Raw genomic sequence first — 121,896 nt, forward strand, 5'->3', positions numbered from 1 at the left:
TCACTTGGCATATTTCTAACTAATAAAATAACACTGAGTTTGGTTTTAATGAAATTACAAATGAAGATATTATATCCTTTTATTAATCATGTTTTTTTTTCATTGTGATCATTTGCTTACCCAAAACTCTGCTTTATTCAAAACTAAGTTTTTATATTTAAAAGAGTCAAGTGTTTTCACTGTCTTGTTTAAAGGATATTTTTCACTTATTCAGTATAATTTGGAAGCTTTTAAAATCTAGTTTTAAAATTGAACTGTAGCTTCATTTATCCAAGCTAGAAATACCCAACAATTTTAGCTTAATTCTTCTTATCCAAATTGTATAAAAGACAATCTCTAATAACAATAACATTCTTGATATTTTGTACCTTAAGTTTCGATGTTTCTTCATCAAATTAATATTTAAGGTGTCCTACACTACAATCAGCTGAGGGTTTTTTCTTTAGAAGTTAATTAAACAATGTATTTTGCTAATAAAGAAAGAAAAGGACAACACTACAGTGACTCCTTCTAGAGTTCCATTTCCATTTCTAACCATTAAAATAAAAAGTAAGATTTATTTATACCTGCAAGGACCATAACAGTCTGATTTCTTTTCTTTTCTTTTTTTTGGTTTTTTGAGACAGAGTTTCTCTGTGTAGCCCTGGCTGTCCTGGATCTCACTCTGTAGACCAGGCTGGCCTCAACCTCACAGAGATCCACCTGCCTCTGCCTCCGAGTGCTGGGACTAAAGGTGTGTGCCACCATTGTCCCACTAACATTCTGATTTCTAACAGGTCTAAGCTCTTGTTCCTATCACTGTTATTAATATTTGATACATAATAAAGATAATCTTATTAAAAAGGGTTTTAAAATATCGTATTATCTAATTTCTTCTATAATTAGGTTACCCCAAATTCTATTTGCCTTTTCAAACTAGATTCAGTATAATACCCATGTAATAAAACAGATCAAGGGCTGGGTGGTGGTGGCACACGCCTTTAATCCCAGACTCGGGAGCCAGAGGCAGGCAGATCTCTGTAAGTTTGAGGCCAGCCTGGTCTACAGAGTGAGTTCCAGGACAGGCTCCAAAAGCTACATAGAGAAACTTGGTCTCAAAAACAACAACCACAACAACAAAAACAAAAAACCCAAAACAGATCAAGACAGCGTACATGGATAAGAAGTGTGATAATTTGAATATTAAAGACCAGTGATGGCTATGGAATCAAACTGGTCAGAAGAAAGACTAGAATTAAAGGAAAATAAGCTATTTCGAGTGTTCCAGACATCAAATAAAACATACCATAAAGTACATATGCCTGTAGAGACAGGGAAAACATGTCACCAGTCTGGTTAAAGAGTCTGGTGATACACATGGAGGATATTTTTGCTTGGGTAGGATGCCTGATTCTGTCATCAGCTACTTCCACTTCATTAATCTAAATGGTGTCCTTGATTACTAAGTATAATACTCTCATCATGTGTCACATGTAAATGCTACATCTGATATAGAGGGCAAGTTATTTTTTAACTCAGATCTAGATCATGATGGTTAATAGTTTTGATATGATCAGGAGTTTCTTTCTTCATGGCTTTAACAGCTTTTCGTCTCTCCTGAAGACTGCACTCTAGTCCACTTCTCAGCCTCATCTACATCAGGTTCTAGGGATGACTCTTCTTAGCTATGTGGGATATTAGATTATAATATTTAATACATGATGTGTGCCCACCTGTCTTCTGTCCACGTGCACAAATGTGTTTCCAACAGAGGAAACTGAATGAAAGGTCCTGGAAAGAGGCTGTATGCGGATGCTGATTGGCTGATCAGAACTTCAGTGACTGTGGGGAGTTTAGAAGATTGCAGTTCCACAGCCTAATTACAATAACTATTTATTGCCCACCTATGTGTCAAACCTAATATTCTAATAAACAGTAGGAACCTTTCAAATGCATTATCTTTGTTTGTTTTTTGAGACATGGTCTTACTATACATCCTTGGCTGGCCTGGAATTTACTACATAGACTAGGTTGGCCTTGAACTTGCAGAAATCCACCTGCCTCTGCCTCTGAAGTGCTGGCATTAAAGGCATGTGCCATCAGGTCCAGACCCAGAATGTTTTACTTTAACAAAACATTATTTTCTACCAACCAAAGGGATACTGATGCTATCAGATAGGAATTGAGGCCTTATAGCAGAGATTTCTCTAGTGTAAATAAAATGCCTTATATACATATACGAAATAGTCAAGAAATGCAATCTGCTGAAAGTGCCATCTTAGGAAGGAGGGGAAAAAAAGATCTATCACCAGTAGAATTCCAATATGGCTTTCCCTAATCCATCTGTAATATGGGTTTCTTAGTAAAAACACAGCAAAGCTGTGGAGAGTGGGAAGATAGATTCAAAGTCCTAAGTGACGTAATGACAATGACAATGTTGTAATCCTGCCATCAGATATGAGTGAGAGATAAAGACTTAATTGAACTGGAGTTGAGGTTTTCCGCCACCAGACCTTGCTTAAAAGAGAAGCGAAAGGGGATTCTGCAACACGAAAGGAAGTAACACTCCTGGGATGCATCTGCCTGGGGTCACACATCCCCCTGGCAAACCATGCAGAGGGTGAATCCGTGTGCTTTCACCACTGTGACAAACAGCATAACCCAAAGCAACGTGATGAGGAAAGGGTTTATTGGATTCCATGTCCCCGTCCCAGTCCACCACTGAGGGAAGCCAGGGCAGGAACTCAGTCAGGGCAAGAGCCTGGAGTCAGGGGCTGATGCAGAAGATGGAGGAGCACAGCTTGCTGGCCTGCTCTCCACGGCATACAGCTTGGTGTTTTATACAACTCAGGACCACCTGCCCCAGGGTGGCACCATCCACAACGGGCTGGGCCCCTACACCAATCATTAATAAAGAAAATGCCTCGCAGGCTTGCCTATGGACCAATCTTAGGGAAGCATTTTCGCAGCTGAAGTTCTGTTTTTTTTTTCCAATGACTTGATCTTGTGTCAAGTTGACAAAAACTATCCAACACAGAGGGTGAAATGCAGAAACCCTAAAACTTAAGGACATCATGGAAATAAATGATAAATTATTGGTACAACAGTAACTAGACTAATTTGTTAAGGGAAGCAAAATAAAAAAAGTTATAAACTATGGCATCAAATGTTAAAAATGTATGAAGTAATAGAGATTTTCTTGGTAATAAAATTTGCCACCCTAAAACAGTATGTTTTAACCATAAGATGTTTTCTGCAAGCCTGATTGTAACCAAAAGTCAAAGCTATAACAGATTCACTAAAAAAGAAAATAAGGAAACAGCAAGGTACCAAACACTGTATTAGAGCATTAGTATGACCGCAAAGGAAATCCAAGAGAGACAAAGGATTCTAATAAGAGGCCATGACAGAGCATAGGTACCACCCCCTGTAAATAATCATCCTTGAGAGTAAAAATAATTTAAAACTTAAAAACCTAACATGGTGCAGCTCATAAAACATTTTACATGTAAGGTTTCCACAGGCTGAAACTGAAGGGTTAGACAAGGATTCTATACAACTGGGTGTGCAGAAACACATCCTATAATCCTAGCACTTGAGTGGGAGAGGCAGGAAAATCATTGATAGCCTGAACTACATAGTGAGTCCCTGTCTCAAAAACAAACAAACAATAAACAAAAAACATTCATAGAAAGGAAATAGAAAAGACATCATACATAACTATATGTCTTAGTTACTTTTCTATTGTTGTGGCAAAACACCATGACCAAAGCAACTCATAAAAGAAAACATTTATTTGGGTTTATGGTTAGAGTGGATGGTAACAGAGGGAAGGTGTGGCGGCAGGAATAGCTGAGAGTTCACATCTTGATCTGCAAGTAGGAGGTGAGAGCAGGCACAATAGAGATGGCACAAGTCTTTTGAAACCTCAAAGCCCACCCCCACTGACACACCTCCTTCAACAAGGCCACACCCCCAAATCCTTCCTCATCAGTTCCACCAACTGGAGACCAAGTATTCAAATACATGAGCCTATGGGAGCCATTCTCATTCAAACCACCACACTAGACTAACTAAAATCTTCTTTAATGCAGAAAAGGCAAAGAAGCTCTTTATACAATGACAGAGAGATCCGTCAAACAAAGTTGTGTCAACTATAAATACATATGGACTCAACAACGGAGCACCTAAGTTAAAAGGGTGAGTACCAACGAATCTAAAGGGAGATGTAGACTACAGCTTTGTAGAGGGCTTCAGTTACCCTAAGTAGGGCAAAAGATTTATTTCACCTGAGAGATAAATCAGAGAGCAAAACTCAACAAGGAACAGCAGACTCCGTGATTTTCAGTTGAATTCCTGTTTTGTTTTCCCTAAGGAATAAAAACCACGCTGTGTTCCACCCCAGCCTGGTGATTCAGCCTGACCCTAGCCCACATGCAACATACTCTACACTCAGGTCCAGCCCGGCTCCCACATTGGTGCACTGGCACAGCCTGGTGAGTCACTGGACCCTCAACTGCCCTCACCACCCCCAACCCTCAGGCATAGCCTCAGTCACACAGCCTGCATGTTGGCCTAGCCTTCTGAGTGCCCAAGACCCTGGCCCACTCACACCACCCCTGCACTCTCAGGCATCACCCAGGTAGTGCAGCTTGTACCAGCCCAAGCAGATGGGGGCATTCGTCCCACTCTCAAACTTTCTGGGTTACCACTGAATTGGAATCACCCTATTCCTCTAATCCAAAATCAAAATGGAGTATATCAACGATTGACCTACCAACTCCTTATAACTGATCTGAAATTGACCAAACTTGGTCAATAACAAAAAACAAAGCCAAACTTGCACTCAAGAGACACAAAGCTAATGAAAGAAATCCACGTGCCCAGGTCTTATCGCAAAAACAATATGAAAGGCCAAGGTAGTCTAGCCCTTCCATCCTGAATCCATCAGTCCTACAGAAAGGGTCTCCAATGAGAATTAACTAGATGAACTCCAGGATACAGAATCTTCAAAGAACAATAATAAAATTCATCAAAGAATTCAAACAGGTTAAAGGAGACACAAACAGCTCAGTGAACTTAAAGAAATAGATGTTGAAAACACAAACATGTCTGAATGAAACAAGGAGAACAGTTTGGAATCTGAGATTTGAATTCAGTAAAGATATAAAAATTATTAAAGAGAATTCAGCCTGAAATTAAGATGGAACTGAAAAACTCAAAAGCTCAATGTTCTGGTTAGTTTTGCCAACTTGGGAAGAGGGAACCTCAATTGAGGAAAAACGCCTCCATCACATTGGCCTGCAGGCAAGCCTGTGGAGGATTTCCTTGATTAATGATTGATGTGGGAGGCCCCAGCCCACCGTGGGTGGTGTCACCCCTATGGAGGTGATCCTGGGTTGTATAAAAAAGCAAACTAAGCAAGCCAGTAAGCAGCATTCTTCTATGGTTTTTGCTTCAGTGCCTGACTCCAGGTTCCGGCTTGACTGTCCTCAGTGATGAATTATGATACAGAAGTGTAAGCCAAGTAAATGCTTCCCTTGCCCAAATTGGTTTGGTCTGTGTTTCTCACAGCAGAGGAGAAAACTAGGACAGCCAGTTAGAGAACTCAGGAAAAAACTTTACAAGCGGAATGAATGAAGCAGAAGTAGAAGACAGACAGACTGCCAGAGCTAAAAGATGGAGGACCACACACGCACAGAATATGAAGAAGCTAAAACATACAAAAGGAACATCCAGGAACTGCGGAAAATACCATGTCTTTGATTTATAGACATAGACGAAGGAAAAAAATCCCAAGCCAATGGCATTGACCAGCTCTTCAAATGGATTATAGAAAATATCCCCAAAGTAAGCTAAGACATACCCATCGAGATACAAAAAGCACATAGAACACCAAATAGATAGGACCAGAAAAAAAGGGACTTCCCATGCATATTATTATTAAAACACTAAATATCCACAAGAGAAGGTTCTGAAAGTTGAAGAGAAAAACCACAAGACATATGTGGTAGTTTGAATGTAATTGGGCCTCATAATCTCATGTAAGTAAAGTATAGAAAGTGACTTGGTTAATTTTTGGTTGGCATTCATCTTTATGCCAGTCCGGCGCTCATGAGCCACTTGGTAACAGATTTTATTTTGTACTTAATGTCCTGGTCTTTTGTGTACAGAGCTATGCATAGGGCAAGTAAAGACCTCCAGAGAGTCTCCTGGCCCTTACCTCCTGACTGGGCACAGAACAGACAGGTTCACAGCTTCTGCCAAGCAAGGACAATCTAGTCATTGCCCTTTCCCAAGGGCACATGGTCCAAGCTAGAGGAAACTGTAACTACAAGAATATTATTCCTTGTGGGCCAGGAAACAAATAGTAAGGGGCTATCTTTGTAGAGATACCCCTGAGTATAGCCTGGCACTGCCTGCCCACAGCTGGGACAGCCAGTATCCAATTAACAAGTCACTCTTCATACATAGATCCAGTGGCTAAGAGTAAAGCTAGAAATATCAGTTTGGGAGTCAGTAATAGCTGAGGGATCCTACACACTTTTCTGAACTCCTCTGGTACCAGACATACATATGGTACACATACATACATGCAGACAAACAGTTATATGCATAAAATAAATAAATTTAGTCAAGACGTAATAAACTGGGTTTGGTGGTACAACTATAATCCTAACACCCAGGAGGAGAGGCAGGAGGCTCAGGAATTTGGGGCTAGCCTTGACAACATAGAAAGCTCAAGGCTAACCTGTTTAGCTATAAGACATCCTGTCTAAAACAACAAACAAACAAATAAATAAATAGCTTGTTCCAATAGAATATTGTTTTAGAATGTCTCTCTTTTCAATCACAGTGAAATGTTTATGAAACATACCACAGACACCTGCCTTTAAAGCAGTTATCAATTATAATAAAAAATTAACTTCCTGTAGATTTATGTCACTTAACTATAGCCCAAGTAAGTTAGGTTGTGCTTCTCCTATGGTCCCAGGCAGAGTATCTTCCAGTACCATGAACACTACTCAGTAAGGGTGAAGCCCCTACTTAGGTAGCAGCTGGACTTATTCATGTTTAATGAGATATGTAAGTGTTGTCTTCAGCAATAATATCTTACCATCAAATTGTGGAGAGCAGCCAGCAGCCTTGGCAATAGCCCGGGTTGTTTGGGGATTTCCATGGTACCCCTTTGGCCAACACCCAGCTAGGTGAAATCTGTTGTTTGAATCTTAGATGGCCTTTTAATAAAAACCCAGATCCAGGTATTGGGGTGAAGGCCGAAAGATCTGAGAAGCAGAGCAAGCCACAGGCAACCTCACCTTGCCAACTCCTCAGCTGATCCTGTTTCCATGAATCCTCAGACTGAAAGCCTCTGAGTCCTCACCTGAAAGGGTCTCAGCTAAACTACCTTAGTTCCTGTTTCCTCACATCTTATATACCTTTCTCTGCCCTGCCATCACTTCCTGGGATTAAAGGCATGTGTGCTTCCCAGTACTGGGATTAAGGGTGTGTGTCACCACTGCCTGGTCTCTGTCTAATCTAGTGGCTGACTCTGTCCCCTGATCCTCAGGCAAACTTTATTGGGGTACACAATATATCACCACAGGAACCGATTCCTGGCACTGGAGCTTTTATATGATGGCATAAGATATTTAGTTGGGGCTTTGTCTCCCTGTTATTTGGTGACTCCATTTAGATTTCTTTCGTACACATATATATTTTAGAAAGCTTCTACAGTAGTAGGCTTCCATATGACCCACCAAATGGCTCTTAGTGTTAGCTGTCCCTCCCCATAACCCCTCCCTCATTCCTCCTGTCCCCCTCCACATTTAATTTTCCCACTTATCTCTGCCCTGTATCTCCATAATTATATATCCTATATACCCTTCTTTGGGAGATCCCCCTTCCCTGTAGTCAATATCTAACCTCTGTGGCTATACGGATTGTAGCACACCTTTTGAAGGGCTAAAGGGAACCCTCCATATCTAAGAGAAAACATACAGTATTAGTCTTATTGAATCTGAGTTACCTCACTCAGAATGATTTTTTTAGCTCCATATATTTACCTGCAAATGTCATAATTTTCTCTATTTTTTTTAACAGCTGAATAGTATTCCATTGTGTAAAGGTACATCTTTATTATCCATCCATGAGTTGATGGAGATCTAGCCTGTTTCCAATTTCTTGTGGTTATAAATAGAACCACAGTGCACATGATTGTAGTAGGATGAAGTGTCCTTTGGGTATATGCCCAAGAGCGGTATAGCTGGATCTTGGGGTAGACTGATTCTCATCTTCCCAAGGAACCTCCACATTGATTTCCAGGGCAGCTGTACAATGTGCACTCCTACCAGCAGTAAGTGTTTCCCTTTCCCTGCATCCTTGCCAGAAAGAACTGTTACTTGTCTATTGATCTTGGCCATTCTGACTGAAGTAAGATGAAATCTCCAAGTAGTTTTGATTTGCATTTCCCTAATGACTAAGGATGCTGAACATTTCTTTAAGTATTTCTCAGCCATTTATGTTTCATCTTTTGAGAACTCTGTTTAGTTCTGTACTCACATCTTTTAATAGGTTATTTATTTTCTTGATGTCCATTTTTTCCACTTCTTTGTATATTCTAATACTAACCCTCTATTGGATGTGTAATTGGTAAAGATCCTTTACAAAACTATGTAAGCTGCCACTTTGCCCGAATGATGGTATCCTTTACAATACAGAATCTTTTTGATTTCATGAGATCCTATCTTTTAATTGTTGGTCTTGGTGCCTGTGATACAGGTGTGTAGCTAGAGTTTTCCTGCCTGGCCCACAGTCAGGACAAATCTCTATCACCTGCCAGTTCCACAGCCGTCAGACCCTACCAAGTAAACACAGAGACTTATATTGCTTACAAACTGTATGGCCGTGGCAGACTTCTTGCTAACTGTTCTTACAGCTTAAATTAATCAATTTCTATAAATCTATACCTTGCCACATGGCTCGTGGCTTACCGGCATCTTCACATGCTGTTTCTCATCGTGGCGGCTGGCAGTGTCTCTCTGACTCAGCCTTCCACTTCCCAGCTTTATTCTCCTCCTTGTCCTGCCTACACTTCCTGCCTAGCCAATGGCCAATCAGTGTTTTATTTATTGACTAATCAGCAACACATTTGCCATACAGAACATCCCACAGCACAGGTGTCCTGTTCAGAAAGCCTTTTCCTGTGCCAGTTAATTCAAGATGATTCCCCACTTTCTCTTCTATCAGATTCGGGGTATCTGGTCTTATGTTGAAGTCCTTGATCAGTTCGGAGTCGAGTTTTGTGCAGGGTAATAAATACAGATCTATTTTCATTCTTCTACATGCATCCATACAGTTTGACAAGCACTATTTATTGAAGATGCTGGCTTCAAAGATCAGGTATCCATAGCTGTGTGGACTTATGTCTGTGTTTTCAATTTCAGTTCATTGATCAACAGGTCTCTTTTTATGCCAATATCATGCTGTTTTTGTTATTATATCTCTATAGTACAACTGGAACTCTGGACTGATGATAACTCCTGCAGTTCTTTTGTTAGTTAGGATTGTTATCCCTAACCTAAATTTTTTGTGTTTTCATATGAAGCTGAAATTTGTTTACTTTCTGTGAAGAATTGTGTTGGAATACTGATGGGGATTTCATTGAATCCATAGATTGCTTTTGGCAGTATAGCCATTTTCACAATTAATCCTACCTATCCATGAACATGGAAGATCTTTCCATCTTCTGTTATCTTCCTCAATTTCTTCCTTCAGTGTCTTAAAGTTTTTATTATACAAGTCTTTTACTTGCTTGGCTAGAGTTATCCTAAGATATATTTTTCTAGGCTATTATGAAAGATATTGTTTCCCTGGTTTCTTTCGTAGTTTTTCATTTGTTTCTAGGAAGCCTACTGGGTTTTGTGTGTTATTTTTGTATCCTGCTACTTTACTGAAAGTGTTTATCAGCTGTAGAAGTTTTCTGGTGGAATTTTTTTTTTTTTTTTTTTTTTTTTTTTTTTTTTTTTTTTTTTTTTTGCTTTTCGAGACAGGGTTTCTCTGTGTAGCTTTGCGCCTTTCCTGGATCTCGCGCTGTAGACCAGGCTGGCCTCGAACTTACAGAGATCCGCCTGCCTCTGCCTCCCGAGTGCTGGGATTAAAGGCGTGCGCCACCACCGCCCGGTTCTGGTGGAATTTTTAAAGGTCTTTTATTGTGGGTGTCTTTCTGTACATTCTGAATATGTGTTACTCTCATTGGTTGTCAAATAAAGCTGTTTGGCCAATGTTGAGGCAGAATAAGGTTAGGCAGTACATTCAAACTGAAGAGGGAGACGAAGAAGGGGCGAGTCAGAGAGACATGAACCCACTACCCAAGGAGCAATAAGATTCCTGCAGACTGGTAACGCTAGGGCCATGTGGCAACAACATATAGATTAATAGAAATGGGTTGAGTTAAGTCATAAGAGCTAGCTAGCAAGAAGCCTGACCCACAGGCCATACAGTTTGCAAGTAATATAAACCTCTGTGTGTTTACTTGGGACCAAGTCGTTGCTGGACGTGGGTGGGAGAGATTCGTCCTGACCACAGGGCTGAGCAGGACTGGAGAAAATTCCCGCTACAGTCTTTTATGTGTCATATCATCAGCAAATTAAGATAGTTTGATTTCATCCTTTTCTATTGATATCCTTCAGTTGTCTTATTGCTCTAAGATTTCAAGTACTATATTGAATAAGTATGGAGAGAGTTGACATCCTTGTCTTGCTCCTGATTTTAGTAGAAATGCTTTGAGTTTCCTCTCCATTTAGGTTGATGTTGGTTGTGGACTTGTTGTATATCGCCTTTATTATGTATCCCTAGTCTCTCCAGGACTTTTTATGATGAAGGGATGTTGGATTTTGTCAAATGCCTTTTCTGAATCTAATAAGATGGCTATGTGGTTTTTATGTTTCTATCTGTTTATGTGTTGGATTACATTTATTTATTATTTATGTTGAATCATCCTTACATCTCTGGGATGAAGTCTATTTGATTATGGTGGATGATCTTTTTGATGTATTCTTGGATATGTTTTGCAGGTATTTTATTGAGAATCTTTGAATCTATGTTCTAAGATATTGGTTTATAATTTTCTTTAATTGTTGGGTCTTTGTATGGTTTAAATGTCAGGGAAATTGTGGTCTCATAAAAAGAATTAATAAATGTTCCAGTTTGAGCAGTATTGGTGGAATTTTTAGCTCTAGTAGCTTCTTTTATGAACTTGGGTGCTTTTGTATTTAGTGCATAAATGTTTAGAATTGCAATATCCTCTTGGTGGATTTTTCCTTTGATGAGTGTGTAGTGTCCTTCCTTATCTCTTCTGATTAATTTTGGGTTTGTCAAATATTAAAATGGCTATGCCTTCTTTCTTCTTGGGTCTCTTTGCTTGGATTACCTTTTTCTACATTTTTATGCTGAGGTGATGTCTATCCTTGATAGTAAGGTGTGTTTCTTAGGTACAGCAGAGGGATGTGCCCTGTTGTCTACTCTAATGTGCTATTCTGTGTCTTTTTATTTGGGAATTGAGACCACTAATATTGAAAGTACCAATGAGCAGTGCTCATTGATTCCTGTTATTTTGTTATTATGGTGTGGCTCCCCCTTCGATGTATGATTCTCGGGTTATTTTTCCTTGTGTATTTCTTGGGTGTAGTTAACCTCTTCGGACTAAAGTTTTCTTTTTAGTACTTTCTGTAGAGCTGGACTGGTATATAGATACTACTAAAATTTGGTTTTTATTGAGGGATGTTATTCTTTCTCCATCCATTGTGATTGATAGTTTTGCTGGTTATAGTAGTCTGGGCTGGTACATTCGATCACTCCAAGTTTGTACATCTATCCAAGCCCTCCCTCTTAGCTGAGAAGTCAGGTGTTATTCTAACATGCCTGCTTTTATATGTTACTTGGTCTTTTCCCCTTGCAGCTTTTAGTATCCTTTGTTTGTTCTGTATGCTTAGAGTTTTGATTATTATGTGTTATGGGGAATTTCTTTTCTGGTCCTGACTATTTGGAGTTCTGTTGGTCTTGAAGGCATGAAGAATGCAAGGTTGAGGGGCTCATGGAAATCATCTGATATGTTCGCTAGGTTTATGTCAATTTGACATAAACTAAAGTCATCTGAGAGGAAGGAACCTCAATGAAGAAAATGCCTTCATAAGACCAGGCTGTAGGCAAACTTGTAGGACGTTTTCCTGTGACTGATGGGGGAGGGCCCAGTCCATTGTGGGTGGTGCCATCCCTAGGCTGGTGGCCCTGGATTCTCTAAGAAAGAATCCAGGCTGAGCAAGGCATGAGGAGCAAGCCAGTATGCAACACCCCTCCATGGCCTCTGCATCGGTTCCTACCTCCAGGTTGCTAGCCACCATGCGGGTGCTGGGAGCCAAACTCAGGTCCTCTGCAAAAATCACAAGGGCTCTGAACTCTTAAGCCCTGTGTAACTTGATTTTTATTTTTATAGGGGCTCACAGTTGAGAAATTTCGGATTGTTGATGATTGCGGGACCCTTTGAAGCTGAACTGTATTTCATGTCTGAGACACACATTAGTCTTTGGGGACAAAAAATAGAAGGTTATGGCTTAAAAGTGGTGTGTTCCGATGTTAAGTTGACAAGGTGTACATTTGTAAGGGTGTTAACTGTCTACCTGACAAACCAGAGTTACCAAGGTCCTAGGATATGGGCCTCTGAGCATGTCTGAGAGATGCTTCTTCATTATCTTAATCGCAGTGGGAAGACCTGCTCACTGTGAGTTGTACCATCCCTATTGGGATTCTAGACTATATTATACAAAACGGAGAAAAACAGATCTTGAGCAGGGCATGGTGGTACATGTCTTGGATCCCAGCACTCAGGAGGCAGAGGCAGGTGGAATTCTGTGAATGCCAAGGCAGCCTGGTCTACATAGTAAGTTCCAAGACAGCTGGGCCTATGTAGAGGGACTCTGTACATAAATAGATAGATAGGCAATAAATAAAATAAACAAATCTAAACATATGCATTCATTGCTCTCCTTTACTGATTATGGACACAGTGTGGCCAGCTCTTTCAGGCTCCTGTCACTGAGATTTCTCTGTTGTTGATGAACTGTAGCCTAGAATTGGGAGTCAAAACAAGCCCTCCCTTCACTAAGTGTTTTTTGTCAGGGTATTTTCTCAGCAACAGAAATGATACTAATAGCATGAGGCAACCTGTTAATAATCAGGTTTGGGGAAGAGCAAAGTAAAATGATAGACACATCTAAAAATGGTTTGATCAAGTTCATCGCTTTGTTATGCTAAGAAAATTAACTTTAAAATGTAAAAGACATTTGGGTACTATAAACCCTTCCATTCCGGTCTTTTTCTACGTTATATGACAATTCCAAGTCGTTTGTCATAGTAGCTTTTTTGTTTGTTTGTTTAGTTTTTCCAGACAGGGTTTCTCTGTGTTGTTTTGTGCCTGTCCTGGAACTCACTCTGTAGCCCAGGCTGGCCTCGAACTCACAGAGATCCGGTTGGCTCTGCCTCCCAAGTGCTGGGATTAAAGGCATGTGCCACCACCTCCTGGCCATAGTATTTTTTAAATGAGCTTGTTCTCTACAAGTGAAGCCTACTGGTTTATGAGTGTGGTTGCATGAAAACTACTAATCAATGGGGATAAAAGCTTATCAACATTGTATTTTGTATTCCCACAGAAGGTAAATAGTTCCATTTTCTTTAATTTTTCATTAATTTCTCTTTGTTTCATTTTCATGGTTTGTAGTGTTCAATGAACTGATCATGTGAATCTTTTGTCAAAATTTTCCTAACTATTGATAAAATTGTAAATATTAGTGTCTTATACATTTTGTATCTCCAGATGTTTGTTCTTAGTATATAGAAATATCTCTCATTAAAAAAAAACTTATGGTGAGCAAACATTAAAAACATAAAATTTATCGTTTTAATCGTTTGTTACCAGTTCAGGGTCCGAACCAGGGGTTTCTAGGTTTTTGGCCTTTTATGCAAAGGACTGAAATAAGGACTCACACTGATTTGCAAAAATTGCTTTGATTTAAAGCAAACATTTCTTTTTTTTTTTTTTTTTTTTTTTTTTTTTTTTTTTTTTTTTTTTTTTTTTTTTGGTTTTTCGAGACAGGGTTTCTCTGTGTAGCTTTGCGCCTTTCCTGGAACTCACTTGGTAGCCCAGGCTGGCCTCGAACTCACAGAGATCCGCCTGGCTCTGCCTCCCGAGTGCTGGGATTAAAGGCGTGCGCCACCACCGCCCGGCTAAAGCAAACATTTCTATTAAGTTAATACAGATCAGAAATGTACTGTCAAGCTTGTCAGTGGGCCACTGAGTGAAGAACTCAAGAACTTCAATTATTATTTAGGGGCTTTCTTTTATAGAGTTTAAGAGAATAAGGAGTTTGGTTCCTAGGGGCAGAGTTTGGGTGGTTCTCCATTTGATTGACAGCCTTTGCTCACTACAAATGTCTCTTCCCATAAAGCCACTGATTTTAACCATGTGAATAACCAATGTGAATTACACATAGGCATGAGGTGGTCAATGGGGATTGTTCCTGTAAGTTCAGTTGGGAATACAGTTTTGTCTTATTGTGCAGGAGCCTAAAACCAGTCCAGGCTGGATTGCCCCATTGTCAGTAGTCTCCAAATGGACTGCGGATGTGTTTGGATAGACTCTAAGTTCGATGGTTGTTAAAGGGAGGATGAGGTGTGCATGCAGCTCAATGCAGGTGGGGTTTGTTTGGGGAAGTGTGTGTGTGTGTGTGTGTGTGTGTGTGTGTGTGTGTGTGTGTGTGTGTTCATGTTCCAAGCCCATTTGAGGCCCAGGTTGCTAAACTGTTTGCTGTACTTGCCTGCTTCGGCTTTAGGTATAAGTCCAGTGCGTTGAAATCTACTAATACTGCTGCATAGCCAACGCTATCATCTTGCAAAGCCAAATTTCTGTTAACTATCAAACAACTTCTCATTTTTTCCTCCTTCTCTTCCCCTGCAACTGGTGACCACTGTTCTACCTTGTTTCTGAGCTAGATTGCACTATTTTGTTTCTGAGCTAGACTGCACTACGTATCTCACATAACTGAAATCAGACAGTGTCTGTATTTTTTTTTTTTTTTTGGTTTTTCGAGACAGGGTTTCTCTGTGTAGCTTTGCGCCTTTCCTGGAACTCACTTGGTAGCCCAGGCTGGCCTCGAACTCACAGAGATCCGCCTGCCTCTGCCTCCCGAGTGCTGGGATTAAAGGCGTGCGCCACCACCCGGCGTGTCTGTATGTTTTTATCGTCTTCTTTCACTTAACACAATGTCTTCCTGGCCCATCATGCTGTAACATATGTCAGTTTGTCAAACTCGTGTGCTTACCTCCTTTGGCAACATAGTCTCACTATGTAGCCCAAGATGGCTTCAAACTCAAGATCCTCTTGCCTTAAGATCCCAAACATTGAGATTATTTATGGTTGCATCCCACCACACCTGGCAAGTGGAAGTTTTTAACTATAAATTTTTATTACTTTGATAGCATAAGATTCTGGGCACGGTGGTAGGGAGGATCACAGAATTCATGGCCTGTCTGGATGACAGAGCAAGTTCAAGGCCAGCCTGGGTAACTTAGCAAGACTCTGTGTCAAAATAAAAAGTTAAAGTGGGGCTGAGGATATGATTAGTGGTCGAGCACTTGCCTAGTCTGCATCATTACTGCAAAAAATCAACAACAACAACCTGTTCCTTATTGAGGCTATTAGTATGTCTTTCAAGAAAGTTTTTCTAGATAAGTTTTACTTTTGTTGTTGTTGTTGTTTTTTATTTTTCAAGTCAGGGTTTCTCTGTGAAGCAGTCCTGGCTGTCCTGGAACTCACTCTGTAGACGAGGCTGGCCTCAAATTCACAGTGATCTGCCTTGCCTCTGCCTCTCAAGTGCTGGAATGAAAGGCGTGCGCCACCACAGCCCGGCTTAGATAAGTTTTAAAGTTACATATTGGCATGAAGTTATTCATTACATTCCTTATCCTCATTCTCTCTCTTCCCTGTCTCCCCCTCCCATTTCTTCCCATAGTCGTGTGTAGCCCAAGCTGGTCTGGGATTTACTATGTAGTCGAAGACGATCTTGAACTTCAGATTCTCCTGCGTCCCCCACAGTGCTGGGGTTCCAGGTGTGCGTTGTGAATGCTGGGCGAGCGCTCTGTCAGCTGAACTACATCCCTGGCCCTTTTCCTTGTCTTGCTTTCCTTACTGACTGGTGACCCACGCCCATGTTGTCAGGGCTGCCCTGGACCTTGTGGGTTCAGGTGGTCTTCCTGCCCCAGCCTCCAGAGTGCCTGGGAACATATGAGCATGCCTACTGTGTTCAGCTTTACGGTTAATTAATATTCGTGGGGTTTACAGCTCCCTTTCATTCTTTGTATTCATAATTATTTCTTTTATGTTTGTGTTCCTGGTCAATCTTCTTGGAACTTTATCAATTTTATTAATAATTTCAAAATCCTTGGTTTCATTGAATTTTCCCTGTTTTTCTGCTTTCTATCTAATTGATTGCTGTTATCTATAATTTCCTCTCTTCTGCTTACCTTAGGAATTATATTTCTTTTTAAAATATTTAAAAGTGAATTCTTAATTTATTTGAGACATTTAGTTTTCTTCTCTGGGAGAAATGGGGATACTGGATTTCTACCACAAAGCTACACCCTCAGTCACCACTCTGTTTTAATACAACTCTTTAATGCTCTAAATTGATTTTATGCACAGATTTAGCTATCTTCTACAAACCTGTCTGTTCCTTTTCATTTTCATTCAATACATTATTTCTCTTGGGGCTGGAGAGATGGCTCAATGGTTAAGAGCACTGGTTGCTCCTCCAGAGGTCCTGAGTTCGATTCCCAGCACCCACCTGGTGACTAAAAAAAAAAAAAAAAAAAAAAAAAAAGCCAGGCGGTGGTGGCGCACGCCTTTAATCCCAGCACTCGGGAGGCAGAGACAGGCGGATCTCTGTGAGTTCGAGGCCAGCCTGGGCTACCAAGTGAGTTCCAGGAAAGGCGCAAAGCTACTCAGAGAAACCCTGTCTCGAAAAACCAAAAAAAAAAAAAAAAAAAAACATTATTTCTCTTGTAACTTTTTTGACTTTGTATACTGTTTGATTTGTAAATATTTGATGATTATTCCAGATATTTCTAGAAATTATCTTGTCAATTAATATCTAATTTCATTTTGAACAGACAATATTTCATATAATCTCAACCTCTTAAATTTATTGAAATATCTTTTGAGGCATAATATAATCCATCTTGTCAATTTTTTTGTGCATTGGCAGGTAACATGGCATTTTCTTTGGTTAGGTATAATGTGCTATAATAATTATATCAGATTTTAGACAATGCTACTCAAATATTCTGTATCATTACTTGTGCTAGCTAGGTTTTTTTTTTTGTCAACTTGACATGAGACAAAATTATCTGGAAGAGGAAACTCAACTGAGAGACTGCCATCAGATTACCTGTAGGCATTTTCTTGATTAATGATGGATGTGGGCGTGGGGTTAGCCCACCGTGTGTAGTGCAACCCTCTGGCAGGTGGTCCTGGGAAGTATAATAAAGAAGACAGAGCAAACCATAGGGAACAACCCAGTGAGCAGCATTTGTCCATGGTCTCTTCCTCAGTTCCTGCCCTGATTTCCCTCAGTTATGGACCGTGATGTGCAAGTGTATAAACCAAAAAAAAAAACAAAACAAAAAACCCTTTCCTCCCCAGGTTGGTTTTTGTGTTTTATTTATTTTAATTATAGCAATAGAAAGCAAACTGAGATATTACTCATTTCATTTCTGTTTTTAAATCATCAGTTATTTTCATAAACATATAGGATTATTTGGTCCACTTGGTGAGTAGACTCATTATTATGAAATATCCTTTTTTTTTTAAATTCCTGGTACTATCTGGAATTCTTTAATATTTTTTATTTGATAGCAATAGATCCAGTCCATCATTCTTGTAGCTGGTGTTTACCTGGCATATCTTTTCTCATTCATATACTCAATCTTTTTATCTAGAATCTATTCCTTGTAGATAATAAATACTTGGTTCATGCTCTTATAGCCACTCCAACAACTTCTTCCTTTTAATTGTATATTTTATCATTTATATTTAATATTATTATCAATTTGAGGTTAAATATTTATCCTGTTATAGTTTTCTATTTTTCTCATGTATCATTGTCTTTATTTCTTCATTTGCTGTTTTGGGGATTCCATTTTATTTTCTATTGGCCTATTTTACTTTATCTCTATTTTATTATTATTATTATTATTATTATTATTATTATTATTATTTATTTATTTTTGGTTTTTCGAGACAGGGTTTCTCTGTGTAGCTTTGTGCCTTTCCTGGAACTCACTTGGTAGCCCAGGCTGGCCTCGAACTCACAGAGATCCGCCTGTCTCTGCCTCCCGAGTGCTGGGATTAAAGGCGTGCGCCACCACCGCCCGGCTCTATTTTATTATTTTTAATTGTTGTTCTAGAGTTTCAAATATGCACTTTTATCTCACTATAGTTTCCCTTTAAATAATATTACCCATTAAATATATGGTATACAAAAACCACAACAGCTATTCCCATCCCTAGAAGAAATTCACCCATTTTACCTCTAGGTAAGTTTGTTTGTTTATTTGTGTATATGCTTAGAAAATGTGTTTTCACTGGTTGGGATTAGTTTGTCAGTCCAATGGTAATACCCACCTTGTGCCCCAGCTAAGGCAGACACATCACTGGCAAGAAAGGCTTACATTTTCATCTGTTAAACCCCAAGAAACAAGAACACTGTGAACACTTTTCATGTCTACATGTTTTTTATTTTTAGACCTACCTATCCCAAGCGGTAAGTGTTCTCTTCTTTTCAAAGGTGGGGAAACTGAGTGTCCTGTGGTTATGTAAGATGAGTAAACCACACAGTATGGTAAGGTCAGCATTAGAATCCAGATATTTATTTATTTTGGTGAGTGTTCTTTTTCATATACATGTTTAAAAGGATGAGCATATGACATTTCAAAATGGATGTTAACAATGTTTTAAAAATTAACCCATCTGGTTTTAAAAATGGAAGCATGTGGGATATTCCTGTACATTGTGCAAATATACGTCACTATGATTGGTTTAATAAAGAAGTTGACTGGCCAATAGCCGGGCAGGATAAGGTTGAGAGGGAGCCAAACAGAATGCTGGGTAGAAGGGCAGAGTCAGAGGAGTAGCAAGCAGATGCAGAGAGAAGCAAGATGGGCATGCCTGCTAAGAAAAGGTACCGAGCCATGTGGCAAAGCATAGATAAGAAATATGGGTTAATTTAAATGTAAGACCTAGATAGTAACAAGCCTGAGCTATTGGCCAAGCATTTATAATTAATATTCAGCCTTGTGGTTACTTGGGAGTGGATTTCAGGGCAGAAACTTCTGTCAACAGAAGCATTCACAGTATAAAGGAACTAAAGTTATGTAAATCACATCAGTCAAAAATAACTAGTTAACATTTTCATGTATTCCTTTATTTTTTAAGTACATTGTCTCTTTTTAAAGATCTATTTTTATTTTATGCATATGAGTGTCTTGCTGACATGCTGTCTGGTGCCATGTGGTGCCTGGTGCTCATGGAGGCCAGAAGAAGACATCAGATCCCCTGGAACTGGAGTTACAGACAACTGTGAGCTGCCATGTGAGTCCTGGGAACTGAACCTGTGTCCTCTGCAAGAGAAGTCAGTGCTTTTAACCACTGAGCCATGTCTCTGGCCCCTAGATTCTCATTTTTACAGTTTCAGCTTATAACACACAAGATTTTCAAGTATAGTTGACAAAGTTTGAATGGAAAGAAGTGACAAATGTTTGCTATTCAAATCATCTGCAAGTTTTAGAGAGGCATGAGACACACAGGAATCCACATCAGAGGAAAGGGCAATGTAGGTTAAAATGTTGGTTATGTGTAGTTGAGTATAAACTGTACAGAATAATATAGTAACTGTAAAGTCTCATAGAACTTAAAATACACTCACAATTAATATTCATGACAATAATAAACACAAATTGTGATTGGTAAGTGGAGGCTGTTGACAGAAAAAGTCTCTGTTTTAAAAGATGTAGAAAATTGTTTATTGTTAGCTAAATATGAGCAACCATGGGGCCTGAAAATGGATTCAAGACACCCTCAATGACCTGTTTTACTATGGAAGAGGTTACAGGCATTTTTATAGTCAGAGAACATTATAAAATCCTAAATTATATATATATATATATATATATATATATATATATATATATATATATATATATATATATATAATGTCCAATTCATTGATGTGGTGGGAATACTGGCTAGCCTAAACAATTTGGGGAAATCTCTTTTATGGGTTTTGGATGTCCTAGCATTTAGCTTTGGAGGTGGCGGGGAGTAGAGGCTTGTTAAGCTTATCAATGCAAACTGAAACATTTATTTGATAGGATTAGACCAGATACAAAATTTACGGTAATTGGCCATTAAAGGGCTTAAGATAGTCAAAGATGCAGGTTGGGGATTTAGCTCAGTGGTAGAGCGCTTGCCTAGCAAGCGTAAGGCCCTGGGTTCGGTCCTCAGCTCCGGAAAAAAAGAAAAAAAAAAGATAGCCAAAGATAATTTTGCCCATTGACATTCCATCTCTCCAGGATCACCAGAGACTAGGCAGCCAAGGTCTAGTACTCTGCAAGATCTTTGAGAAAGATAAAGTAGAAACCAGAGAAGTAAAAAAAAAGAGGGACCATCTGTGAGTGGGGAGGGGAGGAGTAATGAGAAAGGATAGCAGGGTACAATGGTGGGAACTTGGCAAGGGAGGGCTGTAGTTAGGAAGATTAATATAGAAGAGTGCTATGTCCAGCACGGCTCTGGGGACAGACATGACTGGAGTGGTGAGGGAATGAAAGAAAGGTAAGTGACACGTAGAAAAGCCAGGACTGGGGCTGGAGAGATGGCTGAGGAGTTAAGAGCATTGGCTGCTCTTCCGGAGAACCTGGATTCAATTCCCAACACCCACACGGCAGTTCATAATTGCCTGTAACTCCAGGGGACTGACACTCATGGCAAAATACCAATGTACATAAAATAAATATAAATTAATTAAAAAAAATGCTGGGGTCAAGTGGTCTGGGCTGGGGAAACCTTAGTACCTGGAAGGTCAGTGTGTTTATATATAGAGTTTCATAGAAAGTTGGAGTTATTACATACAGATAAACAAGGGGGCAGGGTTTATGGTGTAGATCTGGATCAAGGCCAGGGTTAGCTAATTTGGGTAGGAGCAGTTTCTGTAGAGGAGCAGTCTTCAGGCTATAACATCCAATGGGGAGAAAGCTATGGTGGACATTTTTCTACACACACTGTCAGCATCCATACCAGAGGAAGGCTTTGCCATTCCTCTGTCGGTGTGAGGCTGTGCGGTCCTTGACATGGCCATGTCATTGTCAACAATACACCCAGGTCTTTACTCACTTAGGGTTTCCTGCTCCCTACAGAAGACAGAGGGAGGAGGGCAAAATAACAGTAAGGATGTCTGAAAAAGTCACAAGGAATCACGTTATTTTCTGCTTACAATTACATATAATACCTATGTGTGTATATATATAGTGATATGTGTGTGTGTGTGTGTGTGTGTGTGTGTGTGTGTTACACACAAATGTAGTTTAAGTAAAAATTTCCAATCTGGGCTGACAATGCTTCCCCCAAGAACCATAAACTATCTAATACCAGGCATGGGAAACCCCTTTTGGAGTTGTTGGTCAGGGGGCTGGCCAAGCGGTCCCTAAAACATACAGCTGATTGTTGTTGCCCTTGGATGCATCCTAGAGGTTGAAGATAAATCTCAATTGCTATAGACACCATGTACATTGGATGCAGGACCCACAGGATCAGAGCGGGATCTGACCCAAAAGCCCTCTCCCCAAGGACTAGCTTTCATGGTACCAGAAGGTACCGTGTGAGCTTCCAAGGGCAGACACAACCCATAGTCCTCCTGAGCTATTATGCGTATGAACTACAAAAATGACTGGCATGGCACTGTACACATAAGGGAGCAATAAGTGGCTTTCATACCTTTGTATTATCCAACAGCTTTTTAAGACCTGCTCAACGGGAGGGAAACTATGCCTGGTACTGGAAACTTAGTCAACAGTCAAGGGCTAATGAAGTCATGGATTGTAGAGGAGACCCGAGAGGAAGGGCTCATATATTTGAATACTTGGTCCCCAGTTGCTGGAACCGTGTGGGGTCCACGGCTGGGAGCTGAACTGAGGTCCTTTGAAAGAGCAACAAGCGCTCATAACTGCTGAACCATCCTTCTGGCTCCCGTAATTGAGATATTTTAGTTAACTCAAAAGAAGGCAAGATGGAACAAAAGATACAAAATGGGTTAACCAGAATAGAACAAAACGTAAATATAGTAATCATAAGCCTACATTTTACCAGTTACTATATTACATGTGAATGTACCGAAAATACTTCCAGTGAAAACAGGATAAAGTTAGTCTCTTTGACTTTTGAACCGACGTGGAATGCATAAAACATGGTTACCAAGAATAGCTGAAAGCAGGGGTTTCTAGAGCAAATGAATTAAGGTGTGACTAAGAACTCCTGGAGAGAAGCTGTGTCTACAGAGAGGGCCTGACTCATTAGAACCAGAGTGCTATGGAGAGAATGGAATGTGGCTGGTCCAAAGGCTAATTACCTTATCTTGAGCTAGCTTTAGGCAGGAACGGCCATTCCTTGCCTACTAGCATCCTGTGACCAACAGATAAAAATCTTCTGAAATCTTAATTGAGCAGACTACTACCAACTCAAAAGCTAAGAATGTCACAGATAGCATCCCAGGCCTATCAAAAAGCGTCTCCCAGCTTGCTGTAACCGCTTCGCTAAAGCACCCACCAATGTATTTTAAACTTGCTTGATTTATGACTTTCTTTGTACTGTAAAACTCTAAAGCTTCGTGAAACTGCTTCCATGTTAGAACACGGAATTTGGGGCACCCTAAATCTGTGTCCCAAGCTGTGGTCATTTGAACGGCTCCAAAATAAACCAGCTCTCATTCCCTTTCAGATGAGAGATGTGGCCTTTTTTTTTTTTTTTTTTTTTTGGTTTTTCGAGACAGGGTTTCTCTGTGTAGCTTTGCGCCTTTCCTGGGACTCACTTGGTAGCCCAGGCTGGCCTCGAACTCACAGAGATCCGCCTGGCTCTGCCTCCCGAGTGCTGGGATTAAAGGCGTGCGCCACCACCGCCCGGCGCGAGATGTGGCCTTTTTAATTGACAATTACGGAGCCATAACATGGGGCTCAGAGAACGATCCGGTCTTCACTGGATGAGCTGGGTACCCGCGTGGACCCACCGAGTCCAGGCCATCGCTTATTTTCTCAGGTGGATTGTTGGCGAGTTCTTGGTTTCTGAGATGGCTGACGAAGGATCTAATTTGATAGCTACCGATCTGGTCTGCTTTCACATATTTAAGGTCTCTAGCTCGTTTGCTTTGAAAGCATTTTAAGACATTTAGTTCAGTTTTGTTTGTTTGCTTTCTGGTCTCTAAAGGCAATTTGGTTTTTGAAACTTTGAAGGTATTTTGGTTTCTGTTTTATTTTCATTTGGCCTGTGTTTCCTGATGCTCTTCTAATGTCTAATTCTGCTTTCTCCATGATGTTCCCTCCTGTGACATGGCCAAGCCTGTCACAAGAACTGTATAAGTGCCTGATCATAAAGACCCCAATGAGGCACTTGTTCCCTCCCATCCATGTCAGGGGGAACACCCCACAACATGCAACGGCCTCAGGCCTAATCGAAAACTGAACAGACAAACCCCGGAAGGTCAGAAGGATTTTATTAGCATTACTAGGGAAGACACATATAAGGGACTGATTGGTCGCCAGTGTCTGGAACACACTCAACGTTTGTGTAAAGAGGCAAGATAACGCTGAGGTCCAGTGGGAGAAGATGGGGACCTTACAGTTGAGGCTGAGAAAGCCAGCCCCAAGAGTAGCACAGAAATCAACCTAAACACATATTCCCCAGCTAGCACAGACAAGCACATTTCCTTTCGACTTAAAAGGAATAAGAGACAGTTTATTCTACAGCAATTCTGAGTGACTGTGGCCCAGGAACACAGATTTAGGTTACCCCGAATTCTATGTTCCAAGTGGGAGGAGTTTCGTGAAGTTTATTATTATAGTTTTACAGAACAAAGAAAGCTATAAATCAAGGCAAGGTTAAAAGACATTGGTGGGTACATCACCGAGGCAGGCACAGCAAGATGAGGAAAGGTGTTCTAAAGGCCTAAGATGCTACCTGGTGACATCCTGAGCTTTTCAGTTAATAAATTACCAAAGGTCTTATCTATTATTCACCTTTGACATAGAGGTAGGCAAGGAATGGCTGTTCCAGGGCTAAAGCTAGGCCCAGGTTAGGTAATTAGTCTCCAGACCTGTCACATTCCATTGTACTATAGTTCCCATCAGTCTATCAGTCCCTGCAGACACATCTTCTTTCCAGGGCTTCTCATTCATAATTCCCCCTGTTGACCAAGGATCCCATTTTATGCACGTGGGGACATGTTATTTATGAAATATTATAAAGTCCCTCATAGCTAGGAAGGCTCATTCCTAGGATCTGAGGTAGATGAGCCGAGTAGTGGGGCAGGGCAGCTGTTTTTGGGAGAGATGAACAGCTGGTAAAGCCATTAAGAAAGAAACTCCCGATCATGTCAAAACTATTAGCCATCATGACCCAGATATGAATTATTTTTCCTGCACTCTCTTTATCTGACATAACGTTTACATGTGACACAGAACCGTGTTACTAGGTCTAAACTTAAGTAATCAAGAACACAGTGTGGCCTAATGATACGAAGGTAACAGATGAAAGACATGTCTAAAATAACAAAAATTTGCCTAATTTAAAAACTAGATTGACTATATGTTTCCCCTGTATTTATAGTTATTTCAACTCTAGGAGCTATCTCACTTGTATTTAAATGCTTAGAAACAGAACTTTGAACTTTGAATGAAGCCACTGTAGTACCACCCCTCCCACTTTTAACTAATAAAATAAATGCTGTTTAATTCATTTTTAAATGCCAGCTAATCATTCTTGTATCTAAAATGTTTTAGATTTTAGATACAAGAAACATCAGTATTTAAGGTATAAAACATCAAGAATGTTGTTATTAGAGATTGATGTCTTTTGTATAACTTGGATCAAAAAGGTTAACACAAATCTTCGGGTTTCTCTAGCTAGAGTAAGTGGAGTTCAAATTTAATTGAAAAACTATTTTTTTTGTTTTATCCAAGTATAGGTAACATATGTGTACACACACACACAGTGAAAACTCTTGAATCTTTTAAACAGTAGTTTTGAATAAGGTAGGGTTTAGAGTAAGCAAACAGTCATAACAAAAAGGCATGATCAAATGAAAAGATGTAATATCTTCATTTGTACCTTCATAAAACCCGAAGTCAATATTATTTTATCACTTAGAAATATACCAGGTGGAAATAGTAAATATCATAGTCAATTTTTTTTGTCTAGTTACAAAAGCCTTTTCTTTTTAGTCAGTTATTGCTTTAACCGTAAAAAACAATTCTGTTTGGAGAGTTGTTTCTATTTTGAATATTCCTAACAAATTGAATAGTGATTGTGAAACTTGCTTTAATGGACAAATATTTAAATCTGTTCATACAATTTGGTCTATTAGACAAACAAATAACACAAACACTGTAAAGGACTTTTATCTATGGACTAAAATTAAAATCACAGTCCTCATCTAAGGCTAAAGAAAACCCGATGACTTCATCAACTAAAAGGAAAAAAGTCATCACATCAAAGACTCCCTTCTGATGAAAAGATGAGAACTGTATCCAGGTACTTCTAATTCAACCCTAGAAGAGAAAACTCAAGGGGGTGAACTTTCTCACGTCATCGGAGAGCACATTCATGGTGAACTTTGAAAATGCCGGATGATACTCATCTGCAGCACCACTGACAACTGAGTACAGAGTAACTGAGCATCTCTCTTACTTTTTGTTTCTTAAATACTTCAGTAATTGGATTTTTACAATTGTCTATGATATTAAATTCCCCCGTGGTAAATTTCTAAGTGTTAAATAATACTAATCTTGGCTTTAATGAAGTTACAAATGAAGAAATTATGTCCCGGGCCATAGTCACACAGAATGGATGGAGAATAAGCTCTCTTATACCCTTGAAGATGAGAGCTGTGGTTTTTTGGTTGACAGAGGAAATAACCTTCAACTGTCTGAACTGTCACAAAAATCAACAAACAAAACAAAAATCCCCAACAAAACCAAAGAGTTAAGCTAAAATAAATCCTGTCCTTTTGAACGGCAGGTGTCTTTTTCACTTGCAAAAATTAATTTGTCTTTGCTGAAAAACTTACAAAGATCTCTGAGTATGCCATTTAGTAACACATATCTAAGAAAACCACATATGTGTGTCCATTCTTGGAGGCTGGACGGTGATACTACGTGCCTTGCTCATCCCCCTCCACCTTAGTCCCTTGACACAGATTACTCACTGCCTCTTGAGCTGAGTGGTGAGCCTCCCATCTCCCAATTTCTCTTCTAATAGTAATGTAATGTAATCCGGGGCTTGGAAATAAGCGATTAAGGGTGATTCAATAAATCTACAACTGCTTGTTATCAACGTCAATGTCAGTATAGGGCACTGCAGGCCCTTCATGGGAGTTTTCCAGGCTATTGCTACTATGGGATGGCTTTAACAGCCTACAGTGCTCAATAGTCTGGCCAAGAATCGGGGTGGAGAAGGGCTACACAGATCTGAAAGCAGAGAATGAGGTTTTGAGACAAGACACGAGGTGTAAACTTATCTCTCAGCAGCTTACAATTGCTTATTCACTAAAAGTGAGCCCTAACCTTTGTACATCATGTTGGTTAGACTCTGTTGATGCCAAACGGCACCGCGGAAGAACATTTGACTGGGAATGTATTAAAATGATTATGACTATACCTTAAGTGTAAAATGAATAAAGCAAATGCCACATTAGTTCAGAAAAGAAGTAAACACCAAAGGTATAGCAGCAACTAGGTGTTTTTTCCTTTTTTTTTTTTTTTTTAAAGGTAAAGCTGTGATAAAATGACGTCTTGGGGCGCAAAGCAGATGAAAGTCGGGTAGCAGCAATACACTTTTCAAACTGTTGAGCATTTAAAACGTGTCTTTCCAATGAAGGAGTATGAGTGTGTGACACAATCTCCTAAGAGTTTTTACTGGACCAAAGACAAGACAAAGAAACAGGTAGCCAGGACAGGACAGACCTGCCCTGGCTGAGTGTCACTCTGAGGTTCAGCCATCAATGTGGACAAGCAGAATCTGCACAGGGCCCGAAAGGATAAGACCCAGGTCCCACATGCCAGTGTGTGTGTCATAATAGCTATGTGACCTTGTCCAAGTCCTAGAAACCGAGCTCGGTGGGTGATGTTCCTTATAGAGATGTTTCCATGGAGGTCTAGCAACTTCTGGGCAGGGGGACAAGGAGTGTGCCGGGGTGGGCATCTTGCTAGCTGGCAGGGTACCCAAGTTCATGCCCTCTCCCCTTGCTGGCCAGACTCGATTCTTGGAGCCACAGGGATGAGCAGTTTGAGTGCCGAGGGCAGAAAGGCGAGGGTGAAAGCAACTTGTGCACGCGTGCGACCCGCGTCTCCCCGCGCCCAGCACTGGGGCTCCGCGCCGCGCCGCGCCAGGGAAGCGGCACCACGGGGGACAGGCACGGCGCGAGCCCGGGCGACAGCAAAGTGCCTGGGAATGGCAACAGACGCGGCGCGCGGGCGCGCCGGGCGCTCCGAGCCGACTTAGCTACCGGTTTCGGCGTCGTCGCGCCGGAGCCGCCCCACCCAAGCGCCCGGCCCCAAGTTTCCCGGGCTATGTAATCCGGGTGCACCTTCCGCTTCGGGGCCTCGCCATCCGCCAGACCTCAGCGGCCGGCGAGAGGAGGAGGAGGAGGAGGGAGGAGGGACGCCCCCAGCTGTTGGCCTCCAGCCCGGCCAACTCCCGCTCCCAGCCTGGCTGCGGCCTTTTGTACCCGCCCCACGTGACCCGCCCAGCGGGCTCTTCCCTTCCCCGGCCGCCCCGCCCTCCGGCCCTTCCCGGCGACCAGCCGGCTCTTCCAGCTACCCGGCTGCCCTCCCCCCGCGCCCCTCCGCGCCCCTCCCCTCCCTCCCGCGCAGGCTGTTCCAGCTCCCTCCCCAGGCAGCCGTTCCCTCGCGACGCTCCCCTCCCCCCGCGGCTGTTCCGCCGCCTGGCCTCCCCTCCCCCCAGTCGGAGCTCACTGTCTCCAAGATGGCGGCCGTGTCAGTTTGGGGCATCTCCGCGGTCCGGCCCGGGCCCCCGGGATCCCGGCTGTCTTCCCCCCAGGTAAGTAGCCGAGGGGCCGCCCCCGGTCGCTTCCAGCCGCCGAGCCCGAGGCTCCGCCGCCCCGGAGTCTCCTTGGGCGCCTCGCGGGGTCGGCGGGCGGCTGCAGGCCCCGCCGCGGCCTGCGCCGCCTCCCGCTGCTCTGCGCCAGGCCTCGGGCTGGGCGCCGCGGCCGCCCCCTCGCGTCCGACTCCGCGGCCCAGCCCGCGCCGCCCGCCCGCCCGCCCGCCTGCCTGCCCGGTCCGCGCCTACGGCTCGGCGCCCTCGCTCCGCCGGCGGCCCGCTCCCGGGAGCCGGCGCTTCCCGGGCGGCGAGCGTCCAGGCCGCGGAGCCTGGGGCTGCTGTGCGGGCTCGCCCGCTTTCCCTCGGGGGCGCGCCCGCCGTCCGCCCGCCCGCCCGCCCGCCCGCCGCTCCCGGCGCCGGGCGCGCACTCCGGGCTGTTGCCGAGTGCGCGGAGACCCGAGCGGGGTTGAGCCGAGCCGGGGGTGACAAGCCTGGTGGGTGCTGTGGTGTGGAGCAGGCGGCACGTGTGGTGGTGTGTCTGTCGGACTGTCAGCCCCGGGCCGGGCCGGGTGGCGGCGGCGGGTTTGCCTGTCAAGAGCTCTGCGACTTTGGGCCGGACCTGCCCGACCTGTCAGGCTCCGTCACAGCCGGTGTCCCCCTTCGCTGCTCTTCTGAGCCGGCCCCCTCGGAGCCGGGAGAGCTTGGGGCTGGGGACAGAGCTGACGGTGCTCCTAACTCCACGTGATTTCATTGTTAACTTACTCTTCGGGCTGTGTTTCCATAGAATGGGAACGGCGAAGCCGTCCGCGGGGCAAACTCGTAGGCGCTGCCGCTTCAAGTTTTTAAAGTTCCTTGCGTTTTAAAGCGAGGGCGCGAAGATGTGTCTTGGGTTGGGAGGCAGAGCGGGAAGGGCTTTTGGAGCCGGCTGGTCTGTCTTTCTGGCAGCTAGTGTACTTTTCTGAGAGTTAGGGTTCAGATCCTCAGCGCCTTGGTTTCTGCAGACCTGGAGATTGGGGAAACTTCCGGCCGGAAAGACAATGAGTGACTGTCATTCATTCTTTCACCTGAAATCTTAACCACATCGGACGCTCCCAGCTTCTTAGATCCCAATTCTCGCTATTTTAAAGTTAACGTCTCTCTCTAAACTTTACTGGAGTAATAATCCTGTTATTTGTTCTCTTAAGACTTTCACGAAGATGAGGCTGCCTCCCTCTCCCCCGAGCCTCCTTTGAGTTAGCTTATTTTGAAGTACATCTTGCCCCAGGTGCTAATGTTTTGTTGCACCCTTTCTTTCCTATCGGAGTTATAGTACTGTTGCTTCCCCAGCATGTATCAGTTTTCCTTTTGCTTTTAACGACACTATTAAGACTACTTGCTGGAGGACATGACTTCCCCCTCCCCTTTTCTAGCTGTACTTATGTTGTACACGCTCTCCAGAACAGGAGAAGTTCAAAGTTAAACTTAGTTTTGGAGGGAAAAATTTGGAATTCATTATTTTAGGGATTAAAAAAATGCGTATCTGCCGGATTCTTGACCCCAAAGAGTAGTATGTTTGTTATTGTTTTGCTGACTAATGTTCACTCTGAGATAGTAATTTCAAATTCACATCTTTATCAGACATATTCTCTGTAAACACACAGACAGACAATACTTATTTTCTATACTATACATTTCATGTGTAGCATGTGCATTTGATCCCAGTGATTCTAGGCCTTATTTCTGGTTTATCTGTGCATGGTTTATAAGCACTTTGACAGTTGTTATTCTCTTCAGTATATGAGTGTTAGTGAAAGTTTGAATGAAATTGGGTTATTTTAAAATTCTTTAAGCGCTTTCACACCAAGCTATTTTCATTGTTTATGTTTGCATTATTATCCTTATTGTAATACATGAAGCATGCTTATTTCCTGCAGTAGATGAACTAGTCCAATTGTCCTCAGTGGTTTTCTGCGTATCTTATTGGCTGTTTTCTCTTCGCTGGAACTTTGGAAGCTGATTCACTCTTGCTTTCATTGCAGGGTTCTTTCTACTAAACCAGACACTTGTTGAAGTACTGAATAGTTTCTTGGGGAAAAATGTGGAGGAAGAGTTGAACCCGTAGACTGGTGAGCACAGATTGCGGAGGACAAACTAGCACTCCTCTGGTTACTTATAACTTAAGGTCATTCCTGGAACACCTCTTTTAATTTCCTCATTTTACCTTAAATACTCATATCTTCTTTTCCTTCTGTTTTCATTCCAGTGCTTTCCAGTGATTGTTTTGGAATATTGATTGATAGTACCATTTAAACTCTAAAGAGTGCTTGATAAACACATTGTTTTAAGAAAAGACTAGGATGTTTCAGTTGATAACTTTTTTATAGAGTGGGCCTTGATAGAAAACTGACATTATTTTAATTGCTTTTCAGGCGTAAGATGCTCATTTTCTGCTCGAAGCTGTGAATGAGATGTTTGGAGTACAAGAGTCTATGTGGAGTAGAGACCAATGTGTGGTGCTATTGAGGAGTTCGAAGACACTTCAAAAAAAACAGTTGTTTTGATTTCTAAGGTAAAAGTAGGTTGCAGTTCTGTTTTGTGAAGGAGGGAAGACTCAGGCCAGAAATCTTGTATGCTATGGTTAACTGGTTCCCACCCTCCGAGAATCTTGTTTTCCATGGTGTAAGACTTACTCAGCATCAGGATAAGGGGTAGCGACTCTATGGATATACGGAATCCCTCACCATGGTAAAACTCGCTAACCCGTTGTACACGGAGTGGATTTTGGAGGCCATCAAAAAAGTCAAGAAACAGAAACAGCGACCTTCAGAAGAAAGGATTTGCAATGCAGTGTCTTCATCCCATGGCTTGGATCGCAAAACTGTTCTAGAGCAGTTGGAGTTGAGTGTTAAAGATGGGACAATTTTAAAAGTCTCAAACAAAGGTCTCAATTCCTATAAAGATCCTGATAATCCTGGGCGAATAGCTCTTCCTAAACCCCGAAACCATGGAAAATTGGATAATAAGCAAAGTGTGGATTGGAATAAATTACTCAAACGGGCATTTGAGGGCTTGTCAGAGTCTGGTGGCTCAACTTTGAAAAGTATTGAACGCTTTTTGAAAAGCCAGAAGGATGTGTCTGCTGCCTATGGAGGCATTGCTGCCTCTGGCTTTCACCAGCAGTTGAGATTGGCCGTCAAGCGTGCTGTTGGCCATGGCAGACTCCTTAAAGATGGACCTCTCTACCGGCTCAACACTAAGGCAGCCAGTGCTGATGGGAAGGAGGGCTGTGAGTCGCTCTCTTGTTTACCTCCAGTGTCACTGCTTCCACACGAGAAAGATAAGGTAAGAAGCATTCGCATCAGTGTTGACTGCAGTTAAGACTAGGATTCATGTTCACATTTCTAGGAAGATACATAGATGGTCAGGACTCAGGAAACTTTGGTGAGTTCTAGCTGTGAAAACTTAATAGATGCTAATGTTCTAGTACTTTAAAATCTTTGAAGTCTAAGATTCACAATATAGAATGTTGACTTAACTACAAGACCATACTTAGCTTAGCATGAAAACTTTTGATTAAAGGTTCTTACAGTACCTTACTATTGCAACTTGATGAACTTAGAAATGCTAGAGATTTGACTTTGAAAGGAGTGGCTCACTCCAAGGAATCTTTCCTTTCTTTTTCCATTTTGTTTCAGGCTGTCATTAGACAGGAATGAGACAGATTCTTATGATCCATAGTAGGGACTAGCACATCAGTTATTCTTATTTCTGTGTTTTGTATAGCTTCCTATCATGTGTTACATTTTGTTTTGTTTTTTTCTGAGAAAGGAGGTCTTGCTATAAAGCCCAAGCTGGCCTCATACCTTATCATCTTCTTGACTCTGCCTTCCAAGAAGGGCTGGAATTACAGGTGTGTGCCACCACACCCAGGGTGGCTTTGTATATGATGAAATACTAAATGTTCTTATTTGTGACAGCTATAGTTATGTGGGACAGGAATACAGTATTCTGTATTATGAAAAGTTCTGGGGCGTTTTGTCCAGACACATGTACCTTACTCTGTTGTGTGCTATTGCTGTCCTTGTGGGTGTAGCTTAACAGTACATTTTGGCCCTTAGGTAGAATATTTGGGGCCAGGAAGACTTGTGTGTGACTGTTCTTTTACATTGCTAGAGTGTCTTGTCAGTAGAAGGTACTCTGAATTGTTACTTGTAGAGTGAACTGTTAATGTGTTGTACATCTTATTGTATATAGCACGGAAGCTACTTCTGGGAGAAGGTTTTTGTTGTATAATTTTTGAAATGGTAATATAATTGCAGTGTTTCTCCATTCCTTTTCCTCCCTCCAAACCCTCCCATACACACCTCCCCACTCTCCTTCAAATTCATGGCCTCTTTTGTCACTAATTGTCATTGCATACATATACATACATACACACATGTATTTACATATATACATTGCATACGTACATACATATATATATTCCCGAATATAGCCTGTTCAGTCCGCAAGTGTTACTTGTATGTATGTTTTCGTGGCTGTTTGGCACTGGACAACCAATTGTGCTTTTCCCCTGGGAAAAGCCACCTCTCTGATTCTTAGCTTTCCCCAATTGCCTGTAGTTCCTTGTGTAGGGGTGAGGCCTTGTAGACTTCTCTGTCTAGTTCGGCATGCTCATAGGTATCGTCCTTGTTTAGTTTTGTAGATGTGTCCATTGGGACTGGAGTCCACAACTGCATATTGATTGGTTGTGGTTTTCTGTAGTAGTCTCCGGTTGTTGCAAAGAGAAGTTTCCTTGATGAGGGCTGAAGACTGCACTTCTCTGTGGTAGAAGGACAGATGTTCATAGGTTGTTGGTAGGGAGGTAGTAAATTAGTGGTTGTAGTCTCTTCTCCAGTAACCATGACTTCGCTAGCACTGAGGGGTCAGCTAGGTTTCCAGTATCAGGCGTTGTCTCACCTTCTTGCCGAGCAGGTCTGAAGTTCAATTAGAGAGCTGTTGGCTGCTGCCAAGGTCTGTGTGCCACTGTTGCCCCCTGAAGGTTATCATGCCCTCTTGGTCCTTGATGTGGTTCATAGGCATCGTAGCTGGGTAAGACTATGGTGGCCTCCCTCCTTTGGAACCTTACCATGGTGCCTCCTGGTACTGTGAAAGCTACTCCTCAGGTAGCAGACATTCAGGTCAGTTCCAGCTCAGGAGCCCCTGGGCTTTGTGTCTGAAGAGCATGGTGTCTTCAGTGATCGGGACTTACCTTCCACCTCTGGAGGGCAACCAAGGGCAACAGCAATGGGTGCAGAGTCTCTTGGACAACCCTGACCAACCACTCAAAAGAGGTTTCTCATGTCTGGTCTTGGGTTTATATTCGGTGGTCTTTGGTTATTAGAGGAGGCACTGTCAGTCCAGATGAGAGAAGTTCATGAAAACTGTATGTTTATGCACATTTATACACAGAATTCCATGTATTATAGTTGTGTGTGTGTAAGTGGTTAATGGTATGCTTCCTTGTGGCTTTTACAGACGTCCTTACTGTTGTTTTGCTCACCTCTCTCTCCTCCTGCATTCACCTTCCTCCCCTGTCCCTAAAGAGTACCTCCTTTCCCATCTTCCCTGTCGATCACTTGTGTCCTGCTGTTTCTCTTTAGCTCCTTCCATTTCTGCATTTACCTCCCTTCCCTCTGGAAGGAGCCCCCTGTGTATATTATATTTTACTGTCATTGTATGTGTGCTCACAGAGGCCAGAGGAAGGTGTCTGATCCTTTAGAGCTAGAGGAATAGATGGTTGTGGGTTGCATGAAGTGGGTGCTGCCAACTGAACTTGGGTCCCGTGGAAGAGCAGCAAGAGCTCTTAATCGCTGAGCCGTCTCTGTCCTTCATTGTAGTTCTTAGCATCCCATTCAATATAACAATTAGAGTATTTTTCTTTTGTTTTCTTGTGTGTGGGGGTGTTGAGACAGTGCCTTTCTAGGTAGCCCAAATTGGGCTCAGCCTTGTAGAAATCCTCCTGCCTCATCTCCTAGTACTGGGATTGAGGCGTGTACCATCATGTCTGGCAGTGGTATATTTTATTGGTGAATTATTTTATTTTTTAATAATAGTTTTTATTTTATAAAATTATAATTGTACCAATTGCCCCTTCCCTTTCCTCCTTCAAACCTCTCCCATGCGCCTCCTTAGTCTCTCAGATTTATTGCCTTTTTCTTTAGTTGTTACATATAGTTGCATATATACATATAAATGTATCTGCTTTTCTAAATACATAAATCCAACCTGCTCAGTCTGTGTACTATTACTGTATGTCTATGATCTCAGGCTTGGGACTGGAGACCCAGTTAGGGGGACTTTTCCGTGTAGAAGCCCATTTCTCCCTCTCTAGCATTCTTCAGTTGCCTGCAGCTCTTTGTTTAGGCTTGCGTTCCCTCACGCCTCCCTCTTCTATGGTAGCATGTCCATTGATTGGGGTCTTCATAGTTCAGGGCTTGTTTAGGCAGCCATGTTAATGAGACTTCATGGGTGTAGCTTCTCTGACATTTCTGGGAGACACAGTCGTACAGCAAACTTCTGTTCCCTTGACTCTTAAAAATCTCTCCTCCTGCTCTTGTGAAATGAGCCCTGGGCCTAGGTGCAGGGTTTGTGTTGTGCCTTTACAGCTCTTGTTTTGATCATCTGTGGTTTTCTGTAATGGTCTCTGTTGCAAAGGGCAGGCAGTATCTTCGATGAGGAGTGAGAGCTGCACTTACCTGTGGGTATGAGGATGCGCATTGAGATTGGAGTTGGGGATGATGCTGGGTTAGTAAAGACCAGGACTTCACTAGCCCTGGGAAGCTGGCTAGGTTTCCAGTACCAGGCATGATTTGCCTCTTGCTGAGCAGGTCTTAAGTCCAACTAGAGAGCTGTTGGTTACTCACAAGGTGTGCATGCGACTACTGCATCCTTAGGGGTTGTGCCTTGCTGGACATTGTTGGGGGTCACAGGTGTCACAGCTGAGCGGGACTGTTGGTTGTCACCCTTCCTTAGATGTTTGCACGGTGCCTTCTGGTAAGATGAGGGCTAGTCCTCAGGGAGGAGCTATAGGTCAGATTCAGCTCAGGTCCTCTGGGTCCAGTGTCTGAAGTACATGGTTTCTTCAGCCGTGGAACTTGTCTTCCTCCTCTGGAGGGCAACCAAGGACCACAGCAGTGGTCTCTATGTTTTGGGAGTCTCAGTCTCTTGGACAGCCCTGACTACCAACTCAAAGCAGGGCTTCTCATGCCTGATGTTAGAGTTTTTATTTATAGCTTATGGGAGTATTGTCAGCCCAGATGGGAGGATTTCATTTAAACTATATATGTGTATGTGTACACATACTTAGATATTATTATATGTAATTTTAGCTAGATAGATAATAATATGCTTATAACTCTTTTAGACAGTCCTTACTATTATTTTACTCCCTCCCTCTTTCCTCTGTGTTTATCTCCCTCTCCCCTGAGTGCCCCCCCCATTTTTCCTTATCAGATGACTCAAACCCTGCTATTCCTCTCTATTGCTCTTCCCTGCCCCATGGTCCCTTTATACTTTCCTGGTTTCTGCATTTACTCCAGGTTATATACTCACATCTGAAGACTTGGAACTAGGAATCACAAATAGAATATGTGATGTTTGTCTTTCTAGGTCTCGATTACCTCCCTCAATAGGATCTGTTCTAGTTTTATCCATTTACCAAGGGTCCAATATAGTGCATTTTAATTTTAAAAGATTTATTTTATTATTTATTTATGTGCTTGTGTGTGTGTGCATGTACTCTAGAAGGCCAGAAGAAGGCATTGGATTCTCTGGAGCTGGATTTATAGGCACTTGTGAGCAGCTTGATGTGGGTATGGGAACCACTAAGCCATCTCCATTCTCTTAAATTTTTTGAAAATTATTAATTACTTAGTATTTGAGAGAAGATCTCATATATCCTAGACTGACTTTGAATTTCTAGTGTAGCTGAACATGACCTTGAACTTCTTACCTTCCTGTCTCTGCCTTCCATACGCTGGGATTACAGGCATGTGCCATCACTGGCAGTTGATGTGTAGATTGATTCCAGAGTCTCATATGTTAGCCAAGTACTCTACAAATTGAGCTATATTCCTAACCCTCATTGGTGAGATTTTTAGAGATCTATTTCAGGGTTCAGTTTGCCCTTTGAACTTCGCGAGCTGGAAGCATACTTTTACAGATTAATGATCTGTAATCTTAACAATCTCAAATACTTCCAATTCTGAAACTTTTGACCAACAAAGTGATTGCTCTTACTAAGCGTAAAGATCCAAAATGCTCCTGGGTTTTAGATTTGGGGTTTTTAGATGAGGGATATTCAGCTGCTGGTGTCTATGCAAATATTAAAAAAAATTGAGGAACTCTGGGATCTGAAATATTTCAGATTCTAAGCATTGTGTAAAAGGTGGTAAAGGGATTTCTTGCCTTTATGTTGATGTCTTGTCATCAGGAATTGATGCAGAATTAACAAGCAGTTCTCTGTCATTGGGCATTTGAGTATATGTTAAAATGTTCAAGTGGACAAGTAAATAAAGCCCTGTTTTGTGGTTTGGTGGTACAAGAACACCTATCTGTAGGAACTGTTTCTTGATCCCATGAAGCTAAGTAAAATATAATTGGACTTATTATCATTACTATTAAATGATCTAATGGGATGAGTTAGTGGCATTGCTGTGCATCAGTTATTGTATGTTTTTATTAGAATGCCTCAGTACTTGCATTTATAGTAATTCCCTTTGCTTGAACTCTCTCTTTCTCTGTGTGTGTGTTTGTCAGTCACTCTGTATGCATGCAGGAGTCTCAGACAGGAACTCTTAAGAATGAGCTGTCACTGAGCTACATGTAACATTTTAATTTTAAAAATGTCGGCCTTACACCAAGTGTCACTTGTGTATATTCTTTAAAAAGCAGCCAGTTGATAATCCAGTGCAGGACGAATACAAATTCTAGGATTCTGGGACTTGACTTTTGGAAAGACCCCTGAGAGCCATTGTGCAGTAGTTTGCAGCTGACCTGAAGACCTTTCCTGAGGCATTGTGTTGAGGACATTTCATTCAGTAGAAAGCTACTGGTTTGCTTTGATTAGAAAGACCTGTTCATTGCTATATAGCTGTAGTGCATAGTGTTCCTAGCTGAAATGACTATATTTGGGAGTATATGTTTAGGAAGATTGTGTTTCTTTTGAGTAGAATTCCATGTGCACTGATCAGTAGAGTGTACTTTGAATTTTGAGCTGTTCTCAGTTGTTTTTATATTACTGAAATTACAATTGATGGGATTTGTTCTATATTTTAAAATGATTTTCATTTCATATGCTATTTTCAATAGTGTATTTACTGAATGACTTTCCCCAAAGGTGTGTAGAGCTCGCTTTCAGAGTTATAATACAGTGAACTCAAAGGTGAGAAATGATTTCTCCTCTGGATGGATTATATATTTCCTCCTTTGATTATATTTTAACTGTTTTCCTTCCTCTCTTTGAAACTACCTAGTCAGTTTGTATAGAAAATGGGTTGACTTGCTGTTATGAACATCTGTATTCTAAACACAGACATATATACATCTCCAGAGTATATTTGACAGTGATGGAGAAAGGAAGGTATAGGCTAGAAGTAATTCCACTTTTAGTTGCCAATTAATTCAAATAAGTGTTGAGCACCTGTGTAGGCTACACACAATACTTGGAAGCGAAAGGATCATCTCTTCTGGAATGCTGATGTATCTGTTGACTTGGTTAGCTGTGGGGTACTATAGTATATAGTTTATGTTCCATGTTACTAGTCTTTTTTAAAAAGATGTATTTATTTTTCTTTTATGTTGTATGAGTGTTTTGCCTGCATGTGTGTGTGCTATGTGAATGCAGTTCCCACAGAGGCCAGAAGAGGGTGTCAGATCTCCTGGAACTGGAGTTACAGATGGTTGTGAGCTGTAGTGTGAATTGTGGGAGTCTTGTGGAAGAGCAGTCAGTGCTCTTGACCACCGAGTCATCTTTCCAGCCTTGGTGTAACTAGTTTTTTGTGATGATTATCCAAATCATTAAAATGTTTTTCTGTAGAATATTTTTGAGCAGAATTATAATTTACTGAAACATTTTGTTGGAAAAGAGAGAGTTTTAATTAATCTTGGGTGCATTACTCAGCTAGGTAAGTAACCTGGATTAGAAAGATTAAGTGGTAAATCTCCTGCTTCCTATAATTACTTGTTTCTCAATACAATGATTAATTAGGATAGCTCAGATTATCTAATTTAATTGGAACTTGTATTCTAAATTTGTAGAATGTGTGTGCAGATACTCACAGAGGCTAGAGTTATTGGACTTCACTGTGAGCAGCCCTGTGTGGTTGCCAGGAACTGAACACAGACCTTCTAGAAGAGCAGTAAGTGCTCTAAGCTGCTGAGCCTTCTCTCCAGCCCACAGCTTAGATTTTTATGGTAGAGATACTGACTAAAATGGGTTGTTAAAAAACTAACAAACAGCCGGGCGGTGGTGGTGCACGCCTTTAATCCCAGCACTCGGGAGGCAGAGGCAGGCGGATCTCTGTGAGTTCGAGGCCAGCCTGGTCTCCAAAGCGAGTTCCAGGAAAGGCACAAAGCTACACAGAGAAACCCTGTCTCGAAAAACCAAAAAAAAAAAAAAAAAACTAACAAACAAAAAATAAATAAAATGGGATATGTTTTCAAGTTACTGAGAATGAAGACTCATACAGTTTTAGTGGTTTGGAAATAGCCTTTATAGTATTACTGTTTCATACTTTATCTCATTAGGATAGTGATGTTAGTAAGAATAATTTGTAATTGGCCTATTGTTGTGATAGTTTATTAAGAATGCAGTGAATTCTTGTCCTGCTTAGCAGAACTATTGTTCATTTAAAAAAAAGAAAACCAAAAAAACATGTAAAAAGTAGTGCAAAAAGGATGAGGCTGTGGTGACACAGGTGGTAGAGAGTGTGCAGGACTCATTGCACTTGCTAGTGTATGCAAGGCCCTGGGTTCGAGTCCCCAGAACTGTCCCAAATAGTAGATTTTTGGTCATGTTATCAAAATGGAACTGGATTAGTCTCAATTTTTAAAAATAATATATGTTATTTATACATGTGGTATAATTTTGTAAAGGCACTTAGGGATTGGCTTTTTCTGCAGATGTGTTCATTTTATTTATTTGTGTGTGTGTGTGTGTGTGTGTGTGTGTGTGTGTCTGTCTGTCTGTCTGTCTGTCTGGGGGGGCACATGTGTCACAGCACATGTGTGGAGGATTTTGAGACTCAAACTAGCTTGGGTTACATAGCAAGAGCCTATCTCAAAAAAAAAAGTGTTACATTCAGCACTCAATGTATATTTAGTGTTAAATATCCAGGACAAGCTTGAGAGATTTGTAATATTACCAGTAAACTATACAGGGAAAGCAGCAGACAACAAGTTGGGGAGTAGAAAAAAGTGTGTAAGAGTTTACTGTCTGTAAAAGAAGATAGCTCACTCCTGTGCCTTTCCGTTTGTGTAGAGTGAGTAGATTCTGTATGTATAGACAGACGTATTATCAGACCTAGATCGGGGCCAAATTTCCCTCCAGTAGTAAATCGTGAACTGCAGTAAACAGAGAGCTGTTGGTTTGCAGTTCTTTTAATTTAGCAGAGTATAGGTTCTGTGTTTTCTGAATCTTTGGCTACAGTGAAGCATTTAATTCCAGAGTTTTCTATAATAAACAGAACTCAGAACATAATATATTGATGCTTTGAGTGTGGTGTTGTATATCAGTATTTCCAAGTCTATTATTTAGGGACTCTTTAAATATCTGATTAATAGTGTTTACGTTCTCTTTCAGTGTTTTCTTGTTTACTCTTTTTTTTTTTTTTATTTTCTTGAGACAAGATCTCACTGTAGCTCAGGATGGCTTTGAATTTTCGATAATCCTCAAGGCTCAGCCTCTTGAGAGATAGAATTACCTAGATGAAAATCCCTGTTCTTTCTTTTTTTGATATTTTCAAGACAGGTCTCTGAATGTAGCCCCAGCTGTCCTGGAACTCACTATGTAGACTAGGCTGGCCTTGAACCTGCCTCTGCCTCACAAGTACTGGGATCAAAGGCATGCACCACCATGCCCATGGAAATCCCTGTTCTTTCCAAAGCAGTAGGTCTTGACATTAATTGTCTTTAGAAAAGCCAGAGAAACTTTAAAAAATAGCCAGGAAAACAAATTAGACCCCATCAGAGGTGGAGAGTGTCTCTGTGTGTATTGAAAGTGCAGTGGAAGATAAGTACCCCTTCTCTAGTGCTTAAAGCCAGGACCTCTGGAGTAGGAACTGCTTGAGGATTGCAGGGGATAAAAGAAGTGGGTTTAATATAGTAATTGAAATTTAGATAAGTGAGATAACATACTTTACACTCTGGGAAAATATTTTGGACACAGGACTGTGTACTTCTGGAAACCTAAATTCTTTATTTCCAATGACCATTTCCTTAATTGTCCCCTTTCTCCTTATTCCTACTATTTTCACTCTTTAAATCACCTTCATGATTCTGATTGGGGGTACTGCATTAACACTGTTTTTTAAAAGTGTGTGTGTGTGTGTGTGTGTGTGTGTGTGTGTGTGTGTGTGTAAGGCCAAGTTCAACTTGTAGGTGTCAGTTTGGTTCTCTCTGTGTACCATGTAGGTCCTAGGTTGTCACGCATGGCTTCAAGTACTTGTGGAAGCATCTCACTGGCCTTTAAATGATGTTCTCCTAATTTCAGGGTTATGAGTTGTCCTGTGTTATTCCCTGTATTCTTGCATCCTTACCTTAAAAAAATTAAGGCAAACATTTTCCTTTCTCACTCTTCTACAGGACTGATTCACCCAACCATGTGATAGGGTTATACTCTGAGATTTCTCTCTATATAATCTATGTGCACTACAGTAATTCAGTATTTCCTTCAGTCTCTTTGACTTCTTCATCCTAACACATACTCCTATATTCTTCTTTATAGATAGAATTGAACCTATCCATCTACATAAGCTCATTCCCCAGGAACCAGAGTTACAGGCCCTTATGAGTCACCATGTTGGTGCTTGGAATCCAGCTCTGATGCTCTGGAAGAGTGCCAGTACCTAAATCATTTCTCCAGCCCCCTGCTTTGTTACTTTCATCTTGAAGCTTGTAAAAAATCAACACGTTCACTCCACATCTGCTGCAGTCTGGCTTTTACCCCTACAGTATTCTTATAATTTGTTCTTTCTCCTGTTTTGGACATGGGGTCTTGTTATGTAGCCTAGGCTAGCTTTGAACTATTGATCTTGATTCTGTCTCTTGAGCCTGGGTTTACAGGTAAGTGCTACCACACCTGGCTTTAAATTGTTCTTGTTGGCTATTTCCAGGCTTGTTTTACTTGACCTTCAAGCAGCTTCTTGTACTTGTTCTTTTCTCCCTCTACCTCTGGGATAATTCTTTCTTAAGCATTTTTCTTCCCTCCTCCTGTCTTTCTGGTAATGACTAAAGAAAATTTCCTGGCATTTTATCTTGTGCATGTATCTTGCTTGTTGTTATCCTTATGGTCTATCTATTATTATTGTTTCCACCTCCCTGAGTTATCTCTAGACCTCTCTCTGCACTGATGGTGAATTTCCTATCTTAATTCTAGACCTCTCTTCTGATTTCTGGACTTGGCTAACTCACTGGGTAGCTTTCATCTGTATTATTTCTCACTGGTAATGACTCTGATGGGATTTGTTATTTTTAATGTCTGTGCTCTCCTAATTTGTTACTATATAGTAAGAGCCATTCCTATTGACTAACTCTTAAGATGGGAACTTTCATGTTATTTTTCACACCTCATTTGTTGTCTTTAGATTTAGTTCTGAGCTGTTCCCACTCTTGTTATACTTTTGAATAACTCTGTTAATGAACCTCATCTCCGTTCTAGCCTACTGTTCTTATATGCCTGATCTTAGTTCCCTCATTGGTTTTCCTGCCTCTAATATCATCCTCTCTTTCTAGTCAACACAATTGCCCAGAATGACTTCATCTGAAGGGATTAAGAACATAGGCTTAAATCTCAGACCGGGGTTAGCATTCCACACTGTTAGTTTGCTTAATATTTCTGTACCACATTTTTTTCCCTATAAAAATGGAGATTAACAGAGTGTTTATTTCATAATGTAGCTATGAGAGTTTATGTTAATGTACATCAGCGTTATGAAACTTGTGTAGTGATAAAAGTACTGTGGAGCTATGGTCTTCTCTAGTGGCCATATCCAGAACTAGCAAATGAGTTCTTAAAACGTGACTAGTTGAGAAACTGAAGTGTTAATTTTATTTATCTGTAATTCAGTTGCAATAGCCATACAAATAGTTGCTGTACTTGACAATACAGAGCATATAAAATCCTAGGAATAGTACAAAGGTGCTCTATGTTTGCTAGTATTACCACTTTTTAAAATTAAACTGACCCCTCTGCTTAAACACTTTTGTACCCTAACATAGATGACTTGTGACCCTGCCACTTGAGTTGCTCTGTGCCCTACTATATGAGAGTGTATGCCATTGTACTCATGTGTATACCATGTGGATACTGGGAACAGAACCCAGAACCTTGGCAAGAGCAGCAAGTGCTCTTAAACATTGAACCTTCTCTCCGGTCTCCTAGGTCTCAGTTTTGAAGTCACTACCCTCCCAAACAAACATTGTGTTTTATATGTTTTTTTATTTTTATTTATTTTGTTTTGAGATACTGCCTCACTGTGTAGCCCTGGCTGGCCTTGAACTCACAGAGATCTGCCTCCCAAGTGCTGGAATTAAAAGCATGCACCACCAAATAGGTTCAGCATGCTTTGTGTTTTTTTAAATTTTATTTTAGTTTTATGTGTATGGATAATGCTTCACCAGCATGTGAATAGTACCCACAGAAGCCAGAAGAAGGTGTTAGATCTCCTGGAACTAGAGTTAGAGGTGGTTGTGAGCTACCACGTTGGTGCTGGGAACAGAACCTGAGACCTCTGAAAGATCAGCCAATGCTCTTTACTGCTGCTCCATCTCTCCAGCCCTATGCTTTGAACTTTTAAAGAAGCTTTTATTACAGTACTATGCTTTAATTGATTCATTGTTAGGGTAACTTCCAAACCAAGTAGGATATAGTTACTTATTTTAGAAAAGCAAGGGGAAAGAAGGGTTTGCTTACTGGAAAACTGATTCAACAGGGGAGGAACACATCAGTGAGGCAAAGGTGAACACTTTCTTCTTGTTGTGTAAGAGTAGACCAGGAGTTTAAGGAACAATTTCTCAGTTGAGAAGACAAGAAAATGCATCATCATTTCAATAGAAGCCAGGAGGCTTCCCACCACAGCTCTCAGTTTGGTAGATCCACTCCCTTTTCACATGTTGTTAGGCTTCATGATGTTCTCACCCTGTGTTGTAAGAGAGACCACACAGGGATGAGAGGGTTGGGACATATGTAAGAGCAACTAAAATTCATTACACACATGGATGAAACAATCAAAGAAAAGACACTTTTTAAAGGTAAGAGGTAACAAGTGCGTGTGGATAGAGAGAATTTTAGTGTATTGTTGGTAAAAATGTCAATTAGGACAGCCACTGTGGAAAACAGTATGGAGGCACCTCAAAAAATTAAAAGTATAATTATCACATGACCCAACTATCTTTTTTTCTGGGCATATGACCAAAACAAATGAAGATGCTAGCTTCTGAAGATAATGGTATATATCATCATTAAAGCATAACACTTGATAGCCAACATAGGGAAATGCTGTATGTGTTTATTGAAGGGTCAATGGACAAACTGAAATACACTTGCATTCATTATTCTACCTTAAAACAAAGCAAAAGTCATGCCATTGCCACAATATGGATAAGGTTGTAGTACATTACATTAAGTAACAAGGCCAGGCAGTCAATAAAATGTGTGTGTGTGTGTGTGTGTGTGTGTGCGCGCACATGTGTGTGTGCACGTGTGTGTGCACATGTGCACGCACACACACACACACACACACACACACACACACACACACACACACGCGTTCTAAAAAACAACGGAAAGAATTGAATACCCAGCAATTCTGTGGAAATTGGATGCAAACCAAAAATGAAAATCACGGTCATGTAGAATACACAGGTCTGAGGATCTGACATAATTAGGAGGGCTGTAGGTAATAGTAACATCTGTAAACATCTGTGAATTTTCCTGAGAAGGAGTACATTTAAGGTACTGGTGCCACAGCAGATATAAAGGAAGTCAAGAAATGGTGGATGTGCAAATTTGCTTGTACCATTTTATATTCTTACATACATAACACATAGGTATATATCATCAATCATTTTAGTATGTATATATGTCAAAATATATGGTATAGCTTAAATCTATGTAATAAAAATAGTGAAAAATCCTAAGTTTTACGACAGTTAGCACAGATAAGTCAAGACAGATTAAATAATAAGTTCATTTTATTGCCAAGCAAAAGAAATGTTTTATATGGTTGCTTTGTGGTCAGGTTTTATAAGGATAAAAAGGAAACATAAATGACAGTATATTGGTTAATGTGCTAGGCAAGTACCTGCTATAATTTGTTGTTAAATTTGTGCTTTGGGGTGTTGGGAACTTTTTATATGTAAGTTTTCAGTAGACTTTCTTTTATTTTTCTTGCACGCTACATAATTCATTTGGCTTTGTCATTTGTTTGTTTGCTCTTTTTAGATTAAAATAGTCTTTAAATTTCTATGTTTGTTTTGTTTGAGACAAGGTCTGACCTTACACTGTGTAGCTAAGGTGACTTCGAACTCTTGATCTTTCACCTCTGAATCCCAGTTGTTGGGATTAGAGCTGTTTGCCACAATGGATTCTCATTTCTTAACTTTCAAAGAAGACTGATACACATAGTTTGTTTCTGGTGCCATCAGCTGAGTAGAACAAACCTAGACAAGGAAAAGAGAGGTAACATCTTTTCCCATAAACTTCATAGAAGTGGTGCTGTCATGTTAGTTAAGTATTTCAGATTATAAAGAATTTTCCTTCCTCCTATTTATACTCTTCAAGCTCAGCACTTTCCAGCCATATGACACGACCTTTGTAGAAAGTCTTACAAAGCCCATGAAAATGACAAGCCTTGAAAAAATCTTCAGTGTTCTTTTTGCATTTGTTACATGTGTCTGTTAACCCATTCATGAAATTGTAGGTGTTATCAATCCTTGTATACAGCTCTTAAGATGTCTAGAAAAGGTTTTTCACATTGTCGTTGCCAGGTTTGAATTTCAAATAATAGAAATTCAGTTGGTAGGATAAATTGCTTGCTGCTCAAGTGTGGGGACCTGAATGTAGATTCCAAGCACCCATGTTTTAAAAGCAGGGTTTTTACATTTTTGAATTCCAGCTTTGGGGTTCGGAAGATAGAGCTCATTGGATAGCCTGCCTTGCCAAATCCAGGTTTAGTGAAAGACCATCTCAAAAATAAATAAATAAATGTAGAAAGCAACTATGGGAGACACCCAATAGTGGCTTCTGGTCTCCACATGCACATATGCACCCATATCTACATGAACACATACATACACACCACACACACGAGAAACAAAACAAAAAATTATTATCCTGAACTGCAGAAAGGAGGATGTGCATAGGTTATGTGAATGCTATGCCATATTATATGAGACTTTTGAGCATCCCTTAGATTTTGGCATCTTTGGAGGTGGGGACTGGAAACAATTTCTTGTGGATACTAAGGGACTGTTGTACTTCCTTAATCCTCCTCATTCAGTTACCATCTTTGTGAGATTATATTTTTATTTTTATATTTATATGCATTTTTTATGCTCTGGATGATGCAAATCTTGTGATTTGCAAAATCTAAAAGACTTTTATGTGTAGATTCTGGGTCTTGATTGATTGGTTTGTTTATTTTGTGCATGTGTGTCTGTGTATGTGTGTAGGTGCACAAGAGTGTGTGGGTGTGTGTAGAAGGGTTCTGGTGTCGGTCTTCAAGGGCCATCCACTTTTTTTTTTTTTTTGAGACAGATTTTTCACTGGCTTAAACTTGCAAGTAGACTAGACTAGCTGGTCCGCAGCCCTAGGCGTTTGCCTGTCTGTGCCTCTGCAACACTGCAGTTGCAGATGTACTAGGGCCAGAGTCATTGGTAGATGGTGAAGAAAGAGTGAGCTAGCTACCAGGTGAGCTCAGGCAGTCCTGCTGTACAGTGATCATCTCAAGCAGGCCTTCTTGCTGCTTATGCTTTACAGGGTAGGCTTCTGTCTGTCAGATGTAAATGCCTTTTCATAAAAGGACAGCTTTCCAGAGCCATTCCAGTGTCTGCAGTTTCTCAAAATAACAAACTCAAAATAGGCCAAAGAAGTCTATTTTGGGGTAGCACATTCTGGCCTCCTACAGTCATATTTTTGGGTGGTATATCCTGAGCCCCAGTAGGCTCTGCTGCATTAGTAAAAAGGAAGGTGACATTGAGTATCGATGAGCAAAATACCAAGCAAGTCATTTCTCTAGCAGGTTAGTCAAGCCTCCTCCATTTCTCTTAGTTCTTTGGTTCAGGCCTTTTCTTTCTTGGGTTGCATACTTATCTTTCAAAATAGGTCCTTTTCATTCAATAAGCTGTGACAAAAACAACACATAGGACTATTTTGGGTGCAGGGAATTGAGTCATCAGAAAAGACCCTTGTTCTAAGGGAGTGTCCATTATCTTGCTGACCCCTGTGTTTTTGTTTCGGTGTGCTCTCTGAAGTATTTATCCTTCGCGTGTAGTACTTAAGTCCAGGGCCGTTCAGTCTTCCGGTATACTGTAGTTGCAAGTAGGTACTACACTCCATTAGCTTCTCTCTCTCTCTCTCTCTCTCTCTCTCTTTTGGATCTCCCACCTCAATACAAATGAAAACAGCCGCTACAGTCAGTTGTCAGCTTTCTGTATTAATCAGGTTCTACATATGCAAATTCAGTCAGCTGCAGGTTAAAATAAGAACATTTAGTGTCTGCTAAATGTGTAGACTTTGTCATTCCTTAAACAATGCAGTATAGCCATTTACATAGATAGCGTTCACATTGTATTAGGTATTATAAGTAATTTAGAGATGATTTAAAATGTATTTGGGAGGATGTGCATAGGTTATGTGAATGCTATGCCATATTATATGAGACTTTTGAGCATCCCTTAGATTTTGGCATCTTTGGAGGTGGGGAATGGAAACAATTTCTTGTGGATACTAAGGGACTGTTGTACTTCCTTAATCCTCCTCATTCAGTTACCATCTTTGTGAGATTATATTTTTATTTTTGTATGTATGTGCATTTTTTTATGCTCTGGATGATGCAAATTTTGTGATTTGCAAAATGTAAAGTTCTTTCTAACACTCCTAGGGAGAAACTCTGCCAAACCTTGTCTTAGACAAACTTCTTAGTTGCTTCCATGGTAGAAGGACACTTTGTTACAGTGATCTTCATAAATAAAGGTACTTCATAATTGAGTGTATCATCTGTTCACTTATGTTACAGGTTGTGTTAAGACCTAGAAAGATACATTAACTTCTTTTTTAAAAAGTCTATTTACTATTTGAGTATTTTGCCTGCATGTATGTTTGTGTCCCATTGGTGTGCCTGGTACCCTCGGAAATCAGAAGGTGGTATTGGATACCCTGGAACTGGAGTTAGAGATGTAAGCTACGTGTGGAGTAATGTGACTTGAACCTGGATTTTCTGCAAGAGCCACAAATGCTCTAAACTGTTGAGTCAACTCTCTAGCCCCAAACATCGAAAGGACTTTTATGTGTAGATTCTGGGTCTTTTTTTTTTTTTTTTTTAATTATTTATTTATTTATTTATTTAGTATTTTGCCTGCATGTATGTCTATGTGAAAGTGTCAGATCTTGGAGTTAGAGACAGTTGTTAGCTGCCATGTGGGTGCTGGGAATTGAACCTGGGTCCTCTGGAAGAGCAGTCAGTGCTCTTAACCACTGAGCCATCTCTCCAGCCCCAGATTCTGGGTCTTGATTGATTGATTGGCTTATTTATTTTGTGTATGTGTGTAGGTGCACAAGAGTGTGTGGGTGTGTGTAGAAGGCAGAGCATAAGTTCTGGTGTCGGTCCTCAAGGGCCATCCACCTTTTTTTGGAGACAGGTTTTTCACTGGCTTGAAACTTGCCAAGTAGACTAGACTAGCTGGTCCGCACGCAGCCCTAGGCGTTTGCCTGTCTGTGCCTCTGCAGCACCGCATTGCAGATGTACTAGGGCCATGCCTGGCTTTCTTGACGTGGATTCTGGGCCTTGGACTTGAGCCCTCGTACTTGTAGTCCAAGCACTTAACCAGCTGAGCTGTTATTGCCCCAGCCCCGTGTGTGTGTGTGTGTGTGTGTGTGTGTGTGTGTGTGTGTGTGTGTGTGTGTGTGTATAAATTTGATTTGACTACTTTATACTGTAGCTTATTACTTTTGGGAACATGTAGAACATTTTCCAATAGGATATTTTGTTACAAGTTGTGAAAAACTATTTTACAAATGGACTTTTGGACAAAATTAGGCTTCCGATTGACAATTACATACCTGAAGAAGACAAACTATATTTTTGGTCGTTTTGTTTTGTGCTTTCTTAGTCACTGAGCTTGAATGATATGAAGGAAAATAATCAGAAAGGGAGAGAAAGGGGTGACTTTATTTATAGATTTATTTAGTATTACAAGAAATTTTGATTTTTAAATTTTTGTTTAGCTCATTTTGCTCAGAGTGTCATCATGCATAGGTAGGTGCTAATTCAAAGGTCACTTAGTCTGTGGCAGAGGACAAGTGTATTAGGAGATTGGACCAGGTGTGGTGGCACACACCTGTAATCTAGTATGCAGGAGGGAATGCTGAAGCAGGGAAGGAAGAGTGTGAGTTTGAGGTCAGCATGGTCTGCAGAGCAATTTCTAGGACTGTATAGCAGGACTCAAAAAACCCCCAAAAAACCGGAAAATGAGAATAATTATCATACTGTTTAAAATCTTTCCTCCCGTCTCCCTCTTTTGAGATAAAATAGGGTTATTAAATAAATATTGTGGACAATTTTGGGTTAAAGCCACAAAAGGGCTAATAAATTTGATGAAGATAAAAGCAAAGATGCATATATCTAATTTTTAAATGTTTATTGAATAAAGGAGGAACTTTACATATGTACATGAACTTTTTTTTTAAACTGGAAAAGGCAGAGCCACTTCTGTTTTATGACATACTCATTTGTTTGCTCAATTATTTATTAATAAATTTATATACAGTAACACATATTTTGAATTTATGCAGAGGATTGGGTCACTACTACCAGAGCCAAGATACAGAAAAGTTCTGTTCTAGAAACTTCCTTCATGTTATTCTTTGGCAGTTAAACCTCTTCTATCCCAACTCTGGCAAACCACTTGAGTGTTCTTTCTGTGATAGAAATAAAACCATATATAGCCTTTTGAGTCTTATTTCTTTCATGTAGCATAATCTATTTAATAGTCATGCTATTGTGTATCTATAGATTATTCCTTTTTATTGCTGAGCAATAGTTTATCCATTACTAGGATGTACTGTTACTCTCCCATTAAGGATAGTTTCAGTGTTTGGTAGTTGCAGACTGATATAAACATGCATAGATAGGCCTTGGATTGTCTAAGTAAGCTTCAAATGTCATTACTAGTATTCTTAGAAAAGTGGAAGGATCTTTGTCTGTGTGTGCCTGTCTCTGTCTCTCTCTTCACACATATCCCCCCCCCCCCCCCCCCCCCCCGCCCCCATGCATGCACAAGCACCTATACACACTGATACAAAGACTCAGAGTGATTAGACTGAGGAATGCCAGGAGCCATGAGAAAACGGAAAAGATTTGTAGAGGGACTGTGTTCCACCTAGCACCTTAATTTCAGTCCAGTAATGCCGATTCCAGACTTCTAACCTCTTGAAACAGTTAGTTCATTCATGCATGACATGTGAATGAACTTTTTGTTAGACTTGGGTCTCATCTCATCTTTAAGATATGTGATCATGTTTAGGCATACTCTGAAGTCCCAAAAATCCTGAAACCTGAAACTTGGTCTCAAGCATAGTTTTGAATAAGGGCTGCATTGGTTTTTAAGAAAGCTGTTCCAATCATATATAGAAGTGTTTCATCACGATTTCCTCTGTGTGTGTGTGTACAGGCACACACCTGCCATCCACTTATGGAGGTCAGAGGACGTCACATGGACTCCAGAATTTAACTGAGATCACTAGGCTTGTGTAATGCAAGCCTACATTTCATTATGAATTTAAATTTTTTATTTCCTGATGGTTGTTGTGTAGAGCAGCTTTTCACATCCTTATTTATAGCTTCTTTGGTAAAGTACTCACATTTTTTGCTTGTTTTCTTAATTGGTTGTTTTTTTCCTTGTTTAATTTGTCCATCTTTAGTTTTTCTTTCAAGCTTTTATTATCTCACAAATAACCCTTGGGCTCTAGGGAATTAGAAAGATGTTTATGTTTTTGTAATTCTTGATGACTCATGTTTCATTGTTAAAAACTTGTTTCTTTTTTAGTTTCTAAAATGAGGTATTCTTTTCTGGCTCCTGATAGATTTGCTCAGTAAGAGAAATAAAGAATGAATTGGCATTTAATGAATTGTGTTGGTTAGTTCTGAGGTTGCAGTGATGGAAAGCCTTGAGTAAAAAGAGTGTTTTGGTAATGCATAGTACCAACCCATAGGAATGGTAGGGCCAGAACTGACATAATTCCCTCTTAACCTTCCAGAATCCTAGTGGATGCCTGAAAATGTTGGATAATGCTGGACCCTGTATATACTGTTTTTTTGTTGTTATGCATGCACACAAAATTAGGTGCACTGGTACTAAAAATTCCATGTAGTAGTTTGTGGCTAAAGTTAATTGTGGATAACTGAAATCCAGGAAAATGGAGGGACTGTTGTGTTGCCTGTTCTCTCATTTCTCTCCCTCTCTTTGGGCTGGTTGCATTGTCTCCTGTATCAGACATCTCCAGATGATTGCGGTCAGGATGGGAAGTGTCTTTCTGCCTCAGTGAGCCTAGAGTGGAGAAAAACATCTTCTATACAAACCTGACTCAGGAAACCTGTAAGGAAACTGTTTTTGGCTGAGCATTGAGTCACGTGCATATCCCTAGAGTCCTTGTTCTGGCCTGTTTGATTGTTTTAACTTGGAGTTAATGTGATTATGGACTGCTGAGAGGGTTCAGTGGGTAAAGACATTTACCACCAAGCTTGATGACCTGACTTCAGTCCCTGGAACCCACATGATGGGAGGAGAGAACCAACTCATGCAAGTTATCATCTGACCTCTGCACATGCACTGTGGCATGCGAGGGCTCCCTCTCCAATAAATGTAATAAATCAAAAAATTGTGTAATGCCAACAAAACATACTATGTCTCCTGATAATTTTCTTTGTCAGGAAATAACCCTGTTACCAAAGTAACAGAGACTCCTTGATTCCTCTCTGATGTCCTATAAGAAATAGCCATTTTCTTCCATCTCTAGACTATCACTGTGCTCACTGTTTTATAGACACACAGGCTGTTTCTCTGCTGTCCTTGTACATGGAGTATTTCATTGCTTCAGCCTTATCTTGTCTTCCCACTAGGTTTCTGCTAAGTGTCAGTTTATCACATCCATCTCTTGCTAAGCGCCCTGTTTGCTTCACAGAACTAGTTATCTCCACTGAAGATCATTGCTCCCATCTCTTTCTTGTTGTCTTTTTCTTGCTGGAGTATAAATTGCACGCGTTAAGTACAGTTCTTGTTCACTCCTGTCTCTCTATTCCTCAAATACAGTATGGGACATACTGTAGATCCCTGAGGGGTTTTGAATGAATGAATCCAAAGAGTGCATTTAAAAAAAATGTGTGTGTGTGTGTGTGTGTGTGTGTGTGTGTGTGTGTGTGTGTGTGTATTTGGCCCAAGCTGATTTAAGTCCCTTTATGGCGTGGGTTGAGTAGACATAAACACAATAGCCACTACAGCAGGTTCCAAGTGAACCTATATGAAGATGCTGTGTGTAGTGCTTTCTAGTTTTTTTTTTTTTCTTAAATAATAGTGATTAATTCTGGTATGAATCATGATACTAATATTTTGTTTGGGCAAAAATAATTTCTGAGATGTATCCATAGGCATAGACCTAAGCTAATAATTTTAAATAGCTGCTCCAAAATGGAAGTGTGCCCATTTCTTTTCTTTCTAAAATTATTATTTCTAAAATTATGCATGCAGTTCCTGCAGAGGCCAGAAGAGGGCGTGCCCAGGTACTGAAGTTACAGAGAGTTGTGAGCTGCCATATGGGTGCTGGCAATCCAATTCAGGTGCTCTGGAAGAGCAGCCAGTGCTCTTAACCACTGCATAGCTGCAGCCCCCCCATTTTCCTCTTTAGTGAGGTAGATGGTCACATCTATGTGTGCCAACAAGCTGTTTTGAAACATTAATAATTACACTGATTTTTCACACTGCTCATGTTTGTTCTTACATATTTGTTTAGTTTGTATTGTTGCTTTCTGACATGCTCCATTTGAACTTTCTATTTATTGCTACTCTTTTAACCAGCTATCAGAAATTTAGGGCAGAGAGAATCTGGTGTCAATAATGGTTGGACCCATAGTGGTGCAGCACAAATGACTTTTAAGCCTTGCTAGGATGACTGTTAAGTTAGTGATGGTTAGGCTTGTTCCATACTTTGTCAGGCAAACCCTGTGCTACTCTGTCTACCTCCAGAGGCGAAAGGAAGCACCAGGTCCGCAGATGTGAATCTAGACCTCACACTCTGGTTCTGTGGAGCTGATAATCAGAGTTGTTGCAGGATAAGGTGCTCTGAGAAGAGTTTGGAGCTGGTAAAAGGCTTGTGTAGGAGGAAGTCAGGCAGAAAGAAGTCTTGGGCTTTCTTAAACCCTTCACAGTAAGTCAAGATTTCTGAATGTGTGCCAGAATTAGTAACTAATTGCCTACCCTTGGGTACAAACGTCATCCTTTTTTTGTTTTCTCATAGGAAACTAATACTTTGGTAGTTCACTCAGCGAGTACATAGACTAAAATGATCTTCTGACCTATTAATTGTTTATTGAATGGTTTTGGTCTGGCGTTGAAGGATATAAGCTTACATACTACTTCCAGTTACAAAGGTTGGAAAGATAGTATTTTATAGTTTGTATCTTATGTAAAGCAAACTTGGATCTTTTAAGTTTATTTTCACTTAATAGACTTCAGGAGTTTTGGAAATTGAAAATCATAAGCAAGTCACATTGTACAATTTTGTCCACTAGCTTTAGGTTTCAGTTTGGGAGTTATTATTAAGAATAATGTAATTGAGATTAATAACTATGATAACATATAAAAAGAGTCTTTAAAGATAAGGTTGTCATTCCAGAATTGTTTTGTTGCTGCTGTTAGACAAATATACTTTTTTCTGTAATGAGATACTGAATATATGGGATTTTAATTTAACTGATTGTGGAATGTAGTTAATTCAAATCTTTTGCTTTACAAAGGATGCTAATGTTTGTAGCAAAACAGAAAACACCAAAACTTGTAAGTAGGATGGAAGAAAAAAGAAAAAAACAAAACCCACACAACTCCACATGTATTAGTCATCTTAGGCTTTTCTCTTTGCCCATAAGTTAGTTGGTTCATGAGACACTATTGTAAAGCACTTTCCATCCTGATGTACTTGTAGGCCAGTTCTGTGTTTAGTTGTTCATTTGGAGTACAGTTACTCTGAAATGTTCTAAAATACAAGCATTAAAAATATTTAATAATTTTTTCCCTATAAAAAATAATAGCCATTTCTTTATCTCAGTTCAGTTACTGTATGGTTCCCACTTTATTTCATTTAAATCAGATAGATCTTATTAGTCTTATGTTAATTTATGCACAAGGAAAGAAACCTATTGTAGTTAACCTTGATTTTTCTCAGTTTTGTGGGTAAATATTTACAGTGCTCTCATTAATGTACCTTTAGTAACTGATAACTAAAACCAGACAGATTTATATTAAAGAAGCTGGAGTGATAACTCAGGAGCTAAGAGTTCTTGTTGCTTTTGCAGAGGAGTAGGGTTTGTTTAGGTTTCTTAGGACCCACATGGTAGTTCACGACTACTCATGACTCTAGTTACAGGGGAGCAAATGCCTTTTTCTGACCCCTTCAGGTACCAGGCATGCATGTGTTGCATATCCATCCATATAGGCAAAACATTTATACACATAAAATCCAAAAACATTTTTAAAATGAATAATGAAATGTGATGTGAGAACCTTGGTTTAAAAGCTAACCTTGCACAAGGTACTGTGCATTTCAGAGTCTTGTATACTATAGTTTCTGTTAAAATCACTTTCAAGGTAAAATTTTATAGATACCATGTATTCATTTTTTTATATTTCTTTATTCAACTTTAAAATTACAGTCTTAAGATGTCTTCCATCTATGTAGACTTGTGCTAATATAGTTGTAATTAGCTATAGGTAGCCACTTAATTTCCTTCCTTCCTTCCTCCCTCCCTCCCTTCCTTCTCTCTCTCTTCATTCGAGACAGGGTTTTCTGTGTGTTGTTCTGGCTGTCCTGGAACTCTCTCTGTAGACCAGGCTGGCCTTGAACTCACAGAGCTCTGCCTGCCTCTGCCTCCCGAGTGCTGGGATTAAAGCTGTGCACCACCACCGCCTAACTCCACTTAATTTTAAATTAATTAAAAACAAATTACTGACAGTAGCCACTAACCCAAACATGGCTAATGGCTACTCTTTCAGACAACACAGATACAGAGCATTCTCATTACCCTAGAAGTTCTTAGAACAGTCTAGACAGTGATAGAGACTGTTACCAGAAGGTGTTCATGTATGTATGTGTGTGTGCCTGTGGACTGGAATTTGACATTGGGAATCTGCCTAAATCACTCTCCACCCTATCCATTGAGGCAGTGTGCTGCAGTCGAATCTAGAGCTTGCTAATATGCTAGTCTGGCTAGCCAGCTTGCTTTAAGGCTCCTGTTGTTGCTATAATTACAGGCCAGCCTCCATGCCCACCCTGTGTTTACATGGGTCCTAGAGATCCCAAACTCTACTCTTCAGACTTGCATGGCAAGCACCTTACCTGCTGAGTCACACTTGCAGCCCCTGGGTTTCAGGAGGTTTGGAGTTGAAAGTGTTGATTTCAGGTTATCCTAATGAGATTGTTGGGATTTAGTGTTTGTGCATCAAGTTTGTGTTTATACTCTTACCTTATCTTTTATTCATCATATTAGGCTGAGGTATTTGGGGCTATGTAGAATAGAATTTGCAAATGCATATTCTATGTAAAGAATTAATTCCAAATATATTGTTCCTTCTAATGAAACAAGAGTAATGAGAGACTGACTTCATGGAATTTAAATTGATTGACATTATGAAGGTAACAATTGAAATTGTTGACTTGGGGGAAAAATGATTGCTTCAAGCTAACTCAACTTCACTTCTGTATCTCTCGATGCTTAGGATTAAAAGTGCTGTTTAGAGCCTCAGAACTCAGTCCATGTGCTTGGAAAGTGCCCACTCTAGACTGACCACTGGCTTTCACTATTGCCAATTTGCTGTGATTACTCTTCATAATTACCCATTATGACTTTGGCTAGATTTATGGATTCCTTGGGAGTAGGGAACCCTGGTGCATATTCAGAATCCTCAGAGACTTTAAAAATAATCATGCCAAATACTACCATTTTGCAGATAATCAGCCCTGCCATCTCTGAAGTAAGTTGGAGAATTAGGACTAGAGAACTTGTCTTCTGTCATACTATCTACCACCTTTAACTGTTGATTTATTCATCTGAAAGAGGACCTAAATTAATCTGCGTTGAGACTACACTATTATGACCATAAGAACTATATGCTGTTGTAAAATAAAAGTTACTTACAAATCATTCCTTATTTCAACACTCTCTCCTGTTTGTTTTTCATGGTCTATTCTTGGGGTATTTGTGTGTTATTTTTACAAGTTACTTATTTTGGAATCTGAAGAGATGGCTTAACAGTTAACAGCACTGGCTACTCTTCAGAAGACCTGAGTTTGGTTCCTAGCACCCACATTACAACTCTCAGTTATCCATAACTTCAGTTCCAGCCAATCTAGAGTCATCTTGTACCATTCTCTATGTGCACCAGACAGCAAGAGGTACACAAACATATATGCAAGTAAAACATCCACATCCATTAAAAAGTATTTATTTTGTTAGTTATGTGTATATATGTGTGCCTGAGTGTGGGTTAGTGTATGTGAGTGCAGTGCCCATAGAAGCTGGAGAGGGGATTAGGTCCCTTGGAGCTGGAGTTCCAGGCACTTGTGAGCTGTCCCTGGGGACCAAATTGCTGTCCTCTGGAAGAGCAGTACATAGTCTTTAAGTGCTGAGCCATCTCTCCTGCCCTAGATTCTGTGGTAGAAATGACAGCATTATAATCTTCAAGTATTTTGGGGTTTTAGACTAGGCTAAATTGACTGGCTCACAAAGCGGTGAGGTAATAATTGAGTTGGTAGAATGCTTGCTGAGAAGGCCCAAAGCTTTGGTTTGATACCGTTATTGTATAGACTTCGTATGATGGTGCATACCTAGAACTCAGGAGGTGAAAGGCAGAGGATCAGAAGTCCAAGGGCACCCTTGGCTACATAGTGACTCTGGGGCTAGACTGAGATGCATGAGACCCTTTCTCAAAAATAAATTAACTGGTTTCTTAGTTTAAAGAAATAATGCAAATTTGAATTTTTCATGTTTCGTATTTGGGTATAGCCAAGTCATAGGGTGTTAGAGTATGTTCATTTATAGAAACTAATAAAACTTGGTAAGCTCCAAATTCTGAGCTCTTAATTTTATAGCCTAGTTTATAGTTTTGCTTTCAGGATAACTTATGTACACACACATTTGTACATAGGCTACAGATACCCAGCAGATGCTAGAACAGCAGTCTTTCCTAGCTATAGACAAGACTATGTTACTAAATATCTGAACTATTTATGAGAATTCAGTTTTGATTCCCCATAGTCCTTTAAAAAATGGTGGTTGTACATTAGGTATTTTTATAATGGTTATTTGATAAGATACTCTTCTACTCAGAAACATTACTGATTTATTTATGTGACACATGCTTCAGATGGAATGGCAGATCAGGTCAGACTTCTTTGCAGAAATTATTTCTCTACAAGTCTAGAATCCTTACCCCTTTCTCCCAAGGGCTGAGAACACTTTTAGTAGGGACTCTTTATTTGGGAGGCAGGACTTTAATTACAGGGTTTTCGTTTTCCACTGACAGTTCCGTTCCCTTTTCCACAGTTGTGCCTTCAGGGGAGCAATGCATCTGTGGACACATACACTTGAGAATTGGAGTCTGTGCAGCACGTTGTCTTTCTAGACATCTTCGTGCAGTGCCAGCATGCACAGAGGGCTCCTGTAAGACAGGTTTTCTCTCTTGCTCCTCCTTTCAACTTCTAGATCTGGTGACTTACATAGATAAATGTTCTAGTTAGAAAAACAGCAGAAGGAATTTAACATCTGCCAAAAAATTGGCAGTGTGAAGCCAAGCTGGCTGTTTGAGCCTCCCTCCCTGATCTCTGTCGGTGTGCAGCCTGCGTTTGTCAGGCCTTCCTTAGGTAGCATTCCATCACCGTGCACTCCATCTTCATCACACTGGCTTTTCTTTTGAAAGCCTCTGTCATCAGGCTTTAACGCTTTGTGCTGTGCTTTGAAGAAGGAAGGTATTTAGTCTGAAAGAAGAATCTTAATTTGATATAATGTTGTCATAGAGTATGCCTGTGTGTGTGGAAAAGTTAAGGTACTGGTAACCACCTCAAATTATTAGATTGATGTTTTGAAAGTATTTTTTTTTTTTTGAAGAAAGCTATCTTCTCAAAGAATTTTGAAGACAGCTTAGGAAAGTACTGCTTTTTAAAATGCACATATTTACAGTGGCTGAATTCCTAAGAATTAAAATTTGGAAACAACTCTTACTGATGTTCCTCAACTAGATTACAGATAAATGAACTGTTGTCTATCCCTATAGAGAATGTTACTATTTATTCATACCATGAATGAATGTCAGATGTGCTGTGCTATGAGAAAGGAGTCAAAAGCTCCTATGTAATTCCATTTATATATAGAAGTGCTTTGACTTGTTTTTTTTTTTTTTTATTTCTGGAAGTACTGAGTTTAAGTCCTCTTGCCATAGAGCCACATCTGAGTCCAGAAGTACACAATCTTAACTGTTGGTCTGCATTGTGCACAGCCTTTTCTAGAACAGAAGCCGTTTCATTTGTTTACTGTTGCTGCATTAAGGAAGATAATTGTGATTCTTAGTTTCAAGATTGCTATTAAAGTTGAGTATCCAGAACAGAGACTGCCAGTGATTTTAAAGCAAAAGCAAGAGTTGTTGGGTTTATTTGTTTTGTTTTGCTTTTTAAAGAAAAACAAAACCCAACTTGTTATTCTTTCCTGACATTTAATGACACGGCTAAACTCTCAGTCTCTAAAAACAAAAATAAGCCCATTAAAGCTTCATGATTGATGAGCTAGAGAGGACTCAGTGGTTAAGAGCATTTGCTGCTCTTGCAGAGGACTGGGTTTGGTTCTCAGTGCTATTATGGCAACTCACAGCCTTCTGTAACTCCAGTTGGAGAAGATCCAGTGCCCTCTTCTGGCCTCCGTGGGCACAGCGTGCATATGGTACACTTAGGTACACAGAGTCAAAACACTCACATACATAAAATAATAAATATATTTAAAGCTTCATAGTTCTTTAGAAAGTAACAGGAGACTCTCCCCTCCCCCCAGGTCCCAGTCCTTGGTGTTTTGGATGGTTTGGGACAGCCTTATTTTGAATAGGTGAATTGGGAAACCTGGATTGGTTCCTTATGTGGTCCATGTTGTGTTGTCACACACTGTTAGTGTGTGTGCCCGCCCTATTCTTCCAGCTGGAGTGTATGACCTAAGAGCGGGGAGTTGGCTTTATTACAGCTTTGTTTCTCAGCACCTGACTCAGTGTCTTTATAAATACAATTGCTAAATGGTGTGCGGTGGAAGTGAGATTAAAGAGGAGACTAGTGTGACATGAGTTCACTGGTTTTATTAGTCTGCTAAGACTGTCATAACCAAGTACCATAGATTAGGTGGCTCAAACAGCAGATATTTGTTTTACCATGGTTCTGCAGGCTAGAAATTCAAATGAGCGCTGAGTGAGGTTTGTTTCTGGTGAGACTTCCTGCCTTGCAGATGGGTGTCTTCTTGCTGTGTCTTCTCATTGGCATTTTTCTATGCTTGTAGTGTTTCTTCCTCTTAAGAGATGTCAGTCCTGATAGATTAGGGCTCTGCCCTTTGACCTCATTTAACTTTAATTGCTTTCCTAAAGATTCTGTTTCCAAATACAGAGAGATACTGGGAGTTAGGACTTCAACATACATGTTTTGAAGAGAAGGCACAGTTACGTTCACTGGTTTCCTGTAAATAGATGAGTATGCTGCTGTAGTTATGTTGTTGCTGCTGTGTCAAAATGCCTGACACAAGCGTTTTGTCAGGACAGGTTCATTTTGGCTTGCAGTCCACCATGGCAAGGCAGTCCTAGCAGCAGAGTCGGAGGCCCTTGAGTATGTTGCATCCACATCCAGGAAAGCCTGGGAAATGAATGCTGGTGCTCAGCTAACTTTTTCCCTTTTATTCAGTTTAGACCCTAGACTGTAGGAATGGTGTTGCTCTTATTCATATGGGTCTTCCATGCCCAGGTAAACCTTTGTGGATGTACCCTCATAGACACACCCAGAAGTATGTTTTCTGTGGTCATTCTGAATCCGGTTAAATTGATGATAAAGACTAACTACATATGCCAAGTTATTAAGATACTGAACAGTATACATCCCAGACCTAGTCAGAGAAACACAAGTCTGTAACACTAGACATTTCATTGGAGAGAGTAGTATAGAGAGTTGGTAAAGCAGATAGATCTGAAATGAAAAATAGGAACACTGAAATAACACAGAGGTGTTGTTAATTTACTGATGCAGTTATTACCTCTTTGGCTGAGAGAACCAGGAGAGGTTTGAGATTTTTCAGTGGTTGGAGAAGCAGCTGCATAGGGCTATCTCAACTTTATGACGAGGACCCACTGCCTGGTTGCTTCCAAAGGCTTGGACAAAGGACCCCCACAAACCTGGGACTCAGACTCTGTATAACAGTATTCTCACCCTTCCTAATGCTGCGACCTTTTAATACAGTTCCTCATGCTGTGGTGATCCCAACCCTAAAATTATTTCCGTTGCGACTTTATAACTGTCATTTTGCTACTGTTAAGAATCGTAATGTAAATATCTGTGTTTTTTGATGGTCCTAGGTGACACCACTGCCTGATGAGGATATATTACCTCACTGATGACAGTGTTTGTGAACGTGATGAGTCTAGTTCTGAGAGAAGCTGAGACTATAAATGACTATAAATGCTAGCAAGCGGTCCAGTAATAGGGTGATGCTTGTAGGACTATAGTATAGACTGGAAGGAGCTCATTTGCCTTTTCTCCATCTTTATCTTTGTGTGTGTGTGTGTGTGTGTGTGTGTGTGTGTGTGCGCGCGCGCGCGCGCCTGTGCGCGCTCTCTTCATGATGACTGATAGAAAGCCATCTGGCAGAGGAAAAATAGAGTATATGGAGCATAATAAAGAAGAATGTAGAGGGGTGAGCAGGACCTGCAACAGGGTCTTATAGCTGATACAGTTGTTGTTATTGATGTGAGGGTAGCCTCTCAGAAATGCAGTTTGGCATTTTAAATATAAAATATTAAAATCTTAGATATATGTATACTTTTTGGCCCAGTAGTAATTCAAGCTTGTGGCATGATCAGTAGTTATTCTTGGTAAATTTTGAGAAAAATGGTGCTGCTCATCAGTTTGTTCAAGTGTTGTTTATTTTAACCCTTAGTCTGGCTGAATTAAGTGCATAGAATTACAGTTTTTAAAACTGCAATGAACATGAAGGTCTTGTTTAGCATTTTGCTTCTCCTAAGCCATTAGGAATGTGTTTGTATGTGTATATGTATATGTATCTTAGCATAGAAATATTATTTTTTTAATGCCCTTGTACTCAAGTAGGTAATTTCTAATGTTAATACAAAGGCTTAGAAAACCTTAAAACACATGTGTAAGTAAATACCATATGTAGACATAAATTAGCACATAGAAAATTTTAATCACTACTATTAGAAAGTTAAAATAGGACAAACACTTGCCCAGAGTTAAGAAATGTCAGTTAGCAAAAATGAGATTTGGAGACTAGGCATTCTTTCAAAAAAGGTAGAGGAAATCACAGTTGATCAGGTATTGTTTATATTTGAGTCACATTGCTGTGTCTCAGTCTTACAGGGTAAGTGTGTTGGTTATCATACCCCTTTATACTAAAGAGATATCTTGCTCAGAGAATGCTAGAACTGGGAAAACCCTGTCTGTTTAAGCAATACTCCAGCTGATTCTCAAGGGAAGGACACAGGGACTATCAGGAAAGTGATAATATAATCTGGAGAAAGAACATAAGGCATTATCTTGGGTCAGGTGTGGTGGTTCAAGCCTGTCTCAGCACTCAGGAAGCAGAGGCAGGAAGGTGATTGCAAGTCCAAGGCAAGCCAGACTTACCTTTTAAGTCATAGATGTCAAGACCTGTCTCAAAAACCAAACAACAAAAACCTTTGTAAACAGGTGAATAGATGAGGAGTGGAGGAAGATGGGAGGATAAGGCCGGTTGGTACTTGGAGAAGGGAATTGGATGCCAGCATGTAGCAGTTAACCACTGGAATATGTTTTTATAAGTTTTGAGCCATGTGAGTAACTGGGTAAAACATATTTCAAAAGGATTAATCTGATAGCAGTGTATAGAAAAAAATTATAGGACATAAAAAGCCAGGGTGTCGGTATATAAAAGATTGCATGTGATATTTATTAAACCTCAAGAGTTAGGCATGTAAAAGACACTAAAGTAAAAATGATAACAAAAGAAGAACAAGGGAATCATCACTTGGAAAACCCTGTTTGGATGACTGAGGAAGATGGGGTGTTGAAGACAGAAAACGGCTCTCAGATAATCCGAAACCTTCAGAAGATAAGCCTCCACAGCTTCCTAGGGTTAAGTTTAAATTGAGCAGGCCGGCAAGATGGCTCAGCAGGCAAGGGTGCTTGCTGCCAACCTGACAGCCCGAGTACAGCCTCAAGGAGAGAGAACCACCTCCCAAAGGCTGCTGCTGCCTGACATCCACATGTGTGCGAAGAATGTGCACACATGCAGGAAATAAATGTAATAAAATGTTTAAAGAAATTACATTTGGCAGTGTTTCTATTTTTTTTTTATGTGATTGCTTTCTTATCTAAATTTATAACAGTTCTCATGTATAGTAAAAATGGAAGCTGACCTAATTATTAACTTTCTTTTGCCATCAGTCTTAACTATTGTATCTTAATGTATACACTATTGAATAAATTAGTGATAAAATTAATTCAATTTAGTTACACCTAATTACAGTTCCCCAGATTATCGAATCTAATGGAGAGGCTTTGTATACATAACTGAATGTCCTGTTTGGAAATAAACATGGTTCTCTGATACTGTATTTTAATTTCAAGAAATTGTCATTTTAGTACATACTACTCAAGGCACTAGAGTGATTGGAAGAATTAAGAGTGTGACATAAGCCGGGCGGTGGTGGCGCACGCCTTTAATCCCAGCACTCAGGAGGCAGAGCCAGGCGGATCTCTGTGAGTTCGAGGCCAGCCTGGGCTACCAAGTGAGTCCCAGGAAAGGCGCAAAGCTACACAGAGAAACCCTGTCTCGAAAAACCAAAAAAAAAAAGAGTGTGACATAAACTGTCAGAAGGGATTTGGAAGGAGCTGAAGCTGTGAAAGGTAATAGGAAAGAAGTGGACTGATCGGTAAAACTGAGATTGAAGACTTACCTGACTACAAGAGAACATGGTGCTTCAGTGTTCAGTTTTCACCACTACCACCTGTCAAATCATTTTTTTTTTTTTTTTTAGGAAAGACTTATTTATGTGCACATGTGTGTTGAGATGCTGTGTATGTGTGTGCCCATGGAGGCCAGAAGAGAGTGTTAGATCTCTTAGAGCTGGAGTTCCAGGGGTTATGAGCTGCCTTGTTTGGGTGTTAGGAACCAAACTCAGATCCTCTGGAAGAGCAGAGAACTCTCTTAACCACTGAGCTGTGTCTCCAGCCCCCTAGTACTTAACTCTTGAACGTCTTTTTCATTTACTTCATGATAGCATGTCTGAGAATAGTCCAGTTTCCCACTCAGCTAAGACCTAGTCTTTATCCTTTAGGTATTTAATATATATAATGGAATGCTTTGACAATAGACATTTTCAGTGTTTCACATCTGCTAAAAATTAAGTTCTATGAATTTATATATCTGTGGGAGGAAATTAATTTGGAGTTATATTTACCTGATTATTGGAGAATAAATGGTCAGGACAGGCAAAGTCCTGAAAAATCACTGGGAGACTGAAAGAGGTACGATTTAGGTTTTCACTTTAAGGGACAGATTTGAGAGAAGTTTATGGTTGTTCATGCAGAGTAATCTTGCTGGATAAGAGAAAGAATGTCAGAAATAGATCTTACTTTGATAATGAGCAGTACTTGATGCACAATTTTTAGTTCTTAGACTTGACTTGCAGTAAAGTTGTTAAGGTGAGTTATTTTTATATAACTGGATAAGAAAACTCAGCTTTTATGTAGTTATAAGTATGAAATGGTGAAATTTTAATCTCAGTACAAATTTAATTATTAATAGTTGACTTAAATTGTTTTGAGTTTTGTAGAGCACTTCAGTTGCTTTTCTAAATCCAGTCAGCAGTACACATACAAGATAACATAGGGAAAGAGTTGCACAGCCTCAGGGAAAATAGAGGTGTCAAAGTGAGGACAGTCCATAGAACACTCAAATCATTGGATTGGCCTGGTGAGAACATGTCAGTGAAACCAGCTGTGCTTATTCTGTTACTGTGCTAAATAAAATATACATAGAATAAGATTTCCTGGTTTTGCCATTTTTATGTACAATACAGTAGCATTAGGACATTCAGAGTGTTGTGGAACCATAATCACCATTGTCCATTTCTAAAACCTTTCATCATCTCAGACATTACTCATTAACCAATAACCTACTACCTCTGCCCCTAGACCCAGGATCCAGTACTCTGCATTCTACTTCCTGATTTCTTGAATTTGCCTATCTTAGGTACCTAATAAAAATGGAGTTCAAAGTGCCTTTTTATGATGTACCATTTGGTTTAAAAATGAGTTAGTAATTTAGTTAAGCTTTTTTTTTTGCACGTATTATAGATATTTTATATTCAAGTCTGGAAGAATGGTGCATTTATTATTGCCTTAGGGTTTCTGTTGCTGTGAAGAGACACCATGACCACAGAAACTCTTATAAAGGAGAACATTTAATTTGGGTGGCTTACAGTTTCAGAGGTGAGAAACATGGTGGGCATGCAGGCAGACACGGTGCTGGAGAAGGAGCTGAGAGTTCTGCATCTTGATTCGAAGGCAGTAGGAAGTGAACTGTGACGCTAGATGTAGTTTGAGCATAGACCACAAAACCCACACCCACAGTGACATACTGCCTCCAACAAGGCCGTGCCTACCCCAGCAAGGCCACACCTAATAGTACCACTCCCTATGGGTTTATGGGGTCCAGTTACATTCAAACCACCACAGTTATCTATTGCCTCATTTTAGTGTTATTGGTCTTTGTCAATATCATTGTTATATGAATCAGGTACTTCTTGACTATCTTCTCTTTATGGATCTTCTTGAATACTTGTTCGATATTTTCTTTATTCTAATTTTCACTAGGCTTTAAAAAGACAGTATCTCAGATGATGGATTTAGAGTTCTCAAAAATGCCCCTTATAGCCGGACGGTGGTGGCGCACGCCTTTAATCCCAGCACTCGGGAGGCAGAGCCAGGTAGATCTCTGTGAGTTCAAGGCCAGCCTGGTCTACAAAGCGAGTTCCAGGAAAGGCGCAAAGCTACACAGAGAAACCCTGTCTCGAAAAACCAAAAAAAAAAAAAAAATGCCCCTTATATAAGATACACTAAAGTTTGTATCTAAAAGTTCTTTTATTTCATGCTATAAATTTCAAGTAACTGAAGTCACTGGGCTAGTTTTTTATTGTGTGTTTTTCAAAGATGGTTTCAAAAGTTCATGTGTTTGCTTCAATGCTGCCATCTGGTGACTATTGGGGATATGTCGACATGGTGCTTAAAGTGGCAGTGCATCTTTAAAAATAAAAAGTGGCCTAGCATCTTAAACTTGATTTGCAAACCCATAATGTCATGTAACTGGATGTGGGGTTTAAAAAATAATGTGATAACAATAGAAAGGTTTTGAATGTGCAACAGACAAAAAGTAATTGAAAATCAAATGTATAATGAACCAAGTGTTTATGGTATTGCTCACCTGTGTCACATTGTGCAATTTCACTGCATCCTTGATTCTGGACCTACAACACAAGCACCGTGCACTGCCTGAGAGCTTCCTCTTAGGACACCACTGAACATTACCTATAATGCCTCAGCTCAAATTTGGGGTCATAGGATGTTATGAACTGCAGAGTTTTTTACCATTCAGCTAAAATGTTTTCTACTGCGACAGAAACATAATGGTTTAATTATGGAAAACAGTGAGCATTAGTGTGTCCCTACTGTCATACTTCTGCATGTGAGTGTCAGAGCAGTGTATCTTTGGATTGTGTTGTGCCCGAGTGGCTAGTTTTTAAGATTACTATTTGAGTTGCTGACAAATTTCATAAAAAGTTAAGTGAATTTTGGCTTGGGTTTAAGACAGAATTTCCAATAATTTCTAAATGTTTTGGCCCTAATCTTTCTTCTGACATTTTGTACTATGTATTTAGGTAAAACAGCATTGGACAATTTTGTTTTGTTTTGTTTTGTTTTTCGAGACAGGGTTTCTCTGTGTAGCTTTGCGCTTTTCCTGGATCTCGCACTGTAGACCAGGCTGGCCTCAAACTCACAGAGATCCGCCTGCCTCTGCCTCCCTTGTGCTGGGATTAAAGGCATGCGCCACCACCGCCCGGCTGCATTGGACAATTATAAAATCAAAATATTGATTGATTTTGAACAATGTTGAGGAGGCACTGTGTCCTGCACTTTCGGATATCCAACCAAAATTTCATTCTATATGTAAAAAATGAATAAACCTGCCGGGCGGTGGTGGCGCACGCCTTTAATCCCAGCACTCAGGAGGCAGAGCCAGGCGGATCTCTGTGAGTTCGAGGCCAGCCTGGTCTCCAAAGCGAGTTCCAGGAAAGGCGCAAAGCTACACAGAGAAACCCTGTCTCGAAAAACCAAAAAAAAAAGAATAAACCGATCCATGTTACTATGCAAATTTACTTTCATCTTTAATAAATGGCAAAGATACCAAAGAACTGTTTTAAATTTCATTATGATTTACTATCACTAAATATAATTTGTCTGGTTTTTGTATCTATATAACTGGGGTTGTATAAAAATTTTTTGGGCCAAAGGAGGTCACAGTGAAAGGAAGCCCTGACATAAGACAACAGACCCAAGTACAGCTGAAGTACTCGAAGCCCCAGGAGTCCCAGTGCTTTAGAGAGAGGGAGTGAAGGTGAGTGGTGACGATGGATGTCTCACCTTGTAGCTAGAGTTTTTCTCTCCGGGTCCCACCAAGCCCTGGCAGTCCCATAGCCCATTTATAAAAAAAACACACAGACATTTACATTATTTAAACTGTTTGGCCTAATGGCTCAGGCTTCTTGCTAGCTGTTCTTATATCTTAAATTAACCCATTTGTATAAATCTATACCTTGCCACACGGCTCATGGCTTACCAGTATCTTACATGTTGGTACTCATGGCGGCGGCTGGCAGCGTCTCCTGACTCAGCCTTCCTGTTCCCAGAATTCTCTTCTCTGCTTGTCCCGCCTATACTTCCTGCCTGGCTACTGGCCAATCAGCATTTTATTTATACAGAGCAACAGAGCGATATCCACAGTATCACTTAGTTATCCAGGCTATGAAATCACTGTGAGATGACTTTGTAAACTTTACATCAATACACTGTTGTCTTCGTTCTCTTCCCAAGCGAGGTACTATTTTTATTGTTTTTGTTCTGCCGGGTGTTCTGTAGTGTATGTGTGCAGTGCTTAGTGTTTGTTGTGCACTGTTGTCTTAAACAGAAAAATCAGAGCCTTCAGAGAGTTTACAGTTGTTGACACATGTCAGTTAGATACCCATCCACATATTAACTAGTAAAAAGAATGAAGGGAATAAGTAAAGCAAGGAAGGGCCTTGTGTTGTTATGGTGGGTGGATTGCCTCGATGTGTTTAGTAGGGTGTTAAGAGAAAGCCGTATTGACAAGACTTTAGTAGAGATCAGAGAGATTTAGACAAGAGCAGTCAATATAGAAGGGAGCAAATGCAGACAGAGGTCCTGCTTTGGAATATCTGGCTTGTGAAGAAAACAGAAGCAGAGGTGATGGAGAGGGGTGCTGTTGGAAGTTAGAATAGTAGGTGATGAGGTCAGATGTGTGTGGTGGGTAGGATTTAGAGTTAGTCTGCTGCAGATCACACAGGGTCTTGTGGTTCACTTGGCATTTTGATCTGAACTAGAGACTTGTGCTAGATGGTCTGAGGCAGCTAAATCACATGCCTCCCTCACCTTAACTCTTAACAGGTTCCCTCTGGTTGCTGTACTTAATGGACTGTAAATATAGCTGCAGGAATCAGTTTACTTTAATATAGATCATGGCAACAGTAAGGTCCAAGGATTAAGCTTGGACAGATCTATGAACAGTGATTATACAGCATATTGTCTGGTTCTTTGTAGACCTTTACAAGTTGTCTTTATGGATTACCAGTAGTGTTTAGTTAAAGAGTTGATATTTGATTGGATCTGAAGCAGTGCATCAGTCTGTCACACTACTGCTTTCTTTTGTTGGTGTCGTTTTGTACATCCATGTTTTCCATATTTTGCATGTTGAATTTTATTTTTTTCAAATTAAAAACATTTCAAGTTAACATACAAAGTAATTAGTTTCAAAACATATATTTTTCTTTTCTTTTTGTAAGTGTATAAGTGGTTTACTTCCACGTATGTCTGTGTACCATATTGGTGCCTGATCTCCACGGAGGCCAGAAGAGGGCATCAGATCCTTTGGGACTAGAGTTACAGACAGTTGTGAGCTAGGAATTGAACCCGGCCGGGTCCAGAACAGCCAGTGCTCTTAACCCTTGGGCCGTCTCTCTAGCCCCTCCCACATTCTTCCCTCACTACTCTTCCCCCATCCCCTCCCCTTCCTCTTACTGATTCCTGTCCTCTCTCTAGTCTCCTCCTTCTGCTTACATGTTGCATGTATTCCTCCACCCTCTCATGAACACAGTATAGGTTTAGACATATGTCATTGGTTTAATGGAGCAAGTAACAAAGCAGCTAGTTTGTTAGGTCCTACACACTGCTTGAATGACCTCAGTAAAAGTGACTTGTGATGGACAATACCCATTTTGTACTGAATGATTTCTCTTTATATACTATCCTCCAGTTTCGTCCACATTGTAAATGACAAAATTACATTTTTTTTTTTTTTTTGGTTTTTCGAGACAGGGTTTCTCTGTGTAGCTTTGCGCCTTTCCTGGAACTCACTTGGTAGTCCAGGCTGGCCTCGAACTCACAGAGATCCGCCTGGCTCTGCCTCCCGAGTGCTGGGATTAAAGGCGTGCGCCACCACCACCCGGCTGGTATCTTCTTTTTTTCTTCAGCAATTTCTTGTCTGCTTTTTGTCCCCTTTATAACAGTGTCCATTTCTGACTAGTTCTATGTAATGAGGTCTCCAAGTGCAGAGTACAGTCAATATTTTATCTTTCCAATTGCAGTTCTGTACTGCTGGGTCAGGATGACTGTCCCTGGGAAGAAAGGAAGAGGTAGCATATTGGAAAAGATTGCTGAGATGGAGTGTTCTTGAGACATGGGTGATGATTCTGTGGTCATTGATTCCATAATAATTTAAGGAGTACACTTACAGCCTGTATGTTTCCAGTATGTTTTAATTAGAAAGTTAACATTTAAATTTAAAGAAATGAATAAACATTGATAGAAATGTGGTAACTCTGGATTGTCTGAAACAAATATCAGTGGTGATCTGGATATTGGTGTTCAGAATTTAGAAGAGAGAATAGCCTAGAGAAAGATTTTAATGACATCAACAAGCGGATGATAATTGAAAGTACCCAGTGAGATTGAGTGGATAGAAAAGGATACAGAGTGAGGAATAGGAAAATGGATGTCAGAGATAAGGAACATCAATGTTTTCAAGTGTTGGAAGGAAAAAAAAAGGACACCAAAAAAGACCAGACTGAAACATTTGGAAAGATAACCTCACTACATATAGACAGTGCTTGTTGATGACACTAAGAACTACTTAAATATGATCATACATTATTATTATTATTTGTGATATTCATAAAAGTTGTTTACGTTATAAAAACTTGGTCATGCCATTTGTCTTAGTGCCTTTTCTATTGCTGTGAAGAGACACCATGATCAAGGCAACTTACAAAAGCAAGTATTTAGTTGGGAACTTGCTTACAGTTTCATGAGGTGAGTCTCCACATGGTAGCAGGCAGGCAGGTGCGGCATGGCATTGGAGCTGCTGAAAGCTTACATGTTGAAAAAACAATCACAAGGCAGGGAATGAGTGAACTTCCTTACAGTTTCAGAGATATTCCATTATGGTCATGGTGGAAAGTATGGTGGCAAGTAGGCAGGCAGTGCACTCACTGTTGAAGTAGGTAAGGGCTCTCTATCTTGATTCAAAGGCAGCAGGCAGAGTGAGGGGAGTGACAGGGTAGGAGGAGAGAGAGACTGAGACTCTTCCTAGTGACACACCTCCTCCAACAAGGCCACACCTCCTAATCTTTCCCAAACAGTGCAGCCAACTAGGAACCAAATATTTAAATATATGAGCCTATGGAGGCCGTTCTCATTCAAACCCTCACACCATCTGTACTAGTTAGGATTCTCTAGAGTCACAAAACTTATGGAATGAAATCTCTCTCTCTCTCTCTCTCTCTCTCTCTCTCTCTCTCTCTCTCTCTGTGTGTGTGTGTGTGTGTGTGTGTGTGTGTGTGTGTGTGAGAGAGAGAGAGAGAGAGAGAGAGAGAGAGAGAGAGAGAGAGAGAGAGAGAGAGAGAGAGAGAGAGAGAGAAAATGAGAATTTATTGGAACGACTTACAGACTGCAGTCCAACAATGGCTAATTGTGAATTAAAAGTCCAAGCATCTTGCAATGAAAGGATAAATTCTAGAATGACCTTGAACATCTGATCTTGTCTTTGCCTTTCTGTGTTAGCTTTATAGGTGTGTGCTGCCTCTCTGGTTTATGTGGTGCTAGGGATCAAACCCAGGTTTTCGTGCATGCTAGGCAAGTACTCTGCCAACTGAGCTACATAGCCAGCTTCATCTGGCTCACTAACTTTATTGCTCTTTTTGTTTTCCCCCTGAAGAATAAAGTCCAAGACTTGAGAGATGGCTTAGTGGGTAAAGCACTTTCTAGGCAAGCATAAGTACCCAAATTTGGATCTCTAGCACCTACATAAAGGTTCCTACAGTGAAATGGGCATTGGATACAGAATTACCAGAAGTTTATGGGCTAACTACCCTGGAGCAAGCAACAGGAGGCCCTGTCTCAGCAGGGTAGAAGACAAGAACCAAAAACACCTGGAGTTTTCCTCTGACCTTCACATGCATACAGAGATGCATACCTGCACTCAAGCACACAGACACACACAGTGATGGGGGGAAAAGTCATTCCTTTCTTCAAGTGTAAATTATTTTTAGCCTTTTTGGTTTTTTGAGACAGGGGTTCTCTGTGTAGCTTTGGAGCCTGTCCTGTAACTTGCTCCATAGACCAGCCTGGCCTCGAACTCACAGAGATCTGCCTGCCTCTGCCTCCCAGTGCTGGAATAAAAGGTGTATGCCATCACCGTCCAGCTATTTTTATCCTTTTTAAGGGTATAGTTGATACATAAAAAATTGAAAATATTGGACTGGAGAGATGGCTTAGTGGTTTAGAGCACACTGCTCTTGAAGAGGACCCAGGTTCAATTCCTAGGAACTCCATGGTTGCTCTTAGCCATCTTTAACTCTAGTTGTAGAGGATCTGACAGCTTCTTCTGGTCTCTCTAGGCACCATATGCACATATATACATATGCACATATAATCATATAGGCAAAGCACTCAGACACTGAAAAATCTTTAAAAAGAAACATAAGTGGAAAATATTTGATGTGTACATTTTATTGACTTTGAAAGATCAATTTCTTCAGTTTTACAGAGTGATTTAGCCTTTTTTCTGTTTTGATTTGTTTCTTTCCATTTTTCCTTCCTTACACAGAAGCATTGTGTTTAAAACTGGCTTTAGCAGTGTATACATCAGAGTCCTTCCTATTGATACTACCTGTATTGCCTTCTCTCTGTCACAAGTAGGGGGTGGAGGGAAGCACTTTGGGGGAGAACGTAGATACTTTTCTTGGCTTCTTATGCTCTTGTCATTTGACTAGCTTACCTAAGTGCTCATAACAGGAGTGTAAGAAGTGCTGAATGTACCCTGTCTTGTTCTCCAAATCACACTGTCAATTTCCCTCTTATGCCAGTCCTACATAGAGTAGTAGTGTTTATTGCTTGTTTCTTAAAGTACTTAGCTGTGCTCTGCCTTACATGCTTATGTATATGATTTTTCCAGGGCACATGTATCCCAAGTATGATCTGATCCTAGATATAATTTGTTTGTGCTTACATCTTGGGTAAAAGCAAACTTTATGAAAACTTACTGAGTAGGAATTTTAGGAAGAGTGATATAATTGTCCCAAAGTTATGTAAACTCAGAATAGAGTGTAAAACTAACTTTAATTTTATGTTCATACTAAAAAAAAGTACTAGTAGTGGAATCAATTGTGTTTTTCTCTGCAGCCGGTTGCTGAACCAATACCCATCTGTAGTTTCTGTCTTGGTACAAAAGAACAGAACCGGGAAAAGAAGCCTGAGGAACTCATCTCCTGCGCAGACTGTGGCAATAGTGGTAGGTGGTTCCGTTTGCCTTCTGACACATCTGCAAGACAAGGAGAAGGTTGCTGAAATGAGTCGGTAATCTTTAAGCCTTGCCAAATGCATGCAGGCTTTAACTTAATTCTGGTTTGCGGTAACTGAGTGGAGCTTTTACACTACAGAGGGATTTGAATAGCTGAATTGTTTAATTAGCTTAATTCTGTTTCAGGTGTTCTTAGTAAATGTTCTGTGAACTTACCTTTTTCTGATCTTTATATTTTATTATTAAGTAACTGTTTAAATCACATGGTTTAAAGTTGTTTGTTTGTTTGTTTTAAATAAACACAATTCAGGCTGATGAGAAAGCTCACTGAGTAAAGTACTTGATGCACAAGCTTGAAGACCTGATTCAACCCCTAGATCCAGTGTAAAGATTTTAGCTCAGTGTGCTAATCTGCATTTGTAATCCCAGCACTGTGGAGTGGGGACAGGGAGGTTCCTGGGGCTTGCTAGCTAGACAACCTAGCCTATTGAATGACTGCAGGTCAGTGAGAGACCCTGTCTCAAAACCAAAGTGGAGGGCTCCTCAGGAACTGCAGCTGAGTGAGGTTAAACACCGTCCTTCCCCTCACGCAGTGTACCTGTACACTTAAGTGTGCACACACACACAACATAACTCCTTCCTTTCTTGATTTGTCTCAGACTTGATCTATAGACCCAGAAAGAGAGCATGTTTGTTTTTCTGGATTGTCACATTGGGCTGTTGCTGACACTGGGGTTTATTGAGCCTATGAAATCCTGGGCCTATAGAAAGATTTTTCCGAGTCTACTAATTTGCTAGTTCCAGAGATCTTCTTGCTCTACTTTTTAGGAATGCACAAGACTTTATAGGAAGGCTTTAATGAAGCAGCAGTATCTTTTATCATTGTTTCATTTTCAGAGTTTAAGGTTTAGCTTTGCAGTACCTGCTCCTCACCCTGGCAGTGGAACCCAGGGCCTTACTCATGTCAGGCAAGTGCTCTACCCAGTGGGCTGTCTCCCCAGCTCAGGCTTTTGAGTTGTTATTTACAGAAGCACTAGCAGAAGGTGGGAATAAATCTTGAGTGCTGAGAGACCACATACAGTATAGTATCATAAACAAAAGTGAACTCTGGGTAGATTTCAGAGTGAAACACAAAAACTATTAAAACCAGAGTTGATTAGAAATTATCATAGCTTCCATTCCAGTGACTATTTTAACTGTATGTAAATGTTCATGGAGATGTATAGACTTTGGGTCTGGTTAGTTTGGGGATGTGAGTTTTTTGTTTGTTTTTGCAAGTTTTTTTAAATGTAAAAGTCTATAAAAATAATAATAGCTGTTATCTATTGCTACAGAATAAATTAATCTAAGACCTTGCAGCTTATATCAATGACAGACATTTTAATTTTATACTGTTTCTGTGCCCTGGGAATTTGGAAGTGGCTTATCTAGGCAGTTTGACTTGATATCTTATATGAGGATATACTTAGGATTTTAATTGGTGCTTCAGACACCTAAAGCTTCTATGGTGGCTCATTTACCTGACTGGCAAATTAAGGGTATTGCCTGGTAAAAAGAAGCCTCAGTTTTTTTCCTTGTGGACCCGTAGATAAGGCTGTGTGAATATCCACAACATGGCAGCTGGCTTTCTCTAAGCACCTTCCATAAAAAACAAGGAAGAAGCCGGGCAGTGGTGGCGCACGCCTTTAATCCCAGCACTCGGGAGGCAGAGCCAGGCGGATCTCTGTGAGTTCGAGGCCAGCCTGGGCTACCAAGTGAGTCCCAGGAAAGGCGCAAAGCTACACAGAGAAACCCTGTCTCGAAAAACCAAAAAAAAAAAAAAAAAAATCAAGGAAGAGTCTTGAATATCTTCTGTAACAACCTTATAGAAGCTATGCTGTCATTCCAACAATACTGTATTGGTTATACAGATCAACCCTACTTCAATGAGAGAACAAATCTACTTAAGAGGGAAAGACTGGCCCTCACAATGATCAGGGAAGAAAAGCATGAGCATAGTCAAATCTGTAAATTGATATTTTCTAAAATATTTAAAAACATATTTTGTCGTTTTTTCCGTTGGCACAGAGGCTGTACTTTAATCTGCTGCTGTTTTAGCCAACAAATGTGGCTCTGCAGTTACTGGGCTGCTCCTCTGGCAGTGGCCTGGCTGCTCAGGCCTTGGCTTGGTGGGAATTCTGTTCCTGCAGGCGCCAGCTATGTTGCTGCCACCAAATACAGCTTTTAGTTAAATCTCTATTGTTCTGTTTATCAATACGACTCAGAAGACAAAGGCTGGGGTGAAAACCTGCCAGCTCAGAGAGGCTGAGTAGCAGCTAGCAGACCTTCTTTCTTTGCCGCCATCTAGGAAAGAGAGCGGTCTTCCTATCCGCCAGAATCTACGCTACACTAAGTCCCTCCCTAGTACTTCGATCATCAAACTGTCAGACACCCTATGATTCTCTGTGATTACTTTCTGTCAATTAATTGCTAACTCGGCCTCCTGACCCAAGATTGATTTTTATTTAATTAACACAAACTCAAACTTAGGGTTCATAGTGTGATCAGATATCCCACAACAGTACATAACCCAAAATAAAAAGAGCAAGAATAGTTTAGGGGAAATAATTACATTCGATATGGGAAAGATCCAAATGCTATATGAGTTAAAAAAAAATACATTTCTAAGCGTGAAGTCTAAAGAGTCTGTGAACAAGCAGCTTATGCAGAGAAAATTGTTGAACATATAAAAAGAACTTCACCTACAGAATGACAGGAATGCACGCCAAATGGTAGGAAAACGTAGTTTTTAGAGTTTAAAACAGTGTATATTGAAAGCACAGTGCAAACTTCAGAGGGAAATACAACAAAGTGTTCACACTTGGTTAGTGGCACTGGATGTTACACCATGACTTTTGGAAACGTTTGCCTATACATTTCAACCAATAAAACTGAAACATGTCTTTACACTCACCAGTCTTACTTCCAGGAGTTGTCGTCCTCCTCCTCCTCATGGTGTTAATTTAAAATAAGCAAACTGTAACCATGATGTCTTGGTTAGGGTTGCTATTGCTAGGATCAAGCGTCATAGAAAAAGAACTTGTGGAGGGAAGGGTTTATATCACAGTCCATCATTGAAGCCAGTCAGCCCAGGAACTCAAGCAGGGGCCCTGGAGAACACTGCTTACTGGCTTGCTCAGCCCGCCTTCTTACAGCACCTAGAGACCTCCTGCCCAGGGTGACACCACTCACCACATTAATCGTTAATCAAGAGAGCAGCACCGCATGTATTGCCTGCCCTGCAGACAAGTCTTATAGAAACATTTTCTCAATCAAGAATCTCCGTTCCAAGATATGTCTAGGTTTGTGTCAGGTTGAAAAACCAACCAGTAAATATTTAACAATAGGGAAATGGTCATGCGGGTGATCATTTATCAAATCAGTAGCATATAATCAGTTTAAAGAATAAGAATATGAAGTTTACTAGAATTAAATAATGAAAAGCAAAACAGAAACTACACATTCTATAGCTGTGACTTTCAGCTAGTTTTAGAAAGGAAAGTAGAACATGAAAACAGCTATTATTAGAGATGATGTATGTAGGCCACACTTCTTCTGCTTTTCTTCAGTGTCTGTGTTTTGATGACAAGCTTACTACCTCATAAAAGAGACAATTCTTTACAAATGGAAAAAAGAGAAAAGATTTAACTAGCTCTTCTCTCACAAAAGAAGAAAGATAGCTATTCAAGGAGTGGAACTAAAGCTTTTATCTGATTCTTTTATCAATAAAAACTTGGGTGTCAGATATTGGAGTAAAAACCTGATTGACTGAAGAAGTGCCGGAGAAGCAACTGGTGACCTCCCCCCCCCCCCCCTCCCCTTGATCCAAAAGGGCTGAGAATCTAAGCCCCTCCCTACTACTTCCTGTGTCTCTCTCTCTGTCCCGGGTCCTCTAAAAACTATGGCTAATTTTGATCAGCTAGTAGCTAGCTCCACCCTCTAGTTCAAGGTAAACTTTATTGGCAGTCTCAGGAGTGTCAGAGTGCAATCAAAATATCCCACAACGTGGATACTGAGTCTGAAAACGAGAATCAACGTGATAGTAACTCATGGGAGAGAATCCCTTCCTTCCCAGCACTCCATCCCTCCAGCTGCTGTTGCCTCTCATCTGGGACAAATGCTACTTTTCTTTTAGATTTAGCTGAAGTAGCTTAAACCATGAGCATGGAATTGCTTCAGGTTTGGTATTTTTATCCTATATTTTAAAATTATGATACTAAACTCAATAAACAATGAGCTCATAGCCAGTGAAATGGCTCAGGGGGTAGGGAATTTATCACCAACCAGACAACCTGAGTGTGATGCTTGAGACCCACAAGGCAGAAGGAGAGACCTGACTCCTGTGAACTGTCCTTTGACTTTTTTTCCTGCGTGTGTGCTCACATATGTGCTCACAGAATGAGGACATAAATAACAATAACAGTAATAATATTTGGATTGGCAAGATGGATTAGCAGGTAAAGACACTCACCCTGAAAGCCTGGTGACCCCTCAGAACCCATGTAAAAGTAGAAGGAGGGAACTGACTACACAAAGTTGTCCTCTGAATTCTACATACCAACTGTGACACACATGTATGCAGCCACAAATAATTTAAACTGAGTATAAATGTGAATCAAAAATCCTCCTTTAAAATATGTACATAGCTCTATTTTCTAGGGTGTTAGCAAAATATGTATAAATAGATTTTTGTGTGTTCTTTCAGAGGTGGCCTGGGCATATTTGTATTCATATAAATACCAGCACGTGTACAAACATAATAATTTAATACAGGCTCAATACAAGTTTGGACATGGTTTTTATACTTACATTGTGGGCAGATGTGCTAAATCCTGTTTGGTTTAGGAAAACTGACTTGGAGTGCCAAGTCTTGATGACACATTATATGGCAAGCTTCCAGGAGCATCATGTTTTATCTGATATAGTTAAGATAATTGCCATTTTTCTACCATTTCTTTAGTATCATTACAAAATAATTTTTGATTTTTCATCACTGAAGTGTTTTTCTCTTATTAGGTCATCCATCCTGTTTAAAGTTTTCCACAGAACTAACAGTGAGAGTGAAGGCCTTACGGTGGCAGTGCATTGAGTGTAAAACGTGCAGCTCCTGTCGTGACCAAGGCAAAAATGCAGTGAGTATCTTGCCTCTGCCATGGCTAGTCCTTTCAGTACTCTTTTCCAGGTAGATAATCATTAGTTTGGAATACTGTTCTGTTCACTTGGGCGTAGACTGTTCCGAGGTGATTGGGAAAGCAAGTTGGTCATATATTTGCAGAGATACTAAACTGTTTTCAAGAAAGCTTCCAGTTCTTTTGAGCAGTATAGAGGTACTGATTTATGAATGTTTTCTTCCTAATTACAAATCATCCTTTTGATTTTTATTAAGACAGACCAGGGTTAGCTCTTACCTGGCTATGAATGTACGAAAACATATTGAACCTGTAGTTTTTCACCAAGATTGGATGATGCAAAACTTTCTGCTAACTCAGACTGTTTCCTAAGTTAATACTGATTAAGGAAAATTTTATTATGGTAGTATTTGAAGCTTCTCAGTCTCAATAAGTCCTGAAATTTTTCTGTTTCCTAAGGTTAAGCAGAAATATCTTTCCCTTTTTTCTTTTCTTTTTTTTTTTTTAAAGGATAACATGCTCTTTTGTGATTCATGTGACCGAGGTTTTCACATGGAATGTTGTGATCCACCACTCACACGGATGCCAAAAGGTGAGAAGTCCTTTATGAAAATCAAATAACATTGCTGAGAAAGGGTGTTAGTGGAACCCCATTTATCTGATGTTAAGATAAAGAAAATAATTGATTCTCATTTTGAGGTTGTATAAATAGACAGTTGACATCTTAAAGGTAGAATATACTTTCTGATAAGCTTGTTAACATTTTTTTTGTATTTATGTTCACTTATTTTCAACATTGCAATGTCTATGAAGGATGAAATAGTTTATGTTTAAATATTTGCTAGTCTCTGCTAGAGGCTAAAATACTTGACTCATGTAATACCTTGAAATCTGTCTTTTTTAAAGGAAGAGATAAAATTGTACTAGGATATGTTGTTTGTGGCACTGCTCAGTACTTTTCAGGGTCCTAGACTCAGATCTGATTTATTCAAAACTTAAAAAAAATTAATCAAATAATTTGTGACCAAATAAGTACCCAAATCATAAGGTACAGCTCAAGGCTATTAGATTGTTTTGACACTTGTTCCTTAAAAAGGTGTTGGTCGGGATTTAATTGCCATTTGGTTAGATTTCCATGGCGTACAATTTGGTTATGTGTTTATAATTTCTTTAAAAGACAATGTCAACCTTTGTCTAGTGGCACAGAGCTGTAATCCCAACTTGTGGAGAGTCTGAGAGACGGACATCATAAATTCAAGATTTGCCTGAACAAAGTGAATTCAAGGCCAGTCTAGGTTACTTTTCATGACCCCCATTTCTTGTTTTAGAAAGAAAAAAGGTGTAGAGAAATAACTCAATGGGTTGCAGTGACAGTCTATTTCAGTTTAGGTGACACCCCTGTTTTCCCCACTACGTGTGCATAGATTGTATTTGAACTCTTGATTATGATCTGTGTGCTTCCTCAGTCTAGCACCTGTAGGACTTTGGATACTGTCTGCTCAGAGGTGGAAAGGGACTCAGCCATAGTTTACAGCCACTTAGAGTTCTTCCTTCAGTTGTCCTAATGCCACCCTGCTGTCACCTTTGGAAACACCCTAAATAGATGCATGAATAACCTGCTCTGTTTTAAAGACAGGGTCTCTCTGTAGTCCTGGTTCTCCTGGAACTCAACTCTGTAGACCAGGCTGACCTCGAACTCAGAGATCCTAAAGGCGTGCACCACCACCACCTGGCATGAATAACTCCCTTTTCCTCTCCTTTGCATCTGTTTGAAGTTGAGATATGAGGCTATTTGAGAATCTTTCAAGATAAGGAGGATTTTCTTAGGAGTTCTTTCCTGTGCATTTAACTTCTACAAAGGGGATTTAATAGTAACTTAAGGCAGGAAAGATTTTACTTTGAATTTATTTCAGACTTAAAGAAAGCTGGCAAAATAGAGCATAGCTTCCTTATTAGTGCCCCTAACGTTATCATTTTACAAAAGCCATAAGACACAGAATCCAGAAAGTCAGTGTTGACATGATTAACTCTAACCAGAAGCCTCATTTGAATTCTCTAGATCTATTTAGGATCTCACACTTAGTGTCATACTACTTTGATTGTCTTCAGCTTGTGATAACTTTGTCTTTCCTGACCTTAACTTATTTGGAGAGTACTAGTCCGTTATTTCACTGAAAACCCCTCCATTTATGATTAGATCAAGTTTATAAAAATTTGACAGTAAGATGATGTGCTGCATTTCCTAGTGTATCACAGCAGATACATAGTAATGATATACCTTACTACCAGACTGTTAATTTTGATCACTTAATTACAGTCAGAGAGAAATCTGACAGGTTTTCCCTTTTGCCCACAACTGGCAGCTCAATCTTTCTTGCCTGTGTTGTTGCTAATGTGGTATTTGCATAATGATGACTGTCTCGTCCACCGTTCTTTCTAACCTGACTAACTGAAATTCTGACTTAAATAACTGTTACCACTTTCTGAAACATTATTTATTAAATTACTTTAATCATTGACAACACATGAATTTTCTATTCTATGGATGATCAATCATTGCTTTAATCATTTGGCCATTGGAAACACCTTCAAGTTGACTGCTGAGTCCTTTTGACATAACTCTATGAGTATTTTCTGGCATTATAACATTATAAGATCTTTCAAACTATTAGATTTTCTCCTTCCTTGTCCTGGAATCAACCATTAGTCTAAGAAACCTGGCTTTTTTTATTGTAGGATTATAATTCGGAGCTAATATCTGGGTCCTACTTGTAGATCAAAATTTCTTTCTTATTCCCTCCCCCGCCTTTTTTTTGGAGACATGGGTGTCTCTGTTCAGTAGCTCTTGCTATTCTAGAAGTCAATATGTAGACCAGGCTAGTCTGGAACTCAGAGATCTACCTGCTTCTGTTGATTAAAGGCGTGTGCAGATGCACCCAGCTAGAGCAGAATTTTTTGACTTGAGAATCAGTGGCTCCTGTCCATTTGCAAGCTTCAAGGGTGTGTATGAATTTCTTTTAGCTGTTTGTAGATGTTTATATGTGTATGTTTTCATGTCTTTTTTTTCTTTGCCAGAAGCATTTCATTCGATTTTCACATTAGTCCTTAACCTCGAGAGGTTGGGGTATCTGAAATCTTTCAGTATATTTGTAGCTACACTTTTGTATAGAATTTCATTCTTTTACAGGCATGTGGATATGTCAGATATGTCGACCTAGGAAAAAAGGACGAAAACTTCTACAAAAGAAGGCTGCGCAGATAAAACGGCGCTATGCTAATCCAATAGGACGTCCAAAAAACAGGTTAAAGAAACAAAACACGGTGTAAGTTGTACTTATGGCAAGGTGAGGGGAGCAAAGGATAGGGCTTTGTCTATAGTGTAGGAGTCACTTGCTTTCTTATACAAAAAGAGTCCCATTGTTATACCTGGTACTTTCATGTGACGTGCTTACTTTTACTGAGCCCTTAATAGAGTGCCAGGCAGGCACTCCTCTAAGTGCCTTGTATGTTCAGTCATTCAGTTCTCCCAGCCACTTAATGAAGCGTAGATGCTGTCGCTACTTGATTTTTTCAAAAGTGGAAGCTAAGGTACACAGACGTTAATTTGCAAAAGTTATATAGTAAGTGTTGAACTGGAATGGAAACCTAAGTCCGGCACCAGACTGATCCTTGACTTTTCCTTATGCTGCTGCTTGTGTAAAAGCAGTAAAGGAAAGCCTGGAATTGTGTGACTCTTTCTGATGCAGCCTCAGCTGTTCATCAGTAGACACAGTCAGGTCACTGGGTCAGCTCCTACTGAGGTGACAACCAAGTCCCGTTTCTGTGTTTTCCTGAAAAGAGGAATATGTTTTCATCTTTTATCAAAAAATCATAAATTGTAGACTGGGAAGTTTCTGGAGGTGTTGGGACAAGTTTCAGTAGCTTTCTGTCTTTTAGAAAAACCTTTATAGTAATTCACCTTTTAAAAATGTTTTCAAATCTGTAAACCTCTTTTTAGTCTCAAGAAATTTGTGTATCTTTTCTACACTTAATACTATCTTATAGGTGATATAACAGAAATGAATGAGCATTAGCAGAGTATATAAAGAACCAGTATTCTAGTTGATGGTTTTCATCTTAAATCAAGCTCTAATTTGCCTTTTAAAATGATCTTTTGATTTCTGATCTCCAGAGAGTGAACCTGTCTTTGTTTTTAGAGGTAGAGGTATAACTCTTTTGTACAGTGATCACCGTATTAGAGGATGTTATAACCTAGAAAGGTAGTTGTTCACTGATGGAACTCATATTTACCAGAGGAAGACAGTGAGATTAGAGATGTAGTTCATCTTATGTATATGACTAGTAACAAAAGGGTGCAAACATGTCTTCTAACCTCTGTTGTAGGGTTCTTAGCCCTATAAGCTAGGCTTCCTGGAGATGGATGATGGTTCTAAGACAATATTACTGATTATAGTTTATAAGTTTTCTTTTCCCCTCCTTCCCTCCCTCCCTCTCCCTTCCTCTCTCCTCTGCTCCCCCTCTCTCCCCTGCTTTCTCTCTCTTTCATTCCTTTCTTTTTGACAGGCTCTCAGTGTGCAGTCCTGGCTGTCCTGGAATCTGCTATATAGACCAGGCTTTCCTGAACTCATCACAGAGATCCACCTGCCTCTGCCTCCTGAGTGCTAGTTTAATATAAATATATACTTAAAAAATGAATCTGTTATTTTCTGTTTATATTTTATATTAGATACAAAGCTTATAATGATGTCTTTTTAATAGTTCTATTTTTTTCCCTGTTTGATTCTTTAGATCAAAAAGTCCCTTTAGCAAAGTGCGAACTGGTCCTGGAAGGGGTCGGAAACGTAAAATCCCTATCTCCAGTCAATCAGCATCATCATCAGAAGAAGGATATTTAGAGCGAATAGATGACTTGGACTTCTGCAGAGATAGCAATGTCCCCTTGAAGTTCAACAAGAAAACCAAAGGGCTCATTGATGGCCTTACCAAATTCTTCACCCCTTCTCCTGATGGGCGGAAAGCCCGTGGGGAGGTGGTAGACTACTCTGAGCAATACAGAATCAGGAAAAAGGGCAACAGAAAATCAAGCACTTCAGATTGGCCCACAGGTAAAAGTTTGAACCAAGCTTAGAAACAAAAATATTCCAAAAGTGTATTATTTGCATTAACACTAGTCATTTACATTTCATTGTGAAATTTATGGACAAGCCTGGTGGCATGGACCTGTAATCGTAGCACTGGAGAGTCTGAGGCAAGAGGACTACATGTTCAAGACCAGCCTGGGCTACATAGGGAGACTCTGTGTCAAAACAAAAATTGGGTATATATGAATGTATTAAAGGTACATACTTACATAATGCTGTGGCAGGAATTAGAGCCAGAGGGGAAGCTGCAAAGTGTAACACTTGAAGCACCATGGCTTTTCCTTTATTCCTGGAAGGAAATTAGAAAGGACAGTTGTGGTTAAACTGCTGTTCGTTTATATATGATTTTCTACTTTAGATCTTGGGAAGTATATGTGTAAGTTTTCACATGTTAAACAGGGAAGGAAGGAGGTTCCTAGGTAGCTTCAGCCTGATGTTTAGACTGACTTCCAACTTCAGGTCAGAGGAATTTGATCAGCTGCCCTGATACTTAAAGCTTTAAGCAAATAGTAGTCTCTGTAGTGAGGCTTGAGTTTAGAGAAAATAACCCTGTCATGGAGTTGAAAGGGCTCTGAGAAAATTTTTGTTTGAAAAATAAAAACAAACTGGATTCTGGGGACCAAAGTTCTAGGATCTTACTACAGGAGAGGGTGCTTTTTGTTTGTTTGTTATTGTTTTGTTTATTTATTTATTTTGAAGTTTTAAGAGCTTACCTACTATATGAAAATTTCTTAATTTTTGTTTCCTCTCCCAAAATGTCCCATGAACAAATGGTTGTATTATCTGCTTCTTTGTTCCTGCATATGTGAATGATTGACTGGTCCAGGAGAGAAGTCCTCATCGCTCTCTGATCCTCCCTTTTCTGGCTTAGTGACTTGGCTTTTCACCAGAGTGGCGATCAGTTACTGTTTACATTCAAGACTCCATGTTAGATTATAGATGAGCTTCAGTTGGAACATGTTTATCCAAGAAGATGCGCAGTTTGTTTAGGTTAGACTTACAAAGAAAGACTCCTAAAATTTGCGTTGAAAATGGATTGTTAGAAGAACCTCCTGGAAACTTAGAAATAGAAACTGTTCTAACAAATATATAACAATACATAGAGAACTAACAATAAGCTTTAATCATTGCTGCATTTGCTTTAATAGGCTCTATGATTTTTATTTCTGCATTGTAAATATTAAGGAACAATTTGTGCATCATTTTATATAGCGTCACAGAATGTAATCCTAGGTCTATGCCTGCATCCATCTGTATTGTGCACTAGGGGGCATTAAGACTACTACTTGGTTACCTTAGATTGTACTGTCTTTTCGGTTTGAGAATGTTGTCGTCATCCTTGAGTTTTTGTCTCTTTTCTTCTTGTACTGAATGAATAACAGAGCCAGTGTATACAGTCAATCTGAAAAGAACTGTCACTGATTGGTCTTTTCAGCCATACTCAAAGAGGAGGTCACCAGCAGTGTCATCTTCAAATGCAAAGGATAATGAGCTGCATAATCCCCATACTCCCTTCACTAATTATTTTGCCCAGTTGAGGAAGAGCCATCATTTAGTGGATGATTATCATAATTTTTCATACTTACCCAGAGGATTATCATCTGTGGTCCTCAGGTTTGTGGAGTTTGTGCTTTAACAGGGCACCCAGAATGTGAAGGGAGTTAGTATTTCCTGGTATCAGTCAAGGTAGCTCTTTTAAGACTATGTGCTGATTGTTGACACAGTAAATTCCTGCTAGACGTGTCAATAGTCACACTGTTTTGAAATAAAATTTCTTTTCTTATACCCTTTTCTTGTTCTGTCTATTGAAATTAATCTTTTAATGAATTTAAACTTGGTTATGTCGTATTTTTTGGAAGATTTAAGACAATTTGGGATTTTCATCAGAAGGACAGTTTTCTTAATACTTGAGTAATGTTTCTGAGAGTCAGTTTATTGCTGTCCTTTTCTTGGGTAGTACATAAGTAATATTAAGGTCTTCAGACTGAAAGCTCATATTAAATTGAAGACAGTGCAAATAACATGTGAGTCCTTTCTTTATGTGTAGACAATCAGGATGGCTGGGATAGCAAACAAGAAAATGAGGAGCGCCTTTTTGGGAGCCAGGAAATCATGACGGAGAGAGATATGGAATTATTTCGTGACATCCAGGAGCAAGCGCTGCAGGTAAAGTTGCACAATGAGGCTGAGCAGTCAGGGAGCTGCAGAGCACAGGAAACAGGACTGACGGTGTGGTGGGGAAAACCAAAGGAGCAGCTTACTGAGACTAGATGTGGCTCTGCAGGTGTGCAGCTCTTCCCATTACAGGTTCTCGGCACACTGCAACTCCTTCGGTTTGCCAAAAATTGCATTGCTTTGATTACCAATGTTAATGGAGCACACTATGTGTATTTTCATACTGTATTAAGTAGAGTTGGTTATTTCACTATTACTATTTTTTGTGTGTATGAATATCTTACCTGCGTGTAAGCCTGTGTCTCATATCCATGTTCCCTAGAACTGGAGTTACAGACAGTTGTGAGCCACCATGTGGGTGCTGGGAATCAAACCCAGGTCCTCTGCAAAAACCATTGCTCTTAGCTACTGAGCCAACTCTCCAGCCCTCAGAGAAAAGATTTGTTTTGATTCATTTCAGAGATTGTAATCCATGGTTTTTTGGTTATATTGCTTTGTACTGGTAGCTGTGTGAGTGAAAACTCTTTAGGTTAAGAAGAAGAGAGAGAATGGCAGGACAGGGGTCCTAGTAATCCCTTAAAGGTATGCCCAGTGACCCAACTTCCTTCTTTTAAGCCTTGTGTATTAAGGATTCTTTGACCTTCCAGTAGTGTTATAAATCGACAGCCAAGTCTTTTAACATGTGGCTTTGGGGAGACATTTGAGATCCAGACCATGGCAGTAATCCTGTCTGTACGTTTGCTTAGACAAACAGATAGTTCTTTTGCATTCTTGCCTGTGCTCCACATTAGATCCATTAGCAGTGGATTCAGAACGTGTCCAGGGCATGACTGTTGCTAATTGCTTCAAAACCACCGTATTTGGCTTGGGTATTACGATAGCCTCCAGACAGACCCTCTGGCCTCCACTTTTCCTTTGCCTCCTGCCTTCAGTCTCTAGTCTGTTCCTTACACAGAGTAATTATTGTGTGACCTAAGTTGGATTGTGCCACTTCCCTGCTCAGAAAACCTCCAGTGTCTTTTAGCCCTACTTAGAATTAAAAAACAACACCACCACCACCACCACCACCAACAGAAACCCACCCCAAATCTGTATCCTTAACTTGAAGGTTTAGGGGTCTGGTGCACGCTTGCCTCTGGCTGCTTTCCGTCCACCCTTGCCAGTGTTCTCCAGTCCCAGGAACCTTCTTCCTGAGGTGCAGCAGATGTAGTCTTCCCTTAGGACTCGATGGCCCTCGTCTGGATTGTCCTTTCTGATGTCCACAGGCCTAGTGGATTGACTGTTTACCTCCTCTAGGCCCCATGTTACCAGAGAGGCCGTCCCCAACTCAAACTAAAGATGACACTGTCAGCCTACCCATTGTGTCACTGACTTCCCATTTCCTGCTTGTTTGTCCTACATAGTGCTGCTCCTCATCTCTGGAATGGATTTCATTTTACCTCTCTATTTTGAGACAGGGTCTCACCATATAGCCCTAGCTGGCCTGAAGCTTACTGTGTAGACCAGGCTGGCCTTGAGTTCAAAGCCTGCCTCAGCCTTCTAAGTGCTGGGATAAAAAGACTTGTGCCCCCAGCACTCGGGAGGCAGAGCCAGGCGGATCTCTGTGAGTTCGAGGCCAGCCTGGGCTATCAAGTGAGTTCCAGGAAAGGCGCAAAGCTACACAGAGAGACCCTGTCTCGAAAAACAAAAACAAACAAACAAACAAACAAACAAACAAAAAAAGACTTGTGCCACCATACTCAGCTTGAATTTATTTATTTCTAGAATTTAAGTATCTTAAGAGCAGATACTTTTGTCCTTATTTACTGCTGTAAACTGATTGATTAGACTGAAGTCAAGGCTTTGTTTAATGGATGGACGTTTGAATGAATGTTTCTGCTGGGAGAAATAGGATGAGAATAGGAGTAATGGGTATGTGAAGAAAAAGATGACTAGAGAGAGTTAGTAGGGGCTCCTGAGCCTCCCAGGACAGCAGGTAATAGTAATATGGCTAGTAGTATGTTTGCTTCTCCTGGGGTAGTAGGTAACCTTCTACAAAAGAACAGACTAACTGTGTGTGTGTGTGTGTGTGTGTGTGTGTGTGTGTGTGTGTGTGTGTGTGTGTGTGTGTGTGTTGTTCCCGGGAGAGCAGGTGCCAGTCTACAGACAAGCTTTTCTCTCTGGCACAGTGTGTCTGAGGAGTCAGGGAACTGGCATGTGCCTACAGGGAAAGATCCAGGGGAAACAAAGGGTGTGTGCATGCGCACGCTCGCACACTCACTTGTGTAAAGGGATTTAGTAGATTATCTTACACAATAGGGGTTGGATAGTCCACTAGTGGTCATGTGCAGGCTGGTAGCTGTTTAGTCCTTGAATATGGATGCTTTAGCAGTTCTAGTCTGGTATTAAAGGTCTAGAAGATTCCTGATTGCCTCATATTCAGTCCACATTGGAAAACTGAAGAACCTGGAGTCTCCTGTCGGGGAGGACTTGTAGCAGCCACCACCTAGATGAGCAAAGACAGGCAGGCAGCATTGCTTTATTTCTCTGGTTTCTTTAGAGTTAGGCTACCTATTGGGAAGTCCTGCCCAATGTGAGTGTGAAGGGTCTCCTCCTTCAGTTAAACTCCTCTGGAAATGCCCAGTGGACACACCCAGAGTTGTATGTTTCCTAGGTGGTTCCAAATCCTGCCAAGTGGGTGACCAAGATTAACCATCACGTCCAGCACTTTACTGTTTTATTTTATGTGGTGCACACTAGGCAAAAGTGAGAATGAACTCTGAAGACTGGCAGGCACTCCAAGAAAGGGGTGTATTTCCACAGCAATTTATTAAACTTGTGTCTTGCAATAAGGACATAAACAGCTAGATATTGTATGTCTAAATCATTAGCAATTGAAGTAGGAATGTATAGGAATTCTGATGTAATGATCTTTCTCCATGAGATTGATGGATTTAGAATATGTCTGGCTTTGTACTAAATATGCAGGTAAAGATACAGACTCAGGAACTTTCAGTTTGTATTCGAAACTTTGTGTCAGTCGTAAGGGACACAATGGCAAATAATCATAAACACGAAATACAAAGTGATAGTAGAAAGACAGGAGGAATGCAATGAAAGATTTTAATATGGCTTCCTGATCCACATTGCTGGTGGCTGTGTTCAGAAGATGTGTAGAAAAAGAAGATATTTTGAAAGTAGTGATCTCAAGATTGAAAAGACAGTCAGCAAGGCAGGCAAAAAGCTGTGAGAAGAGTGCTACAAGGGCATTGCCTAGACAGTGCCAGGGTCAGAAAAAGGAGTTGAGGAACTCGGTTCAGTATGACTAGGGGATGAGTAAAGATCACACAGATGAAACTGGAGAAACAAGCCAGAAGTTAGGATTTGGGGTTCTTAATCTTGAATCTAATGTTTTGGGAAGCCCTCAGATGGAATAGCAAGATCATATTTGTATTAAGGATTGTTTTTTCCTAGGCTGGATGTGTACCTCAGTTGGTAAGAGTGCTTGCCTAGAATGCACAGAGTTTTAGGGTTTGGTTCCCTGTACCACATGAAATCAAATGGTGATGGTACATACTTGTAATCCCAGAACACAGAAGGTGGAGGCAGAAGGACCAGAAATGTTTAAGATGATCTTGTAGTAATTCAGTAATTGATTGGGCCCAGTGCAAGTGAATGGGTGAGTACATGTATAGATGCTACCTCTTCCTGCAGAGCCTTGTTGTCTTTAAACCTGAGTGAGTGGAAAACCCTTCCTCTGAAGACTACACAGGGGAATTGAGGTGGTAAAGTACATAAGTGCATGAGCGCATGTGCCAGAGCATTGCACAGCGCCAGAAGTGAAGGTGTGTGTAGGCAGAGGGCATTCTGGCTCTTAGCTGTGGTAATGTGTAAACAGTTGTACTGGAACTGGATCTCCACATTCTCATCGGGTATCCGACTAGAGGAGCACCGGGTGGCCGATGGGAGGACTCTGCCATGGCAGGTTGCATCCCAGCAGGTGCATGCTTCAGCTTTCATACTTCCTAGTTAATCCAGACCTCAGGAAGCTTAGCTTTAGGGTTGGTGTTTGGTCATTCTATTTTCCTATATTCCTTCTGTTGTTGTGAACTGCAAAGGTAGATGAAAAGATCTTACTTTGGAAATGAGAAGACTCAGAATCCAGAGTGCAGTTTTAAAGAACAGCCTTTTAAAGTCCATTTACTAACTTGTATTTTCATCCTTTGTGGTGGGTTTCTGTATTGTTTACAGTTGGAGGACCCTGGTACTCCTGATGGTACAGTGCATTTTATCCAGCTAGTAGAAGATGATCGTCTTTTGTTTTAAGGTCTCAGGAAGAGCTTGGTCTCTCTTGGCTGTATTCCAGTGTGAAACCTGAGCTAAGTCCCTTGGCCTTTGAGGAAAGGGATGATTAGGAAAGGGGAAGGAGGGAATTATCAAATCAGATGTGCTGAAGAGGTTTCTTTCTTATTAATGAATTTCATTCAGACCATAGCATAGAGTCTTCATCTTTGTAGTTTTGTTATATGTGTATCTGTGGGTTCCAACAGGGGGCTTTTAATCTCAGTGTTGAAGGATAATTTTGGTTTTCTTTTGATGAAGAGTTATTAATACTTATATCTGGTCAGCCTGAATTGTAGTCCCGTCATTTTCTTGGGTGGCTTGATACTTGTAAAATGTCTGTGATGAACTCATACATGTATATGTGAATTTGTTGTTAGATAGTATGCAGAGTAAATCAGATTGCCTTTGCATTTACTGTTTTATACCTGAGCTTTAGAAGCAGCTTGTATTTGAACCTCTGGTATAGAAGACAGGCAGGTCATCAGGGCTATAAACCCTACTCCTTTCTTGACAGTACACTTTAGGTTATTACAGGAGTGAGGGGAACATCGAGACTGCATTTAAAGACAGTAGGACAAGATTGCCTGTGTAAAACAAAGTGTGATTTTGTTCAGTCTAACTGTGCGCAGCTGCTAGTGAAGAAAATCTCACATGTGGTGCAAATTGAAGACCTTTTTGGTACTTGCTTGGTCGTATTATTTTTGTATTATTCTTAACTATTTACTTTCCCAAGACAGGAAACCCTTCTTTTCTGTGTGTGCTTATGTGATCAGTGTAGGTCGTTTGTTTTGTTGCTAGCCCGGGGAGTAGTCAACATCCTGCACTGCAGTGTCTTTTAATAATTAAATTGTTAAAGGAGTAGGCTTATTTGAGGAAATAAGTGTCCAGTGTCACTTAGCAGAAAAGTCAGTGACAAAAGTCAGTATAACAAAACTACATATGGTTTTAGGAGGTTTGCTAGCATTTTATTTATTTGAGCCTGCCATTTAAAGATACAACTTACTTCAAGACTTGTTAGCTTGCTCTTGATTTCTTGTTCTCTTATGGGTCCTGAAAAGACAACGTGTATATTTAGGGCATTATATTATTATTATTTAGTTGTTGTTAGGTCAGTGTATTTGATTTAGCTAACTTGTTCAGTATTTTTCTTGATTGCACAGAAAGTCGGAGTAACTGGGCCCCCTGACCCACAAGTCCGCTGTCCCTCTGTCATTGAGTTTGGGAAGTATGAAATTCACACCTGGTATTCCTCTCCATATCCTCAAGAATACTCAAGGTATGTTTTGAGAGCCCTTTGCCTTTTTTTTATAAATCCCTTAAGACTTTAAAACTAGAAGGTATCCAGTGGTGGTTCATCCAGTTCATCTTTTCACATTTGAAAGAGCTTTCAAATGTCTGTAGTAGTAGTGTGCTTCAAACAGCTGCTTCATTCTAGCTAGCTTTAGACATCCCTGACTGACACCCATCTGAAGCTACTGTTTAAAACCATAAACCATACTAAATTGACTGACTAATATACTGTGAGATTATCTTTAAGGTAATATTATGAATAATAACAGTTAAGCTGAATTTATTAAGAAAAGATTAAATTATATGCAGGTATGATCCATTTGTGTGTGTGTGTGTGTGTGTGTGTGTGTGTGTGTGTGTGTGTGTGTTATGTGTACATATAAAAGGAAGGCAAGAAATTCATCAACTCCTACAGTACTCTATTACTCAGTGATTTATTCTTTTGGAGTTTTGAATAGCTATGATCATGTATAATCAAAAAGAAAAAGGCTAAACATTTATTTTCTTCATGATGTTTTAAATAAGTTATCATTTTAAAAAGTAATTTTTATTACATTTGTGTGTGTGTGTGTGTGTGTGTGTGTGTGTGTGTGTGTGTGTGTGTGCGCGCGCGCTGTAGCATACATGTAGGAGTCAGTGGACAAACCATGGGAGTCAGTTCTCTCCTTCCACCATGTGGGTCGTAGGGATTAAACTCAATATTATTTTACCTGCTGAGCCATCTCATTGGTCTCTGTTACCATTATTTTAAAGCAAGTTCTTTACGAGCTTTCTCTGTCACAAGTATTAATATGTCAGCTGTCCAGAGATTACAATGCAGTGAAATTGAAACCACAAGCCCCGTGACTCTGCTACTTACGGGAGGAGTGGATGCAGAGAGCCAGCTCTTGGTGAGAATACAGCCATGGACTTTCGTCTTATAAGGCAAAAGGATTCATGAAATTGTTGCTATTAGAACCATTTGTAAAGAGGCTGGTTCAGTGAAGGAGTAAATATTGCCAGCAGAAAATAACCAAAAAGTATAATGAGAATCATAATTAAAGGCAGAAAGAAACGGGATAGGAACTATGCTGTGATATCCTCTTAGAGCAGAATTTTAGACATTTCCCATATAGTTCCATATTCATTGTAATTCCTTTAGTTCTCCATGAAAAATAGCCAGCAACGTAATAGTGTCTTTAGTAATTTCAGATTTTTTCTGTCCTTGTTTTCACTCTTACAGATACATATTTAAAAACTAAATTTTTCTACTTAGTTGAATTCAATGGATTTACTTGTGAGTTCTTTTTGAGTTGAGTAAAATGCTTAGAGATCTTAGTTTTTTCTTTTTAATGTGTTTGTGGTATATGTGCCTTTGTGTATGCATGTTCACGTGTGTGTGGATGCATATACAAGCTCCTGTGTATGCGAGCATGTAGAGGCCCAAGGTTGAAGTAGGAAATCTTCCTGTATGATTCTTCTCCTTACTCATTTGAGGCAGGACCTCTCAATAGAACCCAGCTCACTCAGATAGCTAATTTCACTAGCTATCTTGCCCAGGGATCCCCTGTCTCTGCTGAAGTAGCAGGTGGGCAACCAGTCCCACCAGGCAGGTATCTTGGTGGGTTCTGGGTCTGCACTTCAGTCCTATTGCTTGCATGGAAAGTCCTTTCAGTTCTGGGCCCTTTTTCACATAATAAACCTCTGTTCTTAATTTTGGTGGTCCCTACTTACTGTTTTATACTGTTACTTCTAGATTAATTTCTTAGTAAATACTTTTAAAACAAAGTCCCATAACATGCAAAAACTTTGTAGCAAACAAGAAAGGATCCTGAAAGAAAAAATTTAACAGGGGTGATAGGATTGAACTTTAGGTATGCTGCACAAGATCCAAGTATTTATATATGCCTTGTGTGTTAAGTCATCTTTTCCTGGTTCATGCAAACAGGTAAACCAAAGTAAAAGAACACCAGGGAAGCCATAGTATATAACCTGAATGGGGCCCAGGCAAAAACCTGACACCTGGGTGGCCTCCACTCAGAGATTAGCTTCATGATACTCTTTTTGCTGTGAGGTCACCTTGAGGTCTTAATAAGGCCAATTCCCATGTAAGAAAGTAGCTTAAGAAATTCCACTGCCTTTTGATTCTCTTCCTGTCTTGATTTGAGGCATAGACTATGAGATTACTGCTTGAACCAGATTTGCATAATCTCCATTACTGAAAAAGAAGCTAAACACAGTCTTTAGGGCCTTGGCTACTAAATAAGGAGGTAAAATGGAAGAAAAGAAAGTAAAAATTACTGCTATAAATTATAGCATGGGTAACTGTCATCTTTTGAGCTTGATAACTAACTAAGCATCTCTGGTGTAACTCTGTGGGGTGAAGATTTCTATCTTCTTTTGCAGACGTGGTCCAGCAAGCATATTCGGGCAATATAGTTTATATATAGATGGCTGAAATAGGATGTGAGCACACTCTGAATCACATAGCTGTAAACCGATTGTTGAGTCATACTCCATGTAGCATGTGTGACCTGCCTTCCTCTTTAATTTAAGAAATATTTGATGTGGTATATCTCTGGTCCTTTTTTTACATTTTGCTAATTTGTGATGTTCCTGCTTGGCCCCTTGTATACATTATGAATGGGCCAAAGCATTTAACTATTATCAGACTTCTTTTAAAACATAAACTACTATTATAGCTGCAAGGCTAGTCAATTAATGTAAGTTAGCAACTGAGATGAAAATACCTGAAAATAATTTTAAGCCTTAATTTTACTTGCTGAGTAATACTTTTGTAGCCTTTTTAAAATTTAAGTGTGTGTGTGTGTGTGTGTGTGTGTGTGTGTGTGTGTGTGTGCGCGCGCGCGTGCTTCCACCTTGTTGAGGTAGGGTCTCATTTCTGCTGCTGGCTCTTACTTCAGGCTAGCCAACCCAAAAGTTCCTGGGCAATTCTCCTGTCTTGCCATAGGAATGCTGGGATTACCAATGCAAGCTATCACATCCTGATGTTGTGATTTTTTTTTTTTTTGTCTTTGTTTTTTGTTTGTTTTGTTTTGTTTCAGACAGGTTCTCACTGTGTAGCCTTGTCTGGCCTAGAACGCAGAGGCAGAGATCCATCTGCCTCTGCCGTCCAAGTGCTGGGATTAAAGGTGTGGACCACCACACCTGGCTTTTGTCTTTTTATTTTTATTTTTAAAGCTAGAAACATAACCCAAGGCCACCTTGCACTTGGGAGTGCTCTGCCTCTGAGCTAACTATCCAACACCCCTCACGCAGCACCCCACTTTTTGTTTTCCAGAGACTGACTCAGGTCATCAGGATTGTACAGCTATCTATCTATCTTGCCAGCCCAGAGTGATTTTTTTTCATTCATTCATTTCATTTATTCGTTTATTTTTAAATAGACAGGCTCTCACGTGATATATAGTCCTCGCTGGCCTTGAACTCAAGAGATCTGCCTACCTCTGCCTCTGGAGTGCTTGGATTAAATACATATGTCACCATGCCCTGCCCAGGATAATAAACTTTTGATTAACAGAGTTTCATACAATGTTATTTGTTTTTGTTGTTGTTTAAACTATGGAAGGAAAAAAGCAGAGCTTTAGGGGCAGAAAGGACATGTATACAGTAGAGCTTTACTTCCCGAAACATACTCAGTATTATAGTTTCATAGTTAAAAGCACTCACAAAGTATGTTTTTACAGTGTACACTTCATGTCCATTTGCCCAGTACTACATATACACTTATATGTCTCTAGTACAGAGTCTGATACCTGGTAAGTATTCAAGAGCTTATTTACTGAAATCTAAAACATGAATGAAGAAATAAATAAGGAAGGAATTATGAATCTATATATTTATTCTGCCTATTGGAGATTGTTCAGGGATAACTAATGTGAGTTTTTTCAGGTCTGTTGATTGATGTAAAAAGCTAGGGAATTTGTAATCTACTCGGAAGCTCACTGAACTAGGTGTCTTGATTCTCACGTTCGCCCTGGTGCCACGCTGCTATCTAAAGTTCGGGGTGCCTCCCCTCCCCTAGAGATAATGCTCCATTCTTACCACCTTTTTTTAAGTTAATTCTTTTTTATTTTGGGGGTGGCATACAGAAATCAGAGGACAACTTGTGGGAGTCATTTCTTCCTTCCACCATGTCTGTCTGTCTGGGGAATATCCCCCCCCCCCCCCCCCCCCGATTGTCAGGGTTAGCAGCAGGTGCCTTTGACCACTGACCGGTCTCACCAGCGCCTCTCCTTCCCACTCTGTAACATGGTGGTAGTGAGACACAGCAGAAGCTGAGAGTCATGGAGATTTGAAGATCTACACAATATAAAGCCCTATTTTAATTATCATTTGCAGGCTGCCTAAATTGTATCTTTGTGAGTTCTGTCTAAAATATATGAAAAGTAGAACTATTCTACAGCAACACATGAAGAAATGTGGTTGGTTCCATCCTCCTGCCAATGAAATTTACCGAAAGAATAATATTTCTGTCTTTGAGGTAAGGTAGCTGTCTAGTACCTGTCTTCCTGACCATTTCAAAACCAGTGCTCTCTGTGACCTGTTGTTCATTCACTCCGAAGTCAGACAATTCATGAATGTGAGAAGCAGAACTAGGCCAGTTCAGATGGCACCAAGTCCACAAGCTTGACCTTACAATAAATTACTCTAATTTCATTGACTCAAAAATGTCAGGCATAATGTAGCTTACTATATTATGTATCACTAAAAGGGAAAAATACTGCTAATTAAAATTTTTAAGATTCCATTTGACAAAATGCCAGCCAATTTTACATTGTGCTACGGATGTGATAAAAATAGATCTGTGAAATAGAGCATTTAGAAAGGATTTGTAAACCAGGAATATTGGCTTATGCCTATAATCGCAGAAGGCTGAGGCAGGAGGGTTGCCATGAATTTGAGGCCAGCCTGGGCTACACAGTGAGTTCCAGGACAACCTGAGCTAGTCTGGGGGGGCGGGGGATAAAAGCAAAACAAAAACAACAGTTACTAAAGTGTTTCTGTTATTCAAAAAGACCGTCTTCTGGAAGTGTGTTTAGTAGCATTAGTAAATTGTAGTGGGTTGATAGGATGATGGTATGAGTTACACTGTGTCTGTGATTCTGTGTTATCATTAACAGTGGTCTTTAAGTTCTTGGTCCACAGTTGTATGGTTGAGAGCTAAGTTTTGAGTACTTGTATATTGGGTCCTGTTAATTAATGTAGTGATAGATTTTCAGATGCTCTGCATCTCCGTCTCTCTCACTTGATGACCCATTTAGTTCATCAGTAGAGGGGAGCATGTCACCTGGGCATCAGAAGTGTCAAATGTACTATACAGTATTGCTTGAAGGTACTCAGCAGCCAATTGCTTCTTGACCTTTCCGTATAATAGGTATGTGTTCTATAGAAAGTCATAGTAAGGCAGCTCACCTAGAGTGCAGTCAGTGTGGCACTGTCTTGAGATAACTAGTGTGGGGGTCCGTCAGCATTTTCATAGACAAGCGCAGGGATATTGGGATGGACAGAGTGTGTGCTGGTCTCAGCCCCCTTGAGGCTCCTTTGCCAGGTGCTCACCTAAGACACACTGCCTGGCACTTCTGAGTGGCAGTCACTAGCACTCCCTCTGTAATTCTGTCTGGGGCTGTGCCAGATCATGGTGGGCAGACAGCACTGTATCAGGCTGCCGCCAGGATCTCAGTCTCATTATATTTTACCTAGTAAGTACATTTTAGAAGAGATTACATTTAGATTGTTTGTTAATTACTTTTGAAAATGAAGCTTGCCATCTGAAAATGAAACTTGCCATCTGAAGTATCCCTGAAGTTAATTTTTTTAGAAAAGCAAAAATGCCATTTCAAATCTAGGTTCTCACCTCCTTACCTATTCATGTTTTGTTGAGGTTTAAGATCTTATTTATTTGGTCATCTTTGAACAGCAAATATTGTCATACTGCCATTTCAAAGGGTAGCATTTAGGCCGTGTGTTCTGATCACTTAGGCTAGACCAAGGGTACCGAGTGATGTGTGTTGCTGATGTGTGTAACTCTAAAACCAAAGGACATTTTCCTCACCACTTTTTTGTTTTGTTTGTTTTTTTCCTTTAGGTTGATGGGAATGTGAGTACCATTTATTGTCAAAATCTGTGTCTCTTGGCAAAGTTGTTTCTTGACCACAAAACACTCTATTATGACGTGGAGCCATTTCTTTTCTATGTTCTAACACAGAATGACGTCAAGGGCTGCCACCTTGTTGGCTACTTTTCTAAAGTAAGTGTGTCATTTTAAATAGTTTGAATTCACCTAGAAATTTGGGACGATCTCTGCTGATTCTCAGGAAGGGACAACAGAATATAAAATCTTGGGGTACCTTTTAGCTTTTTCAGAAAGGAAATAGAAGGAGCATTGAGAAACTTATCAACTGCTAGATGATGCCTGGTAACATTCAGCAGACTATTCTCTTAGGAAAAAAGAACTACTGGTATACTCAAGAGGAAAATCTCTAACCTGAGCTCTAATCCCATGATGCTAAGAGACAGAGCTTGTGAAGTAAACACCATCATTACCTCTTGAAGCTCATTAGCAACAGAAATACTCTAAGTGGATTTTTAGACATGGAAATACAGTTTCTAGTCAAACTGTATGACAGATGTATTCAGAAGCAAGTCTCTGTTTTAAGTGTACAAAACAGATTACTGGAATATCCTAGTTTATAAGAGGTCTTTGGGGCTACCTTCTTAGTTAAATAAGATTGGAAATGTATTAGCTATTTTATGAACCTGTATTTGTGCCCCACATTTAGGAATATTTTACATACAGTTAAGTATACAATCCATGGTAGCCTGGCCTTTCTAGCAGTGCAGGAGCTGCCTAGAATATTTCACTGGGGTGGAGCTGCCAACAAGGTGCTGCCGATTCCTGGGAGCTCAGGTTCCTTTGCTGACCTTGGGCATCAGTACTTTGGTTTTTAGTGGCTGGTAGTATTGGATGGCATCATTGTGTTTTATGTTACTACCTTCCTGAGATGGTTGCTTTGCATCTGTGGTAGTGATGAACGTTGCCCTGCCTTCTCCCAGAGGTATTTTCTTGATATGCATTGCTATTCCCTAAGGACCATGACTGGTTTTGGCTGGTAGTGTTTTGTTTATTAATGATTAGCACTACTATTCAGCTTTACCCATCTATTGTTCTAAAACTTGGCTTCTGTTTTCTCCACCAGGAAAAGCATTGCCAACAGAAATACAATGTCTCTTGTATAATGATTCTTCCCCAATACCAACGTAAGGGCTACGGCAGATTTCTCATCGATTTCAGTAAGGATTGTATTAACATATTTTCTCATTCTTTCTTCCTGTGGAGTTGTTGGGTGTATATATTTAAAGATTTGTAGGTTTCTTACATTTCTTTGTTTCTCTGTTTTAAACATTTGTTATGTCCCCAGTATGCATGTGGAACTCAGAGGACAGCTTTAAACATTTGTTATGTCCCCAGTATGCATGTGGAACTCAGAGGACAGCTTGCAGGACTTGGTTTTTCCCTCCCACCTGTGGGTCCTGAAGATTGAACTCAAGTCATCACCTTGGCAGTGGACACCTTTACCTGCTGAGCCATCTTGCCATTTCTCATCCTATTGTTGTGTGGGCTTCTTAAACTTAAAGCCATGGCCCTTTTTTCTTTTGGCTTAGCACAAAATCATTTTTTTAATAACTAATACCAGATACAGTTTTGTTGGGGCCAGCGAAATGGCTCAGTGAGTAAAAGCACTTGCTGCCAGACCAAATGACTTGAGCTTGATCCCTGTATCACACATGATGGAAAAGAGAGCACCCTCTGCGAGTTGCTCTCTGACCTCCACATGCATGCTATGGCACATGCATCTGCTCCACACACACAAACACATACATATAGAAGTGTGAACAAGATTTGTTTGATGCAGTTTTTATGAGATCAGCAGTAAATGTCTTTAATGTGCAGCTGTTGATTTCCAGTAGGACTTAGTTATATGCAGCAGCACTAATCCACAGCAGTGTTGGAAACTTTGCATAACTACTAAACAGATGTTCAGAAGGAGGTGCAGCACTGCCTCTTTCCATTACCCCATCATCTGAGGAAATGCGTGTGTGTTTAGTTACAGTTCTACCTAATGTTAAAAAGTACATGGCCCAGCTTTAAATGCCCTAAAAGTGAATGTTACAGGAAATAATTTCATCTGAGTTAAAAAGTCAAAGCCAACAGTCCTAAAGAGAGAATGGTGAAATGTACATTCTGTTTCACAGTGATAATTTTAGAAAATATTGAAAAGAGCCTATGTAGAAATAATGGATCAGATTAAGGATATTGAGTGTTTATTTTGTTATTTTGAGTCAGGGTCCCACTATGACTCCCTGGCTGGCCTGGAACATACAAAGATCTGCCTGCCTCTGGCTCCTCCCAAATACTGGAATTAAAGGCATGTGCTTGGCCAAACTTAAAGGTTTTGATTGTAGTCCTGAGAAACTAATTCTTTTTTTGGTTTTTCAAGACAGGGTTTCCCTTGTGTAGCTTTGGAGCTTTTCCTGGAACTCACTTTGTAGCTCAGGCTGGCCTCAAATTCACAGAGATCTGCCTGCCTCTGCCTCCTGAGTGCTGGGATTAAAGGCATGCGCCACCACCGCCCGACTGACAAACTAATTCTTATCTGGGCCATTTAAACTTGGTTTACTTGGCTTTTGACCATACTGACTAATTTGTGTGTGTGGAGGTGGGCATGGGTGTTGCATCCATGTAGTCACAATACTTAGAAGGTTGACTCCCAAATTCCACACCTGCCTACATAAGAAAGACCTTATCTCAAATGAACAAGGTTAGGGAAGTATACTTAGATTAACTCATATTTTGAGGCATGTAAACAAGTATGATGACTGTGTATTTTAACTTTTTCTAGTGTAATGTATTTTTCTAGATTACCATCCTTAGACTGATATTAAATATTCCATAATGACAAAAGCTACTTTTCTACTATTTCTGTTTTCAATGATTTTTCTCTGAAAACTTTTGCCCCTTCTCTTTATTCCAGTTCTTGAAAGCTATACACTAAACTGGAGGAAAGAGTAATGTCATAGCATGCTCCCAGGGGTACACTCATGCTTCCTTCCCAAGGGGAGGGGAGGGGAGAAATGACCAGCAGTACCTTCACGGAAGGAGCCACAGTCTTAACAGGATTGCACAAAACCAAGGCACCCCTGTTTCCTTCTCAGGTCACATAGAGTATCGCCCTCTAGTGGTCCAAATAAAACAAAGGCCCCCCCACCCCCATCTCCCCTAGTAATACATGGAAATTAAACAGCATTGTTGCTTTAGTCTTACTAGTGCAGCTTGTAGAGAGACTTTTGTCTTTAGCAGTTTTCGTATTTTAACAAGGTGACATATTGACCGTAGAGAAAATATTATTCAGTGTTCAGTATATAAACATATAACCTTCCCCTGCAAATTGTTTTAAAATAGTTTTAAAGGTTTATTCTCTATTTTTGGAAGGTATTTGCCTTTGAAATTAACATTGATGATAGTACTTGGGTTGATTGATTGTATAAAGGAACATTGATGTTTTTAAGGTCTCTGACATGTTTGTAATTCGGGCTCCCCAGGTTATTTGTTATCGAAGCGTGAAGGCCAAGCAGGGTCCCCTGAGAAACCACTGTCAGATCTAGGTCGTCTTTCCTACATGGCTTACTGGAAAAGTGTAATATTGGAGTGCCTTTATCACCAAAACGATAAACAAATAAGCATTAAGAAGCTAAGCAAGTTGACTGGGGTCTGTCCTCAAGACATTACTTCCACACTCCACCACCTGCGAATGCTGGACTTCCGCAGTGACCAGTGAGTGTCTGTCACACCCCTTTGTATACCTTGGAAATGGGATTAAGTTGACAAAGGAGCTGCTAGTTAAGGAAAAGGTGATGATGTAAGTTTGGGATCAGACAGCCGAATCCTGATGTAATTCACTTCAATAGTACATGTGCTGCTGAATCACCGCTTTGTGTGGTGATTGGGTCTGATGAACACATAGACTTTTTCTAGTCTGTAAAGTTGGCACCTAAGCCACTGAATTGTTTATCTTCTAGTATTGGGAGCTTCCTCTCCCCCAATGTGAAATAACAGCTCTAAAAATAATATCATTAAGTAAAATATGTTCATTTTACTTCATTAACTGCCCATGTAAATGCCACTAAGTGAAATATATATTAAAGGGAAGGACAGAATTTACTTTTGCTTAAAATGGTCAGGTCACAAGGGAAAAAATATTTGAGCTGAATAAAAATGGAAACTAGGAAAAGGTGTCAGATGAGCAAGGGAAAGTATGGTGAGGTCTGAGTTAGTGAGCAAGCCAGTGTGAGTCAGCCTGTAGTGTGGAGTGTGCCCCACTTACCTTTCTTACCTAACTCACAGGCTGACACAGTTACAGGTTTCATCTTTTCTTTCTTTCTTTCTTTCTTTTTTTTTTTGTTTGTTTGTTGTTTTTTGTTTGTTTGTTTGTTTTGTTTTTTTGAGACAGGATTTCTCTGTAACAGCCCTGGATGTCCTCGAACACACTTTGTAGACCAGACTGGCCTCAAACTCACAGAGATCCACCTGCCTCCCAAGTGCTGGGATTAAAGGCATGTGCCACTACTGCTCAGTGATGTTTTATCTTTCCAACAGACTTTTTTTGTTTTGTTTTTCGAGACAGGGTTTCTTTGTGTAACTTTGGAGCCTGTCTTGGATCTCGCTCTGTAGACCAGGCTGGCCTCGAACTCACAGAGATCCGCCTGCCTCTGTCTCCCGAGTGCTGGGATTAAAGGCGTGCGCCACCACTGCCCGGCTGTAACAGCTATTTTTGAAGCTGTCATCTCTAGGGTCTTTGAGTTGTGTCTCACTGTTCATTATCTTTTCATGTTACATTGTTGATTGCTATAAACTTTTCTCTGGTTGTAGATTTGTGATTATCCGCCGGGAAAAACTTATCCAGGATCATATGGCAAAGCTTCAGCTAAATCTTCGACCTGTAGATGTAGATCCAGAATGCTTACGCTGGACTCCAGTCATAGTCTCCAACTCCGTTGTCTCAGAGGAAGAGGAGGAGGAGGAGGCTGATGAAGGAGACAAAGAAGAACCCCAAGACCAAGAAAGAGAATTAGAGACCACTGTAAGGGTATGATCTGGTTTGTTACGGCTTTTATGAATATTTGTAGTGTATATTATGATGCCTTTCCAACAAATGTCCTTACTAGAGGACTGGGGAGATAGATGCGTAGTTGTTAGGGGACCTGGTTTGACCCCCTGGAACCCATCTTGAGAACCTGGGCACAGTGGTGCACACTTGTAAGCCAGTGCTGGGGAGGTGGAGATGGGGGAACCCCTCACGCGAACTGGCCAGCCTTGGCAGGTCTCAAGTCTCAGAGAGACCCTGTCTCATAAAATAAGGTAGAAGGGCTGAAGAGGTGGCTCAGTAATTTAGAGCACTTGCTGCTTTTGCAGAGGACCCAGGTTCAATTCCTATGATATGCCTGGCAGCTCACAGCCATCTGTAATTCCAGTGTAGGGGCGCCAACACCCTCTTCTGGCCTCCTCAGACACTCGTACACATAAAAATAAATCTTTTTTTAAAAAAATAGGAAGATGGCATTCCTTAGGGAGGCTATCCAAAGTTGTCCTCTCCTCTCCGTATGCACATCCACAGTGAGTGTGAACTTGTACATACATGCACACATGCAAACATGGACACAAATAGTCACATCAGCATTTTAGTGTTTTATTTTCATAGTAGAAATTTCTGGAATATTTGCTCTTATTTACGTTGTCGTCCCCCCCCCCCCCCCCCCCCCCAGACAGGGTTTCTCTGTGTAGCTTTGCTCCTTTCCTGGATCTCGCTCTGTAGACCAGGCTGGCCTCGAACTCACAAAGATTCGCCTGCCTCTGCCTCCCGAGTGCTGGGATTAAAGGCGTGCGCCACCACCGCCCAGGTACATTTTTTTAATAAGGTTTAGACCATTAGAAAACTATTAGGTTTCTGGCAATGTGTTAATTATGACTAATATTTACCCAAGTACCAGTAAGAGCCACATTTTAAGCTATATAATAACTGAAGAATCTGAATTGAGTCTGAATATGACAGCTGTTAAAATGAAATAAAAACACATTTTCCTTAAAGGAGAACATTAAGGGATATTATAAGCGTGCCCGTGTTTTCAGTAGAACACTAGAGTCTCACTGACTGTGTAGATGACTTCAGAGCATTAGTGATGGACTGTATGTGGTATGTAGTTGCAGTCCTCTTCTTCAGGTGACACGTAACTTGTTTGGGTTCTCCTTTAGCACTCTTTTTTTTTTTTTTTTTTTCTTTTTCGAGACAGGGTTTCTCTGTGTATCTTTGCGCCTTTCCTGGGACTCACTTGGTAGCCCAGGCTGGCCTCGAACTCACAGAGATCCGCCTGGCTCTGCCTCCCAAGTGCTGGGATTAAAGGCGTGCGCCACCACCGCCCGGCTAGCACTCGTTTTTTAAGTAGTGCTTTTATCCTTTATGTCCTCCTTTGATGAGAGAGAGAGAGAGAGAGAGAGAAATTTCATCTACTTTATTGCATTTTAATTTAAATTAAATATTCCAGAAAAAAATGTAAAAATTCCATATTTCTCAAATGTCTAATTCTTGCCTATGTTCTTACAGCCCAGTGGTCATGCATGACCCCTGAGGTGTTGAAAGACCATTTCACAGGAGTCACCTAAGACCGTCAGAAAACACAGATCTTCACATTGCTATTTATAACAGTAGCAAAATGACAGTTGTGGAGTAGCAATGAAAATAGCTTTGTGGTTGGGGGTCGCCACAGCATGAGGAGCTGTATTAAAGGGTCACAGCATCAGGAAGGGTGGGAACCACTGTGCTAGCCTGTTCTTCCTTGTGCATCAATTTTCATTTCTAGAAAATGTTTAATTTCATCTTCTATCCATAGACCACAAACACTGACTTTGATATCAAAGGTGATATTTCATAGTGGTTATGAGCACAAGACCTAGAGTCAGATGTTTTGGATTTGTGCCTCAGTTACTTCATTTACAGGATAGTATCATAATACTTAATTGTTTATTGTGAGAATTAAACTAATCACACATAGAAATACATTTTAAAAAGTGCCCAGCAAGGAGAAAACATTCATGGCAACTATTCAATATTTAATAATTTTCTTCCTAAAGTTCTGTTTCCTTATCTCAACCAAACAGACTGAAAAGTTAACCAGGGTTGGTTTTGTTTGTTTTGTTTTGTTTTCCTTAATTAGGTGGGGAAGTCTGTGTCTCGGGAGAACAAAGATCAAGATTCTTCCTCTTTAATAGAAAGTGAAAAGAAACCAGAAGTTAAGGAACTGGCCAGTTCTTCACGTTTGAGCAAACAGGCCGTTCCCCGGGACAGTCTTCCTGCCAATAGCCAACCCCTTCGGAGGGGCCGCTGTGGGAGGAAGAACAGAAAGACCCAGGAACGTTTTGGTGATCAAGATTCCAAAGTGCTTGTGGATGAGACGTTATCAACTCCTCAGGAACCATATGGAGAATGTGAGGAAAAATCAGAACCCTCCCAAGAGCAGTACCCTGAAATTGAAGAACAGTCAGCAGTGTCTCAAGGGCAGCCAGACGGGAAAGCTGACCTGGCCAAGGGGAGACTGAGTGAGAGTGTTGAGCTGTGGCGAGGACAGCTGAAGAAAAGCCCTGAGACCCTCAAGTGCAGAGTGCCAGAAGGAAGTGACAGACTGCCATGCTGCTACAGTGACGGGGACAGGGCTGTCTTCAGAGGCTTCAGTGAGAGTAGTGAGGAGGAGGAAGAGCCGGACAGTCCCCGCTCAAACTCGCCACCAATTCTCACAAAGCCCACACTGAAAAGAAAGGTGACTCATCTCTCTGTCTTGTCCTCTTGTAGCTGTGACGAGTCATGTAGGTCTGCTCTGTCCTGTAGTTCTGAAATGGAGCGTACCCAGGTTCATGTGGGTTAGTTTATAAGCTTGAAACTTGAGACTCTGGAAAGCAAATAACTGAAGTCGTGGAAAGTCAAGTTCCTGGTAGGAGGGCACTGGCTACTCTTTGCCAGACATATCCCAGGCTGTGGTGTGCACCTCCACATTGCCCAAGCCAGTCAGAATGCAGGCTGCTACATTCTAGCCATGAGAGTCAGCTCTCACCCAAAGCCATGAAATCATTCTTTTCTGTAGTAATGCTCTTTCAAGGAAAACCTTTAGGGACGGTGTTTTTTAGATTTACACCATTATTGCAAAGACAATACGCAGAGTTCCCATATGCCCCAAACCCAGTCCCTCTGCCATGCACATTTGTGAGTTCGTGATCTACAACACGTATATTAGTTAATAGAGACCATACTTTTTTCAGGTTTCTATTTTGTCTAAATGGCCTTTTTCTGGTTAGGATCCCATCCAGCATTCCATGTCACAGTTAGTGTTCTCTCCAGGTTCTTCTGGGTTGTGAGTTTCTCAGACTTCGCTTGTTTGATACGGCCTTGAAAGTTGTGAGGTCAAGTATTTTATACATTTTCCCTCATTAGTTAGAATGAGGTAATGTATTGAGAGGAAGGCAAAGAAGCACTGTTCTCATCACAATATATAACAGATGTTATACAATATAGTATGTGCAGTGAATCAGTTAATATATCAGACATTTTGTTGATGTCAACCCTATTGGGTTTCTCTGCTGTTGTTATTTTTCCCTCCTTTTCATACGATAGTGGAGACATTGTATGCAAATCCTACTTAAGATGTGTGTGGCGTGCTCGCTTCGGCAGCACGTACACTAAAATTGGAACGATACAGAGAAGATTAGCATGGCCCCTGCGCAAGGATGACACGCAAATTCGTGAGGCGTTCCATATTTTTTAAAAGAAAAAAAAAAAGATGTGTGTGGCTACTTATTCTAAGAGCAGAGTGTCTGTATAGATTAGAGGTGTGTCTTTCCTGCTCTCTTTTATCAGTAAGGACCTGATACTCCAGTTTATAACACTGTTTGAAACTTAGGTCTTAGCTCCTCCCACCAGCACTGGCCATTTGGAGCTTCCTTAGTTTTGTGTATACTCCTAGTATCATTGTCACGGAGGTTTGCTTTGTTTGAAGCCCTTTCTGACACTACAAGATATTCCAAATTTATCTTGGATATTCCTTGCCTCAGCTATAGAATGAGCTCTTCTCTAAGGAGCAGAGCCATTTTAAATGTAACTTGAAAATTCTCGCCGGGTGGTGGTGGTGCACGCCTTTAATCCCAGCACTCGGGAGACAGAGCCAGGCGGATCTCTGTGAGTTCGAGGCCAGCCTGGGCTACCAAGTGAGTTCCAGGAAAGGCGCAAAGCTACACAGAGAAACCCTGTCTCGAAAAACCAAAAAAAAAAAAAGAAAAAAAAAAAAGAAAATTCTCAGTAGATTTTGAAGTAGAGAAAAACTAAACTGATTATCTCTACTGTTGATTGCATGATTATAAAGAATATATCTTTGCCATCCTAGGGCTTATCTTTACTATTTATGTCATAAAACAAATATGCTATTTTCTTGTGTGGAAAACAAATATTGTAACAGCCAATGAAATTGTATGCAGAGTACTTAGACATTCTCGAAATTCACTTAAAAGAGACCCAATAGGTTGTTTTACAACAATGCTTAGATGTATGAACCTGAGTAAGCACTAGCTTTTCTAGTCTCTGTGGAATGAGGATTTGATTCAGTCATCCCTGGATTATTGTCTATTACTTGGTGACATCACTGAGTAATGTCAGCTCTTAGATCAGCCCAGTATAAAGATGTGCCATGCTCCATACAGTGCCTTTGAACACATTTCTGCTCTGCATTTCTGTGCCCCGCTTGAACTGGTTTCCTCACAGGGCATGCAGATTTATTGATCTGCTGACTGCATGGGGCATTTGAGATGCAGTGTTTCTCTTCCTTTTGCTCCTGAACAAAAGTTAAGGGAGTTGCATCTGAGATACTTCAGTGTTGAAGCAGATGACTCCTTAGAGTGTGCAATGTAACTGAACTAGTAACAGTGCACTAACAACGTCTACTCTTTGGACACACTTGCTTTTTATATCATAAAGTTGTGTTTAACATCTGAAGTCTCTTTGTGAGTGTGTGTGTGGATGTGAGTGTGGGCTTGTGCCATAGCAGGTGTGGAGAGGTCAGAGGACAACCCTGAGGATGTAGTTCCCCCCTTTACCATGGGATCTGAGCATTGAACCCAGGTCGTCAGGTTGCCCAGTTTGCCAGCAAGCACCTTTGCCTCCGGAGCCATCTTACTGACCCACATCTTTGTGTCCTTAATACTTCATTATATCTTTAGGAAAATACCTTTCAGCACACTTCATCTTCGTTTTCAATATGGTATAGCAGAAGAAAGTGTTTATTACTGTAAGTAAAATACTTGCTTTCTTTACTAAATAGAAACCAATTCTTCACCGAAGAAGAAGAGTCCGCAAGCGGAAACACCACAATAGCAGTGTAGTCACAGAAACTATTTCTGAGACCACTGAGGTTTTAGATGAACCGTTTGAAGACTCTGACTCTGAGAGACCAATGCCGAGACTGGAGCCTACGTTTGAGATTGATGAAGAAGAGGAGGATGAGGACGAGAACGAGCTCTTCCCCAGAGGGTACTTCCATCGCTTGTCCTCACAGGACGTCCTTAGGTGTCAGTCCTCTAAGAGGCCATCTAAAGATGAGGAGGAAGAAGAGGAGTCAGATGATGTGGACGGTATGTTTATAGAGCTCACTTACAGGGGTCTCCCGAGTCTTTCAGTAGACAGCAGGACGGCTACAGCCCTGACAAAGGGTGGGAAATGAAGATGACTCACTCGGCAGGAAGGGGGAAGGGCAGGGACCCCTGCGGGTTGCATGGGATAGATCCATATCCATTTCTGCATTTGTTTCTTTAATCTGGAGCTGTTCTTGGCTCTGCAGGAAATCCTACCGTCGGAAGTTCTTTTTGCCCAATATTGTCTAGGATTTTATCTGACTCTTCAGTTAAAGGTGGTTACTAGGCTGTGTGGTCTCTGTTGTTAGTCTGTTTTGCTCATTCTGCATGCTGAGTGCTTAAGACAGTTGCTAAGTCACCTCTGCTAAAGAATGAATGCTAAGGAGGTGCTCTGAACATGAGTGGGAACTTCTGTCCTCTGTTCAGGAACCTTCCGAATCCAGCCTCTGATGTGTCTTACTCAGTAGTCTATTTCTTTTTGTTGTTTTGTTATTTAAGACACTTGCTGTACAGAGGTCTGGCCTGCCTCAGCCTGTTCCGTTTGGGGTCACAGGTGCACAACCCAGCAGCCAGCTGTGCATCTCTCCTAAGTGGCAGCAACAGCAGAACAGGCTAACTTACATGCTGTAGCTCAGCTTCCAGTCATTTACTCTTAAAGGACTTTACTTCACATTCAGATAGACAGCAGCTGAGGCTCACGTGATACGAGGCAGGAAGAAACTGGACTTTGGCATCCTAACCTAGTTTTATGAAGGGTTGTGTTGCCTACACTGTATTGTTACCTGCTATGAACGGCCTCCATCTGAGCTTTTTATTTTCACAGGTGAATTTGAAGAAATCTAGGTGCTCACCGTTGCTTTTAATTTATCTTTTGCTTTAGTTAGTGGAACTTTTTATTTTATTTTCTTGAAATCTTGACTTGAAACCTAGTAGATAGAACTTGGATTTTTCTGACAGATGTAGCTTGGTGATGATGGGCCCTGAATTCAGTCCCTAGAACCAAAAACACGCCAAACAAAAAAAGTCCTTTGTGGTGTGTGGTATGTATGTATGCATGAATGTATATGTGTATGCATGTGCATATGTGTGTATGTGTGCGCGTGTATGTGTGTATGTTCATGTGTGTATACTTGTGTGAGTGTATGTATATATGGTATGTGTATGTGTGTATGCATGTGCGTGCATGTGAGTGTGCATGTGGCAGGAGAAGATGAAAAAGTTAGGAGTGTGTGTGTGACACAGTCTAGATAGGAAGACCATGCTGACCTCAAATTTGTGACCCACTTGCCTTAGCCTCCTAAGTGTTGAAATCCACACCATACCCAGCACATTTTTCTTATTTTAAGGCTTATAATATGATATGTGCTTTTAATGTAGTCATCATTAAAGTCTTTGCTTGTTATAATCATAATCCAGAGTTTTACTCTTACATATTGATGTATATCTAGGAGACTCCCCTTTTTTTGTCTTGTTTTGGTGTGGACTGGCACCTGATGCTGTGTCACAGTAATGGCGTCCCACGTGTAAGCTCCTGTGACCTTGACAGTTTTCTCTCATACAGCTATTGCCTTTGTTGACTTCCCAGTTCTACCACAAACACACCTTTGACTCTCCCTCAATGCTGATGTCTTTAAAAATTAGTAGTAATTGAGAATGTATTTAATGCCACTGGACTCCACTTTAAAAGGATTAAAATTCTATCTTACATATATTTTGCCACAATTTGGAAAAAGTAATGCCAATGCTGAATTTATTCCCTCTAAATATTATTGGCACTTTGACTTTTTCTTACTTGTTTAGCACTACATGTTCCCATATAAACACATCGACTAACAATTGTTTACAGGGGATGGCTCAGTTGTGCTTTACAGGAATTGACTTATGATCCCACTTCAAGTAATGAATTTGTAGAGACTAAACAAAACAAAACAAAACAACAAAGAGGTAACAGAAAAGCAAACAGAAGCAGCTGATTTTTCCCTTAGAGTTGACACTCCTGCTGTTGGTTATGTGTCTCTTCATAGAGTTTGGCCTCAAACTGCTATTAACTTGTAGGTGGTCAAATCGTGTTGCCCATAATCGTTCCATTGTTTTGCCAGTTCATTGTGCAGCTTTATGGGTCATGAATGAAGCTTTATTCCTTAGATTGTTCTCTTGTACATGTTGGTCTCAGAGAAATCCTTGTCTTGTAACCTGTCTTATCTCCTATCTTTCCCATACAGACACTCCTATCCTGAAGCCAGTCTCTCTCTTGCGGAAATGTGACGTGAACAGTGCTTCTTCACTTGAGCCAGATACCTCTACACCCATGAAAAAGAAAAAGGGATGGCCCAAAGGCAAGAGCCGAAAACCTGTCCACTGGAAGAAAAGACCTGGACGAAAACCAGGATTTAAATTGAATCAGGAAATCATAGCAGTTTCTACGCAAGAGTGCATAATTGAGCCCATAGTTCCCATTAAACCGGGACGTAAACCCAGAACTCAAGAAAATGAAGAAACCGTTGAGGTAAAGGAGGACCTGCCCTTGTCGGAAGAAAGAAAGGAGGAGGTGCACACAGAAGCCGCCGAGGAGGAGGAGGAGGAGGAGGATACGACCAGCGGCGACGTTAGAGCCATGTCCCCAGTGGACAGCAGCAACAGCCCCGAGGCCGAACCCAAAGAACCCGAGGCCGAGGAGGAAGATGAGAAGCCCTTGGAAGAGCAGAGGCAATCAGAGGAGGAGCCTCAGGAGTTGGAAGAACAGGAGCAAGAGGAAGACGATGAAGTGACTGCAGAGGCGAACGAGAATGAAGACCACGATGCTGATGATGAGGATGATGGCCATCTAGACTCTCTCAAGACAAAAGAGCCAGAGGAGCAGCCAGCCAGCGAGGAGCACAAGGAGGAGCCTGGCATTCAGGAGTCTTTTTTAGATGCAAACATGCAGGACAGTAGGGGGAATGTAAAGGAGAAGGATGAAACTGAACCGGATTCTGAAGAGGAACAGCCTTCCCATGAGGCATCTGTGGTATCAGAGACCATGCCAGGGTCTGAGGAGGACCATGAGGAAGACTCAAACACTAAAGAAGAATTAATTGAGCTAAAAGAGGAGGAAGAGATCCCACACAGTGAACTGGACCTGGAGACTGTGCAGGCAGTGCAGTCCTTGACTCAAGAAGAAAGCAGTGAGCATGAAGGAGCCTACCAGGACTGTGAGGAGACTCTCGCAGCCTGCCAGACTCTGCAGAGTTACACTCACACTGACGAGGACCCTCAGATGTCAATGGTCGAAGACTGCCACGTTTCCGAGCATAATAGCCCAATATCCTCCATTCCGTCTCATCCTAGTCAGTCAGTTCGGTCAGTCAGCAGCCCCAGCGTGCCTGCCCTGGAGAGTGGCTACACACAGATCAGCCCAGAGCAAGGCTCGCTGTCCGCACCCTCTATGCAGAACATGGAGACCAGCCCCATGATGGATGTGCCTTCCGTATCAGACCACTCTCAGCAGGTGGTGGACAGTGGCTTCAGTGACCTGGGCAGCATCGAGAGCACCACAGAGAACTATGAGAACCCAAGCAGTTACGATTCCACCATGGGCAGCAGCATCTGTGGGAATAACTCCTCTCAGAGCAGCTGCTCCTATGGTGGCTTGTCATCTTCAAGCAGCCTCACCCAGAACAGTTGTGTTGTTACTCAGCAAATGGCAAACATGGGCAACAGCTGTAGCATGCTGCAACAAAACAGTGTCCAGCCTGCTACCAACTGCAATATCAAGTCACCTCAGACTTGTGTGGTGGAAAGGCCTCCCAGTAACCAGCAGCCACCGCCACCACCGCCGCCGCCACCGCCACCACAGCAGCAGCAGCAGCAGCAACAACAACCAGCACCACAGCCTCCCCCACCACAGCCGCAGCAGCAGCAGCAGCAGCCCCCACCACCACAGCAGCAGCCCCAGCCCCCACCCCCACCCCAGCAACAGCCTCCTCTGTCACAGTGCAGTATGAACAACAGCTTCACTGCAGCTCCAATGATTATGGAGATACCAGAGTCTGGAAGCACTGGGAACATCAGTATCTACGAGAGGATTCCGGGGGATTTTGGTGCTGGCAGCTACTCTCAACCATCAGCCACCTTCAGTCTAGCCAAGTTGCAGCAGCTGACTAACACCATTATGGACCCTCATGCCATGCCTTACAGTCACTCTCCGGCTGTGACTTCCTATGCAACCAGTGTTTCTCTCTCTAATACTGGACTGGCTCAGTTAGCTCCATCTCATCCCTTAGCTGGGACCCCTCAAGCACAAGCCACTATGACTCCACCCCCAAACTTGGCGTCTACTACTATGAACCTCACATCGCCTCTGCTACAGTGCAACATGTCTGCCACTAACATTGGCATTCCTCACACTCAGAGGTTGCAAGGGCAGATGCCAGTCAAGGGGCACATTTCTATCCGCTCCAAGTCTGCACCTTTACCCTCTGCAACTGCACACCAACAACAGCTATATGGTCGCAGCCCGCCAGCAGTTGCCATGCAGGCTGGCCCTCGTGCATTGGCTGTTCAGCGTGGCATGAATATGGGGGTTAATTTGATGCCCACTCCAGCCTATAATGTCAATTCCATGAATATGAACACGTTGAATGCCATGAACAGCTATCGAATGACACAGCCCATGATGAACAGCAGTTACCATAGTAACCCTGCCTACATGAACCAGACAGCACAGTATCCTATGCAGATGCAGATGGGAATGATGGGGAGCCAGGCCTATACCCAGCAGCCTATGCAGCCAAACCCTCATGGAAACATGATGTACACTGGCCCCTCCCATCATAGCTACATGAATGCTGCTGGTGTGCCCAAGCAGTCACTTAATGGACCTTACATGAGAAGATGAGCGAGATGGACTTGCAGTTAAAAGCTTAAGTATATATAAATAAAGGAACTTTTTATACTGACAAACCAGAGAAAAACATGGACCTTTTTTCCAGTTAAAATATTACTGTAGAGTTAGAGGAATTTTTCTTTGGTTTATTATTATTATTACTGTTTTGTTTTTAGAAAACCTGATCTCTTTTTGGGGGTTCAACGTTGTTTTAGGTTTTTGTTTTCTTCACAGTCTTGAACATTTTACAGTAGAACTCATCTAAAAATGGATTTGGGTAGGGGAAACATGCACAAAATCTTTTCATAATTAAAAGGAGCCTTACTTTGTTTATATACCACATGGACAGAATTTATGTAAGCGTGAGTTTATTTTATTTACAGTGTATGTCCCCTCACTGTCTGCAGCCCCTGATGTTGTCGTTTTTAAATGTTAGAGATACATCTCAAGGGTCACCCAGGCCCTTTTCCTCAACCCACCCTTTCATTTCCCACTTCATTCCAGCAGGAGGCACTTACTTAGGGGAGACTGGGGTGGGGACAGGGAGAACAGCCCAAGCTCCTTAAACTTAATGTTATTGTTATTATTATTACTAATAAAGTGAGGCAGGCAGTGCTTCTCCTTGTAAAATTCCCTCCCCTCCCTATACAAACACACACCTCTGGAAACCTTTCCCCGAGAGTGTTTCTAGGTAGACTTCATTGGAATACCTGTTTTTCTTGAATCAAGTGTAACATAATTCTTTTTTTTTTTTTTAATATTCCCACTCAGCACTCAGAGACACAAAAATACTGTAAGTCTCACTTAACAGCAGAATCTCAGAGGAAAGCTGTTTGCAATCCTACTCCAGCCTTTGGAGGATACAATGGTCAGTTACCAATCAAAAAGAGGGCATGAGTCTCTTGGTTTTTACTACCTGGTGAGTCAGCCATAACATGCACACTCCAGCACCTCTTGTGTTTAGTATGTACTTGGAAATGTGGACTAAGGGTCTTGTGCTTGCGCCTTTGACTCTTGTAACCCTCAGAGCAAGCCCCTGTGATTTGCCTATCACATTTTATCCATACAGTTTCCAGGAATGACTGTAGTATCAGTGATTTAGGAAAATACCTGGTGCAGAATGAGTCCAAAGGGAGATGATGGTGTGACTTTTATAGCTGCAGAAATGATGCATACCTCTCGTTTTTGTTTTGTCTTGAGATCCTGAGCCCATCCCCATGAACCAGTGTGCACTAGCCGCTCTCCTGTGAGTTCCCAGCAAGGAGAGCCTCACCACCAGCATAGTAGGCACATCTGGGCAGCAGGGCTTCAGGATGCTCACGTGTCCTTTAACTACTTCGCCCATTCTCTTCTCACTTGCTCCAGGGATAGGTTAAAAAAAAAAAAAAGAAAAAAAAAGAAAAAAAAGAAAAAAAAAGAAAAAACTATATATATAATTATAATTATATATATACATTATATATTCCATCATTAGAAGATGGAAACTATTATACCACTTGGTATGTGCAGTCAAATATCCAAAAGGAGGACATAATGCTTAAAGAAATACCTGTAAGCATAAATTCTCTCCTTTATTTGTACATTTTATATAGATAAATTTTTAAAGTACTGATTAGGCATTACATTTTTTTCAAATGCACAGGTTTGTTGGGCTTTTTTATATACCTTAATTGGCTTTCTCAATTAAGTGTGTTAGATAGAAAAGCAGAATTCCACACTGTACGCTATCAGCTCTGAGCATGTGCAAGGCTGCGTAGGACCCGGTTTCTCTGTATATACTGTTCCAGTTCCCAGTCATCTCTGTAGAATGTGCACTGTGCCGCCCTCCGACATCTCCAGCTGTGTCATTGCTTCCTGATGGGATGGGGCAGGGACGGGAGGGGGGAAGGGAGGTCTGTTCGGGAGGAGGGGGGGTCAAGGCAGAAGGAGAAGCTGTTGAAATGAGGGCCGTGAATTCAGTTTCCGTTGGTTTGCCGATGTTTGGTTTTTTTCTTTCTTTCTAAATTCAATCAGGCAGCTCCCTTTTCCACAAACCTCTTTGTGACTGTAGAACTATTGTAGAAAAATATGTTCTTTTCTATATTATAAAAGAAATTATCCAACACGGTAATATTGGTACCTGTCATTTTTTCACTTCTGTTTTAAAAAAAATGTATTTTTAGCAAGATAACTTGGGTAATCTTCTAAAAAAAGAAATTTAAAAACTCACTTGTTAGTGACTTTGATGCCTTTTAAAATAAGAGCTTTTTCATTTCATTCCATCTTTAAAATTTTTTATCTTTGTTGTAGAATATTAAAAACTATTTTAAGAAAGATAAAAATTCTCTTTAAAGAGATCTCTAGAGAGTGTGAATAGAGCTCCAGATGCCTCTAAAAGCCGCATGTACAAACTAAGTCTATTCCTGTCTGTTTATATTTGCTTTTCCTGTTTTGTAACCTCTTTGTACTTTGTTCCTGGTGACTGTAAGCGAGGGGAGGGATGCCTAGATGCTTTTGTATTTCTCCATGTCATGCGCTCCTGGCCAGGTAGCCTCCCTTCCTCTCCTTGTATGTAATATCTTTTTCCCCCTTTCTAGCAAGTACTTTCAAAAGAACTCTGTACATTTTAACATAAAAAAATAAATTATGTTGAGCCATTTTGGATGTCTGTCTTGCATGTGGAATTTTTCTCCCAGACGTTTCAGACTCTCCGGGATTCTTGTCCCATACAGAGACTTGTGCGTATTAACCTTTTTCCTACTCCGTGTCTTTTGCTTTGAAATTATAATGTCCACTTATGTAAATGTTTAAATACCAGCAAAGCTGTGGGGTGGGGATTGTTTTTAGGCAGGGTCTCACTATTGTAGGCCTAGCTGGCCTAGAACTTGCTATAGACCAAGGTGGCCTCGAACAGATCTGCCTGCTTCTACCTCAGAGGGGTGTTGGATTTTTATTTTCCCTTTTTCTAAAGAAAATATAGTAACTTGACTTTGAATTTTCTGGAGAAATCTATTTGAAAACCTAAAGGGGTCATAATTTACCCCCACACAAAAAGAAACACAGTTGCAATAACAATTACCTATGCAATTTTGTGTAAGTTATAATTACTTTTTCCTTATGATTTATTATTTATCATAAAAAAAGTTCATCTTAGAAACAGCCAAATACTTAATTCAGTCTCTTTTTAAGTTTAAAGTGAGTTTCTCTGAAGGACCAGATCCACTCCATTCCACTACACTGCTGCTGTGTTAGTTTTTTTAAATTTTCATCCAAGTATATATTGTATATTAAGCCGGGCGGTGGTGGCGCACGCCTTTAATCCCAGCACTCGGGAGGCAGAGCCAGGCGGATCTCTGTGAGTTCGAGGCCTGCCTGGGCTACCAAGTGAGTCCCAGGAAAGGCGCAAAGCTACACAGAGAAACCCTGTCTCGAAAAAACCAAAAAAAAAAAATGAAATATTGTATATTAAACATATCCCCTTCCTCTTCCTCACCTCCCCCACTCCGTCACTCCTCCTTGTTGCCATAGACAGTGTCTACTTGTATGTCCTATATGCATGTAGCATTTTAGGTGCATAAAATCTGGGAACCACAAATACACTCGGGACTTTTAAAGGAAACATTACCTCTTCTGTTCCTGGGTTGTGATCTAGAAGGAGCTGCCCTTCTCCTGTGTGTGTTCTGAGTTACTATACTTTTACCACTTAGAATTGCGTACATAAAACAGTCCAGAAAATGAGACTTGGCTCGGGAAGTTGGCCTTCCTCTCCTGTGGTAGAGGGTGAGGGAGGAGTGGGTTTAAGTGATCACCAGCTTCATAGGGCCTGGCACATCACGTTAACAATTAAGGAAGTATACATGGATCATAGTGGACACTGGGTCTAAGCCCCGTGCTATTGAAATTAAACAGGATGGGTCTGTCATCTCCAGATGGTTGGATCCCTTTCTTGACTTCCTGCCTTAACTGACTCGCAGTCTGTCACTACACTACCCCATTCTTTGTGGGTGTCAAAACGTTGCTTTGCTACTGCTGAGTGCAGGCTTTCAGTTAATTCAGCATAAAGTAATTTCTGGTTTTTCTGCAAAGGAGATAATGAAACCAGAAGGTATAAACATTCTTGACACCTCTGTCTTCTGTTTAAATATGTTTTAAAATAGGCCTGTTTATAGCCACATCATAAATGGCCTCTGCATAGAGAGGTGCTCAAGATGGGAGGTGTGGAAAGAAAGCGATAATCAACTGGATTAATACTATTTGAGGGTCCTGACCTACAGACTGACAACTCACTGTCATGTGTCCAATCACTAGAGTGCCAGGAACCACGTTCCTTTAAATTAGAGTACCCCATGAGGTTCCCTCTTCTTTTGTAGTTTGGTGACAACCGTCTGATTTCACCGAATCCCAAAGTTTTGTGAGGCTGACAGTAATAGCTCATGAAATGAAAATTACTTTAGCTATCCCCTAAGTACAGTTTGGTCAAGTCGCTTTGTTTCATATTGCTCTAATTTTTTAATAATAGGCAAGAAGTGGGTCATTAGTGATGATCTTTGGAAGGAGCAGTAAGTAGAAAACAAACGACTGCCCTTGGCAGAACAGAGCGTGGGGCTTGAATGGGGCAAAGCGGTGGGCTTCAGGGAATCCTGAAGCAGGTCCACAAACAAAAGACTTAAGGGTAACTTTCTTCATTTGGCAAATGTGTAGAACTAGTGAACACGCTCGTCCAATTAAAAGCAGACACTCCCCAGAGCAAACCCACCCCGTTTAATACTTTGTGTTGAGGGTCAGGCTTATGTAAGGTGGTGTGGTTATATAACGCAGCACAGACCAGTGAGTGGATGGATGTTCATGGTTTCTTTTTCCAGAGTGGCAGCTACAAATTGGGGCTTAATGAAAATTCCTCACTGTCTTAATAAGGAGTCTAAATAGTGGTGGACATATTACATAAAGCTTCAGAAAGGTTTCAGCTTGATTTTATACTTGACATAGGAAAAGCCCAGGGGTATGGTGGGCTTTCATTTGAGACATTTTGGAATATAGAACAGAAAGCCATAGTGGATTGTTTCCCTGTGACCAGTATAAATACACATTCTGAGTAAATACACAGTTTTGTTATTTCAGTGAAAAACACTAACATTTTACTATGCTAAATAGACATTCCCAATGCTATATTTATACTGTGTTCTCCCAGATGGTGGTAGCTGTAGCCAGCCATCTTTAATTGTACGTCTATATCTGCCTGTTCTTAGAATGTGCACAGCACCCGACTGCAGCGCCTGTGCACATACCTGGAATATCTATTAATATGCATTGAAAAATGGACAGCCACTTCATGTTGGAAGACAAGCCATCACTCACCGCACCTTTCACATTTCCGTGGGCCTTCGGGACCTTTTTAAACAGTCTGAGGCAGTGCCCTATGCACAACCAAGTCCTAATTGTTCAAGTGATCTGTTACTAAAGTAAAAGCCAGACATCACAGTGCCACATGCACCCTTGTAGACCAGTGCTAAGGAGGAAGAGGCATAAGGGTATAGGGAAGAATCTGCCAGGTGGGCAAGATGACCCCAGGAAACAAGTATTCAAAAACAATACTGATAGACTTAAACAATCGTGTCAATGTCTTTGCTGTATAGATCTCACATCTGCCGAAAGTGAGCAGACCTGCAGTCTCCTTTCTGTGTTTAAAATGTAACCTGGAGCAGGAACATGAAAGAGATATAAAAATGACAGCGTATGTGGAATGCATAAGCCTAAGACATATAAGTTAGTAAATCGGAGTCCGCCTCCTCTTTGAGCATTAGCCAGAGCTGGACAAGCACTATAGTAAAGAGCTTTTCTTTTGTTAATTCTTAAATTTGTGGAGGAGGGATTTCTCACTGGGAAAGCATACTAATCTTAAACAGTATGATTAAGGGGGACTTTGTTCCTATATGTCTTTCTTTTTTAGATTTGTTTTGGTTTTAATGGTGACAAGGTCTCACTATGTAGCTCTGGCTGTCCTGGAAATCACTATGTATAACAGGCTGGTAGACAAGGCTGGCCTAAAACTCACAGAGATCATCTCATCTTTGTGTCCCAAGTGCTGGGATTAAAGGCATGTGCCACCATGCCAAGCTCCTTTTTAGTTTTTTTTTTTTTTTAACATTTGTGTGTATGGATGTTTTCCCTGCCTGTATGTTTGTGTGTCACGTACATGCAGTGCCTGTGAAGGGAAGAAGAGGGTGTTGGATCCCCTGGGACTGGAGTTACAGACAAGCTGTGAGCCACCATGTGTGGGTGTTGGGAATCAAACGTGAGTCCTCTGGAAGAGCGGACAGTGCTCTCAACTCCTGAGCCATCTTCCAGCATGCCCCCAGTAATCTTCCCTGATTAAGCCTTTTCTATGGCAAATAATGTATGTGTAGGAGACTCTAAACCATGTGTAGCTGTGTAGCTTATATAAAGTGAATATCCATGGAAAAAATTCGGTTCTAAAATAAGACCAGCCTAGTGGTTCTCTACCCTGACCTGGAAGGCCATTTTCACCCTGGCTTTCCCTACCAACCAGAGATGATCGCCATCCTCACAGTTACACATTTCTTAAATACTATTTTATGATCTCTTGTACGTTCTAATTACTGTAGTGTTCTTTCATTTTACTGGCTTTGAACTTAATAGAAGTGGCATTAGACATTTTGGCTTTGCACTTGATATCCCTCACCTCTTAGGAGATTTAAGATGCTTGATGCCTCTGGTCATTACTGTCACTGTACGATATTTCATCATGTGACTACACAAAAATGTACATATTCTAAAGTTAGCAAATATTTAAGTTCTTTCCAGTTAGGTTATTACAGATGACGCTGCTCTGTTGAATCCCACATGGGTCCCCTGGTGCCTGTTTGTAGGCATTACAGCACGTTTTTAAAAGCTTCAGATGCCAAGTAAGTACTTGACTTCCACAGCCTCATTCCTCCAGCAGAGAACGTTTAATGCTAGGTGGGTTTTGAATGCTCTTGGGGCTGTGTTTGCTTCCTGTAGTCCCAGCACATCTGGCAGACACCCCTGGCCTAGATTCCTGGTCATCCAGGCTGTATGAACTCAGGAGTGTGAGAGACCTGCTCAGCCCACAGACCACAAAGCTAAGTGTGCCCTGCAGAGCCTCCTGCTGCGAAGAAAAGCTCTTCTAAAGGGAAGACAGAGCTGGTGGAGAGCGGCCATTTGACTGGCCTAAAATTATCCAGTTTTAACTGACAACTCATTCTCCCTCCAGCAGACTTTCCCTACTCTAAGATTAGTTTATATTTCTCTGTAATTTCTAACAGCTTCATTGTTTGGCTTACATGGTTAAATCTTTTTTTGTTTTGTTTTGTTTTGTTTTGAGACAGGGTTTCTCTGTCTAGTTTTGGAGCCTGTCCTGGATCTCACTCTGTAGACCAGGCTGGCCTCAAACTCACAGAGATCCACCTGGCTCTGCCTCCTGAGTGCTGGGATTAAAGGTGTGCACCACCGCCACCCGGCTACATGGTTAAATCTTTAACATATATAAATTAATTTTGCTCATGATATATGACTGGGAGGGCATTTTACTTTTTCCCCGTGTGTATATGTGATTCCCACAACACTTACTCATTCTCCACTGCGCAACATGATGTCTATATGTATCTAGTCTATTTCTGGACAATGTAGTCCGCCATTGGTCTATATGTGTGTCTTGTCTCAACTGTAGCTCTTAAATAAATCTTCATATTACATCAAACAGGACCTCCTACTTTTCTTCTTCAGAGTGATGGATTCTTCTAGGCTTTCCAGACATCCATATCTTTTTATAATTAGCTTTCAGACTGTTAAACAATCCTATAGATATTTTATTGTAATTACATTTATCCTAAGAATCAAATTGTCAACATTGGAACAGTATTGATTCTTCTACTCCTTGACTATGTTTGCGTTTAAGATGTTTTTCATTTTTATCACTATGTCTTGGTCGGTTCTGTGTAGAACAGTGTATCTTATCTTCTGTGACAGAAATAGGCTAGACCTAACTCAGTCCCGTGATAAAGATGTGATGGGGACAGGTCTTGCTCTCAGCTTCTTAGGAGTTTTCATCATGAAAGAATATTGAGTTTTATCAATTTTCTTCCGTGTTTTTCTCCTAGGATCTGCTGATATAGCCAAAATACTGCTTTTCTAATTTAAAATTCTTACTACATTTTAATTTTTTTGGTGTGTGAATGTGTGTGTGTGTGTGTGTGTGTGTGTGCACATGCATGTGTGCTTTTACCCTCTAAGCCATCTTGCTAGCCTCCACTTTCCCAATTGTAAACCAGCAAATGTGAAATTAATATGTGGGTGAAACAAAATTATTATATACACATGCTGTGATCATTAATCTTGGTTGTCAACTTGACACACCCAGGAAGAAGGAACCTCAGTTGAAAAATTTCTTCATCAAATTGGCCTGTGGGCATGCCCAGCGGGGAATTTTCTTGACTGCTAATTGACACCAGAGAACCTGACCCACTGTGGGCAGTGCCACGCCTGGGCAGGTGGTCATGGCCTGGATCAGAAGGGAACAAGCGGATAAGCAGCATGGTCTCTGCTTCAGTCCCTGTCTCAGCTTCCCTTGATGATGGCCTGTAAACCAAATAGACCCTTTCCTCCCTGAGCTGGTTTTGGTCAGTGTTTTACACAGAAACCAAACCAGGACACTTGTCCCCATATGTAATTAAATACAAGATGGTAATTTTGCATACTAATAGATGAATGAAGCAGAAGTATTTGTTTCCTTGCATCATATTGACTAATTATAGCTATTGTGAAGTTAAAAACACATGCTCTAAATTTCTAGAGTAAATAGGTAAAATAATGAGTGCACACAGGATACCTAATATCCAAGAAATGGGGAAATGGAATGATGAAATTAAGTATTAAACCCAAAATAAGAAACCAAGCCAAGTTGTTGAAAATTCATAATAAACAGATGTAAACACATCAGTAATTAAATTATTTGTAAATGGACTAGACATTCTATTGAAAAGATATCGGTAAGTAGGGAAAGAAACACCCCCCCCAAAAAAAAACGAAACCAAACCAAAACAAAACCTAGATGCTGTTTGAAAATAAAACAATAGAAACTTAAGAAAACTCCAAAATGTTTAAAGTAACAAAGCTAAGTCAGAAGACCACTAATGAAGGGAATCTGACAGCTATATTAATATGAGACAAAACAGAGCTTAAGGCAAAGAAGCATTATTAAGATACTACTTGATAATGGTAAAAGTTATAAGTTGTGAGGAAAATATGAAAATTCTAAACTCCTAAAGTTCTCTTAACACAAGGCTAAAATATATTAGGCAAAACTATAATGAATAAATACCCATAATCATAGTGGGAGTTTTTTAAAAAAAATAATTTGAGGGCTGAGGAGATGGCTCATCAGTTAAGAGCACTGACTGCTCTTCCAGAGGACCTGGGTTCAATTCCCAGCACCTACATGATATCTCACACCTGTCTGTAACTCCAGTTTCAGGGAACTGATATCCATGGTGAAACACCAATGCACATTTTAAAAAAATCTTTAAAAAGAAAATGGCCTCTGTGTCAGCATGATATCTTTGAGAGTCATTCAAGTTTAAAAAAAAAAAAGTTTTACTGCCAGGCAGTGGTGGCACAGGCCTTTAATCCCAGCACTCAGGAGGCAGAGGCAGGCGGATCTCTGTGAGTTCGAGGTCAGCCTGGTCTCCA

The 121,896-nt window shown here is 40.7% G+C and overlaps 1 protein-coding gene and 1 non-coding gene across 5 annotated transcripts; both read left to right on the plus strand.

Annotated features, from left to right (window-relative positions):
• The first annotated feature begins 28,292 nt into the window (after nucleotides 1-28,292).
• Nucleotides 28,293-114,834, plus strand: Kat6a (lysine acetyltransferase 6A). Of its 4 annotated transcripts, none has more exons than XM_052751832.1 (18): nucleotides 28,293-28,405; nucleotides 30,424-30,510; nucleotides 30,814-31,726; nucleotides 72,390-72,498; nucleotides 77,563-77,678; nucleotides 78,186-78,267; nucleotides 80,863-80,998; nucleotides 82,464-82,780; nucleotides 84,864-84,982; nucleotides 90,475-90,590; nucleotides 94,946-95,087; nucleotides 96,693-96,854; nucleotides 97,804-97,897; nucleotides 100,208-100,439; nucleotides 101,535-101,751; nucleotides 103,874-104,473; nucleotides 107,018-107,327; nucleotides 109,550-114,834. In XM_052751832.1, exons 3-18 carry the CDS (start codon nucleotides 31,127-31,129, stop codon nucleotides 112,201-112,203), a joined length of 6,006 nt encoding a protein of 2,001 aa, XP_052607792.1. In that variant the 5' UTR covers nucleotides 28,293-28,405; nucleotides 30,424-30,510; nucleotides 30,814-31,126; the 3' UTR covers nucleotides 112,204-114,834. The 4 variants fall into 4 exon arrangements, with proteins under 4 accessions (XP_052607792.1, XP_052607793.1, XP_052607794.1 ...); XM_052751833.1 differs by having other exon boundaries at nucleotides 101,535-101,745; XM_052751834.1 differs by having other exon boundaries at nucleotides 80,863-80,977.
• LOC128119506 (U6 spliceosomal RNA) lies at nucleotides 105,363-105,469 on the plus strand. The gene has a single exon (XR_008221542.1). It is a non-coding gene; the product is annotated as a U6 spliceosomal RNA (small nuclear RNA).
• Nucleotides 114,835-121,896: the final 7,062 nt, after the last annotated feature.

This window comes from Peromyscus californicus, unplaced genomic scaffold, assembly GCF_007827085.1.
Source record: "Peromyscus californicus insignis strain IS unplaced genomic scaffold, ASM782708v3 Scaffold_23__1_contigs__length_62951481, whole genome shotgun sequence".
Taxonomy (NCBI): Eukaryota; Metazoa; Chordata; class Mammalia; order Rodentia; family Cricetidae; genus Peromyscus; species Peromyscus californicus.

Excerpts from the sequence above, each read along its gene's own strand:
- Kat6a (XM_052751832.1), top strand. The coding sequence starts at position 31,127 with ATGGTAAAACTCGCTAACCCGTTGTACACGGAGTGGATTTTGGAGGCC. Across the intron at positions 77,679-78,185 it reads GTGACCAAGGCAAAAATGCA|GATAACATGCTCTTTTGTGA; the intron begins GTGAGTATCTTG and ends TTTTTTTTAAAG. Across the intron at positions 96,855-97,803 it reads TTGTTGGCTACTTTTCTAAA|GAAAAGCATTGCCAACAGAA; the intron begins GTAAGTGTGTCA and ends TTTCTCCACCAG.